Below are 121,896 nucleotides of genomic sequence, written 5' to 3' on the forward strand. Positions count from 1 at the left end.
CAAAGTATCTCTCTTTTGGGGGGGGATACTTTACAGGATATCCACTTTTTAAATTCATTATAATCTCAAAATAGTGGCAAGAATTTTAAATTGCAATGAGAGTTCGTAGGCTCACAAAAGATAAGTTCTCCCTCCCTTGGACCAGTTTTGATACCTTTCTCACACATTCTTCTAGAACATCTGGGCTTCTGTGTAAGCATATGTTCTATATGATATCTATAGACACACACACACACACACACGCACGTGCGCGCGCGCGCACACACACACACACACACACACACACACAGGCCAATCTGTTTGGGCATAAATGATGTGCCTGGGGCTAGGAGTTGTGGCTCCTTTATTTTGCAGAATGCCTAAGTATTGTTTGTCTCACAATACTGGGAGCAGAGCAGGAGCCTGGTGGGAGCCTGGAGCCTTAAGCCCTGGGCTGTGGTCTGGGGGAGGGGACGGGGTTGCGGGGTCACAAGCTCTTAGCTTTTAGCCTCAGCATGACCACAAGTTTTAAAGCATGAAGGGATCACGTGCTTTTCTTGGAGCTGTTAGTTATTCTGACTTTTTGGGTGTGTGTGTGTGTGTGTGTGTGTGTGTGTGTGTGTGTGTGTGAAATGCTTTGTTCTTTAGCTTTTTTTGATTGTCTAGGTATTTTGGCTGATGATTACGTTTTTTTTTCCAAAAGAAAAAAAGACAAAAATAAATTACTTCGTGTGTCAAAGTGTCCTCAGTTTTAAAATAACCAATATCTTGTACTTAATTTTACCTTGTGTTAGGCAGGTACTGAGATGGAATAAATTATTTTCGCCAGTCGGGAACTTGATCCAGACATTCTATATGTTGCAAGCCTTTAAAAAAAGTTAAGAACAAGAAAATATCCTGGTAAAGCAATCTCAAAATACCTTATTCCGGGTATTGTTCTGGCTTTAAAGGGAAGGAGGGGTGGGAGGAGGGGTAGGAGTTGGGGGGGGCGAGTAGGAAGACTCTGGGAGGATGTCTTGTTTAATGAACTGTTTAAAACTTTTGGAAAATTTTAAGCTAGTGAAGTCCCTCAATGTGGCATTTCCATCTGAAAGCCTCTACTTAAATATTTCACTTTGGGGGACCCACTTCTGCTTGTTCCCCTTTAAAAGGGATGGTTTCATCTTTTCCAACTCTCTTCTGTCTCTCAAACCAAGACGCATAGAGTCGGAATGCCAAAATTAAGACTTTTGATGATAATGAGGTTTATTTGGGAACATTTTCCCAAATCAGGGTAATGGGTCTTTCTGTTCTGATCGCGAAGAGGCCGAGGATATGTTTACTCACTGACCGGGAGCTCTGGTTGCAGCTGCAGGACACAATTAATTATGCTAATAGTTTGTGAGGAGCGGATGTAACTCCCCCACCCCCCTTTTTTCGGGGGTGGGAGGGGAGTTTGGCAAAAGGGGAAGGAGACGCCCTGGGGTCGGATCACATGATATTATCTTCGCGCCACTTTCGCAAAAACCCTTTTTTTACTCCAGGTTTTGCTCGAGCTCAAAGGTACTGTTCTTATCTTGCTTTAATACAATGTTTCTTGAAGTCGGGCTTAAGCTCTCTTCCCTACCCCTCCTCTTCTTTCCACTGCTAGTGGTTACCATTAAAGGTCGAAAGTTGCATTGCAGTCGGTGCCATCACACAGGAGGGATCTGGTTGGGTGGTAAACTCCGGGCCGCGTAGTTTCCAGAAAGTATCAGACGCCCCAGGGTGGGCTGCAAGGTCTGTCTGCACGTTTTATGTAAAGGGGAGAAAGCCCACCTGTAGCGGTGACTTCTGCTGGAGAAATGAGTGTGGCTTGCGTGGCGTCCCCCGCTGACTCCCCAGGGGCGCTGGCCGTGCAGGTTGGACTCCCTCGCGGGCCAGGGGCGGGAGAGGCCAGTCTTTTGTGATCCGCTTGCCTGAGCTACTACTGTGCACCAGGTTGAGAGTCACATGGCGCCCTTGTCCTCTTCTGAGCTTTGGGCTCCCACTGGCTCCCCCGGTAACAATAGCGGCGAGGGAGGGGTCCGCCTTCACTTGGCACCCCCGCTCCCTCCTTACCCCCCGCTGGCCTTCCAGCGCTTTCCTCCCCAGACCCCGCAGGCTCACTGCCCTCTCTGATTTGTAACTCGTCTCGCGCACTACCCCCCGCCCTCCCCAAAACTCCCTCCCGCGCCCGTGTCTGCCTGGGACGTGGAGTAGGTATAGTCTGACTATTGCATTTTGCCCGGTGTTCAAAGTCTGGTAGGCACCATTCCATGTTGGATTGTGCTTCTGAAACTGAGACATCGTCTTACTTTTCACACAGAGTACTTGGGCCTTGGCCTTTAAGCAGTCCGCCCTCAATTGGTTCTCATTAGCCGCGGAGTGAGAAGAGAAAGCAAGATAATTGCACCGTATCTGCCTTGCATTTGTGCGTGTACTCGGCGGCAGCTACCGTTAGCGATGCCTGCCAAGAAACCCTGATTTAGTGGCTGAGCGCGGGGTGGGGGGGGACGCCTGGCAAAGGCGAAACCCTCCGAACAGTAGCACAAGGTGCCAGAGGTTAAAACTTTCACATGTGCACAGGGTGGAAATGCTGTGTGTTTCTTTCCTCCTCGGGCCTTCGGAACACTTTCAGTCTAGCGGCGAGGCGGCGCGCATGCGCGCGCGCCGGGTTGGGGAGGACACCCGGGTCCCACGGCTCCGTGGGCCTCGTCGTCTTGTCTCCGGTGGGGGGATGGGGCGAGCGCGCCACCCTGGGCTCTGCGCCAGTGGCACCGGCTCCGGCCCGGCCGGCGGCCCAGGCGCGCCTTTAATTAAAGCCTGCAGCTTGGGGCAAAAGAGGGGAAAATGCCGGCTGCGCCCGGCCCGTGGGTAACTGCGACTCGGTGGGGTTTGCGCTGTGGCGGGGTGGGGGTTCCGTTTCCTAATTCCTGTGCGGCCGGGTGGGCGGGGGCGGGCTTTTTTCCCTGGGCTATTAAAGGCGGAGGGGCGGGCTTTTCCCAGGGATATAGCTTCGGACCGAGGGCCGAGGGGACGGAGCGCTCCTCAAGTGGTGGCCGCCGGGCCAGTGCCCCGCGCCGTCGGGACCGGGGTGGGGGGGTGGCGCTCGGGTGAGGCGTGAGCCCGCGGCCCCGAGGAGTCGCCGGGACGCGTCTCCCCGCTTCTCTTCCTCCTCGGGCTCGGCGGGAGGCAGCGCTCGCCCGGGTCCCCGGAGCGCTACGGGCGGCGTGTCGCGCGGGCGCCGGGAGCGGGCTGGCCGGCGCGGGGTCGCCGCGCGTGCCACCTGCGAGGGCCGGGAGCGGGCAGAAGCGGGGACCTTCGTGGGGGCCGCCGGGAGCGGGGAGGGGGGTTGACTGCTGGGTGGGAGGGGACCGGGGGGGAACGGAGCGGGCGGGACTTGAGAGCTGCAGAGGAGCAGAGTGCAGTTGAGGGGTAGCGGGGAGCGCGCGGGAAGCGGGGGGGGGGCCTCCTTTCTCCTCCGCCGCTGACCTTTAGGCTGCGGGGGGGGACCTGGGGGGGCGCGGGCCGAGGGGGTGCACGTGGAGGGGTGAAAAGGACTCCCCTCCCCCTTGGCTTCTCTCCCACCAACCCGGGAATGGAGGGGGAGGGAGGCGTGGGCTTGGCGCGTTTTTGGTGCTTTGAATGGAGAACTCCGTTTCCCATGATGCTTTGTTTCTTTCTCTTTAATCCCGGCGGCGGCGGCCTCAGCACGAGGACGGGAGCGCGTGGTGCGAGCCGCTGGAGCACACCCTGGGCGCGGGCGCTCCGGGCCCTCAGCCGGGCACTAGGTGAGCGTGTGCGACACGCGGGAAGGGGCCCGGGGGTCCGCAGAGGCGCGTGTGGACGGCGTTGGGGGCTTTGCCTTCTCTTTACCATTCGAAGAGCTTTCAGTGGCCGCCCGGCGGGCGCGATGTATACCAGATGACCGGTTAATTCAGGAGCAGTAGTAAGTGTGCACGGCGCGCTCTCGGACCCTCGTGGGGCGCAGTTTTGCCAAGTGGACTCGGCAGATACTATGCATTAGGAGTCCACTGGGGAGTATTCTTTTTGTTTAACGGAGAAAAAAAGAACTTTGTGGGAGTAGAAACTCCATTTAATAGGAAAAAGGTCACTCCCCCCCCCCCGTTAACTTGAATCTTCCTCCCCTATAGAAAATTGAGTTTAGATTTAAGTGTAATTGTAATGAATCAGCTGCGTTTTCATTTAAAGACCAGATTAGTGGCATATGGGGGTACCATGACGGCAGCCCGACATGTAAAATTCTCTCATTTAGGTAAACATACTACAGATTTTGGTCTAAAATTTGCCTTTTTTGACAAAACTTAAAAACCATCGTGGAAGAGGTGGGGGAGCCCTGTGAGCCCTTTTCAAATGGCTCCCTTCCTCGCTGCATGTTCTTAGGTAAAATAAGCACTTGGAAATGGGAGAAGGTTTTCTTATGGACGATAATGACATGACGGAAAGAAGAGCTAATCGGCCTTCTTTGGGTTTAATGGAGAAAATGGGTCCATAAATGTTTAAACAGAACAAGAGCCCTTTGAAATAGATCAAAATGTGACATCTCTGGGCCATCTGTGCATTATGTGAAGGGCGCGCAAGGCTAGGTTTCTTAAACCAGCTCTAAAATTTCTCTCGTTTTTCTATTAATGGGGTGGGGGTGGGGCATATGCATTTAATCCCCCAGTCACATTTTGCATAGAGGCCCTACCTCAAGAAGCAGATACCCCGATTTTTACTCGCATCCTCCTCTGGATGCACCTCTTCTAAAATCAGGGTGGATCTAATGGGCCTGCAAATGTACTGGGATTCAGGTCTCAAGTTTTCTTAGATGGCGAGGGGAGGTCCCCAATCCGCTTATACTTACGAAGTGAACTTTCGAAACTGCCAGTGTTCCTTGTGTTCAACTCTGTGTACATAATTCAGATGAGTGATATTTCTCAGGATTTGGCTGAAACTCTGAACAAAACTTAGCTTGGACTCTAAGCCAAAGGGAAGCTTGTTTCAGGAATATTAACTAGTTTACTCGGTCGGTGACTAATTTGTTGTTGTTGTTGTTTGTTTTTGTTTTCAACTAGGTGAGTCTGCACAGATCCCTGAGGACGGAAAAGACGAGCTCGGTGGCGGAAGACCCTTTTGCTCCAGGAATAGGCCTTGGCCATGTAAAAGTGCTTACAGTGCAGGTAGCTTTTTGAGATCTACTGCAATGCAAGCACTTCTTACATTACCATGGTGATTTAATCAATGGCTCCTGAGAACTCTAGTTTGTGCATAATGAAGTTGTGGATGCCTTTAAGCCGTTCCTCATAATGTGTCTCTTGTGTTAAGGTGCATCTAGTGCAGTTAGTGAAGCAGCTTAGAATCTACTGCCCTAAATGCTCCTTCTGGCACAGGCTGCCTAATGCTCAGCAGTACCACGTATGCCCTGAGTAATAATTTGAACAGACCAAGCTTCAAAGGTTTGTTGTTCTATGGTTCCATTGTTTGCTGGGAGCGGATGGTGGGGCCCGTGGGCAGTGTGCGGTTTCGTCACGGAGAAGATCGGGTCCTCGTAGTACCAAAGTGCTCATAGTGCAGGTAGTTTTGACTTTACTCTACTGTAGTGTGGGCACTTGCAGTACTCTGGGGCGACGAGTCTCTCGATGATGGAGAGAATGTTGAAAGACACTGCCACTTACGGTTAGTTTTGCAGGTTTGCATTTCAGCGTATATATGTATATATGGCTGTGCAAATCCATGCAAAACTGATTGTGATCATGTGTGCTGTCTCCGGCTTTGTGACTCTACACACGCATCTCCCGCATTCAGGCCCATTCATCCGTGGGTGGGGATTTGTGGCATTACTTGTGTTCTATGTAAAGTATTGCACTTGTCCCGGCCTGTGGAAGAAAGGAGGATTTTATCGTCTTCTTATTCCCACTTCAGATTGTAAAGGTTGTAAGTTCTGATATTTGGTAATTGCAAAATGACCTGTTTTGCTGTTGTCGGGTGGATCACGATGCAATTTTGATTAGTATAATAGGAGAAAAATTGCACGGTATCCATCTGTAAACCGCAGGACCTTTGTTGACGACAGTCTGTGTCAGTACTCAAGTAAGATGGTAAAATCCTTTCTCTAGTTACTACTATTAAGTTTTTTGGAATGTATCTAGGTTTTTTTTTTAAAAAGTTAATATTTTGAAATAAAATATTTGAAGTTATGTAGTGTGTGTTTTGTCAGTTTGGTGAATGATCAGATTGTTCCTGAATGTCACTGGGCCTCGAGTTTCCCAAATAAATGAAATTTTAAAGCCTGAAAAATTGGATTCTGTTTTTTTTAAAGATTAACAATGCTAGGGGAAAAACACTCGTGGTGGGGGGGGGGCATGGGGGGGTGGTGGTCCTAAAGGAAGAGTTAGGCATAGCTGCTTTTCATGTTGCATCTACAGAAAGCACCAAGACACCTAATTTGGGGAATTTGATTATGCTAACACATTTTAGACAACATGTGTTCCTTTTAAGTACATGTGCTTATCCATGTGAGGGGTTGCAAAGTTGTAAACCAGTGGGACGCCTGCCCCTCAGGAACTGGGCATGCCTGAGATCTGAGATGAGAGAAGCGTGAACTTGTCAAACACGGTTTGGGATTCTGACGAAAGCTTTGGGTGGAATGGCCCCTGGATGGAGAGATGCGGCCTTTGCTTCGGAGGCTAGTACGCCTTGGAAACCTGGATGTGGGCCTATTAGGTGTGAGGCTCAGGGGCTCTGTAGGGTGACTAAGCTCGAGCAGAAATTACTCACGCCCTGCTAGCTAGCTGGCTGAGACCTCACAAGGTAGGAAAAGTGGGTATTGACTAATAACACAAAGTGTTAGATGTAGGCAGACAGTTGTCACCCAGATAAGGCCGTTTGGATCCTCTAGTGGTTCTTAAACTCCAGCACTTGTTAAAACACAGCTGGCCGGTCCTTCAGAGGTTGATTCAGTAGGTCTGGGGTGGGGCCTGAGGATTTGCATTTCTAACCCAGGTGAGGCTACTCTTGGCCAGGAGACCACACTTGGAGAACGACTGCTTCAAAAGAATCTGAAGACCTCAGCCTCTAGGACAAATACAGTTAGCAAAGGAAGTTAACCTATTTTTAATTTCATGCTTAATCTTTGCTTCTCCACAGAAAGATGCTAGCAAACTAAAGAGGCTCTATGTGTGTGTTGCTCTTCTTTGCTGCTGTGGAACTTGGGAATTTTCAAACCCTCTTAATTTTCCCTTATACCGTGGGCCCAAGTTAGTAAAAGGGGCTCCTGCCGAATTGCACTTTACCCTTGAGCTAGTTGCCCAGGTCTTCTGTTTCCTCATTAGGGGAAACAGCGATAACATTGGTCCACCTCAAGGATAGGCTCCACCTCAAGGATGGGCGGGTTAAGTCCATTCTCCGGAGGTAGTGGTTGGGGGGATGGATTTTAATTCTTAGTGATGAAGAGAAATCTTAATGAAAAGAGACTTTCGGTAGTAAAGTCTCTCTTCCAGTATTAAGTATGTGTGTGTGATTTTTTTAAAGCGACTAATGCTTGAGGCAATTATAGGAGCATAAAGAACTCTACAGATATTTCCTGTGCTGTCTAATGCTTACTACTTTGTTGGTGCCTAATCATAGTGAAGTTTGATGTGGCAGCAAAGCAAAGGTCTCCCTCCCCTCTAATAAAGTAGCTCAGTAAAAGAGGGGATTAAAGCTTATTTGTTATAATCCTTAACACCACCAAACCTCCGCTTTAATAATACAAGTTTATTGTCTCTAGTGGTTCACTGGTGCTTTACCGAAGGTGGCTAGTTTGCAGACAGTTATTGAAGTTTCCACTTTTAATGGGCATGTGTGGAGGGGCCGTGTTCCTTAGGGGTAGGCCACTCTCCCTGTTAGAGTCCCCATTTCTTCAACTACAATCAGGGCTGAGCTGGATGATTCTAGGGCCTCCTCTGGCTTCAAAAATTCTGAGCGGTCCTTGTTAAAGTTACAGGTCTTCAATAATTCGAAAAGTGCTTTGCACCTAATTCATTTGTCTAGGAATTTGGGGGAAAGGGGTATTTGAAATCATTAGTTACGGGCAAAATTTGTAATCTATATGTAGGGCTTACTCATTTCTAAAGAATTGCAGTAAGTTCAGTGGAAGGGCTACCAGGTGAACGTTCTGTCTTTGCCTCAGAGGGTAGCTTAATATCTTACGGTTTCTCAAGGTCGTCCGTGTGGGCATTAATTTTCCCCAGACAGAAGAGTTGATGTGGCATAGGCTTAATTAGCCCAAACCTATGTTGACTTGGAAGTTGCTTTTTTTGGCAATCCTCGCTTGTTTTAGCTTTGAAACCGAGGGACAAAAAGCAAAATGGGTAAAGCTGAAATTTTAGCTGAAGGAAATAGTCCAGCTTTCTTCTTTAGTAACAGGACACTGAAGCCCAGGAAGAAGCACTTGCTCGAGGTGTTGAGAAATAATCAGGGACCAGTATGGTGAGTGCCACGCTAGACGTCTTGGAAGCAGGGAGCAGGCCGCGGGACTCTGGTTTCTGGTTGGGGTGTCAGGGGAAGGGGCCGGAGGGGAGTCAAGGCCGGCAAGAAGGCCAAAGGGGCTTGAGAAGGGTCTCTATTAGGTGGAGAGCTTTTGCAAAAAGGCAAAGGAAAGAAGAGGTCAGATAAAGGCTCCTCCAAAGACCCACACTGGGTTCAGAATATCTGCTGTGGGGGAGGGGGGGTAGGTTAGGACCAGGTCTTGGAGCCTCGTGCTGAATAGAAAGGGAAGTCGTTTAAGAGTTCTAAGCAGAGAATTGACCTAGGCCAAGTGTGCCCATTCAATAAGATTACTCTGCCAGCAATGTGGAGGCTGGCTCGTCGAGCACTGGGCCTGCAGCCAGCTAGGAGGCTAGTCTACAGATGGGACATGAGGATTCGAATCTGGACACCAGTCACAGGATAGATGGAGAGGCAGCTTCCTCGTCCAAGTACAGGGATACATTTAATACAATTCCAACCAAAATTTTGAAGGGAGGGTTTCCAAACCTCAAGATGACTCTAAGGTTCATCTGTAAGAAGGAACAGGGCAGAACAGTCAAGAAGATAGGGAAAAAAGGAATCAACCAAGCAGAACTCGCACGAACAGATATGAAAACCTATTCTAAAGCAGCATTTTAGAGGTAGTGCTGGTGCAAAAAGAGACACGCGTTGCTGAGGTTTCTCTTCTGATTCGCTGATCGAAGTCTATGGAAGTATTTAGGTGATCACTAGGGTATTGTTTCAGGTTGGTAAAGAAAAGAGAGGGGTGCCCGGGTGGCTCAGTCTTTAAGCGTCTGCCTTCGGCTCAGGTCATGATCCCTGGGTCCTTGGATCGAGCCCCGCATCGGGCTCCCTGCTCGGCGGGAAGCCTGCTTCTCCCTCCCTCACTCCCCCTGCTTGTGTTCCCTCTCTCACTGTGTCTCCCTCTCTCTCTGTCAAATGAATGAATAAAATCTTTTTTTTTTTTTTTTAAAGAGAGATTCGTCAATAAAAGCTGTTGGGACAATTGGTTATCCATTTTGAAAAAACCTACAACAAAACAACAGCTAAAGCTCTCTCATCCCACACATCAAAGTAAGTTCTGGATTGATGAAGGGCTGAACATAAAAAAAAAAATGAAACTGCATATTATATTATTCTCTCTACTTTGATCTATGTTTAAATTTTTTGTACAAATTTAAAAAAGAATTAAACCATAAACTACTACGAAGACAATAAGGTGAATATATGACCGTGAGATTGGGAAAAGCTGTTTTAAGCATAACATTGATGGCAGAATCCATGAAAGAAAAAATATGAATTTGGATACATAACAACTTCACATCAAAAACCATCTTAAGGGGCGCCTGGGTGGTGCAGTCGGTTGAGAGTCCAACTCTTGGTTTTAGCTCTGGTGGTGGTCTCAGGGTCGTGAGATCGGCGTGGAGTCTGCTTGAGATTCTCTCTCCCTCTCCCTCTGCCCCTCCTGCTCATGCTTTCTCTCTAAAATAAATAAATCTTTAAAGGCAAAAAAAAAAATCTTAAAAGGGAAAAGACAAACTCAAAAGTCATGGTGTTTAATATAGTATATAGGAATAGTAAACTTCCTTCTCCTTTTCTCCCCCCCTCCCTTCCTTCCTCTTTCCCTCCCTCCCTCCTTCCAGGAAAGTTTCTTGAGCATCTATTATGTGCCAGGCAATCTCTTAGTGCTAGGAAATCAGTATGAACAAAACAAAGTCCCTGCTCTCACTGGTTCTTATACTCTAGTGAAGGGAAACAGAAAAAATAAATATTTAGTATGTCAGATGGTAAATGCTATGCAGCAAAATAAAGCAAGTGTATTGATTTGCTAGGGCTGCCATGACAAACTGGGTAGATTAAAACAAAAGAAATTCATCTTGTCATAGTTCTGGAAGCTAGAAGTCTAAAATCAAGGTGTTGGGACGCCTGGGTGGCTCAGTCGGTTAAGCGTCTGCCTTCGGCTCAGGTCATGGTCCCAGGGTCCTGGGATCGAGCCCTGCATCGGGCTCCCTGCTCCGTGGGGAGTCTGCTTCTCTGTCTCCCCTCCCCCTGCTTGTGCTCACCTTCGCTCGCTTGTGCACGCTCTCTCTCTCTCTGTCAAATAAATAAAATCTTAAAAAAAAAATCAAGGTGTTGGCAGACCCTCTGAAGGCCCTAGGGGATGATCCCTCTGTTGCCTCTTCTGGGCTTCTGGTGGTTGCCAGCCGTCCTTGGCATTCCTTGGTTTGTATATGCATCACTCTAATCTCTGCCTCTGTCATTACGAGATGCTCTTCCTGCGTCTCTCTGTACGTGGGTCTCTGTCTCTCCTCTCGTAAGGACACCGGTCATTGGGTTTAGGGCTTACCCAAGCCCAGTGTGATCTCATCTCAACTGTATTACATCTGCAAAGATCCTATTTCCAAATAAAGTCACATTCACAGGTATGGGATTGAGGACTTGAGCATGCCTTTTGAAGGGAAACAATTCAACCCAGTAGAGCAAGATAGGGAAATAATTCCAGGGTTGGCTGCTAGGTCAAAATACAACAATCGGGGGTGTTCTCACTGATGAGGTGACAATTGGGTAGAGAGGAGGTGGTCATGAGGGAATGAGCCACGTTGGACATCAAAGGAAGAGCACAGTAACTTCCGAATCTACAAAGAACTGCATCATAATAGCTAACGTGCGCTGAGCACTTTCTGTGTTTCCGACACCTGCCACAACAAATGGTTTACATGCGTTATCTCATAATTTTCATAATCCTGTAAAATAGTAATATTCTGGAAAATCAATCTATTATTATTTCCAGTTTCGAGATGGATAAACTGCAGCTCAGAAAGGTCAAGTAATTTGTCCAAGTTTGCACATCTAGTAGGCCAAGAATCAAGTCCGTATCTTTGTGTCTCCAGAGTCTAAGCCAATGGAATAATGGATATAAAAGAAGGAAATTCCCAAGTGATAACTTTTGATAAGTTCGTCCTCGGGATGCCTGGGTGGCTCAGTTGGTTAAGTGTCTGCTCTCGGCTCAGGTCATGATCCCGGCGTCCTGGGATCGAGCCCCGCATTGGGCTCCTTGCTCAGCGGGGAGCCTGCTTCTCCCTCTGCCTGCTGCTCCCCCTGCTTGTGTTCTCTCTCTCTGACAAATAAATAACATTTCAAAAAGTTCATCCTCAATAGTAATCAATGCAAATTAAAACAACAGTAAGATTTGTTTTTCACATATCAACTTTACTGTGGTTAAAAAGATTGGGGATAAGAGTACCTACTGTGTAACTCCACATCTATGGAGTTCTACAATAGAGTAAATTGATCTCTTGCAGAGAAAAATCAGAACAGTGGTTGCCTCTTGGAAGGGTGGGGGTGTCCCAGGTGTGAAGGGGCCCGGGAGACCTTTCCGGGGTGAGGGAAATATTCTGTGTATGGACAGAGCTTTGGATTCCTTAGGGTGTATTCAGTTGTCAAAAGTCACCAACGGGTACACCAAAGAGTTATGCCTTTCACTATATGTTCATTTTACCTAAAAAGCAAACTAAATATTGAATTCTAGTTAATGATATGCATGTGAAAGCATTTAGGGACAGATGCTTATTTTGAAATTTACTTTGAAGTGCACACAAAATTAAGACGGACTGATGGGTGGATGGATATATGCTTTTGTCCGAAGAGCAAGCTGCTAACACGGTAGAACCTAGGTGATGGGGATGTGCATGTTCACTGGACAAATCTTTTAGTTTTTCTTTATGTTTAGGAATTTTTATAATGAAATGCTGGTAGAAGCGCATAATTGGAAGAAGGAAGAATCTAGATCATTATAATCGTGACTAGTATTTACTGAGTGCTCACCAGGGGCCAGGCACTATGCTAGCACTTTACGTGCAATGTATCTTTTAACACACGCAATCACCTATGAAGTACACATTCTATTATCTCTCTCTTCCAGATGAAGAAACTGAGGCCCGTAAAGGTTAAGGAGCCTGCCCAAAGTGGCACAGTACCCAAGTAGCTAGCGTCCACGCTTTACATGCAATCAGATAGGAAGTGGGATAATCTTGCTGGTAGCTCATCTAAGTAGAATGTAGTAGCACCTGGAGTAACTTAACTCCCGAGCCCACACTTGATCCTTACTCCTTGCAGTCATTCTGGAATGGCTCCCACATTTCTGGCAAGCCCAGCTGAGATACAGAGGAAGTGACGCTGCATGGCGGAGGTGATGGAGAGAGATGGGAGCTTGCTTTGGTATATACAGGTTCAAGAGGGCTTTGGGACATCCTGGGAGAGACGGGGACAGCAGGTGCTAGAGCTGAGGACATAGATCTGCTTCTGGGTGGCTGTTGAAGCACTGGTAGTGAGAAGACCAGAGAGTGACCAGGAGAGAACCTTGTTGCAAGAGCAGAGGAACAAAGAGTATTCAGCCCAGCTGAGGGTAGAAGAAACAGCCCAAGAAACTGGTGTCATAGAGCTCAACATTTGTTGAGTATCCCAATTTCCTGGCATTTTCACTTAAGAATATTTGCTCTTATGTTGGTAGGTGCCTGAATCTTTCTATACCAAACCACCCCTACGTAGCCTATCTTCTCTAGGAAAACATGAGAAAATCTCCTCGTGAGTTATAGTCACCATATCTAATGGAGAATATTTTTTGTTTTGAAGATTTTGTTTTTAGATAATCTCTACACCCAACCTGGGGCTTGCGCTTAAATCCCCGAGATCAAGAGTCGCATGTTATGTTACCAACTGAGCTAGCCAGGCGCCCCTCTAATGGTGGATATTTTTAACAAGACAAAGGGAAAGCAAGTGCGCTTTGGGAACCATAAAAGTGTTTCTGTTCGTGGTGAAATAGGGGCTCTTCTATATTATTCCAGTGATTCCTCTCGTTCCCCAAGAATTTTTCCAGCCCTAGATTACTTCAACTACGTGCCAGAGCCCCTCTACTGTTTTCAGAGAACCAAGTTGCCAAACTGCATCTGTTTTATAGTGACTCCTGTTCTTTTGTTGCTTTGAGTGATTTATGTAGCATCGTGCTTAAACACTGTATTATATATGTTGGAGGTCTGGGATGGTTTCTCGACTGACTTGTCAGAAGCAATTATAATTACTATCTATAATATTGGTTTTTAAAGGGTATCAAATTTGATTTTAGTACAGTCATTTGACAAAGGCTTAAGCATCTCTAATTTGTTTAAATTGCTTCGGCCACCAAACCAGGGATATTATTAGATCTATTTCTAGGAGCTGCTCAAAAGCATTGACTGGGAAATGGGCTGTTCCAGCCATTGCTTCTAATTTATTTTGAGCATACCCCATGGTTTTCTGTATTGAAAAATTTGAAAACAACCATAGTTTAGCTTAATGCCCAAGTATGTTATTTTAATTTTGACGGAGTTCTTAAATTTCAGGATGAGGACTGACTGTACAGAATATAATTGGAAATGAGTGTACCTGTTCGGGGGTAAAAACATATCTTCAATAACTTTTTTTAGAGACAAAAACTTCAGGGGCTCCTGGGTGGCTCAGTCAGTTAAGTGTCTGCCTTCAGCTCAGGTCATGATCTCAGGGTCCTGAGATCGAGCCCCGGGTCGAGCTCTCTGCTCAGTGGGGAGTCTGCTTCTCCTTCTCACTCTCTCTTTCTCTCAAATAAATAGTCTTTAAAAAAAAGACAAAAACTTCATAATGCCCCTAGTGTTTTAGGTGCTGATTTATGTTATACCATGTCTGCTTCAGACAAAATTCAAGTTAAGAGATTGATAATCTTTTTTTTTTTTTTTAAAGATTTTATTTACTTGAGAGAGAGAGAGAAAGAATGAGCGGGCGGTGGGGGCAGAGGGAGAGGGAGAAGCAGACTCCCCGCTGAGCAGGGAGCCCGATGTGGGACTCGATCCCAGGACCCTGGGATCACGACCTGAGCTGAAGTGGGTGCTTAAACCAGTGAGCCACCCAGGTGCCCCTAGAGATTGACAGTCTTTAATATTAATAACTGGAAGCCATATTTGAATAAATAGTGATTCTCGAACCTGAAAAATATCTTAACTCTGAAACCAAGAACATTGTTTTTGTCTCATCAAGTTGACCAACTTTCCCTTCCTTTTTTCCTGGCCCAACAGTGTGATCCTTCCCACATTTCAGACTATAGCTGAAACATGGCTTAAACTTTTACTTGTAGGTACATTAGTAACAATAAGTACTTAAAGGTTTGACTACCTTCGTGGTGTGTGTGTGTGTGTGTGTGTGTGTGTGTGTGTGTTTAGCATTGTGTTTTTAAAGTGTGGTCAGATGAGGTTCCACCAAGTGATCTGAGGGTTGGCCTATCATATGATAATCTCTAGCTTAGCTCTTAGTATGGATTCTTCAGGATAGTGAATGACAACCACAGTTCATCACATTATTCTTGACAAAATCAGCATCATTCTTTCCACTAATGTGTGTGTGTGTGTGTGTGTGTGTGTGTGTGTGTGTGTGTGTGTGTATGTCTTGTGATGGGATAACCAGTCAGTAGAGGTTTTAGTTCTGCTGAATTGATTTTTTAATCATCACCCCAGGCAACCCTGGTCTAAGCCAGAAAACGGTGGCGAAGGAACCCATAGCCTTGAATTCTGGTCTGAGCTGGCTATAGCAACTTTGTTATGTGACTTTGGGTGTGAAAATTAAACTCTCCTGCTCCCTTACTTGTAAGCGGAGAGAATCACAGCACCCTTTCCCTACCACAGGTTTCCCTGTTCCCCCCTAAAGAGAAATCAAGGTGCCAGGCCCTTGGGCAGTATAAGGGTCCAGCGGTAGTTATCTTCCATAACTTAACTGCTGAAGGTTAAATTAGTGATTAGGAAATCTAGCTGGAGCCAATTGGCAGAATTAGAGGACATTAACTTGCTGCTTTGCCAGCTGATGATTTTAGAGGAAGGCTTATCCAGATTTCATGATGAGGAGGCCCTAAATTGAAGGCATCTTGCTTCAATCCCAAAGTGTATGTATAATTTTTGCTAATTTGGGGGGAACTTGATTTGCCCGCTAAATTCCTGGCTTATTAAACTGATTAAGCAGCTAAATAACTGCCAAAGCAGATTGTGTGACCTTAAGTCATTTTCAGGAGAACCCTGACTGCTCGAGCTAGAAGGGGAAAGGCTTGTGCATTTGTGGAGTGCTTACTACGTGCTGGAGGGTCTACACATACCATCTCATTGGATCATCACAAGGATCCGGGCACGTAGGGATTAGGGCTATTGAGGCTCAGAGCAGTCGCCTATTGTAATTTTTTAAACTTCCTGCCGTTTGGCCAAGGTCACAAATCTAGTAAAATAATAAATTGGCTTAAATGGCACTTCTTTTTGTTTTAAAGATTTTATTTATTGGGGCGTCTGGGTGGCTCAGTGGGGAGCCTGCTTCTCCCTCTCCCTCTGCCTGCCGCTCCCCCGTTTGTGCTCGCTGTCTGTCAAATAAATAAATAAAATCTTTAAAAAAAAGAAGTGACATTTAAAAAAAGATTTTATTTATTTGACAGAGAGAGAGAGAGAGCACGAGAGAGCACGCACGCGCACAAGCAGGGGCAGAGGGAGAGGGAGAAGCAGGCTGTCCACTGAGCAGAGAGCCCGATGCAGGGCTCGATCCCAGGACCCTGAGATCATGACCTGAGCCAGCCAGGTGTCCCAAATGTCACTTCTTTAGAGGAACCTTATTTGATCACCTTGTGGAAAGTAGATCTTCCCCTTCCCCATCCCCACTACCATTTCTATCATAGTGTTTACTGTGTGACACTTACTTTGATTTATAGTTATTTATCTGTTTGCTCATCTCTTGCCTGTTTTCCCAACTAGAACGTACGCTTCATAAGGGCAGGCACTACCCCACTATCGGCCTTGTTCACCACTCTCTCCAGTACCCCCGCTCAGTGACGGGCACATAATGGACACTCTGTAAGCACTCATTTGGTGAATAAAAGAATGAACAAATAAAAATCTTGTCGGACACAAACCTCTTTTTTCTTTCTATCACATAACATTGACTTACGTGTTTATAGATGGAAAAGCTGAGATTCGGAGATGTTAAGGAACTTGCCCGGGAGGCCTGATCTAGGTCAGACCCCAAAGGCTGGTCGCGGTCCAGAGTCCTGTGATTATGGCAACTCACCGTGGTCCCCAGTTGCTTGTACTTTAGTTGGCTATAGAACCATCATACAAGCAGCACGAAGGATCTGGGATAAAAGATACAAATGAGGGAGTGGATGCAGTCTCCAGTGACTGTCTAGCTTCTTGCAGAGGTCTGGTGGTCAAGCCAGTCCTTCAGTGGTGAGAAGCCTGCCAGGCAGGAAGAGCCCCGGAGCAGGGCTTCCAAGCTTCTGTAAGATTCTGCTGGGAGTGGCCACATCCTTCCTACAGTGGAGGAAAGTGGCAATTTACTTAACCTCTTTGTGACTCAGTCTCCTTACCTATATAATGAAAATAAGAAGTGTTTTATGGGGGCGCCTGGGTGGCTCAGTCTTTAGGTGTCTGCCTTCGGCTCAGGTCATGCTCCCAGGGTCCTGGGATTGAGCCCCGCATCGGGCTCCCTGCTCGGCAGGAAGCCTGCTTCTCCCTCTCCCACTGCCCCTGCTTGTGTTCCCTCTCTCGCTGTGTCTCTTTGTCAAATAAATAAATAAATCTTTAAAAAATATAAAGAAGTGTTTTACGAAGATTAAATGAGTGAATATCTGTAAAGTACTAAGAAAGAATCTGACACATACTAAATGACATATTAGGGCTTATTAAATAAGATAAATACAAATGCAAATAAAATAAAGGACAGGGGCACCTGGGTGGCTCAGTTAGTTGCATGTCTGACTCTTGATTTTGGCTCAGATCATGATCTCAGGTTGTGAGATCGAGCCCCACCTTGGGCTCTGCCCTGGGCACGGAGCCTGCTTAAGATTCTCTCTCTCCCTCTCTCTCTGCCCCCGGCCCACCCATAAATAAATAAAAAATAATTAAAAAATAAAGTATAAAGAAAGAGAGTTTCAGGGCGCCTGGGTGGCTCAGTCGGTTGAGTGTCTGCCTTTGGCTTGGGTCATGATCCCAGGACCCAGGATCAAGCCCTGCACCCAGGGATCCCCTCAGTGGGGAGTCTGCTTCTCCCTCTGCCCCTCCCCCTGCTCGTGCTCTCTCTCTCTCTCTCTCCCAAATAAATAAATAAAAAATCTTTAAAAAGAAAAAGAAAGAGAGTTCCAGGTAGGGTGGCTTGACCCATCTTTCTCTCTCTCTTTTTCTAAGTAGGCTCCATCCCCAGTGTGGAGCCCAACACAAGGCCTGAACCCCCAACCCTGAGATCAAGACCTGAGCTGAGATCAAGAGTTGGATGCTTAACTGACTGAGCCACCCAGGCACCCTGACCCATCTTTTTTTTTTTTTAATTTTTATTTTTAAGTAATCTGTACACCCTGGGACCCTGGGTGGGGCTCAAACTCAGATCTGCCAGGATCAAGAGTCATGCTCTACCCACCCAGCCAGCCAGGACCCCCTGGCTTGACCCATCTTAATGTCTTCATTTTGGGTCCTTAACTGTCATTTGGGATTTTTACCTTGATGAGACTGCATCTCTGATTTTATCATTTTCCTCAGAGGTTTTCCTCCTAAGTCCAAAATCAACTTTACAGAAACATACTTTATAGTGAGCTTTATTAAAACAAAGAGTTTCTTTGGACTCTCACCCCTGAAAGGTTCAAAGAGGCCCAGGGAGCCCAGGGGTTAAATTAGACCATCTTGAGAGAGAACAGAGGAAAGCTAGAATTATATGCTTCAACAGGTGTTTTATGATGGAAACTCATTAAACTACATGAACATGTGAAAATAATACCCTGCGCTTGTATGATACTTTTCACTTTTTCCTTCAAAGTACTTTCATGTCTAGAATTTCATTTGTTCTCCTAAGGGCTGTGTGTGGTAGGGAGAGCAGCTATTCTCATTTGACATAAGAAGAAACTGAACCTGGACAGGTTACATTTATTCAACCAACGTTTATTGAGCCCTTACAATGTGTGAGGCATTTGTGGTACAAAGGTGGATAAAATGTAGTACCTGCCTTTAATTAAACCAACTCTGGAAATAAAGTATATGAAAGGCTATTGAGTGGTATATGGGATCTAGGAGGGGCAGAATGATCGTGTGTGTGAGCCCACGTGTGTGTGCGTGCACGCGCACGCATGTGTGTATGTGAAAGGAAATCAGGGAAGGCTGCATAGAGGTGTGCCTTGGGTTTGGTTATAAACAGTGGTGTGCTCGTAACTACTTAACAATGGGCTCTCCAGGGAAAACAAAGCCCCGACTTGAGTTTTGTGTTGTAAATACTCCCACTGCAGCCAACTTCACGCTACCCACGATGGGAAGTCGTTGGATGTGGGGGTTTGGAAGAGAGGTACGGTAGCACATCATCACAGAATCGTCCCACCACATGGATAAAAGGGACATACATAGCATCCAAAACACGGATAATAGGAGAATGTGGTAACATGATTAGGACGTGGTGAGATTTGAGTCTTTAGTATCTTTTAATATAGCTTACCTGATTTGAAGTTAACTTAGTTTTTAATAAAAGCTGTGTTTAACGACCGGTTCACAAAATCTGTGTCCAACAGTCAGGTCGTGTGAGCTTGTGATCTCATTCCAGCACACCACTGGCAGAGAACGAGTGGCCAGGTAAGTAATGGGGGAAGGACATTTCAGGTGGAGGGGGTCATGCGTGTCAAGACAGCAAGCGCATGAAACAGTGTGGAGCATTTATGAAACCGCACGTGACTTGCTGAGTGTTCTTAGAAACAGATTTACTGGGATGCTAATGAATTTGAAGCTTCAGGGCTCCTCACTTGTGGGGGCCTCATCCCTCCAGAGAGCCTCTTAATTTATTTTGTATTCTTCTTCTTTTTTTATAAAGATTTTATTTATTTATTTGACAGAGAGAGAGAGACAGCGAGAGAGGGAACACAAGCAGGGGGAGCGGGAGAGGGAGCAGCAGGCTTCCTGCAGAGCAGGGAGCCTGATTTGGGGCTCGATCCCAGGACCCTGGGATCATGACCTGAGCCAAAGGCAGATGCTTAACTGACTGAGCCACCCAGGCGCCCCAGTGGAGAATCTTTTATGTCTCACAAAGAAGTGGACTTAATTGTATAGGCACTGAGGGAAGTGATCTGGTCTGATCTGTGCTTTGCTGGCACCATCTCTGGCTGTATGTGGACAATGAGGGGAGGGGCCAGAGGAAGTATGTGGAGGTCAGGTAGAAGGCTCTGGTAGCAGAGCCACTGCCTGGGTGGCTCAGTCGGTTAAGCGTCCAACTCTTGATTTCAGCTCAGGTCATGATCTCAGGGTTGTGAGATTGAGCTCTGCTTTGGGCTCTGTGCTCAGTGGGGAGTCTGCTTGGGATTCTCTCTCCCCCTCCCTCCTTCCCGATGTCCCTCCCTCCGCGCTCTCTCTCTAAAATAAGTAAATACAATATTTAAGAAAAAAGATACTTTTGAGGTAAAATCAGCAGGACTTGGCAATGGATTATATTTTATTACATGGGGAAGGGTAATGAGGAACAAGAGACAAGAATAGTTGTCCATGTTCTGGCTTAGGCAACAGAAGGATGGTGGTTCCACTAAGCAGGACAGAGCCCCATCACTAAGGTGTATAAAACTAGGGCACCTGGCTGGCTCAGTCAGTAGAGCATGCAACTCTAGATCTTGGGGACGTGAGTTCGAGCCCTACGTTGGGTGTAGAGTTTACTTAAAACAACAACAACAACAACAACAACAACTACAAAACCCATTCTGATGAATGGATCATGGGCTTTTCAGTCAGTCAGACTTGGGTTCAAACTGCAACCCTGACATTTGTAGCAGAACTAGAAACTGGACAGATTGTTTCAACTGAGCCTCAGTTTCCTCATCTTTAAAACCTGAGAGTTATTATGGAGAGTGAATTAAGTTTGTAAGACAGATCTCACTAAATTGGAAGAAGACTAAGTATGGGGCGGGGAAGAAAATCAGTTTGATTGTGTTGGATTTGAAGTGCCTGTGGGATATCCAAGTGGAGATATCCAGTATGGAGATGGAACCCTGGAGATACTAATATTAAAAGGCAGTTGAAAAAGAAGGTCCAACAAAGGAGACTGTGAATGAGGACTAGGAGATGGTGACGCCATGGAAATCATTGCTGAACCTCTTAGCACCTCAGCCTCACGCTAACTGGGTTTCAACTGTGTCCACTTCAACCCCACCCCTCAATTCCCACTACCTTTTTTCCAAATCCCTATCTTTACCGTTGAGTCTTGTCTCCACGGCCTAGCCATTCAACATCTATCATACAATACCCTTATCTCCCTTGTCCTTGTGCTGACGCCACACCTGTTGTGCGAAATCCCCAACTCTGGGTCAATGCGACAGCCCCCTTTTCTCTGCCCTGATGCTTGAGTGGCTGGCCCTTGCCACAGCACATAACACAACCATGTGGGCATCGATGTCATCCTGATCTCAGAGGAATTCACAGCTCTGCCTCCTGATGCTTCCAGTGTTCTCCCAGCACTGGCCCGAGAGAGCAGCTGAAGTTCCCTGTAACCTCTGGGAAGGGCACTGAAGTTATCTGTGAAAGAGAGGAAGCTGGCAGATCTGGCCAAGTCTGCCTAGAGGGCTTCTGTGCATTTTGGGAATGGCTGGAAGGCTGGAAATAAGAGGAGAATGGTCTTATCTCAGCGGAGCAATATGGAGGAGTCGCAATGGCTAGGATCCAGTGGAATAAGACACCCAGCATCAGAAGCTGATTGACCTCGGAGCTAATGAAGCTGCAGCTTCAGGGCCCCTCGTTTGCCCAAATTAGTTCGAAGGTTCTGTACTTCATTTTGTATTCGCAGTTGCGTGTGCTATTTCTTTAAGAGGCTCTCCAAGTCGTGTAAATTGGGCCTCATCAAACTTGGATCCACCTCTGATCTGTTACCAGGCTAAACAGCTGCTTCCCACCACAGCCACAAGGCTGTATATGCCTGTTCGAACTGAGATGCCATCCCAGGAAGAAGGATGATGGAAAAATCTTGAATGGGCAGTTTTCTTATTTACTGAAGTGGCATGTTCTTTATTTTTTAATCGGCAAAACATGTAGATTGTCTATTGTCTTCAATTCAATAGGCACCAAAGAGTATATAGCAAAAGACAAGTCTCCCTCTCACTATCCCATCTTTGCCCGGGAGATATCCAGACGTTACTAGATTCTTGTGTATTCTTTCAGAGGTACCATATGTATATTCTTTTGTTTTGCTTTTCCTTTTTAAAAATTTTTAAAATTTCTAATCTTTTAAAAAAATCTTATTTATTTATTTGACAGAGAGAGAGAGAGACAGCGAGAGAGGGAACACAAGCAGGGGGAGTGGGAGAGGGAGAAGCAAGCCTTCTGCTGAGCAGGGAGCCCAATGAGGAGCTCGATCCCAGGACCCTGGGATCATGACCTGAGCCGAAGGCAGACGCTTAATGACTGAGCCACCCAGGCGCCCCTAAAATTTTGGATTTTTTAAAAATATTTTATTTATTTATTTGCCAGAGAGAGAGAGAGAGGGAGAGTACAAGCTGGGGAAGTGGCAGGCAGAGGGAGAAGCAGGTTCCTTGCTAAGCAAGGAGCCCGATGTGGGACTCGATCCCAGGACCCTGAGATCATGACCTGAGCCGAAGGCAGATGCTTAACCATCTGAGCCACCTAGGCGCCCCTAAAATTTTTAATTTTTAAAAAAGGTTTTATTCATTTATTTGAGAGAAAGAGAGAGCATGGGGGGTGGGGGAGCAGAGCGAGAGGGACAAGCTGACTCCGCACTGAGCCTGATGTGGGGCTCGATCCCACGACCCCGAGATCATGACCCAAGCCGGAATCAAGAGTCAGACATTCGACTGACTGAGCTCCCCAGGTGCCCTGTGCTTTTCCTTTTTAAACAAGTTTATAACATGCTATACCCACTGTTAGTCACCTTGTTTTTTTCATTTTACAATGCATTTTGGAGTTAATTCCATTTCAACCCCAAAAGAGCTACCTCATTCTTTTTAACAGCTGTAGACGGTTCCATTGTGAGGATGGACCATAATTTATTTAACCAATCCCCTATGATAGACATTTAGGTTGTTTGCAGTCTTTTGCTATTGTTATCACAGATCATATTGACTGAATTGAAACTAGATTATGGCTTGAGATAGAGACTGAACTCTTACTGAAATAATAGTTTACATCTTGTACACAACTGAACACAACTAGCTTAAAAATTATACTCTTTACAGTACTTAAAGTGTTGTGAGGTTTAAGTTAAATAGTATCTGTAAAGAACTTAGTACATAGAGTGTGCTCCACACATGGTAGCTCTTGTCCCCTTCCCTAGGGCTCACAGAATGTGAGGTGAGCAAATCCCTCCATCTGTGTCCCATGTCCCGATCCCTCCCATGCCCTCCTTGACCTTGGTCTATCAACTGGGTCCTCTATCTCCCTTTCTGCTGACCCCTTTCTCTAGCTATAAACATTATCTTATCTCCCCCATCCTAAATAAAACCATCCTTTGTATTTCCTACGATCGGGTTCTGCTGTAACAGAGAAACCCAACCTAACAGTAGCTTTCACAAAATCAGTGTTTCTGTCTCATGTGAAGGTTGTGAGGTGGGCGATCCGAGGTCGATGTGGCAGTTATCAGGGACTCAGGCTTCATCCGGCTTTCTGCTCTGCCATTCCGAGTGTGGCCCTCTTCCTGAGGTTCCACGATGAAGTACAAACCATTGTACCCACATGCCAAGCAGCAGAATAGAGGAAGGGATAAGAAGAGGCAAAGGGCACATATCAACCATCTTTTAAGGAAATATGCTCCATGCTATCACACGTTTTTGCTTATATCCCATTGGCCATACATAGCTGTCAGAGAGTGAGGAAATGCAGACTTTATTCTAATCTAGATGATTATGTGCCCAGCCAAAAAACTGGTCTTCTATAAGGGGGAGAATGAATATTGGATTAGGCAATGAGCAATCTCTGTGACACTTTCCCTCACACTTTCTCCCTTCTCTTTTTCTTCATGGCTACGCTTCTCCAAAGCATGGTCTACACTCATTGTTCTCCACTTCTATTTCAGTTATTTTTTTTAGCCCATTGGAGAGAGGCTTACTCCTAAACTTGCTTTTTCAAGGTCACCATTTGTTCACCAGTTAATTAATTAACAACTCATTCAACACACATTTATTGAATTCCTAGTATGTGATAGGCACTGGGCTAAGTATTGGCAATGTAGAGATAAATAAGTCATGGTTGTCTTTGCCCTACAGGACTGTAATAATTTTAGGAGAGAAACAAAATAAAATGAGTGGTTAAAATACAGAGTAGCAGGGGCACCTGGGTGGCTTATTGGTTAAGCATCCGACTCTTGGTTTCAGCTCAGGTCATGATCTCGGGGTTGCGGGATCGAGCCTTGCGTTAGGCTCCGTGCTCAGCGAGGAGTCTGCTTGAGATTCTCTACCTCTCCCTCTGCCCGCCACCTCCCCCTCAAATAAATAAATAAATCTTAAAAAAATAAAAAATAAAATATAGAGCAGCAAGTGACATGACAGAGAAGGCATAAGAATATCTGGAAGCACAGAGGCAGGAGGGGAGGTGTAGGTGAAGGAAATCTTAGAAAATGACACTTGAGCATTCTCTCTAAAGATATCAGTAGTAAGCCCAGTGCATGAGGAAGTGAAGAACTTCCTGGAAGAGAGAGTATCCTGGGCAAGGATACCCAGCATTCTGGGAATTGCGGTAGGCCGAAATTGCTAGAATGAGGATTTTGTAGGAAGCAGAGTGAAGAAGATATAGGCAGGGGAGATATGACAAAGGCCTTGACATATATGCATTGCCACCAGGCTCAGTGGGCTTCGTGCACACCGTGTGCACATCTTTAACTTTATCCTGGTGTAAGGAGCAACATGGAAAGGTGGTAAGCAGAGGAAGGGGCTGGTTAGATTTGTGTTTGGATACATCACTGGCTGCTGGTAGAAGGTGGAGAGTGGGGCAAGAGTAGAAGTAGCCAGATCATTGAGAGTCTACAACTGTAGCCTGAATGAGAGATGATGGTGGCTTGGACGAAGAGAGAATGTGATGAGTTTGGAAGATATTTACAGGCGAGAAGGGGAGGATTCGGTGACTAGGTAGCTGCATGAATAAAGGAAGAGTCAAGGATGATTTTTGCTTACCTATAGAGAACAAACTGATGGTTACCAGGAGGGAGTTGGGTTGGGGGATGGGTGAAACAGGTGCTGGGGGTTAAGGAAGTCACATGCTATAATGAGCACCGGGTGTGGTATGGAAGTGTTGAATCGCTATATTGTACACCTTATTTTAACTAACTGGAATTTAAATAAAAACTTCAAAAAAATGATTTTTGGCTTGGGCAGGTAGGTTGATGGTGGTGGCAATGCTATTGGGGGAGGATGAAGAGGAGCAGTTTGGGTTGTGGGACAATTAATGATTCCAATTTGGTCATGTTAAGTGTGAGATTCTTCTTAGACAAGTGAGCGAAAGTCAATTTATAGGTAGTCATTATACAAATCTAGAGCTAGTAATATCTAAATACATGGCTAGAGATAGAAATTTGGGCAATACTGGCATCTTGAAATTGAAGCCTTGGTCATATTCGATCTCCTTAAAAGAATACAGAGTAACAACAGAAAATGTTGTAGGATCAAATCTTTAGGCTTTCCAGTGTTTAATGGTTTGATAGAAGAAGATGAGCCTGAGAGGGATCAGCCACGGAAGTATGAGAAAAACAATGAGATTATAATTTCATGGAGGCCACGGGAAGGCACTGTTTCAAGAAGGAGGAAAGAGTTTTCAGCATGTTGAAGGCATGTAAGGTGATGACTAAAAAACATGTCCATTAGATTTGAAGACATGCAGATCATTTGTGACCCTAGTGAGGAAAGTTTTGGTGGAGTTATGGGGACAGAAGCTTGACTGGAGCGGATGGAGAAGTGAGTGAGGGTGAAAAATGGAAACTTCCAGTATAGATAACACTTGTAAGAAATTTGACTGATGATCAAGAGGACAGAGCTAGGGGCACCTGGGTGGCTCAGCCAGTTGAGCGTCTGACTCTTGGTTTCAGCTCAGGTCATGATCTCAGGGTTGTGGGATCGAGCCCCGAGTCGGACTCTGTGCTCAGCAGGGAGTCTATTCGGGCCTCTCTCTCTCACTCTCTCTCTGCCCAACGCCCCCCGCCCCCAGGATAAATAAATAAATCCTTAAAAAAAGAGGACAGAGCTATAGTAGCAGTAAGAAGGGAATGGAAGGACTCCGTCGAAAGATAGCCACTGAAGATATTTAGAAAGAAAAGATCGTTAATAGTGTAAGTTTCCTGAGAAAGTGGGTGTGGTGAGATCCGCGATTCCCTGGACCAGTAACATCACCATCACGTGGAACTGGTTAGAGATGCAGGTTCTCAGACCTTACTTGAGACTGACTGAATCAGAAACTTTGGGGGCTGGGGCCTAGAGTGCTGTGTTTTAACAAGCCTTCCAGGGGATTCTGATGTGTATTCAAGTTCGAGAGCCACTGTACCATAGATAAAGGGAAGGATATCTCCTTTACTTGTAAGAGGAGAGAAAGTGGATCAGAAAAGTACAGATGTGGATAGATGGATCAGTTTGGTATGGGAAAGTTCATTCACTCATTCAACAAATATTTATTAAATATCTAACATGTGCCATTCACTAAGTATACAGACCAACAAATTCCTGACCTTATGCAATTTACACTGTAGTCAGGGGAGACACAATAAACAAGTAAACAAGGAAAATCTATTATAAGGACCTTGGATTTTACTCTGAATGAGGAGGGAATGCATTACTAGAATGTCAGCTCCATATCTGTTTTTTTTTTTTTTTTTCACTTCTGTGTCCCCATGGCCTAGAATGCTGCCTTGATTATGTTTGTTGAACAAGAAAATTGGAGGGCTTTGGGCTAACATGTTTTGGTTTAGATTTTTAAAAGTCTCACTGTGTTGAAAACAGACTTTTGAGGTCAACAGTGGGAGCAAGGACACCAGTTAGAGGTCATTGCCATATTCTAAGCAAGAGTTGATCAGGAGTTAGTACAGGGCGGTCATGGTAGCAATGGTAAGAAGTGGTCAGATTCTGAACGTATTTTGAAAGTAGAAGCAGCACAATTTTTTTAATGTACTAGATATAGGGGGAGAGAAAAAGAGGAGAGTCAACTATGACTTGAAGGGTTTAGGCCTGAGCAGCTTGAAGGCCAGAGTTGCCACTGACTAGAGGAGGAAGGGCTATGTATCAGGTGTGTGTGGGGAGGGAGGGAATGAAGATCAGTAGCAGAGGCAGATTTACTGTAAAACTAATGATGATTAGGTCTCTCATTTGCTCAGGCTCTAGCAATATGTTAGTAAGTTATTTTCTTTTTTCTTTTTTTTTAAGATTTTATTTATGTATTTGACAGAGAGAGCACACACAGAAGGAGAGGGAGAGGGAGAAGCAGGCTTCCCGCGGAGCAGGGAGCCCGACGCGAGGCTTGATCCCAGGACCCTGGGATCACGACCCGAGCCAAAGGCAGACGCTTAACCGACTGAGCCACCCAGGCATCCCAGTAAGTTATTTTCAAGTTCTTTTTCCTGAAGAAAGGTCCCCAAATTGTATACGTTTCAGGACCCAGGCATTTGAATGTGCCCCTAATCAGAAGTTCCGTTTTGGACATATTAAGGTTGAGATGTCTGTTAGGTATCTGTTATGGACTGAATTGTGTTCCTCCCCAAAACATACAGTGGAACCCTAATCCGCAAGGTGATAGTATTTGGATATAGGGCCTTTAGGGAGGTGATTAAGGTTAAATGAAATCAAAAGGGTAGGGCCCTAATCCGATAGAATTGGTATCTTTATAAGAAGCGAGACACCAGAGAGCTCTCTTTCTTTCCATGCACACACAAAAGAAAGGCCATGTGAGGACGCAAAGAAGAAGGTGGCCATCTATAAGCCAGGAAGAGAGGTCTCACCAGACACTAACCCTGATCCTCCTTTTTTTTTTTTTTAAGATGGTATTTGTTTATTTGACAGAGAGAGACACAGTGAGAGAGGGAACGCAAGCAGGGGGAGTGGGAGAGGGAGAAGCAGGCTTCCCGCCGAGCAGGGAGCCTGATGTAGGGCTCGATCCCAGGACCCTGGGATCATGACCTGAGGCGAAGGCAGACGCTTAACGACTGTACCAACCACCCAGGCGTCCCTAACCCCGATGCTCCTTGATTTTGGACTTCTGGCCTCCAGAACTATGAGAAACTAAATGTCTATTGTTTAAGCCCCCCAGCGTGTGGGCAGCAGGATGGGTCTGGAGTTCAGGAGAGAGGTCTGGCTGAAGATATAATTTTGGGAGTCATCAACATGTAGGCAGTAGGACAGTAGGTGACGTCATGAAGCTGGAGGCAGTCATCAAGGAAGTGAAGGTAGGTAAAGAGAAGAGGTCCAAGGGCAGAGCCATGGCGCTCTCTAACATTCAAAGTTGACTTGATGGTGAGGAACCAGCAATGGAGAGTGAAGAACAGTAGCCACCAAGGGGAAAGCGAAACCAAGAGATTGTAGCATCTTCGAAACCAAGGGATGGAAGTGTGTCAAGGAGAAGAGAGTAACCGTGTCAAATGCCGCGGATAGATCCAGAAAGATGGGGACAGAACACACTGTTAGATTTACCGACAGGGAGTGATTGTTTTGCATCTGCGAGCTTCAATTTTCTCTGTGAAGTAGGAGGCACGGTGATCCATTGAGAGATGGGGTGGAGCCGGGAGAGTCGGGGAGATGACAAGATGGGAGGCCTAAGGAGAGTGAGGGAAGTTTGGAGAAAGGAAAGCACAGGCTGACCAGGGAGAAGGTGCAGGACCGCTGGGCGGCCCGGAGGGCCTGTTGGAGATGTTCCGCAAGCGCGTGGATTCCCAGCTGCAGCAGGGGACAGGGCTGCTAAGGGTTAATCACTTTTTTTTTTTTTTACATTTCTTTAAAAATAACAGCAGGGGCGCCTGGGTGGCTCAGTCGCTAAGCGTCTGCCTTCCGCTCAGGTCATGATCCCAGGGTCCTGGGATCGAGCCCCACGTCTGGCTCCCTGCTTGGCGGGAAGCCTGCTTCTCCCTTTCCCACTCCCCCTGCTTGTGTTCCTGCTCTCGCTGTGTCTCTCTCTGTCAAATAAATAAATAAAATCTTTAAAAAATAAAAATAAAAATAAGAACAGCAGATCCTTGTTTACAGCCTCAGGGACAGTTTCAAGATAAGAAAGCACAGGATGCTGACAGTCCAGGAGAGGCCACTTGGACCTCAGGGGAGTGTCACGTAGCTACGTCCAGCTGTAAGAAATCCTGCAGCTGGAGACATCCCCGCAGGAGAGCTGTCCCCGAAGCAGCCCGACACTGGGCGGCGCCAGATGGTAGCTGTTGGCCTGATGTCGCTTCCCATTTCCTGGCTGGCCTCAAGGAGCATGTATGCATGTGTCTAGTATATTGCAAGGGGAACCAGGAACGAGATCCAGATGGCTGGGCTCTGGCAAGGCTCACAAATGCATTCCTTGCCTTTCTGGGGGCTAACATAACATAGCATTAATATTTAATCCTTTATGAGAACTCTTCTCCGTGCTCTACGGGCCCACTGATCGAATGTGCAGCCTAGCCGGGTGTGGCGGACAATACTGCTCTCCGCATTTGACGGAGGAGACAACCGAGGCGCACAGAGGTTACATAACTTGCGCAGGGGACACGCCGAGAGGAAGCGGCAGGGCCAGAATTGAGACCCAGGCCGACTGACCAACGGAGTATAGAACACAGTGAGCGTTCGCCACGTCCGGGCCCGGCGGGGTACTAAGCACTTTCCGTGGATTATCTCATTTCATCCTCGCTACGACCCAGTGAGGTTGCCACCATTAGTAATCGCATTTTGCTAATGAGGTCTAGGAACTTAATCCAGCTCCCATAGCTGAGAAGTGGGGGAGGCCGCGTTTGAGCCCGGCAGAGGGCTAACGAGAGAGCTCGTAGCCGAAGGGCCCGATAAACGCCCTGTCCGGCAGACGGATGTGAAAAGAAATGACTGGATCTTGCAAGTGTGTGGGTTTTGTCTTAAAGGGCCCTCGGCCTCAGCTGCGCGCAGGGCTCGACGGCGCACGGCGGAGGGCGAGGCTGGAGGTAGTCCTCGCTAGCTGGTTCCGAGTGAGCTCCCGCTGGCAGGCGGGTGTGGACAGAGGAGTGGAGGGGGGGCCAGCCCTGAGCCCTCAGAGACCTCAGCAGAGAAGGGGGTGGCCCGGCCCAACAGGGGCGACTAGGGTGACGGTGGACGAGCACGCAATGGCTCCAGCGGCCCTTTGACCTCAGGGAGAGCCGAGGCAGGGGGCTGTGAGGGCGGAGGCCAATCTGCAGGGGTGTGTGTGTGTGTGTGTGGGGGGGGCGTCAGGGAGGTGAGGCGGCGCAGACAATGAGGAAGGGGAAGCGGGGTGAGGAAACAAGGCAGAGAAAGGGATGGCCGGGGCCCGCGCGGAGGGACCCCTCATTCCCTGATACTGGAGGCAAGTGAGTACGGGCGGGTGCGGCTGGGAGGAGCCCCCCCGCTACCCCACGCCTTGTCGTCCGTCCTCCGGAGAAGGTCCCTTGTGCGGAGCGAGGGAGATGCGGAAGGCGGTGCGTTCTGGAGGCCGAGCGGCGGGAGGGAGAGCACTTGGAGGGAGCCCGGGCGGAGTCCAGGCGGCTGACGGAAGGCCGCGAAGCCACCAGCGAGTGGGGGCTGCTCAGGATCCTGGGCGTCTACCGGAAGTTAAAGGAAGAGGCTTGATGGAAACGCGAGAAAGTAGGAAGGTCCGAAGGTCATGGCCCGGTCTGCGAGGGACCCTTTGGAGTTGGGGACTTCAGAAGAGGCGGTGTACCCAGGGGGTGGCCCAGCTGAGTGACGTCCGTGGGCGTGCGCCGCGAGGTGGTGAGTGAGACCCCAGAGGTAAGGAGAGGCAGGAACCGTGAGGCCTGGTTTTTGGAGGAGGGTCCGCATAGACACGGGAGTTACCCAGGATGATGGCAGCGTGGGAAGTTTGGAGCTGAGGCAAATGGCAGCCCAGTCTCTTCTTCTCATGGCTGGGGAGAACGAGCAGCCTCCCCCGGGGAGGACAACCCCCTCCCTGGGAAGCGGTGACTTCAGCCTGGGGATCGGGCTACCTGCCAGTAAGGTTAGTGACTAGAAGAGGCACGCGAACCAGGCTTTCTTCACTTCGAAGATCACCACGGTGGCTCTTTAACTGACAACGTTCAAGTGGTACTTGACCGTTTGTTAGGTGGGTCTCAATTGAAATAGTCTCCCGCATGAATTTTAGGCAAGTCTCTTAACTTGCTTTCTGCGGCCTGGAAACAGATGATGCTGGTTTGTACAAAGTTACAAGTGTGTCTTGAGCAAAATTTTAAAGCTATTCTCTTTTAAACTTTCTTTTAATTTTAAAGCTATTTTAACAATGCTCTTCATATAGTCTGTTCATCTTTTGCTCATTCCTCCCCTGTCCCCCCACCTAAACAAACAGAGAAACAAACATATAAACTCCTAGCATCACATCCTGCTTTCCAGATCGCTGGCCTTTGTGGGGGCCTTTGGCCCCAGTGAGCTGAAAGACCAGAAGTAAGGCTTCTGGCCTAATACTTTTTTCCCACCACACGGGGGCAGACTTTTTAACAAAAAGGGGGGAAACAACTGTTTCTCTTGTACTGCATAGAACTGCAAACGGAGATGGGGCTGTAATGTGCAACGGGAGGGCTATGGTTAGCAACGCTGCATTGTAAATTTGGAAGTTGCTTAGAGGGCAGACCTTAAAAATTCTCATCAAGAAAAAAATGTAACTCTGTGAGGTGATGGATGTTAAATGAACTTACTGTGATGATCATTTTGCAAGAGACACATACATCAAATCGTGTTGCATACCTTAAACTTATACAGGGCTATATGCCAATTATGTTTCAGTAAAACTGGAGAAATGGAAACAGAAAGGAAGTAGTGAGAAGTTATGTGAAGGCCAGATTTTGTGTGGTTTTTAGGTCTTGACAAATCTACTGCTTTCCTCAAATCTGCAAGGCTCCCTGTTCATCCTCCGGCAATGAACTAGCTCCCTTCTGCCCTTCCTTTCTTCTTTCTTCTCTTCTTCTCCCACGCTCTTACTCTCACAAATCTGTATTTACTCTAGGTGGAGCTGCCTGATAAAATGCAGGATGCCCAGTTAAATTTGAACAGCAGATAAACAACAAATATTTTGTAGTATAAGTATGTCCGATTCATATTCTGGGGACATACTTGAACTACAGAATATTGACTGCTTAGCCAACATTCAAATTTAACTGGGTGGCCTGTATTTTTACTTGCTAAATCTGGCGATCCCACCCTGGGCCCAGAGCCGTGCTGGAAGCTGGCTGGGTCCGGCTGGAGAAAGAGCTCCGGAGGCTCCTGGCAGGGGCGTGCCTAAAATCCTGAGCCGGGCATCGCTAGAGGCTGGGGGCCATGGCCCAGCCTGTGCCCTCAGGGAAGACCACCTCAGCGACCTCACCTTCCAAGCTGCCACTTACGTTCCATTCTTTCCCCTGGAAACATCCAGCGGCAGGATCTCCTTCTCTGGGCAGCCTTTCCTGATCTCCCCAGGGACAGCTGTCGCCTCAACACTCTGTATTTACGTCTCTGTTAACACCTCTCACACTATATGCTTTACGTTTGTCTTAGGCACCAGGCTGTAAAGAACTAGAGTCAGAGAGGTCAGAGTTCTTTTTTTTTGTTTGTTTGTTTTGTTTTTTTGTTTGTTTGTTTTGTTTTGGTTGATCTCTGTTTCTCATTTGCTGACACAGTGTCTGGCACAGAATAAGCCATATACAAGAAAGGGTCCTGATTAGATGACTTCTAGTGTCCTTTATGGGTTCAGAAGGAGTCCCAGGTTATGTCTCCGTGGGGCAATGGCACTGGTGTGTGTACAAGTCCCGCTGCCCCACATCCTGGGGGTCAGCCTGGTACGGCCGCCGGGCAGAAGGCAGGTTTCCTGGGAAGACCTGAACTGGCTCCACCCTCTTCTCTGTCCTCAGTCCTTCTCCCAGGGTGGTGAAGGGGGGCCCTAGTGCATGGTGATCCCCACCCTGGGATCTGGAATCATGGCTTAACTGATAATAAATACTCATTGAAAACGTGTAAGACTGTGTCTGTATAAAAGAGCCGGATGAGCGGGCAAGAAGCCGGGGTGGAATTAGTACCTTGACCAGTAGGATGGGCTTCACAGTGATTGTTTTTCCCATTTCGTTTTGTTGTATGTTATTAAATTGACCATCTTCTGTGTCCAGACAATAGAGTGAGTGATTATACAAAATAGCCTTGAGCCCCTGTATGTGCTAAAATTTATCTGAATATTCCCCTTTATTATCAACACAGTTTTCTAAAAAGTGCTTTAAGTTTGCATGTGACTTAAGTTCAACCGGAAAATGCTTCATAAAAATGGATCTGAAGGGGCACGTGCACCCCAATGTTTACATCAGCAGTGTCCAAATAGCCAAACTGTGGATGTCCATCAACGGATGTCCTTCGGCAGATGAATGGATAAAGACGATGTGGTATATACACAAACTGGACTATTACTCAGCCATCAAAAAAGGATGAACTCTTACCATCTACATTGACGTGGATGGAACTGGAGGGTATTATGCTGAGGGAAATAAGTCAATCAGAGAAAGACAATTATCATATGGTTTCACTCACATGTGGAATTTAAGAAACAAAACAGAGGATCACAGTGGAAAAGAGGGGAAAATAAAATAAGACAAAACCAGAGAGGGAGAAAACCATAAGAGACTTTTAACTCTAGGAAACAAACTGAGGGTTGCTGGAGGGGAGGTGGGTGGGGGAATGGGGTAACTGGGTGATGGGCTTTAAGGACAGCACGTGATGTAGTGAGCACTGGATGTTATATGCAACTGATGAATTACTGAACTCTACATCTGAAACTAATGATACACTGTATGTTAACTAATTGAACTTAAATAAGTTAGTAAAAAGTGGACTTTTTAAAGTATCGATGGCTTAAAAATTACTGCGGGGTTAGATGATCAAAATAATCCTCAGAAATACAACAGAATCCTCAGCACTGGAGAAGACTTCTAGATCTTTTTCAGACCAAGTTGAATGAATAGCAGTGGCAGTGAATGGGGAAAAACCCAAACAAAGAAACTGGTCTTCACTTCTTGTTGATTCCTTTCCAACCTCCGAACTTCCTGGCTTGAAGTTTTATTTATTTATTTATTAAAAAAATTTTTTAAAAGATTTTATTTATTTATTTGAGAGAGAGAGAGAATGAGAGATAGAGAGCACGAGAGGGAAGAGGGTCAGAGGGAGAAGCAGACTCCCCGCTGAGCAGGGAGCCCGATGTGGGACTCGATCCCGGGACTCCAGGATCATGACCTGAGCCGAAGGCAGTTGCCCAACCAACTGAGCCACCCAGGCACCCTTGAAGTTTTATTTTTATAAACCTCTATGGTCTTTGCCTCTATCCCACCCTGGAACTCACAAGTAGAATCCCACCTTAGACCCGTCTTTCAGGGGTAATTAAATAATAGCTAATACTATTCAGTGCCTGAGCACTGGTGTAAGTGCTTTGCAGGTATTAACTCAGTCAAGCTGAAAGGGAGGTAACATAATGCAAGTATCAGCTCTGGAGCCAGACCCTCTGAGTTCATGGTTCAGCTGTACCACTTCCTATCTGTTGACGCTAGTTAACTTCCTGTTCCTCAAATTCTCCACCTGTAGGAGGGGGATGCTGCTGCTGTGGCTGTTAGATCCTACCTTATGGGGTTGGAAGAAGATTAAAATAAATTAACATATGTAAAATACTTAGAATAGTGACCCACATCCAGTGAATATTATGTATGTGCACATCTCTAGAGAGATAATAAAATCTGTGTGTATAGATAAACTTACAATTCTATCAAGAAGGTACTCTGGGGGTGCCTGATTGACTCAGTCATTAAGCGTCTGCCTTCAGCTCAGGTCATGATCTCGGGGTCCTGCGATCAAGCCCCGCATTGGGCTCCCTGCTCAGCGGGGAGCCTGCTCCTCCCTCTCCCTCTGCCCCACCCCCTTCTCGTGCGCTCTCTCTCTCTCTTTCAATCTCTCTCTCTCAAATAAATAAATAAAATAAAATAAAAGATACTCTTATTATCCTCATTTTACAGATTAAAAAAAGGAGGTTCAGGAAGGGCAAGTAGTCTTTTAAGGTACACTGGCTGCCCTCCTAACCACAATACTGCTTCTGTTTTTGTTTTGTTTTAAATAAACTTTTATTCATTGATTGATTGATTTTTTAAAATATTTATTTATTTATTTGAGAGAGAGAGAGAGAGAGAGAGCAGTGCGTGAGTGAGCGAGCAGGGGGAGAAGCAGAGGGAGAGAGAATTCTGAAGCGGACTCCCCGCCAAGCACGGGGCTTCATCCCAGGACTCCAAGATCATGACCTGAGCTGAAATCAAGAGTTGGCTGCCCAACCAACTGAGCCACCCAGGTGCCCTGATTTTTTTTTTTTTAAGATTTTGTTTATTTGACAGAGAGAGACACAGCGAGAGAGGGAACACAAGCAGGGGGAGTGGGAGAGGGAGAAGCAGGCTTCCCGCCGAGCAGGGAGCCCGATGTGGGGCTCGATCCCAGGACCCCGGGATCATGACCTGAGCCGAAGGCAGGCACTTAACGACTGAGCCACCCAGGCGCCCCTGTTTTTTTTTTTTTTTTTTAAAGTGCGCTCCATGCCCAACATGGGGCTTAAGCTCACAACCCTGAAATCAAGAGTTGCATGCTCTATGGACTGAGCCAGCCGGGTGCCCCCTAAATAAACTTTTAAATTTAAAAATAATTTTAACTTACAGAAGAGTTACAAAGATAGTTCAGAGAGTTCTCATATAACTTATACCCAGCTTCCCCTAATGTTGACATCTTATGTAACCATCTACATTTGTCACAAGAAATTAACGTTGGTAATATGTTACTATTTTTAACTAAACTATAGACTAGTAACTATTAATAACTCTTAACTAAACTATAGATTTAATTTGGATTTCACCAGTTTCCCCACTAATATCCTTTTCCTGTTCCAAAATCCAATTCAAGATGCCACATTGTGTTTAACCTTACTGCTTCTTCTTTTGTTTTAATTCCAGTATAGTTAACATAGTGTTATATGAGTTTCAGGCATAAAATACAGTGATTCAACAGTTGTATCCATTACTCAGTGCTCTTCATGATAAGTGTACTCTTTTTTTTTTAAATATTTTATTTATTTATTTGAGAGAGAGAGAGAGAGCAAGCGGGGGAGTGGCAGAGGGAGAGGGAGAAGCAGGCTCCTTGCAGAGCAGGGAGCCCAGTGTGGGGCTCGATCCCAGGACCCTGGGATCATGACCTGAGCTGAAGGTAGACGCTTAACCGACTGAGCCACCCAGGCACCCCCATGTTAAGTGTACTCTTAGAGCCACACTGCTTCTTTTTTAAAGATTGATTTATTTATTAAGAGAGACAGAGAGAAAGAGCATGCAAACAGGGGCAGGGGCAGAGGGAGAGGGGAGACAGGCAGATTCCCCACTAAGCAGGGAGCCCAACACAGGGCTCGATCTCAGGACGCTGAGATCATGACCTGAGCTAAAATCAAGAGTCGGATGCTTAACTGACTGAGCCGCCCAGGCACCCCTGCTTGTTTTTTTTTTTTTTTTTAAGATTTAAAAAATTTTTTTAAGTAATCTCTACACCCAATGAGGGGTTTGAACCCACAACCCTAGGATCAAGAGGTACATGCTCTACTGACTGAGCCAGCCAGGTGCTCCCGTCATACTGCCTCTTAATACCTATTGAGCAAGTACCCTGGGCCAGACCCTATAGTAGGTACTGGGGACAGGGACATGAGTAAGAAACTGTTCCTGCCCTCAGGAAGCTCACAGACTACAGGAGAGAGAGAAGCAAGCTTTCAGTTATAATAAAGGGTAGTCCGCACGATTACAATGAGGCATAGAGGGTTGTGGGGGCATAGACAAGAAGCATCCAATTCGGTCGGGGTCATCTAAGCTAAGACCTGAAGGATGAATAAGACTTAGCCAGGCAAGATCAGGGTGTGTGTGTGACTGGAGTGGGAGTGGGCATTGAAAACCATATTTAAGGTAGAGAAAACATCATGTGCAAAGATCCAGAGGGGAGAATGTGAGTATGGCCCGCTTTGGGAACTGCTCCATCTACCAAGATTTCACCACAAACTCTGATACCCCTACCTAGACCACGACCATCTACACTGGCTCTGACCTTTTCTAGACCTTCAAGTTCTTTCTATGCTTTGATGGTCCCCCCTCCCTCACACACAGTCCCCCACTCTCTTAGCTACACTCACGTCCCAACTGGTTTTACATTCAGTCACACCGGGACTGAACTCTGAAGTCCCCTGGGCCAATCCCGGACCCTGGGAAAACCCCACACCTCCTACTCTCAAGTAACCAGTCAGGCACTGGGTAATTTTGCTAGAACTTCCTCCTAATCTTGGCCAAGCTTTGACCCGTGAGATATGACAAGGACCTGAGCTTTGGAGTCATGCAGACATGGGTTCGAATCCAAACTCCTCCACTCACCATCTCCGTGGCCTTAGACAAGGTATTCACCGTTTTATTTTATTAAAAAATATTGAAAGTTGAGTATAGTTGACACACACTGTTACATTAGTTTCAGGAGTACGACATAGGGATTCAACTTGTCTATATGTTATGTCATGGCTCCGCACAAGTGTAGCCACCATCTGTCACCACACAATGCTATTACGACGCCATTGCCTGTACTCCCTGTGCCGCCCCTTTCATCCCCATGCCGTATTCATTCCGTAAGATGTTCACCGTTTTAAATTTGTTTCCTCTTCTGTAAAATAGGAATGCCAAAATTGTCCACCGCCAAGAGCGGTTGTGAAGATTAAAAATAATATAGGTACACAAAAATTTAACTCAAAATGGATCAAGGACCTAAATGTAAGACCTCAAACAATCAAACTCTTAGAAGAAAACACAGGACGAACGCTTCATGGGCAATGATTTCTTGGACATGACACCAAAGGCACAGGTAACAAAAGGAAAAAACAGACAAATTGGACTTCATGAAAATTTAAAAATTAGTGCATCAAAGAGTAAAAGAGTAAAAAGGCACAGAGTAAATTTATCCACAGAGTAAAAAGACAACCCACAGAATAGGAGAAAATCTTTGAAGATCATATGTCTGATATCCAGAATATATACAGAACTTCTAATATTCAACAACGAAAAAGCAAGCAACCTCACGCAAAAATGGGCAAAGGACTTGAATAGACATTTCTCCAAAGAAAATACACAAATGGCCAATAAACACATGAAAAGATGCTCAACGTTGTTAGTCATCAAATCAAAACTACAGTGACAGACCACTTCACACCCATTAGGATGGGTACTATTAAAAAAAAAAAAACAAAAAACCAAACAAACCAGACAATAACAAGTGTTGGTGAGGATGTGGAGAGAAGGAATCCTTGTGCACCGATGGTGGGCATGTAAACTGGTGCAGCCACTGTGGAAAACAGTATGGCCGTTCCTCAAAAAATTAACAGTAGAACTACCCTATGATCCAGCAATTCCACTTCTGGGTATATACCCAAAAGAATTGAAAGCAGGGTCTCAAAGAGATATTTGTACACCTGTGTGCTCGTAGTAGCATTATTCACGATAGTTAAATCGTGGAAGCAACCCAACTGTCCATCAGTGGATGAATGGATAAGCAAAACGTGGTTGTGGGCATGTGGGTGGCTCAGTTGGTTAAGCGTCTGCCTTCAGCTCAGGTCATGATCCCAGGGTCCTGGGATGGAGCCCCACATCAGGCTCCCTGCTCAGCGGGGAGTCTGCTTCTCCCTCTCCCTTTGCCCCTACCCCCTGCTTGTATGCACTCTCTCTTGCTCTACTCTCTCAAATAAATAAATAAAATCTTTTTAAAAATGTGGTTGTACAAGGAAAAACTGAGTCCTCTCCTCCTGTGTTGTTTTTTTATTCTAACGCGACTACCACACTCACAACACTTCTAACACCAGTTGTGTGGAGGTTTACCCCCACCAAGCAATTCTCTAACACAGGCTGGGTGTCCTACAATTTAACCCAATTCTGACACTATCTACCCGGGGATAGCATCAGATCCCACAGCTTAAGGACTCAGTTCAACAAGACTGTCCCCCCCTCCCCCCAGCTTCAGATGCCAATTGTAAATAGTAGGTCCCCAGATTAACCACACTTCTGTCCGACATGGCTACAAATAGGAGGTTCCCATGGCTCCCTCCTGGGGTTTGATTAATTTGCTAGAGTAGCTCACAGAACTCAGGGAGATACTTATGTTTACCAGTTTATTAAAGACTGTGATAAGGGATGCCGATGAATAGCCAGATGAAGAGATACAAAGGGTAAATTCTGGGAGGGTTCTGAGTATAGGAGCTTCTGTCCCCATGGAATTGGGGGGCATTACCCTTGCAGTACATGGATGTGTTCACCAACCCGGAAGCTCTCCAAACCCCCTAGTATTGGGACTTTAAGGGAGGCTTCTTCACATAGGCATGATCAATCATTAACTCCATTTTCAGCCCCTCTCCCTTCTCTGGAGAAGTGGGGGACGTGGCTGAAAATTCCAAGCTTCTATACATGGCTTGGTCTTTTTGGTGACTGACCCCCCCATCCAGGAGCCACCCAGGAGCTCACCCAAAGTTGCCTCATTAGGACACAAGATACTCTTATCACCCAGGAAATTCCAGGGGATTTAGGAGCCCTGTGTCAGAAACCTGCATCAAAGACCAAATATTAGAACAAAAGATGCTCTTAGTGCTCTTATCACTTAGGAATTTACAAGGGTTTCATAAGCTCTGTGCCAAGAACCAGGGGCAGAGATCAATGTATACATTTTTTTTTATTCAATCACAATGGCATACACACACAATGGAATATTATTCAGCCTTAAAAAGGAAGGAAATCCTGTCATATGCTACAACGGATGAATCTTGAGGACATTATACTAAGTGAAATAAGCCACTCACAAAAACACATATACTGTATGACTCCATGTATACGAGGTACTTAGAGTAGTCAAATTCATAGAGACAGAAAGTGTAATGGTGGTTGCCAGGAGCTGGGGGGCGGAGAATGGGGAATTATTACTTAATGGGGACAGCGTTTCAGTTTTGCAAGATGAAAAGAGTTGTGGAGATGGTGGTGGTGATGGCTGCACAACAATGTGGGTGTATTTAATCCCACTGAATGTACACTTCACAGTGGTTAAGATAGTCAAATTTATGTTATGTATATTCTACCACAATAAAAGAAGAAAAAAATAATATAGGCAGAATTTTTTTTTTTCAAAGTTCTATTTTTTTTAAGATTTTTTTCTTTAAGTCATCTCTACACCCAACATGGGGCTCGAACTCACAACCCTGAGATCAAGAGTCGCACGCTCTATCTACTGAGCTGGCCAGGCGCCCCTGCAAAGTTCTTGCTATTGTGCCACATAACAGGTGCTGAGTAATTGGCAGTTTCCTTTATTATGGACCCCTTTTTTGTTTATCACTAGATGAATCAGGGTTTTGTTTAGAGGACCTACTCCAAACTTTTTCACTTTCTTCAGCCTTCAATTCTCATTTTCTTCCCTTGCCTTCTATGTTCTTGGATCTCCTTTTACTTCTTTGACAGTCTCTTGTGTTACCTTCACTGGCTCTTCTTCCTTCTCTTATTTCCTAAGTGTAGCTATGTCCTCAAGATCCTGTGCTCAAAATTCTTCTTCTTCTTCTTCTTTTTTTTTTTACCTTATCTCTCTTAGCAATTTCATTTCAGGCTTATGTGAATGACTTTTTTTTTTTAAGTGAGCTCTGCACTCAACGTGGGGCTTGAACTCATGACCCTGAGATCAAGAGTCACATGCTCTACTGACTGGGCTAGCCAGGCACCCCTTACATGAATGACTTCTGAATGTGTATCTCTGATCTCAACTTTTCACTTGAGCTCCAGACCTGATTTCCAGACTCCCAACTGACCATTTTCACCTGGATGTTTTGAGGGGCCTTGCACATCTAGTATATGCTAACGTCATCTCTTCCAGTTCTGCTTCCCACCCCGCCTCAAACCTGTCCTTCTGGCGATTTTACGTGTTAATGGCCTCACCATCTTATCAGATCCTAGGTTTAAACTCTCAACTTCTTATGGTTCTAAGGAACTGTCATGCAATTCCCACATGTCCGTTCTCACTGATGTCAACCAGTTTCATACTTCAGCATCTTGCTGTCCAGTAGAGGCAATCCCTTTCTAGTGAAGAGGCTCTTTGAGTACTGTCTTATCCAGAGTACTCCCTTTTCCTAATACCAAGATTGCTGGAAAATACAATTCAGAAATTTGCTTGATGAGCAAGGATTTAAAATAAGGGGAAGGGAATAGTCTTCTTTTTTATAAAGCTTTTTATTTATTTATTGAGAGAGAGAGAGAATGGTAGAGAGAGAGCACGAGAGGGAAGAAGGTCAGAGGGAGAAGCAGACTCCCTGCCGAGCAGGGAGCCCAATGCGGGACTCTACCCCGGGACTCCAGGATCATGACCTGAGCCGAAGGCAGTCGCTTAACCAGCTGAGCTACCCAGGCACCCAATAGTCTTGAGGGATATTTCATTCCAGCTATGGTGAAGCCCAAAGAACTGTCCCTGTTCTGCAGCAAATGGTACTTAGATTCAACCTTTCTCTCAGGTCATGATCTCAGGGTCGTGGGATCCAGCCCTGTGTTGAGCTCTGTGCTCAGCATGGAGTCTGCTTGTCCCTCTCCCTCTGCTCCTCCCCCCCACCTCTGCTCTCTCCTCTCTCTCTAAAATAAATATATAAAATCTTTTAAAAAACACATTGTTGAGTGTCTTAACACCATTGGCTAAGTGACAGTGTAGTTAACAGTCTCCTTCCATTACGAATTGATTTAATCAGTTGACATCTCAAAAAAGCAATCTCAATCCTACCCATAAATCCCACTCTTAGGCCATTATACCCTAGGGAAAACTCGCACCTGTGCTTCAAAGACATGTAAATGAGTACTTATAGTACCATACTGCCCCAAACGGAAAACGACCCAAATGTCCATCAATAGTAGAATGGATGAATAAATTATGGCATATTTGTAAAATGGAATACTGACAACAAAAAGAATGATCTACAAGTACATACAAAATCACAAATAAATCTGAAAAACAATGTTGAATAAAGTTAAGTCTGAGAACACATTCAGTATAGTTCCATTTATATAGAGTTCAAAACCAGGCAAAACTAAGTAATACTATATTGGTTGAAGATAAATGCATATGTGACAAAAACTATAAAGATAAGGAATAATTTTATTTGACAGAGAGCACACACAAGCAGGGGGAGCGGCAGGCAGAGGGAGAGGGAGAAGCAGGCTCCCCGCTGTGTAGAGAGTCCGATGTGGGGCTCGATCCCAGGACCCTGGGATCACGACCCGAGCCAAAGGCAGACGCTTAACTGACAGAGCCACCCAGGTGCCCTTACACAGGGAATAATCAGCACAAAATTCAGGAGAGTTTTCGGAGCTTTTGGAGGTGGAGAGGAAGATGGTGGTCTGAGGAGGGGCTTGGAAGGCTTTAAAGGCATCACAGATTTTCATACCATCATTATTCTTTAAACTGTGTATCTGCATTAAATACACTATTACATGTACAATAGACTTTACAATTTTTAACACTTTTTCAAAAGGTAATATCATTTCCAAGTTTTTGAGATGAAAGGATGGTCCTTCCTTTAGCTAGATAGCTCTTCTCCTCCTCCAAAACTCACTTCAAACCTCCTTTTGGAAGCCACCTCTGACTCCCCAGGTTGATTTAATATGGAAAATTTCAAAAACGTACACAAAAGTAAGGAAAATAATATAATGAACCACCATGCAACCATCCCTGAGCTTCAACAATTATCCACACACAGCCAATCATGTTTCTCCTGTACCCTGACACATTCACCTCCCCATACAGGATCATTTGAAAACAAATCTCAGCCATCCTATTACTTCATCTGTAAATACTTTGGTAAAAGTCTCTAAAAGATAAGGACCTCTAAAAAAAGGGCACAACCCCAATACCATTATCCACTTCAAAAACTTGACAGACTCCTTAATATCAAATGTCCAGGTAGTGTTCAATTTTCCCTGTGTCCTACAGTTTTTTTTTTTTTTTTTTACAGAAAGAGAGAGAGAGAGAGCACGTGCACTTGAGCACACAAGTGTGTGTGTGTGGGGGGGGGGGGGAGAGGAGCAGAGGGAGAGAGAAAATCCCAAGCAGCCTCCACGCCCAGCACAGATCCCGACATGGGGCTCGATCTCAGGACCCTGAGATCATGACCTGAGCTGCAATCAAGAGTCGGACACTTAACCGACTGAGCCACCCAGGCGCCCCTCCTACAGCTCTTGATTTGTTCAAGTCACAATCTAAACAAATTTCACACTGTTGGTTATGTTTTTTAAGTCTCTTTGAATCTAAGCTTCCCCCTCCCCCCCTTTTTTTCCCTTGCAATTTATTTGCTGAAGAAACCAGATCTGATCAATTTCCTACATTCTGGATTTCTGGCTGTTTCAGCTGTCCTCTGCTCATTTCACAAACCTCTCTACCTTTCCTTTTCCCACCATTTTCTATTTCCATCTGTACATTTTTTTGGAGGGTAGACCGAAAGATGTCAAAAGTATAGAACGAAGGGGTAGGGAGTAACCCCTGTGCAGATCTCTACCCTAGGACTCCCTATACTTGACTGGAATCATGAGTTTCTCTGTCTCCCTCCAACACGCCTCTTGGGGATCAACACTGTATCTTGATTTTTTTATCCTCTGTGCTTTACACAGAATTTTACACACAGTAGGTGCTAAATAAATGTTTATTGGAAGAATGAATAAGGTTACTCTCTTGTACTGCTTAGGTACTATACCCTCTTTTCCAACTTTGCAATAAGATTAAGACTTTGTGAAACTTTGATTTCAACCCCCTGGGGTAAGGTATTATGCAAAATTCTTTTGATAGTTACTTTTCTTGAAAAGTTTGACAAATTTCATTGTGAAGAGTGCTTTGTTTATTGTACTTTCCTTTGTTGCCCATTTCCTGAACCACCGTGGTCTTGATAAGCTTGTTTGAAATTAAGCACAAAAGTTCCCTGCTCTGTAACTTGATTTGGGGGGGGGGCTCCCAGCAGGTTGCCCTCAGGGGGAATTGTGGGTTAACGGCTTCTGAGTAATGTATTACTCACCACAGCTTCTTAGAAACTTCTGAAGCACATTATTACTTTCTGAGATATCTTTGCTCTGTTCCTTGAATTCCATGGGCCATCCCCTCTTGTAGATTTTCCTCCCCTTACTATATGGAAAACAACGTCACCGAGAAAGCTGGGAACAAACTCCCTTTTCTGCACTTTAGTATTTTCTCTTGATTTTCAGTTGAGGCCTATGTACTATCCAGCACACATGGCTAAACCTCCTTTCTGTTAACAGGTACTTGAACCCATATTTACGGTCTGTTTTACTTCGTCACAAACACAAAATGTACCAATGCCACCAAATAAGAAAACCTTCTTATATGCTATTGGATTTGATAGTATCGTACTCCTATCCATTTGATCCTATGAAAACCACTGATGTCCTTAGAATTGTTTTAGAAATACTTCCTGTCTTCTTAATCCAGGAAATGAATCTGGTTCATGGACTTGCAATATTATTTTTAGAAAATTGTTATGAACTGGACTGAGTAATTTAAAATTCAACTGAACTAATCTTGCTGTAGCTGTGTGTTGTAGGGTTTATGGAATTATGTTTGAAATTGTAAGTGAGGAAGTTCCTTCCTCGGTATTTTTTAATGCGGCAGTTAGATTACAGTGAATTAAGATTTCCTGGAGAGCCAATTTTAAGCCATCAACTGACAGTGAAGGATGAACAAAGACTGGATGACATATTGAAATTATACCTGGTACATAAACTTGTATCAAACACTTCCAATCTGGCAAACAATGCAATGAGTGACAGCAAATGCAATCAAACAGAAACCTAGATCAATTATCTTAGAAAGATTGCAGTCAGCAGATGAAAATGGGACCACGGAGTCTTCTGAATTAACTAGCACTGAGAACATGAATCAGTCTTTCATCTTTTATTATTTCATCCTTTTCCTTTGAAGTAAACTTAAAAATAATCTTTTCGCCAACTCCTCAAAATGAAATATTCACTATATCACTCTTACTCCTTATTAAAAACTGGTATTAGTGTGCCTTTATACTGAAGACATCAAAGAAACTATGGAGTGTACTTGTATAAACATAAGGAAGCCTGAAGTATATTGCTTATTTTTCTATGGAATAAATGCAAAATCATGATACTTCATTGAGCATTTACCGGATTCTATTTGGATTTTCTGAAAGAAAGTTCTCTTTCCTTTTTGATGCGATCCTTGTTGAATGGATGAAACATGTGGTAATTTGTTTCTAGCATCTTGAGATCAGTCCCACTTTTCATCCATGATAATGCCCATCGAGTGGAGTACTGTGCTATTTTAGATTTTCCAATGGGTTTGGATTTTAATAGGTTTATTCCATTGCTAAGTAGTATCTAACTCTTCCGTATATGATTGTGCAAGTACATCTGGATGTCATTTGTTCAGACATTTTGAAATGTCTGGACATATCCTGCTACATATTGTAGACACCATTGGTTGCCCACCACTGTCCCCTTTTCCATGATAACAGAAGCCCAATTTGTGCTGGTATGAGGCACCGTGGGTTTTAAGAGAGACTGGGTCCCTTCCCAGCCCCAGGCCTTCACCTTGTTAAGCCAGGCTTGGTAATTTTTTTTTTAATTAAAACTTTATTTTTTTAGAGCAGATTTAGATTCATAGCAAAATTGAGGAGAAAGTAAGAGATTTTCCATATACCTCTCGTCACCACACATGCATAGCCTCCCCCATTAACAACACCCCCTCCAGAGTGGGACATTTGTTACAATCGATGAACCTACATGGACACATCATTATCACCTAAAGTCCAGACTTTATGTTAGAGTTCACTCTTGGTGTTGGACATTCTATGGGTTTAGACAAATGCATAATGACATGTATTAATCATTATGGTATCATGCAGAGTATTTTCACTGACCTAAAAATCCTCTGTGCTCTGCCTATTCATCTCTCCCTGTCCCGCTGGCCACCCCTAATTGTTCTATTGTCTCCATAGTTTTGCCTTTTCCAAGATGGAAATCATACAGTACGTATCCCTTTTCAGATTGCTTCTTTCACTTAGTAGGATGCATTTAAGGTTCTTCCTATCTTTTCACGGCTTGATAGATCATTTCTTTTTAGTGCTACATAATATTCCATTGTCTGTATGAACCACAATTTATCCATTCACCTACTGAAGGACATCCTGGTTGCTTCCAAATTTTGGCAATTATGAGTAAAGCTGTTTTAAATATCGTGTGTGGGTTTTTGTGTGGACATACGTTTTAACTCCTTTGGGTAAATACCAAGAAGTCTGATCACTGGGTCGTGGGACAAGAGTACTTTTAGTTTTGTGAGAAACCATCATGATGTCTTCCAAAGTGGTTGTACCATTTTACAGTCCATTAGCAGTGAATGAGAGTTCCTGTTGCCTCACCGCCTCACCAGTATTTGGTGTTGTCAGTGTTCCAGATTTTGGCCATTCTAACTGGTACCTAGTGGTATCTCATTGTTGTTTTAATTTGCATTTCCCTTATGATATGGTGAGGAGCATCTTTCCATATGCTTATTTTCCATCTGTATATCTTCTTTGGTGAGGTGTCTGTTAAGGTCTTTGGCTTATTTTTTAATCAGGTTGCTTGTTTTCTTACTGTAGAGTTTTAAGTGTTCTTTGTATAGTTTGGGTAATAGTCCTTTATCAGATGTGTCTTTTGCAAATCTTTTCTCTCAGTCTGCAGCCATGGTAATTTCATTAACCTTATTAATGACTGGCTCAGGCATGGACATATACTTTTGGTAATGACACATGTGGAAAAGTCTGTTGGAGAGCTTTTGGGAAAGCTTTTCTCAGGAAGGGGCACCAGAAAAGGATGTCCTCTCCTTTGGCCTTTGGAAGTCAATGTTTGAGGACATGATACCTGGGGCTGTTGTAACAATTCACAGCTATGAGACTAGCAGACAAACAGAACCTCAGAGGAGAAAAATGGGAAGAAGATGAATCCTTGATAGTATTGTTGGGCCAGTGAATTACCCAAACTGCCTTATCTCTGTTGTCCTTGTCATAGGACTTAATAAACTCACAATTGCTGGAGCTAGTTTGGGTTGTTTTCTATTACTTGTATCCAGGCATCCTAACTGACATACTACGTAGAGCTGATGGTTCCTATTCGGCATTAGGTGACATCATTCTCCGTCTCCAGACACTATGCTAAAATTCCATAGATTCAGCCCCATTAGGGCTGAGTGTCAACATGAAATAATTAAAATGGATTTATACAGTGTGCCTTTCTTTTCTCATTACTTCTACTTTATTAAGAATGTGTAGTTATAAAAGCAATAGTTTTATCACAGGAAATTAGGAAGAAAGTCTTTATATATATTTTTTACAACTGCAGAATTATTGGAGGTGTGCTTATTAAATTTGCAATGACACAGAGATAGGAGAGCACCATATGACAGTCAAGATTCAGAAATATTTCAACAAGTTATAATGATGAGCCCAAACCAACAAGGTGAAATGTAATAGAGAGAAATGTACCTTTTTGCATTTAGGTTAGAGCTGAGGGCTGTGGCTGCTCAGGATGACAGTTAAAGGCTGTTGATATGAAAAGTATCTGGGGGTTTCAGTTAAGCACTAATTCGCTAAGTGCCAGGATTAGGACTGGGCAAAAAAAAATTACTTAAAAGTGTAAATATATAAATCCTGCCTTCATTCAACAAGCATTTATTAAGCATGTATTCAACAAATGCATTTTGGCAGCTGGTTAAGAGGAAGGGCTTTGGACTTCAACCGTTCTCAGCTTCGACTGTGTGATCTTAGGCAAGTTACTTCACAGTGTCTCAGCTTTCCTAACTGTCAAATGTGACTGAGAACAATGCATGGTGGCTGAGAGAACCAAAATAAGAATATATGCAAAGTACTTAATAATATTTTTTAGTGCTTGGCCTTGTATTAGATCAATTGTGGTAATTTACCCACAATAATCTGCTTTTGTACTTGGAGAACTTTATTTTTAAGATTTATTTGAGAGAGAGAGAGAGAGAATGAGTGGGAGGAGCAGGGGGAGAGGGAGGGAGAGGATCCCAAGCAGACCCCCCACTGAACACGGAGCCTGACGTGGGGCTCCATCTCGCGAACCTGAGATCATGACCTGAGCTGAAACCAACGGGCAGATGCTTAACCCACTGCACCACCCAGGCACCCCTTGAGAACTTTATTTTTATACCATATTTTGAAGTACACCAAGACACTAGGGAATGATCAGGCAAGCATGAAAAGAGAATCTCTAGAAATACTATCATACGAGGAGTCATTTCAGGCATTAAACATGTGATCTGGAAAGACTTCGTATATTTTTTTTTTAAAGATTTTATTTATTTATTCATGAGAGACACAGAGAGAGAGAGAGAGAGAGAGAGAGAGAGAGAAGCAGGCTCCCAAGGATCAGGGAGCCTGATGCGGGACTCGATCCCAGAACCCTGGGATCCTGACCTGAGCCGAAGGCAGACGCTTAACCATCTGAGCCACCCAGGCGCCCTAAGACTTCGTATATTTAAACAGGAGCCCTATGAATCAGGTAATACATTTATTTAGTGTTGCTCCAAAGGGAACCCTGGACACCATAAGGAGAAGCTCAATATACTGAAGACCTTAACTATGATTGTTATGCGGTAATTGCATGGCCTAATGGAAAAGCAGTGACCTCCCTGTCATTATTGTTAAGTACTTGGGCAGAAGCCAGATGGGCATCTGTCAGAGAGGATGTGGGGAATTCAGTGAGTCCTGCAGTTATAGATTTGACTTGGGCTCCTTTTAGCAGTAAGGTTCTGACTGAATTTTTCACCCATGTATCCTTGGAAGGTTTTGTAACCTACAAGGAATATTAACGCACCATCAGGGAAACTATTGTCTTTTCCATTTTGCAAAGTCAAAAATTTCAGAATTCAAATGTCCTCTAGAGACTAAATAGATGTATTTCTCAATTACTGGTCTATGAACTGGTAAGATAACTAAAAAACAAATTACTCTTATTTTTACGTTTTATTAATTTTTCTTCCATTATAAAAGTACTATAAATTCATTAAATAAAATGGTAAAAGAGAAAGGAAGAGAAAACCAGTTCTACATCATTTTTATGCATAGTGTTTAATACATGGCTTGTATTTCATATATACAGAAGTATCAACATAATTATATATGATTATATTTATATATAAAATATACAATATATAAAATATACAAATATAGTAAATTCAGTATAAATACAATACAAAATATAAATATGGTATAAATATAAAATTTAGGGGCTCCTAGGTGGCTCAGTAGGTTGGATGTCCGACTCTGGATTTCGGCTCGGGTTGTGGTCTTGGGGCTGTGAAATCAAGAACCATGTCGGGCTCTGCACTCAGCACAGAGTCTGCTTGAGATTCTCTCTCTCCCTCTTCCTCTGCCCCTTCCCCTGCGCATCCTCTCTCTCAAATAAATAAATAAAATCTTTAAATATATATATATATATTATATATATATATTAGGGTTTTTGCTCTAGGGCTGCCGTAACAAAATACTACACACTGGGTAGTTTAAACAGCAAAAACTTGTCTCACAGTTCTGGAAGCCAAAAGTCTGAAATCAAGGTGTCAGCAGGGTTGGTTCTTTCTGAGAGCTATGAGGAAGAATCTGTTCCAGGCCTCTCCTCTAGGTTCTGGTGGTTTGCTGGCTGCCTTTGGTGTTCCTTGGCTTCTGCTACATCGTCCCAATCTCTGCCTTCATTGTCGCATGGTCTTCTCCCTGGGTGCATGTCTGTTCCCTAATTCCCCCCTTTCATAAGGACAATAGTCACATTGGATTAGGGATCCACCCTCATCCAGCATGATCTCATCCTAACTTAATGAATCACATCTGCAATGATCTTATTCCCATATAAGGTCACATTCTGAGGTACTGGGGGTGAGGACTTCAATGTATGAATTTTGGGGGTCCACAATTCAACCCATAACAAGGATCAAACCAACTTACAGTGCCATCTACAATGTATAAGAGTGCCTGTTCTGTATCCTCAATGACATCAAGTTTTATTTTAAAAAGTAATTTTTTTGCCAACTAGGTGAAGAATTGCACCATAGTGGTGTTTTAATATACACTCCTTTCTCAGAGAGTATGAATGGCTTTCTGTTTGCTTACTAGTTGAATGTCTTCTTTTATGAAATGTCTGTTTGTGTCTACTGCCTCTGTTTTTTAAATTATGAAAGTAATATATTACAAAAGATTTGAAAAACGGAGAAAATAAAAACCACCCCTAATGCCACTACTCCGACACACAGCTATTATCATTTTTATTGCCTTCTAGGCTATTTTCATATGCATGTTTTATTCTTTTGTAATTGTGGTGTACATATAATCTTATATCCTGCTTTTCTCACCTTACAGTGTATTATAATATGGAAATGGGTTAATCCACAATGTTCTAGAATAGCTCATTCTTCAATAATTATGAATTCAGGACCAGGCTTCTGGTATTAGACAAATAAAAGCTTTTCCAAAGATATACTACCTGGCCATTATTGGGGCACAAAATAAGAGGATCCCTGGTTGTAAGAAAGTTAAAATTCCATTTCTGTGCCACGGCCTATCTTAGGGCATCTGGCACACAGATGTCTAATACACGTTGAGTGAATTGATAGCTTAGTTATTAGACATGATTTTTATTCATTATTTTGGTGAGACAAATCAGTTTTCAGGGTTTTCTTTGTCCGAGGCTACATGCATCATACATTTAAGAACCAGCATCTTACTAGGCAAAACAGAAGTTGAACCAGTGTAAGATCCACCATTTTAAAAATATATTTTAGAAGTTATAAGTGAAAAAAGGTTTTACAAACTATCTTTCAAAGTAAACTTATGTATATCAAAAACTATGGTTTCACAAAAACAAATCTGTTCTGTGGACAAAATCCAAACATGGAATCGCTTTTCTCCCTTAGTAAAGAAAAAAATTCATGTTAGAACCAAGAGATGTTGCAACTTATCATTTGTCCATCTTCTGAAATAAGTTGAGCTAAAAGAAATATCTGATGGTGTCTGTAATGTTACAGGTGTATATTGGTAATATACACCAGTGATTTATTTTTCTATTTCATATCCTTCCTCTTATTTCTTTGGTAACATTTTGCCCACATTGTCACTTGCATTTCAGTCTTTCTAATTACAATGTAAAGACTGACCTCAAAATGAAACTCAAAGGTTTCATATATAAGAAAGAGTAAAAGTTGTATAAAAAATAGTGCTTCTCAAACTGTGAAGCTCTTTTCTAAAAATTTCCAATTCATAGTGATCCAATACTTTTATAAAATACAATAAGAATTAACTATTAGAAGAATATTTTTAAAAATCACCAAGGCATTTACCTTGTCAAATTTCTTTAACATTTTTAAATGCTTAATCTTAATTCCTGAATTTATCTAGGTGTGGACTGGTAACAAACAGTCCACAGACTACACTTTGTGTAGCACTGCTAGGGGCGCCTGGGTGGCTTAGTCGTTAAGCATCTGCCTTCGGCTCAGGTCATGATCCCAGGGTCCTGGGTTCAAGCCCCGCATCGGGCTCCCTGCTCTGCGGGAAGCCTGCTTCTCCCTCCCCCACCCGCCCTGCTTGTGTTCCCTCTCTCGCTGTGTCTCTCTCTGTCAAATAAATAAATAAAATTTTAAAAAAATGAGTAGCACTGATATAAGACATAGACCCTGTCCTCAAGGAGCTAAGAATCTTGTTAGGGTGAACACTACGAGAATACGTATAACTCAGCATAAAACTGTATTATAATCTGTGTTACCCAAGACCACACCAGCCTGGCGTAAACTGCTCACTGCGGGGTAATAGATAAAATATATATTGGTCTCTGTCCCCAGTTCCTGGCACAGGGCTCCTAAAACCCTTGTAATTTCCTTAGTGATAAGAGCACTAGGAACATCTTTTGTTCTAATATTTGGTCTTTGACCTAGTCTTTGACCCCAGCTCCTGACACAGACTTCCTAAATCTCTTGAGATTTCCTGAGTGATAGGAGTATCTTTTGGTTTAAATAAGGTGATTCTTGGTGGGCTCTTGGATGGGGGCTGGTCACCAAGCCATGATTAGAAGCTTGGAGTTTTCAGCCCCACTCCTCATCCTCCAGAGAGGGGAGGGGGGCTGGAAATGGAGTTGATGACTAGTCATACCTACATGAGGAAGCCTCCCTAAAATCTCTAAAGTAGGAGGTTCAGAGAGCCTCCAGGTTGATGAACAGATCCACCTACCAGGAGGATGACCCACCCCAACTACATAGGGACAGGAGCTCCTGTGCTTGAGACCCTTCCAGACACTGCCTTATGTATGTTTTTATCTGGCTGTTCATCTGTATCCTTTATCATATCCTTTTATAATAAACGGGTAAACAGTAAGTAAACTGGGTTCCTGAGTTCTGTGAGCCACACTAGCAAATTAATTGAACCCGAGAAGGGGGTTGTGGGAAAATCTTATTTATAGTGGGTGGATCAATGCACAGGTGACAATCTGGGCTTGCTGTTGGCATCTGAAGTAGGGTAGGAGCAGTCTTGTGGGACTGAGCCTTTAACCTGTGGGATCTGATGCTATCTCCAGGTAGATAGTGTCAGAACTGAGTTGAGTTGAGTGAAAGATACATAGGAGGAAGACTGAGGTTGTTTATCTTAAAGGTAAAGGTGCGTACAACATGGATAAAGGAGCACACATCTATCTTCTCAGACACACAAAAGATGTTAACAGTTAAAAGAAGTAAAACTGTCAAAAATAGATGAAAATAGCTATATAAATTGTAAAACATAAGTCATGATTAATTCATGGTTCTTTTAGTTGTGTGACTATAAAATCACAGATTTCATGGAGAAAACCGCCATTATTATGTCTAAATAATCACAGTGTGGTCAGAATAAGTCACATACAGCATTTCTCTCAGTTTGTTTCCATCAAGTCTTGTGGGATCTCCAGTTCTCCTCTATACCAGCCCCCTCCCAGTTATTTCTCGGAATTCCCGAGAACATAATCTTATTTATACTCAGCTCTCAAGTGGTCTTTTCCATACTCTTCCATTATCTGGTGACCTGATGCCAGGGTTTTTGATGCTGACGAAGTTACCATTACTGGCAGGGTCTACCATAGGTACTGCTGTCTTCAAATTTTAGTTTCAAGTATGGGAAACAAAGGTTTTGTTGGTTAGGTTTAATGAAACCAAGAGGTGCCAGTAACCTTTCCGGGGCCCTGGACCCCAGACTCACGTACTCTGACAATGAGAAAAACAGTATTGTCTATGTGCTGTTAGTTGGTTCAGAGTGATTTCACATCCTGTAGCACATCATCCCAACCATGCAAGGTGTTAATTTCCCAAGTGGTATTGTAACTGAATCATCAGTAAGCCTTTCCAACAATCTGAGACCTGCTGCTTCTGTGATGATGTACATAAAACCCGGGAATCTCATGGACTTCAACCCAACTTATCAGTAGAAGCAACAAATTCTGAGCCCCTCATAAAGTACTGTACTTCGAGGTGACTAGCCATAACATTATGCAGGTTGATTGCCCTAAACCCCTTCCACTATGGATGGGGTGACAATTTCCCTCAGTAGAAAAGAAACTATTTCTGGATTTGCTCTCCCTGACGCTGCTGGTACCATTCTTCTGCAATGGAGACTAGGGCCTTTTGGGATGCATCCTACTTGAGACATGCAATTTCTCACTGTCTACCTCCATTTTAAGTAGTTCTTCACATTTTCATCTTTCAAAGGCTTTGGTAGTCTGGTAAAGTTTATGGACCCCTTCTCAGAGTAATATTTTTAAGTGCAACATATAAAACACATAAGACTATTAAGGAAGCCACTATTATATAATATTATATTGTTTTATCTTCAGGCCACTTAGGGTTCTGGGGACCCCAAATCAAGAGGTTAAACTTGTTACCCATCCTCTACTTTCACTTCCAGATCCATAACCGTCTGACCAAACCATTAACCTCTCTGCCAATGAATTGGTAGAGATGAGAGGTTGGCAAACTCTAGTCTGTTACCTGGTTTTCTGAATAAAGTTTTATTGGAACACAACCAGATCCATATATTTACATCCTACTTACGGTCGTTTTTGACTGCAAGGGTGGTGTTGAGCAGTTACCACAGAGATCGTATGTGGCCTACAAAGCGGAAAATACTTACTATCTGCACCTTTAGAAAAAAAGCTTGCCAAGTCCAAGTATGGATCCTGGCCTAAAGGCCAAACAAGCAAAGTGGACCAGAAGTACTCCTTGAAGTTCTGCCCCCTGGGGGATTTTACTTCTCCATTGTCCCTCAGAGATACCCCTCAGGGCTATAATGCTGGAACAGTTCACTTCTGCCTGTTGCAGGCATATTATGCAGAGCCAGTTGTAAACAAGCCTTGAACCCTCTATGAGGTTAGAGGTGTGAGTCAATGGAACAACAGCTCTATGGTAGGGATAGGTGTCCTAGGACTTTTACGTGCAAGATCTGTTCAAGCCACATTCCAAACACAGAGCTTCCACTGAGGATGAAATGCTTCAGGGCACACCCAAATTTATAGCTAGGCAGTTCTCTGCACGCAATTTATGATAGGCAGTTTGGATTATGTGGTCACTTGAAGATATATGTTAGAAATTCAATCTCGATCAAAAAACTAGAAGCAGGACAAGTAATGGTTTTAATGGAGAAAAGTTACTTCCTTAAAAGAACATAGGTTTGTTCCAGAGCTCCAGGGACGTCTTGCGATTCACTGGAATGGACTTTCCACATGTTGTCATAAAATCCCATCCTGCCAGAAATGTTTTCGGTACCACTGCATTTATTGGATGATAAGGACCAGGTGGTGGAACCACTCCCACTACAGCGTGGACCAGATGGAGCACCACCTGTTGCTCTGGGCCTTCTCAAAGATGGAGGGTTACAGCTTTGTAGGCCAGTACATGGAAAGAAGCAACCAATCAGATGTGACACATGTTACCTCCAGCATCCATTGAAGTCCACTAAATAGTAGGGGCTGCATGATGTAACAACTTTTCACTCACAGTGGGCGAGATATCCAGTATGTCCAAGGTCACTGGACATACCTGCTCCCCCCCCCCCAATTCTACTGAGGTGTCAGCAGGCCCTTGTATTTTCTGGAGAATTATCACCATTTCCTAGCATCTGGGGTACCTGTTAATTTTTGCTCTCCAGATTCAGTCAACACAATGTCATCGATGGTAGGCTAGCATAATGATGTCTCATGGGATGATGAGATGATCAATATTCCCTGCAAATTAGTAGCACATGGCTGAAGAGCTGACATACACTGGGGCAAGACAGTGGTGTTCTGCTTCTGGTGTTCTCTGTTTATTGCTAGTTGTGTCTCTATTTAAAATTTTGCTGTTTTGTATATCATGGGTTTTTTGCATCAATTTTAGTTCTATAAAATATTGCATTAAAATATTATTTATCTTGGTTACTCAGTGCTTTGACATTCCCTTAAATTTTGTGTCTGAGGTGAGTGCTTCACTCATCTCACCCCAGCCCCATCTTGATTGGCATGTAGAGAAAATGCATCCATTAGATCAACGCTACTCACCATGTGTTTATAAGATCATATATGGAACACTAGCCACAGTTAGAGTTGACATATAATTAATGATAATCTAAGGTCACTTTGAGACCCACCTGCCTTTTAAAGTAGCCAAATATGAATTAAGTCATCACTCCTACATCTTTCAAGTCATTGATGGTAACATTTATCTCTGCAATTCTATCTACCAGGGAGGCAGTATTGCTTTCTTATTAGGGAACTGGAGCTCCAGGAGTTTCTACTTGGCCCTTTCTTCTGTAATAGTCTTAAAAGCCTTGCCTCTGTGGCTCAAGGAGCCCAGGTGGGAATTCTGTTGTTTACTTAGAATATGCATGTCATTTATATCCTCAGGAACTGAAGATATTTCTGCTGGACTGGGTTTGGCGGTTTCAATGGGCCTATGGTGAGACCCACAAGGGTCAAAAACTGCACTTTTATCTTGTCAATCCCTATCCTAAGTCTATAACTGGTAGCTATAGTGTCCTGGCTGATCAGAAATTAGTGTTTAACTCAGAACTAGGATTTACTATTCTTCAAAATTTGGGGTATTTCCTTTTCACCAGGGAAAATGGCTGCAGGTTCACTGGGGGGGAAGCTAGGAGAAAAATGCATACATACTTGGGGTGTTCTTCCTTAAGGGTATCTGGCCTCCTTTCATGTATGAGATCCTAAATTTATAAATCAACTTGGATCTGGTAACTGAGTGAAAGTTATGACTCTTTATTGTGGTAGATCAAGTCAGGTTTCCATTCACTTAAACCAGGAGTTTTGTCAGTTATAGAAGGATCTCATGGGCTGCCCATCCATTTGTGTCCTAGGGTTCCTGCTCAATTATATAATGCCAAAGATCCTTGTGAATTACAATTTCTAGTTACTATACAGGTCCTGCTATGGATTCTAGTAGTCACCCCAACTGTGTCTATGTTGGGTCAGTGTCCCCATCTAGTCTTTGCTAGCCCAGGCCTTTAGTTATCCCCATTGAGATTAGCAAGCTCATTTTGACTGCAATATGTCACACTAGCATCCTCACCTAGAGAGAACAGCTAATAAGGCTGTTTTAAAAGATAAGAGGGCTTGACAAGTATCAAATGTGGAGGGAGCGCTGGAGTTGGAAAAATAATCATTTTCCAACTCTCATAGTAAAGACTGGTTTAGGCAGGAAATCATCAACTGATGCTAAAGAAAAGGGGGAAATTGTGATGAGGATCAGAATATTTGCACTGTTCTTAAAATGTCTCTCCACAGACTGCTTATTAGTTGCTAGAGAAAAAACAGTAACTGTAAAGTGGAAAACCCAGAAAACAACTTGATTGGCTGATCAAAATTTACATCACCCATGGGGGGCAGACAGACATCCTGTGCCTCCCAATATTATGCTCTGAGAAGGACACAGCATCAATTATGCAGTTGTCTAGCCAGGAATGCATAATATGAATCTAAACATGAGGAAATATTAGACAAACTGCAAATGAGGAGCATTAAAACAAAAGGAAGGACTGTATTCGTCAAAAATCTCAATGTCAGAGAAGAAAGACTGTGCATGTTTCAGACTAGGGGAGACTAGAGAGACGTGACTACTAAATGCAATATATGATCCTAGACTGGATCCTGGGCTCAAGGGTAAAGATGTGCTAGACAGGGCATTATTGGTCAGTGGACAAAATTAAACTATGGAAGTTAGATTAGATCAAAGCTCTGTATTCATGTTACATTTTTTTTTTGATTATTCGATATGGCTCTATTTTCTGATCATTCAACTGTGTCCCACAACCAGCCTGAGCTCTCAACAGTCAGCGGTCCTGACAACCTGCCTTGGGGAAGGATGAAGGCGGAAGGATGAGCTAATGCTGGTCCCTGTGTCCAGCACCTCAGAGGTGATTGGTCTGGCTGGGCACTCAGTAAACAGTCTCTGAGGGAGACAGGCCACCCAGCGGGGCAGAGAAGCGGGGGAGAGGCAAAAGAGAACCGGTGGCCTGCATGCCTGCCCCTCCCTGGGCCCGGCTTGGCCCACATCTGGGGCCTGGAAGGCTGGGACGGCAGCCCCGCCGGGGAGTCTGGCTTGGCAAAGGCAGAAGGGCCCAAGGTGGAGGCAGAGATGCAGTCCTCCAGGGGCCTGTCCCTTCCGGCGATTGGAAAGCTGGCTTCTGATTAGGGAGTGGCTGGCTGGGCAGCAGACCGGAAGATGGCAAGACCTCCCTGGGGGCAGACGAGGCAGGTGCCTGAGCCCTCATCCCTCATCCTGACCCTCCTCCCAGCACAAAACACCTAATTGATTATACTGCTAATGAATCGGTACCCCTGGAAGAAACACCTGGGTCCCCCTGAGGTCAATCTCAGAGGGGCTCGAGGTCTTCTCCCCAGACCCCTCCCTTCCGAGGCACCTGATTTGTGGGGTTCAGGCCCTGACCCTCCTCCCAGGTCCCAGGTCCTGGAAGGGCAGCCCTGCCGGCCCCATGGTTGGTTGCATCTCCTACAGAAAACGCTCTTGCTCCACCCCCGGTCTGGACGCCCTCCCAGGACCCAGCAGCACCAGCTACCCCAGAGCACATCCTCTTTTCTACAAGTGAGGAAACTGAGGCCCAGAGAGCCCGAGGTAAGAGGCAGAGGAACCAGGGGACCTCCTCTAGGGCTGCCTCCTGCCCCAGGGACTCTGAAGGCACCCAGGACCCCAGGAGGGACAGGCCCAAGCTCCCTGGGGTGTGGCAGGAGGGCAGAGGCAGTGAGAAGCACAGGGGAGGGCGAGTGGTGCAAGGAGCCTGACAGGGAGGCCGCTGGGTGTTCAGGGCACCAGCCATCCATGGGGGCTTGGGGAAGACGCAACCAAGGTTGCACCCTGAGCTGGCTCCCCTCAGCCCTGACCAAGGTGGGGGGGGCACAAGACTTCTGAGGAAGGGGCCAGAACCGGGGATCCAGAGGCTGGCCCTGCCCTCCTTCAGACAAGAGGAGAGAGTACCCCAGTCACGAGAGGGCGACTGGGGTAGGGTGGAGGACAGACAGGGTTGGGGGTCCCTGGTCAGCATCGCGGGCAGGAGCAGGGACGCCGAGGCTGCACATTTCCTCTGTCATCTCTGCTCACAAGCCCCGAGGACCATGGGGTCGCCTCCAGGGCTGAGGGCTCACTGGCAGGCTTGTTCCCAAGTCCATGGCCTGGCCCTGGGACTTCTACCTAAATGCTCCTCCAGGGGAATTCAAAAGACGAAAAGGAGAAAGATTCCCCCAAGTCCTCAGGAGCAACACAGAAAAGCTCTGTAATTCCAGGCGGGGGCCTCTCAGTAAGGGGTGAAGCCCTGCTTCCCGCCGGGTGGAGCAGAGAGGGGTGGCAGGTGGAAAGCTCCGGGCGCTGGTGTGTGGCCCCGTCACTGCATCTTGGCCTTTGGGAGCAGTCCCTGAACTGTTTTGTACAGGAGGTCGAAGTGCTGGGGGGCAACAGGATGGTTTGAGTGAGGTCAGGGGCAAACCCTGCCTCAAGGAAGGCCTGAGGGCCACCTGTGGGGTCACCTGCTTCTAGGCAGGACGGGGGGCGGGTAGGGGATGCCGAGGACTCACCTGGCCAGGTTGACTCTCGCACAGAGGCCTTGCCTCCCACCTGAGCTCCCACCTGCTCACCTGGACTGCCGTGTAGGCCAGCCCGAGGTAGGCATCAATGCAGATGGCCAGGAGCATGTAGAAAATGGCTGGCTTGACCCTGTAGGCACTCATCACCTGCTTCAGCTGGTCATGGAAGACAAACTTGGGGTCCTGTGTATCGGCTTTGATGTGGTGCTGCTTCCCCTCCTTCAGGTAGTGACTCAGCTAGTGTTCCGGCATGCTGAGGAACGTGCAGGATTTGTCCATCAGCTGGGTGGCCTGCGGCTGGCTGGTGGGCCAGCCCATTGCCAGGTCTAGCTGTTCCTGCTGGATCATCTGCTCCAGGAAGACTGGCATGTCTCAGGGGTTCCCTTCGCGGTCAGGTTGTAAATGACTCAGGTCAGGGCTTCTGTGATGAGCCTCAAGTTGCCGGTCAGAGTTTTAGAATTGACCAGAGACCTCACGTCCATGCTGCTGCTGCACTGGCTGTCACGGCGGCTCTCCAGGTGGGCCAGGGCGAAGGCAGACAGCCAGAGAATGGTGCAGTGCTCATGCTTCCAGGTCAGGATGTCCTCAGCGGGGTTGATCTTGTGCACCACGGGTTCCTGCAGCTCCGGGACCTGGCGGCCACTGTCTCCAGCTCAGGCAGGAAGGCATGTTGCAGCGTCTCCTTGCAAGGTGGCTAGGACGTGTGAAGATAGAGGCTGTCCGCCTGGACCACGGTGTCAGAGGACAAAGGCCACATTGTACTGAATATGCTGGAATCTGTGCGGTTCACGTTGTCTTCCAATCAGTGCTTGGTTCCCTGGTAGTTGAACTTGCCCTTCCAGGAGCAAAGAACAGAAGGTTGTACATTGCGTGTGTGCACAGGTTGGGTAGTAATTTGGCAACAGAGGCAGAGCCCTGGGAAGCGGAGCTGGCCTGTGTCTACGTGTAGATGGAGAGCAGGGCCTCCTGGTGCACAGCAAAGGACATGGGGTCGATGGTCTACGTGGCCAGCACCTTGGGCCCCATCTCCATGAACTGCTGGATGACGTCCTGGGACACAAAGGACACATTGTCTCCTGCCCTATCTTTGCTAGATTACTGGTATGTACTAATTATGAGAAATAGATTTGGAATAAATCTTGCACTTATTCTTGTCAAATAAATTTAACATAAATTGTCCTGTATTCTCTTTCATCATCATGTAACCATGTGAGATGAGGAGAGAAGCTATTTTCTGCATTTTATAGCGAGGAAACTGAGGCACAAAGTGGCTAACATCCCATATGACATAATGATGGAACTGGTATTAGAATTTAGGCTTTCTAGGGGTGCCTGTCAGCTCAGTCAGTAGAGCATGTGACTCTTGATTTTGGGGTTGTAAGTTTGAGCCCCATGTTGGGAGTAGAGATTACTTAAAATCTTTTTTTCTAAGATTTTATTTATTTATTTGAAAGAGATAGAGAGAGAAAGAACAAGCAGGGGGAGTGGCAGGCAGAGGAAGAGGGAGGAGCAGGCTCTCCACTGAGCAAGAACCTGATGCAGGGCTTAATCCCAGGACCCTGGGATCATGACCTGAGCCGAAGGCAGACACTTAACTGAGTGAGCCACCCAGGCCCCCCTAAAAATAAAATCTTAAAAAAAAAGAATTTAGGTTTTCTCTTCCTCATTTTACTGAAGCATCCCAGGCCCAATGAAAATATTGCCAAGTTCCCTAAAATATTTTGGAAATACTAAATATAACTCTGCAAGAATTTTGCAGAGATATCTTTTAACCAATGTTAAATAATCATTAGGATACTAAACATCACAAATGAGAAAGACAATGGACTCTGAAAAACAAACTGAGGGTTCTAGAGGGGAGGGGGGCGGGGGGATGGCTTAGCCTGGTGATGGGTATTAAAGAGGGCACATTCTGCGTGGGGCACTGGGTGTTATGCACAAACAATGAATCATGGAACACTACATCAAAAACTAATGATGTAATGTATGGTGATTAACATAACAATAAAAAAATAAATATCACAAATGATGTCTCAACTCAAACTCAAAAGTTCTCTCTCTCCTACCAGCTTTCTCTCTCATTGTCTCAGTTTTTTTTTAAAAGATTTTATTTATTTATTTGAGAGAGAGAATGAGAGCCAGAGAGCACGAGAGGGAAGAGGGTCAGAGGGAGAAGCAGACTCCCTGCTGAGCAGGGAGCCCGATGTGGGACTCGATTCCGGGACTCCAGGATCATGACCTGAGCCGAAGGCAGTAGCTTAACCAACTGAGCCACCCAGGCGCCCTCATTGTCTCAGTTTTTGCCAATGATGCCGTTATTCTTTGCTTGCTCTTCTTGCCCTCAGCTTCCAACTTTGGCTGGCTGCGCACCCCACCTAGATTCTGATGGTTAAGATCACCTTGTCTTAGCATGCATACCTCTTCAGCAGGTGCCTTTCAAGAAAATTCAAGCCTGGGTATCTTCCTTAAGACCCCTTCTGTCCCATGGTAAACACTCTGTACTTTTGCCCCACCAAATACTTGAAGTTCAGACTACATCCACTGCAATCCGCTGTCTTTGCTCGACAGTCATAGACAACTCCAACCAGTCTTTAAATGTATTATTTTAGGTAAACCTCAACCGCCACTCCTTGGGCCTTCTGATTTTCAAAGGACACATATCAACTGTTGTCCAAACTCTAGAGAATATATATCAAGCTCAGAGTAGTTCTCTTGAAGCCCCTTTAATTTAGTTTGAAGATCGTGAGAGTGGGGAGAGAAATGCACAGCATTATGACAATCTTCTAAGTAATCCTCACTCATTGGTTACCCTTCCTGATCACTCTTTTCTTCTCTTGAATAGACCAGAGGCTGGTAATGGGCTATTTTACAATGCACTAAGCATGTCCTTCATTGGATAAATTGATATTTCTTTTTAGAATTGCCTTAGTTGGCTATAACAAATGATCCTAGACAAAGTAACTTAAACAACATACATTCCTTTCTCACAGTTCTAAAGGCTGGAAATTGGAAATCATGATACCAGCATGGTCGGGTTCTGGTGAGAGCCCTCTTCTTAGTTGTAGATGGCCAACTGCTTGCTGTATCCTCACTTGATAGAAAGAGAACTATCTAGCTCTCTGGTCTCCTCTTATAAGAACATTAGTCCCATTCATGACCCAATCACTTCCCAAAGGCTCTGTCTCCAAGTACCATCACATTGGGATTAGGGTTTCAGCATATACATTTTCAGGAAACAGAAACATTTCGCTCATAACAGGAATGATGGGTATTTGTCACATATATTTTCCAGCAGCAATTTGGAGACAAATATTCCCATTTTAACACTGTGCTTCACAGATAAGCGATACATTAAAACATAAAAAGACAAGGATCCTGGCTCACATAGCTTAATCTCCTGGAAATCCCAACAGTTTTATGCTGGCTTATAGTGTACATGATAATTTGTGATATTGTTATCTACTTAATTCCTAGGAAACAGCACAAGTTGGTCCAACAACATTTGGTGCAAAGGAAGAGAAAGTAGTGGAGGCTAAAAGCTCAGATCTAGATGATGTCAAGAATGGGGGGGTAAGGAACTCTGAGAAACCTCTCCTCCATAAAAGCAATGAGGGGGCGCCTGGGTGGCTCAGTCGGTTGGGTGTCTGACTTTTGATTTTGGCTCAGGTCATGACCTCAGGGTCATGAGATCAAGGCCCGTGTCAAGCTCTGTGTTGGGCATGGAGCCTGCTTCAGATTCTCTCTCTCCCCCTCCCTCTCACTCGCTCTTGCTCTCTCTCTCGCTCTAAAAAAGAAAAGGCAATGAATACTAGCCAAAAAATGTAAAAGCAACTTTCCCAGAACTCTAGAAATTAACTAAAAGCTTGCAAAAATCAAGAGAGCATTTCTTCAAGAAAAATGGTTTAATCTCGGTAAGAACAGTGAACTTTGTGTCATTAGAACTTCCCCTATTCCCATACTCTCTCCCCAGCTCTGTGGTAGCCTTGAAAATCGACAGCCCACAATCACAGTGAAAACCAGCACCTTAGCAGCCGTGGGAAGGATCAGAATGACAGAGAATATAGACTTTATACTTCCTGACTTAAAAACTTACTGCTAAACCATATTAATCAAGATAGTGTGATGCGGGTCTATATAGATCAATGGCGTAGGATAGAAAGTCCAGAAATAAACCGTCACATCTATGGTCAATTGATTTTCAACAAGAGTGCTATAACCATTCAAGGGGAAAGAGTAGTCTTTTCACCAAAAAAATGTGCTTGGACAATTGGATATCCATATGCAAAAGAATGAAGTTAAACCCTTACCTTACACCACATACAAAAAATGAATTCAAAATGGTTCAAAGACCTGAAACTATAAAATTCTTAGAATGAAAATAGGTATAAATCTTTATGACCTAGGTTGGGCAATTTAGGCACTTTTTTTAAATATTTTATTTTTAAGCAATCTCTCTATCCAACATGGGGCTCGAACTCACAATCCTGAGATCAGGAGTCGCATGCTCCATTGACCGAGCCAGCCAGGTGCCCCAATTTAGGCACTTCTTAGATATGACACCTAAAGCATGAACAACAAAAGAAAAAACAGATAATTTGGATTTCATTAAAGTTAAAAAATTAATGGGGTGCCTGGGTGGCTCAGTTGGTTAAGCATCTGACTCTTGAGATAAGACAACCCATAGATTAGAAGAAAATATTTGCAAATCACATATATGATGTCTTGCATACAGAATATATAAGGAACCCTTACAGCTCAACAATAAAAGGATACCCCAGTTAGAAAATGGGCAATAGATTTGAATGTACCCTGCCCAAAAGATGATACACGAATGGCTAATAAACACATGAAAAGGTATTCAGCATCATTAATCATTTGGGAAATGCAAATCAAAATAAAATGATACCCACTATTCTGGCTATAATGGCTAGGAGATATATATTAGATAGGTAGATAGGCAGACAGACAGACAGACAATGACAAGTGTTGGTGAAATAGGAACACTTACCCATGTTAGTGGTAATGTAATGTGGTGCAACCACTCTGGAATACAGTCTGGCAATTCCTGAAATGGTTAAACATAGAGTTATCACAAGATCCAGTAATTCCACTCCTAGGTCTATTACCAAGAGAAATGAAAACTAATATCCACAGAAATGCCTGTACACAAACGTTCATAGCATTATTCATAATAGCCAGAAGGTGGAGACAACTCAAATGTCCATCAACTGATAAATGGGCAAATAAAATATGGTACATTCATACAGTGGAATAGTATTGGGCAATAAAAAGTAACGAGGTACTGATACCTTCTACAACATTGATGTACCTGGAAAACATTATGCTGCATGAAAAGAGCCAGTGAGAAAGACCACATATTGTAAATGTCCTTTTGTATGAAGTCCAATATGGGAAAATCCACGGAGGCACAAAATGTATTAGTGGTCGCCAAGTGGCTGGTAGAAAGGAGGAATGGGGAATGACTGATAATGTGTATGGGGTTTCTTTTGGGGCAATGAAAATTTTCTAGAATTTGGGAGTGGTGATGTTTGCACAACCTTGTAAACATGCTAAAAATCACTGAAAAATTGCTTACTACTTCCTTCTAAACAAATATAAACAGATGGTATAAGGCTCTATAGTTCCACTTACCAACTTAAGGCTGAGATATAAACGCAACTCACTTCTTTGGATTTCCAGCAGCAGGCAGAAAGACTGTGTGCCTTGGTGTCTCTTCAAAGTATACTCTTGCCTACAAGTGAAATCCAAAGGGGGTAGTAGATGATGTTTTTTAAGATGATGCTTAAACATTATTTACAAATTTGTCATTCCCCTCCTCCTGTGAGAAAACTGTGTAACTCTCTTTAAAACAAGTTTGTGTCTAAGATGTGTTTAAAAATACCAACTTTTAAAAACAGAAAAGCCTCTTTACAAAGAGCTGCAATTATTTAAAAACTGTCAGCATCTACATATTTGAGAATTTTCATTGCATGTTAAAGACTGATTCATTCAAAAGAAGTGGAAACAGAAGACTGAATATATAGGAAAGAAAGAGAGCAGGAGCTTCCTGTAGAGTCGTGATTTCCTAGGTACCATATTTGGATTTCACAAAAGTCATTACAGGATCTTAGGCTATTGGCATAAAAGAAGGGCAGCATGATACATCATCCATCTTTCTCCCTTCAATTTTTGATTAGTGTAGACAAAGAAGTAGGTAGAAGGCATATTGAAGTTATGAAGAAATACGGGCATCCCTCTGGTGAAAAGTGTGCTGTCACCTTTAAAGTAAGGTATAATGAAAGGATTCTGGAAGACCACTCCCTTGGGAGCATCTGAATGATGAGTCATTATAAAGAAAGCAGGAAACAAAAATCAAACACCTTCATCAGATCACGTGTTCTTGTCTATCGTTTGAGTTAACCCCACTACAGAGGCATGGCAGGAAGGCTTTGAGCACAGCCCCATCTGAGACAACCGTGGTGAGGGAAGGCCAACAAAGTGCTAAGAAACAGAGAAGTCGACTGGTAAGAAAACCCAAACAGTTTCCCCTTCTTCGACAAAACCCAGATATTTGTGAACCTAGAACACCGTTGCAAGTTCTGATTTCTTCACTTGAAAAAGGACTGGATGGAGCTACAGAAAGTCCAGAGAAGAGCATTTTTGAAACTCAGGCAAATAAAGAAGATTGTTATGTGAGGCCATGCTAAATAACTAGCATCATGTATTTTTCAGGCTAGCAAATGAAGGCCGAGAAGTGATATTATTATACACTGTGAAATCCATATGGTGACCATAGGCTTGTTTGTCATCTTTCAGTATTAGAACTTTTCATTCCTTATCTTTCTAACCATATTGTAACATATATTAATGCTTTGAAACGTGAAATGTGAACTTGAAAGCTCAGTCCTATCCAATGTATGAGCCACTCTGAAGGCAAACACACTGTTTAGGAGCTTCCAGTAACCAGTGGAATCTGGCTTTCCCTGAACCCGGAGTATTGGTCAGGGTTCTCCAGAGAAATGGAACCAATGGTGTGTATGTATATACATGAATATGATATGTATGGACTTGTCAGCCTCCATAATCATATGAACCAATTGATTATGGAGGCCGACAAGTCCCAAGATCTGCAGGGTAAGTTGGCAAGCTGAAGACTTGGGAAAGCTGATGGTATAGTTCCACACTGAAGATTGGCTTGAGATCCAGAGAGAGCTAATGTTTCTGTTCTAGAGTAAAGGCAGGAAAAAGCTGATGTCTCAGCTCAAAGGCAGACAGGAGGGATTCTCTCTTACTTGGGGAAGGGTAAACCTTTTTTATTTTATTTTATTTTATTTTATTTTATTTTATTTTATTTTATTTTATTTTATTTTATTTTATTTTATTATGTGATATTAGTTACCATACAGTACATCATTAGTTTTTGATGTAGTGTTCCATGATTCATTGTTTGCATATAAATTCTATTCAGGTTTTCAGCTGATTGGATGAGGTCCACTCACATGGAGGGCAATCTGCTTTACACGGTCTAATTTAAACATTAATCTCAGGCCAAAATACCCTCATAGAAACACCCAGAGTAATGTTTGACCAAATAGCTGGCCGCTCCATGGCTCAGCCAAATTGATATATAAAATTAACCATCACCGGTGGTATATAGGAAATGAACCCTAAATACTTTATTTTCTTAATTCCTCATGTTTTTCTCTTTCCTGTACCATTTTTGCTAGTATGAGCTTCTAGAATTCTGCCTTGATTTCCTGGACTTTCTCTCCTGTTCCTTCCACCAACTCTTTCCCCCATTCTCTGTATTCTGAGTGGCTGATGGCAGTTCTACTCTCAACTGAATGGACTACTCCAAACCACGTTGCTGACTTTCACTTCATTCACAGGTTTATCTACTCCGGTTTGGAGACCCTTGCTGCCGTAACTTCACTCTGCAGACTGACTCCCTTAGATGCTGATGCTAGAATAATTTAAGATCCAGGCTACCTTGATCTTTTGGCCAATGATTTAAATTGTTAGCTATCACTTACAAGAGGGAATCCAACAGTTGATTTCATTTCCCTAACCCAAACCCCCACTGTTCACAGCTTCCTTTCTTTCCCTGTGGTCTCTTTGCTGAGTTACTACTTCATATACATATGTTCACTTAAAGTATAAACATAACAAGATTGTGTCCCTCATCTCTTGCTTTACTTTTGGTCCAATTTCACAATTTTAAAAGAATTAGACTTTAGAGAAAAAGGAGATAAATTGGACTACATAAAATTTTTAAAACTTTTGTGCTATTGACAGTATTATCAAGAAAATGAAAAGACAACCTACAGAATGGGAAAATGTTTGCAAATATATCTGATAAGGGCATAGGATACAGAATATATAAAGAACAATGACAACTCGGGGTGCCTGGGTGGCTCAGTTGGCTAAGCGTCTGCGGCTAACTGCTGCCTTTGGCTCAGGTCATGATCCCAGGGTTCTGGGATCAAGCCCTGCAACGGGCTCCCTGCTCAGCGGGCAGTCTGCTTCTCTCTCTCCCTCTGCCCCTCCCCCGTGTTCATGCTCTCTCTCTCTCTCTCAAATAAATAAAATCTTAAAAAAAGGAACAATGACAGCTCAACAATAAAAAGACAAATGACCCAATGACATAATGGGAAAAGGATTTGAATAGAAATTTCTTCAAAAAAAGATGTACAAATAGTCATTAAACACATGAAAACATGCTCAGCATCATTAGTAGGGAAATGCAAATCAGAATCACAGTGAGATACCACTTCAACCCACTGGTGTGGTTATAATACAAAAAGACAGTGACCAGTGTTGGCAAGGACTTAAAGAAATTGAAATCCTCATACATTGCTAGTTGGAATATAAAAAGTTTAACTTCATTGGAAAACCGTTTGGACGTTTCTCAGGGAGTTGAACATAAAGTGACCATATGATCCAGCAATACCACTCTTAGATATATTGAAAATACCCAAGTGAATCAAAAACATATGTCCACACCAAACAGTGCATACACATGTTCATAGCAGCATTGTTCATAAAAGCTAAAAAGTGGAACCAACCCAAATGTCTTTCAACTGATGAATGGATAAACAAAATGTTATATATTTATACAATGGAATATTATTCAGCTATAAAAATGAATGAAGTTCTTATATGTGCTGCAACATGGGGGAAACTTGAAATCATTATGCTAATTAAAAGAAGCCAGACACAAAAGGGCAAATATTTTATGATTCCACTTACATGAAATGTCCAGAATAGGCAAATCGATGGAGACAGAAAATAGAATAGTGGTTGCCAGAGGCTAGAGGACGGAATAAAGATTGGGGAGTGACTGCATGGGTGTGGGATTTCTTTTTGGGGAGTAAAACTGTTCTGGAATTAGGAAGTGGTTGTACAACCTTGTAAATATACTTTAAAATGTCGAATTGAGAGCATACATCCAAACAAGAGGTTTTACATGGATTTTCATAGGAGCATTATTCATAATAGCCAAAACGTGGAACCAACTAAAATGTCCACCGACTGATGAGTAAATAAACAAAATGTGGTATGTCCATACAGTAGAATTTATTCATTAATAAAACTATAAACACTGATGAAAGAAATTAAAGCAGGGTGGCTTAGTCGGTTCAGTGTCTGACTCTTGGATTCAGCTAAGGTCATGATCTCAGGCTCATATGTGAGACTGAGCCCCGTGTTGGGCTCCATGATCAGTGAGGAGTCTGCTGGAGATTCTCTCTCCCTCACTGTCTGCCCCTTCCCCCCTGCTTGTGTGCTCTCACTCTCTCTCTCAAAATAAATAAATCTCTAAAAAAAGAAATCAAAGCAGACACAAATAAATGGAAAGTTATCCCATGTCCATGGATCAGAAGTATTAGTTGTTAAAAGATCCATGCTACCCAAAGTAACCTACAGATTCAACGCATCCAATCCCATTATCATTTTTTTGAAGAATTTATTTATTTATTAGAGAGAGAGAGAGAGAGAGAGAGCACGTGTGCGCGAGCAGGGGGAGGGGCCGAGGGAGAGGGAGAGAGACAAGCAGACTCTCTACTGAGCATGGAGTCAGATGTGGGGCTCGATCCCAGGACCCTGAGATCATGACCTGAGCTGAAGTCAGACGCTTAACTGACTGAGCACCCAGGTACCCCTCCCGTTATCATTTTTTACAAAAATAGGAAAACAGTCCTAAAATCCACAAAAGACTCTAAATAACTAAAGCAATTTTCAGCAAGAAGAACAAAGTTGTAGACCTCGTACTTCCTGATTTCAAAATGTATTATGAACTGATAGTAATTGAAACAGTATGGTACTGGCATGAAAACAGACATGTAAAAACAACCAGACATGTAGAACAATGAAAGAGAATAGAGCCCAGGAACCCATGCATATAAGTCAAATGATCTTCAGCAAGTCAGCCGAGACCATTCAATGAGGAAAGGACAGTCTCTTCAACAAACAGTGCTGGGAAAACTGGATATCCACATGCAAAAGAATGAAATTAGACCCTTGCCTTACATAATAAAAAAAAAAACAAACTAAAACTAAGTCGAAGACTTAAATAAGACCTGAAATTATAGAACTCCTTGAAGAAAAAATAGAGGAAAACCTTGACATTGGTCTTGGCAATAATTTCTTGGATATGACACCAAAAGTACAGCCAACAAAAGCATAACTAGACAAGTGGGACTATGTAAAACTAAAAAGCTCTGTAGAGCAAATGAAACAGTCGACAAAATAAAAGACAACCTATGGATCGGGAGAAAAATATTTGCAGGCTATGCATCTGACAAAGGATTAATATCCAAAATGTGTAAGGAACTCCTACAACTCAATAACAAAAAACCCCAAATAACTTAGTTAAAAAATGGGGAAAGGACCTGAAGAGATATTTTTCCAAAGAAAACATACAAATGGCCAAAAAAAGATGCTCAACATCACTCATCATCAGGGTAATGCAAATCAAAACCACAATGAGATATCACCTCATACCTGTTAGGATGGCTGTTATAAAAAAAGAAAAGTGTTGGCAAGCATATGGGCAAAAGGGAAAGTAAAAATAAAAAAATCTTACTCTCTCAAAATTAAAAACCACTGTGTACCAAAGGACACAATCAGCAGAGTGAAAAAGTAACCTACAGGATGGTAGGAAGCATTTGCAAATCATATATCTAATATGGGGCTCCTATCCAGAATATATAAAGAACTCCTACAACTGAACAGCAGAGAAACAACACCGTTTAAAAATGGACAAAGAATTTGAATAAACATGTCTCAAAGATGACATACAAATGGCCAACAAGCATATGAAAAGATGCTCAACATCATTAGTCATTAGGGACATGTGAATGAAAACCACAATGAGATACCACCTCACATCTATCAGGATGGCCACTATCAAAAAAACAGAAACTAACATGCATTGACAAAGCTACAGAGAATTGGGACCTTTACGCACCGTTGATAGGAGCACAAAATGGTATGGCTGCTATTGAAGATGATATGGTGGTTCCTCAAAAAATTAAAAATAGAATTACTATATGACCCAGCAATCCCACGCCTGGGTATAGACCCAGAAAAACTGAAAGCAGGATCTTGCAGAAATATTTGCATGCTCATGGTCATAGCAGCATTATTCACAATAGCCAAGAGGCAGAAGCAACACAAATGTCCATCAATTAAAAAAATATGGCCTATACATACAGTGGACTATTTTTTTTAAGATTGTATTTATTTGACAGAGAGAGAGACAGTGAGAGAGGGAACACAAGCAGGGGGAATGGGAGAGGGAGAAGCAGGCTTCCCGCCAAGCAGGGGGCCCGATGTGGGGCTCAATCCCAGGACCCTGGGACCATGACCTGAGCCAAAGGCAGACGCTTAACGACTGAGCCACCCAGGCGCCCTACATACAGTGGACTGTTATTCAGCCTTAGAAAGGAAGGAAATCCTTGAACAATATTGTACACCTGAAACTAATACAACACTGTATGTGAACTCTACTGGAATTAAAATAATAAGCTTAATTTTTAAAAAAGGAAGGAATTCCTGTCACATGCTGCACATGAGTGAACTTCGAGGTCATTATGCTAAGTGAAAATAAGACAAGAGTTCTTGTCTTCACAAGAAGACAAACATATGCAGTATGATTCCATCTGTATGAGGTATCTAAAGTAGTCAGATTCATAGCAACAAAGTAGAAGGGTGGTTGCCAGGGGCGGAGGGGAGGGGGGAAATGGGGAATAGAATTTCAGTTTTGCAAGATGAAAAAGTTCTAGAGATTGATTGCACAACAAGGTGAATATACTTAATGCTGCTGAACAGTGCACTTAAAAGGGTTGAGATGGTGAATTTTATGTTGTGGGTTTTTTTTTAAGATTTATTTATTTTAGAGAGAGTGCATATGCATGCGTGCATGGGGGGGTACAGAGGGAGAGGGAGGGAGGGGGAGGGGCTTAGGGAGAGGGAGACAAGCAGACTCCCTGCTGAGTGGGGAGCCTGACACAGGGGCAGGGCTCAATCCCACGACCCTGAGATCACGCCCTGAGCCGAAATCAAGAGTTGGACGCTCAACCGACTGAGTCACCCAGGCGCCCCTGTTGTGTGTGTGTTTTTTTTAAACCACAATTAAAAAGTTTAAAACAGAAAGAAATGCTGGAGGTGCTACTTTACACAACAGGCAGCAAACTCAAGGATTAATTAGTCATTCAAGAGCTGGTACAGGTTCCTATTGTAAATAAGTTTTAAAAAGATTTAGGTATAATTATAAGTGATAACATTAAAATGGATTTTTAACAGAATTTGGGATGTTTGACATTCCAGATCTTTAAAAAGATCACTAAACAGAGGATGATATGCTGTCAAACAACCTAGCTTTTGGTGCATGGATAAAAGAGACTTCTGGCCTGGATGGACCACACCTCTGACAGAATGAGGCTACTACTATGTTCCAATAAAATTAAAAGTCTACAGTGTGCCTGTTTAATTAATCAGTCACTTAAATAATATTACTTTAATGTAAGTTTGTCGAAGCCAAGTGATAACCGCAGAGAGCTTTGTAAAACAACCAAACCCAAACAGTGCTACAGATTTAAAAAACTGAAAGGACCCTTTTCATTATTTTATGGTTCTATATTTTCATGGCAGATGTTGACATTTTACCATTGTTCCAGAATCAAATGTCAAGTTATTCCTGTTCAGAATTTTCCATTTCCATTTTCAAAGAATTCCATGTGCAGCTGTATTTCTAAGTGAACTCTCTGCTTGCAAAAGCCCAGCATTTCTAAGCAGGTTTGTAAATAGGCTTGAAGGAGGACATGCAGGCACTGGAGACCTGCTTGGGTTAATTAATTCTCTTTTCAGGCATTAGAACCTACACAAGTAGGCCAGCTGGAGGTGAATGTTTCCTTTGAAAGAGATAATTATATGCCTTACCAATTGTTTGCTTTTCCACATCTCCCCCGGTCAGATTCCCCAGAATTCATAAACTAAGTATCAGGAGAGGTTTTTTTCACCTCCTGGGAAACTGAACGTGTAGATGAGCTGAGATAATAATTGTGGATAATACAGATAGTTTGAAGGTCTGGATGATGCATACAAATAATTATAAAGAGCGGACTGTGGGCTTCTGCTAAGTATAGCATCTAGAAACTGCTACGGCATTGTAAATTGGTAATTATGCTTCAATTCACATTTTCTTCCCTTTGTTAGTTATAGATGTTATTCCTCAGATTTCACACTATCCGCTTTCTTTCCTGCAGAATGCTGTGGTAAATGACTCTCTGTACCACCTCGGGTGTGTAAAAGCAAGGGGACCCAGCCCGTCTCCATCCCTGGGGGAGAGCCCACGCCCCCCCCCCGCCCCCACAGCAGCAGGGGGCAGTTAGGAAAGGCTTGGCTTCGGCTTGGGGTTGGGGGGGTCACCGTTCAACTGGCCTTTCCTACGCCAAAGCCCACCTCACCCAGGAGATGGCTTCCCGTCGCGCTTTGTTAGGCAAACCCAAGTAAGTGTTTGTTCTTCCTTCCTGGTTAACGGATTCAAGCTGGCCCGGCCTGCTTCTGGAAATGGCGTGAGCCCAGGGAGGCAGTCCTGTGTTGCGGGCCGCTTAGCAGCACGACTGCGTGGACTTCGACGCCGATCTGAGGCTCACTGCTACTGGTCTTTTCTTTACAGCTATTTAGAAAACGACCTGTAAAGACTAGAAATTTCATGTGCTACTCTCCTGCCATGCCTAAAATCTTGTTTGTTCTATGCTGTTGGAGTCATGGAGCTTTATAAAGCTAAAGGACCACAGTTCCTTAATGTCTTTCCTCTCCCAGCTTTAATTATGCCCAAGGGAGAGACTATAGGAGGAACAGGTCAAGAATGACCTTTGCTTCCCTTGCAGGAATGGAAGGGGACCAGAGGGGTGCTGTCTGGTAGCACCTAACTGAGACACAGGTTAACAGCTTTCTCCACAGTAAAAGCAGCAGGGACAAAGGAACAGGGGACTTTGCTGACCTGTTCACAGTAGCTCCGGCCGCACAGGTCAGTGCTGCTCTGTGCCTCAAGCTCCTGTCGATTTCCTTTCTGCTGTGTCAGTGCCTCTGTCCAGGCAAGGAGCTCGTGGTGACTGTCTTCTCCCCATCTTGCTCTTCAGGGGGAGAGTGGGGGGGGGTGGCTCCTAAAAGCTTCCAGACTTGTTCACTGGGATGGGAGTTAGTCCAAAGGGAGAAAAAGTGGGAGGCCCTGGTGGGGGCCTCTGGCATTAGTCCCCAGTGGGGCAGAAGAGGGGCGAGAGCTGAGCTGCCCTGTTTACACCAGCTCCTTCGCGGGCTTCTCATGCTGTGGATCCCATCAAATCGCTTGATTATAGTACCAGGGGCCTGGAGTTCCTGATGGCCTCCTTTCCCTTGCTGTTCTCTGGTCACATGCAAGAAGTATCTATAGAGAAGAGAATTGGGCACGACCGAATCTTGCCTTAATTGGTAGAATGAAAGGTTTGCAGAAGGAGATTTTTGGGGGGACAGGTACACAAAGAGTGATGCTATCTATGTTGACTTGGAGCAAGAGAGAAGCTAGTCTGTAACGTTTTCCCTGTTAATACCAGCATTTCCTTCATAGCCCTCTACTGCCCCTGGGCCTGTGAGTTTTGGCAACCTTGCTTCCTCTCCTCGTGAGAGACTGGAACAGAACAGCTGCCTTAGTGCTTTCACAGAGCTTGGGGACTGGAAACACCGTCAGATTTTCCATCTCCCCACAGCATAATCCATTTCTGATAGAAACAACCATGCAGTGGCTGCAAGGGGGCTGGATCAGGAGTGACCCACACCTTGCTTCCCCTGCTGGAAGGCAGCCCAAAAGGAGAATTAGGGGGAGCTCTGGTGTATGTCTATGGAGAGGAAGTAGTGGTGGAGGAAATGTTGCTGCCCTGCGAAGTCTAGAACCTCTGCTGCCCTGCACCTGAGGGCTTTGGATAGCTCTCCTTTCTCTGTTTTTTGTTAAAATAAACTTTTAATTTTAAAATAGTTTCAGATGCACAGAGAAGTTACAAAGAAAGTACAGGGAACTCCTTTGTAGCTCACACCCGGTTTCCACTGTTGTAAGCATCTGACATTGCTCTGGCCCATTTGTCATAATGAACCAAAATTGATACATTACTATTAGCTGAACTCCGCACTTTATTTGGATTTCGTTGACTTTTCCCCTAATATCCACTTCCTGTTTCAGGATCCCATCAAGGCTACCACTGGTACTAGGGCTGCCGTAACAAAATGCCATGGATGAAGTGGCTGAAAAAACAGAAATGTATTTTCTCACAATACTGCAAGCTGGAAGTCCAAGATCAAAGTGTCAGCAGGGTTGGTTTCTCCTGAGGCCTCTCTCCTTGGCCTGCAGATGGACCATCTTCTCGCTGTGTCCTCGACATGACCTTTTCTTTGTGGGCATGTACTCCTGGTGTCTCCTCCTCTTCTTATAAGGACACCAGTCCTATTGGATTGGGGCCCCATGCTCATGACCTCCTTTAACCCTAATTACTTCTTTAAAGGTCTTATATCCAAAGAAGTCACATTGGGGGGTTACTGATTCAACATATGAATTTGGGAGTCACCTAATTCAGTTCACAACACCACTTCTCTCTTTTTGATAGGTTGAGACTGAGTAACTGTGTTTCTGCCTTTACAGAAATATTTTCCCAGAAGTTTGCCTGTATTAAAAAGGAAAAAAATGGGGTGGTCATTTTAAGGTAAACGGATCGTGACTGATCCTTTCCTTTTTGGCAATGGAAGGCTGCTTAAATATAAATTTAGAGGTCCGACTCAAGTGGGCACCTCTGCTTATCAGTCTGCAATGTTTGAGAAACATTGGTGAAGAAGAACCTGCCCTCTTCACACTAGATCTTTCTTCACTGGTCTTTGCTGCTCTCTGCCTCTGGTCCTGTCCTTCAGGTGTATGCGTGACCCTACAGTTTTGAGAACATTGCTGGTAGCCCATTTATAAAACTAGATGCCTCAACTTCACAAAAGCCATGATAATTTCTGTCACCCAGTTTATGTCCCACAAAAGTGTGTGGAAAAAAGTCCCAAAGTGATCCTTGAGAGAGTGATACCAGTGAAAATGGAAGAGTGAGGACCTCTGAAATGACCCTCCTGCATCAATGAATAAGAAAACTGTCAAAAAATGTCAGATGTGGTACACACACACAGAGGAATATTACTCAGCCATAAAAAAGAATGAAATCTTGCCATTTGCGGCGACATGGATGGAACTAGAGAGTATAATGCTAAGTGAAATAAGTCAGAGAAAACCTAATACCGTATGATTTTCCACTCATGTGGAATTTAAGAAACAAAACAAATGAGCAGAGGAAAAAAAGAGAGAGAGGCAAACCAAGAAACAGACTCTTAACTATGGAGAACAAACTGATGGTTACCAGAGGGGAGGTTGGTGGGAGGATGGGGGAGAAAAGGGGATTATTAAGGAAATTTAAAAAATCTGTGTAGAAAAAAAACAACAACAAAGGATTATGGGAGAGACTGGTAAACATTAATAAAATGAAAGTGCTAGAAAAAAGTCAGAATTAATTTTTTCAGGACTTTGGAAGTTAACCAAATATTTGCAGCAATCAGGGAGTGTTTCTATAAGAAAAAAATGCCTGGCTAGGTGAGAACAGTGAGGTTTGTGGCCTCTTAACTTGCTTTAGTCTTGTCCCCAACTCTCCAGCTCCCTGGTAGCCTTGAAAAACAACAGCTGACCTTCTCATCTTGGCAGCCAACAGAGGGAGCAAAACCAGTATGGAGCTCTTTCAAAGACTCATTCCCCACGAATGATCTGTCTGGTGGCTCCCTGGAAGATCCCACTTGCAAGTGTGTCTGTATTTGACCTGACTCAGAGCTTATTTAGTGTGAAAAACTTTTCCCCATGAGGCATTTGTCAAAAGCAATTTGTGAGGAAATTGTTTAACTTCCTGGCTGTCTGGGAAGGTGATAACAGTTGTAGAAAGCAACAAGCTAACTAAAAACTTTTAAAATCAAGTTAGGGAATGAGGTTTTGAAAAGCTCTCTGATATATTCCTGGGAATCTAGAGGGCCATGTGCATGCTCAGGGTTATTTACATACTCAGGAAAGACCCGAGAAGGCCCTAAGCTCTCACCACTGGTTGACTTGAGGCTCTGCAAAAGCAGAAAGTGAACAGTAAGGCAAAGTTTTAAACTGCTTACTGGAGCATTGAATGTGGGCCTTATCACACACGCAGCCCTTCAGCAAAGATTGGTAGACTTGTTGGTTTCGGTAGTTTAAAGAAATTCCTGTTGAATGGGTAACTGACCACCAAGCCAACTGAGCAGAGATTTTTAATGGTCACACATGACAAAGAATACAGACTTAAAAGAATAACTTCAGAAAAATCACTAAACAAGCAACAACAATTACAAGAGACAGCAACAACAACTCCCTCTGGGGAGGGGAGAGAATTTGATTTCCAAAGTTTTTATATTACTTAAAATGCCCAGTTTTCAGCAAAATATTACAAGATAAGCAAAGAAATGAGAAACCATGGCCCATACACAGGCTAAAAAGCATTAAACTGAAACTGTCACTGAGGAAACCCAGACATTAGACTTACTAGACAAAGATTTTAACTCAGTCACTTACAATATGTTCAAAGAACTGGAGTAAAATATGTCAGAAGATCTAAAAGAAAGTATAAGAATGATGTCTCATTAAATAGAGCACATTAACAAAGAGACAAGAATGATAAAAAGAACCAAATGGAAAAAGAGAATGAGATCTTGACATTTGTGATGACCTGGATGAACTAGAGGATATTATGTTAAGTGAAATAAGTCAGACAGAGACAAATACCAAATGATTTCACTTACATGAAGAATCTAAAAAAACAAAACAAATGAACAAAGAAACAGCAGGAACAGGTCCATAAATACAGAGAACAGACTGTTGCCAGATGGAAGGGAGTTGGGGGATGGGCAAAATGGGTGAAAGGGAATGGGAGCTATTTATTCTATTTACAGAAAGAATAAGTCATGGGGATGAAAGGTACAGCATAGTGAATATACTCTATGGTGTTGGTGGTTTTTCTTTTTTAAGATTTTATTTATTTATTTGACAGAGAGAGACACAGCGAGAGAGGGAACACAAGCAGGGGGAGTAGGAGAGGGAGAAGCAGGCTTCCCGCCGAGCAGGGAGCTGGTTGTGGGGCTCGATCCCAGGACGCTGGGATCATGACCTGAGCCAAAGGCAGACGCTTAACGACGGAGCCAGCCAGACGCCCTGCTCTATGGTGTTGTAATAGCACTGTATGGTGACAGATGGTAGCTACGCTTGTGAGCACAGTATAACATACAGAGTTGTCGAATCACTATGTTGTACACCTGAAACTAGTGTAATGTTGTGTGTCAACTATACTTTGATTCATAAAAAAAGAACCAAATGGGGACACCTGACTGGCTCAGTCTGTAGAGCATGTGGCTCTTGGTCACGGGGTCGTGAGTTCAAGCCCCATGTTGGGTGTAGCGATTACTTAAAAAAAATAACTAAAGTGAAGAAAAAGAACCAAATGGAAATTCTGGAGTTGAAAAAGACAGTAACCGAAATGAAAAATTCACTAGAGGGGCTCAATAGCATATTTGATCAGAGAACTTGGAGATAGGTCTATTGAAATTATCTAGTCTGAGGAACAGAAAGGAAAAAGAATGAAAAATAAACAGAGCCTCAGAGACCTGTGGGACACCACCAAATGTACCAACATATGCGTAATGAGAGTCCCAGAAGAAGAGAAGAGAACAAAAGGCAGGAAGACTATTGGAGGAAATAATGGCCAAAAACCTCGCAAAATGTGATGAAAAACATTAACATGCACACCCAACAAGCTCAACAAACCCTAATTTGATTAAACTCAAAGAGATCCACACCTAGACGCATCAGAGTCAAACTGTTGAAAGATAAAGACAAAGTGAGAATCGTGCAGACAGCAAGAGAAAAAGTGATCCAAACCATAACAAGGGGGTCCCCGATAAGATTAACAACGACTTATCATCAGAGACCATGGAGGCCATATTACCTGTATGAAGGCAGGGGCATGACCTATTCAAAGTGCTGGAAGAAAGAGTCTGTCAACCAAGAATTCTAAATACATCAAAACTATACTCCATAAAAGAAGAAGCAATTAAGACATTCCCAAATGAATAAAAACAAAGAATTCTTCACTGGCCGGCCTGCCTTCCAAGAAATACTAAAGGGCATTTTTCAAGTTGACCTGGAAGGACACTAGACCGTAACTTGAATCCACATGAAGAAATAAAGATCCTCAGTCAAGCTCGCCCCATAGATAAACATAAAAGACAGTATCTATGTATCTTTCTTTGCAACTTGTTTTTCTCCCATATGATTTAAAAGACAGCCCCATAAAGCAGTAATTATAAATCTGTGTTCATGGGCTCTTACCGTGTAAAGACGTAAAGCGAAAAGGAAGGGAGAGTGAATGCAGTTTTATGAGAGCAGAGTTTTTGTAGACTGTTACAATTGAGTTGATATTAATACGAACTAGATTGTTATAAATTAAGATGCTAATTGTAATCACCAGAGCAACCGCTAAGAAAATAAGCCCGTGTCATCGTGCCAACTGGAGAGTGATAGCTTATTTTCTTTACACTTTCTCTCTGCCTGGAGCCTGGTTTGCTCTCTCCCTGAGTTCCCTGTGTTTTCCCTCCAGGGCTGCTGCTAAGTTGGAAGCTTCACAGAGCTGGGGGTGTGGAGGGCGGGCGACTTGGTGCATTCTGCTGTATGCGTATCTAAGGTAAAGGGACTCATCATGCTCAATCTTGTATTGGTCACTGGCTAATTTCTTCTGAAGAGAATTGAAGTGAAAAGAATTCTTTGGTGGAATTATCTTTGATGAGTGAGGCAGTTCCGGTTGGAGGGGTGGCCTTCCTGGGGCCCTCTCTCCACCTCAGGCTGGCCACATGCAGGCCACATGCAAACTGCGTCAATAATACGTGCGTATACATATATATAGTTTTAGCATGTCTGTGAATGAATAACATAATTATAGACATGCTATAAACTATATATATATTATATATGCTACACATGACAGTATTATATGTAGGCATTCACTTGAAGGAGTCTGGGGACCAGAGGATTTTCAGAGAAAGTGTCCATATAAGGTCCCCACGGAGGCTCGGTACCGAGTTGAAGGATACAATGAGTTGATGAAAAGTAGAGGAGTCTGGACGTTTCTCTGTCGCTCCTTCGCTGGGCCTCAGCGGCTTTGTGCTGACAACCTTTGTTGATCTCTTCCCACTGTATGTCCCATTTTGCATTCTACTTGCCTCTGCCCCCTCTCCTAAATGCTGGGTGAGTGATTTTGGTGTTTTGTTCCCTCTTAAAAAAATGTATATTCTACCCCAAGCCTGCAGTACTCCACACTGCCCTACAGTTGGAAGAGAAAGGAGAAATTTCGGTTGTGTTCTCTCCTTTCCTTCCCACTCCTCCCCTTCTCTTCAAGCTCAGGAGGTTGTCTCAGCCCTCGAACAGCAGGCCGTGGCTCAGATTTCGGCAGTCTGGCGCTTCGTCAGGGCCGTGAGGCTCTGCTCACCCTGGGATCAGATAGGCCCAGAGACAACCAGGAAGCAGGTCCTGTTTGGACGTATTTGATGTAAAGCCCTTTTTTTTTCTTTCTGTTTTTCTTTCCATTGCAAAGGCCGGACCAGCAGGCAAAGTGTGACCACAATAGGAGATCGGTGTTGGGCAAAGGAGTGGTCAGTATCTGTGCCAAAAGCAGTGGCAGGTGCCACCGGACCGCTGGGTGACTACCCACCTTGGAAAGTAGGGAAATGTTAACAGGTCCCCATAGTCTGGAGGTGATTAGGAGTTCAGTCCCCAGAAGGGGAGCCAGCAACGCTGGTGGCATGGGATCATGGTCCTAGGTTGGACACCAGAGGGAGGGCTTAAGCTCAGGGAAGAGGCACAGTTCCAGGGACCAGAACCGGGGCACAAAGAGGGCCTGGACCTCAGGAAAGGGTGTGTGCAGAGCAGTAGAAGTTCAGGTGTGGCGCCTTTCATTCATCTCGAGAATCCCCCATGTGCTGGATGCTGCATATATAATGACGCCTGGGACAGGGTGACCCCAGCTTTGGAAAGTTGGGGAACCAAAATGGCCTCAGCTCTACTACTAGCTGTGTGACCTAGGGCAAGTCACACATTGTGATGCGATTTTCTCGACTGTAAAACGTTTCTGAGGCTGCGGTGGCTCCTGTGAATTCCCAGTCTGGTTGGAAGGAGCAGATGTGTGGCCGGCTAAGGAACTGGTTCGGAAGATGCTTTCACACAGCAAGCCGAGGTTGTTTCCTCTCCACTGTTTTATTATGAAAACGTTCAGACATGTGAGAAAGCTAAAAGAAGCGCAGAGCAAACACCAAATGCCCACCCCCCAGATTCTATAGTGGTGAACGTTTTGCTATGTTTGCTTTACCATCTGTCCATCCTTCCACCCACCATTAAAGTTAAGTTGCAGACATCTGTACACTTCACCCCTAAATGCTTCCGCATGCATTTCATTACCTAGAATTCAGGGTTTATCTATGGTTATTTTTGTTTTTGAGGTAAACCTTACGTACAGTAACATGCACAAGTCTCAAGTATACTATTCGATGAGCTGTGGCAAATGTATATATTCATGTAACCCAAACCTCTAGCAAAATATAGAACATTTCCTTCACCCCCGAAGAGTTCCCTAATGCTCCTTTCTAGCCAATCCCTGCTCCACCCACCCTGTATTAGTCTCCTAGGGCTACTGTAACAAATTGTTACAAACTGGATTGCTTAATACAACAGAAACTCATTCTGTCACAGTTTTGGAGGCTAGAAAGTCCAAAATCAAAGTGTTAGCAGGCCCCTGCTCTCTGAAGGCTCTAGGGGAAGAATCTGTTCCATTTGTTTCTTTTAGCTTCCGGTGTGCCTTGACTTACAGACATATCACTCCAATCTCTGTTTCTCTCATCACATGGTGTTTTCCTTGTGTGTGTCTGTTTTTGTCTCTCTTCTTATAAGGACCCCACTCCTATCGGATTAGGGCCCATTCTAACGACATTATTTAAACTTCATTTTATTTGCAAAGACCCCATTTCCAGATAAGATCACATTCACCGATACTGAGGCTTAGCACTTCATTGTATCTTTTGGGGAGACGTCATTCAACCCCTAACATGCCTCTAGATGGCAGCTGCTGTTCTGATTTTTTTCCACCGTTGATTTTGCTTGTTCTAGAATTTTCATATAAATGGAATCATGTAGTATATATTGCTTTGTGTCTAGCTTCTCTCACTCGGCATGTTTTTGTAATTCATCCACATTGTTGCATGTATCAGTTCTTACTTCCTTTTCGTTGCTGAGTAGTATTCCACTGTATGGATGTACCACAGTTTATCAATTCTTCTGTTGATGGACACTTGGGCTGTTTTTAGTTGTTTTAGCAATTAAAAATGAAGTTGTAGGGGCACCCTGCTGGCTCATTCGGTAGAGCATGGGACTCTTGATGTCAGGGCTGTGAATTCGAGCCCCACCTTGGGTGTAGAGTTTACTTCAAAAAATAAATAAATAAAAATTTAAAAAACCCACAAAAGATAGAAAATCTTTTAAGAAATAAAAATAAAGTTGCTGTGAACATTGAGAGTCAAATCTTTTTGTAGGCATATGATTTCATTTCTCTTGGGTAAAAACCTGGGTGTGGAATTGCTGGATAATGGGGAAGAAGGAGGGAGGGGAGAGAGGGAGGAAGTAAAGGCAGAAGGGAAAGAGTGGGGAAGGAATTCCATTTTCAAAAACTGGGCCAGAAGCACAGGACTTGCAGCAAGTTGATGTTGAGCCTTAGGGTGTCGGGGTGCAGCTTCCTACAACTCTGCTGACGAAGGCGTGTCTGGAGCTAGCGCTGAGCCTCTAGCTGGGATCAAAGTGATGTTCCAGCTCTGAGTAGAGGAGGCCTAGGGAGACTGGAATCAGACCCTTGTAGATGACCTTAGAGCCGTGGTCAGGAATTAAGATTCATTTGTCTTGAGCTGTGCCTATTCCATCACCCTCTCCCCTAATTTGTATGGGTATTGCCTGTAGTGACCAGGGTCCGTGTGTTTCAGGGTTGTTTTTTGAAACATCACTTGCTATTTCTGTGTCTAATATATATTTTCCGACCAAAGGTCCTGGAGCCTTAAACTAAATCATATTCTGGTTTCCAAATGTCATAGTAGTGGCCCTGGTGTGGCCATGTTCTGACAGAAGAAAGAAGCAGATGAAATTAAGAGGAAGCATAGAGTCCAGTTCTCTAGGAACTACTTCTTGGGACGGTCTGGCTGCACTGGAGTCAAGTGGTCCCTACAGACTGTCGGGCTTGCCAGCCTGTGCAGCGGGCTGCGATCCCGTCGGTTGACTGCAGCCAGCCCTTGCTGCAGACCATGCTTAGGCCCTCTCTCTGTGTCTCCGAGTGGCATTCCTCTGACTCTCCTCCGGGCTGGATTCCAAGTGGGTATCTCTCTTGCTCTTAATGAGTTCCAGGGAAGAAGATTCCACAGCCTCCTTTGACAGCTTCTATTACAGTGCTTTATAATATTGTCAAGCTATGCCTTTCTATTTCTACTACACCTCATTTCCTCTTTTCCTGAATTAGTGAAAGTAGAGATGAGGCCACCCCTGCCTTCTCCCATGGCAACCCTTCTGTCCTGTGATCCTCTGAAGGTAGTTTAGTGCATTAGCCTTCGGCACTTCTTTCTCGGAAAAGTAGAGAATACATCTTTGTGTCCTCCCGATCTGAGGTATTACTAAAGGTGAGTGAATCAAGTCCCTTGAGAGCTGAAGTGACTCTTTCGGTTACTCGTCCCACCTGGACTGTTACCACACAAAGCCTTTTTTTCTTCCCCAGGCTTGCATTCAGTTAAACCCTTTTGCACATGCCTGAGGAGGGCAGTTTGTTTTCTTGCTGACTGGGCAAAGCTCACCATTCTGACACTAACCTGTCTGGTCCTGCTTGGACTCATGTCTGATCCTTGATTCTGGAAACCTTATACTGACAAGGGCTTTTACTTTACCCTTTGTGTGTGTGAAAGGATCTTTTAGATCATTATAGGTTATTAGGGGAGGAGGACCATGATCCAGGGCTAGACTGTGACAAAAACTGATATGGCGTTGGCCGTGGGGACCGCACATATTTGATGTAGAGAACAGATAGGTTTTCTCAGTTTGGAAAGACAGTGTAACATAATAATGGTTAAGAGCATAAACCCTGGTATTGGACAGACCTGGGTTTGAATACCAGCTCTACTACTTACTTGCCTGTGATTTAGGACAATCACAGCTGACGTCTCTCCATGCCTCACTTTGCCTTATTTGTAAAGTTGGCGCGAATATAATACTACCTGTCTGAATGGTTAAACAAGTTGTGGTAGGTCCATACAAGAGAATATTATTCAGCAACATAAAAAAAGTCCTAAAATGGCAAATTTTATGTTATATATATTATGCCACAATTTAAAAATTAATAATGTAATATACCAAAATCATTGCGTTGTACCCTTGAAATGGGTGAATTATATGGCATGTGAGTTATATCTCAATGAAGCTGTTAAAAAAAAAAGAATGGACTATTGATATATTGAAGCAGTTGGATAAATTCCAAAATCATTATGCTGAGTGAAAGAAGCCAGACAAAATAGAGTATATGCCATATAATTCTATTTATATAATACTCTAGAAGAATGCATACTGACCTATAATGACAGAAAGCAGATCAGTGGTTGCTTGGCAGGGGGGATGGGAAGGGTCAGGAAGGAGGGATTACAAAGCAGAGCAAGGACATTTTAGAGATGATGGAAATGTTAATTATCTTGATTCTGATGACGGTTTCATGGGGTGTATACACATGTCTAAGCTCATCAAATTTACACTTTAAATATGTGCATTTTCTTGTATGTCAATTATACCTTGAAAGAGCTGTTTGACAAAATGGTACTTTTTTCATATGCCTGGTAAGAGGTTGAAATGAGACAATGAATGGAAATGGCCTGGCATATGGTAAATGCCTCATAAAATGTAACTTTAAAAAAATAGTCAGATATACAAATGGTCAATAAGCACATGACAAGATGCTCAGCATCATGAGCTATCTGGGAAAAGCAAATGAAAACCACAGTGAGATACCACTTCACATCCACTAGGATGGTATAACAGCAACAACAAGTGTTGTCCAGGATGTGGAGAAATTGGACCCCTTGTATATTGCTGATGGAAATGTAAAATGGTGCAGGCACTCTGGAAAACAGATTAGGTCTCCTCCAACATTTAAACATAGAGTTAACATGTGACCCCCTCCTAGGAATATACCCACGAGAATTGAAAACATACGCCCACCCAAAAACTCATACACAAATGTTCACAGTAGGATTATTCGTAAGAGCCAAAAAATGGAAACAACTCAAATGTCCATCAACTGATGAATGGATAAACAAAAGGTTGCGTATGCATACAATGGAATATAACCAGCACGAAAAGGAATGAAGCACATGCTATACCACCGACAAACCTTGAAAGCATCATGCTAAGTGAAAGAAGCCAGTCACAAAAGATCACGTATCCAGAATAGGCAAATCCATAGAGACAGTAGATTGATAGCTGCCTAGCGCTGGAGGGGTTAAGGCGAGATGGAAAGTGATCGGTAATGGGTACCGGATTTCTTTTTGGAGTGATGAATATGTTCTAAAATTAGAGTGTGGTGATGGCTGCACAATTCAATGTGAGTATATTGAAAACCACTGGATTATACACTACAAAAGGGTGATTTTATGTTATGTGAATTATGTCTCAATAAAGCCGTTATTTTAAAAAAGTCAGTCAGCCAACAAGTATTTATTAATTATTTTCTCTGTGTTTGAGAGGAGGCGAATGTTCCTAATGCCAACATCTACCATGGAGCAATGTGAATAGAGAACATTTTTATCCAGAGGAAATATTTTCAATTTTTGTTGAACACGTTGGAAGTGTGAATGAAAGAAGTGGGAACTAAAAACATATTTGTCATAAAGTTTCCTGAAGAATATAAAGTGTTTTTTTTGTAACCTAAAGCCTTGCTACTCAAACTGTGGTCAGTAGCATGAGTACCACCTGGGAACTTGTTAGAAATGCAGAATCGTGGGTCCCATGGAGACTTAGTGAATCAGAATCTGCATTTTAACAAGATCTGCAGGTGTGTGGCATGCACATTAGAGTCTGAGAAGCACTAGCCTGAAGGTTAGCAGGATGACTTCATGACACTTTAATTTGCCTCGTAATCAGTCTGTAAGTGAGATGGTGACAGCATATTTAATATTATATTATGTTGAATATTCTCTATATAGATTAATCATAGATGTAATCATAATCCTAAAAATTGAAGCTGAGTCCATTTTAGCATAATTTCTGTCCTTACTTTTAATCTATTACTTTCCATGGCCCTTTGTAGAATCCTATAATACATTTCTTCGCAGTGATAATATTTTAGTGGTAATTTGTCATGACAATGATTAATATTTGCATATTTCAAGAAGACACACCCACTTAGTGTACTGCAAAAAATAAATCTTGGAATTTTAAATTTAAAGTATGGGTACAAAGATAATTTGTGGTTTTAAAGTTAAGCTCAGTAGTAAGAAAAACTATTTGGTATTTAGTGTGTTATTTGTTTAGTATGACAAGTAGGTAAGCTATGTTACTCCGTTAAAAGCTGTTCATTTTCAAAGGATTACAGTGTCCTTGTTAAATTGCTAAATTACATTTTCAATATTATGGGGCTGCTCCTTCATCTATGTAAAAATTAAGATAAAATGACAGACTGGTTTCATAAAATAAAACCGTTAGATACATTAATTGAGCAATATTTGATAACTATATATTTCACATATTTTGAAGTGACCATATAATAAACTTTGAAAGCATTTCTGATGTATCAATCATATGTATACATCTTGTGAAATCCAAATAATTCTCTTCTTGCCTTCCTATAGTAATATTATGCCTTTTGAATATCCATTTGGATGATAAAATGGTTTTCTTGATCTTCCTATATTGCTGGAGGTTTTATTTTGCAATTCAACTGCAGGATCTCTCAAGTATGAACATCTGGCTATTAATAATCACTGAGTAGGTGAGAACCTGTGTTCCTTTCTTCCCTAAGTTATTGTGGCATAAAGAGAAGGTAGTTTATTTGTGGTTTATTTTAGGTATCCTTCATTAATATGGTTTGATAATATATATGGCCACATTTCTGCTTCTTGCCTTTGCTCTCTTTTGGCCCAACACTTTTCGGAAGAAAAGGGACAAGTTACTCTTTAAGAATTACTCTGTTGGGGTAATCCACGGAGATTGTGAAGGAAGGGTTCAGGGTGGAAGAGAATGGTTATCCCAGCAGAAGCGAGATCAGAGTTGTCCACCAATATTTTATTGGTGAAAACATTTCTCAATATGAACTGCCCATGAAAGGCCCAAATTCTCAACATGGTCTACACAGTCCTGCATCATCTGGCCCCTTCCTCACTCACTGTGAAGAAGCTTTAGGAATATTATAACTATCTTATTTTGTGTTTGTCTATGTCTAAAGTCTGAAAGAGCTCCTTCAGTAAATATAGAATAAAAATTCCATATGAAAAGAAACTATTGAGTTACTGTTTGATCGGCAGTGTTTATCTTTTCTAAGTGTTGCACAAGATAACAATGAAAAAAATCTTCAAAAAAAAAAAAAGAAAGAAAAAAGGGGTGCCTGGCTGGCTTAGTCAGTAGAGCGTGCGACTCTTAATCTTGGGGTTGTGAGTTCGAGCCCCACATTGGGTGTAGAGATTATTTTAAAAATAAAAAATCTTTTTTTAAATTTTATTTTTTAAAAATATTTTATTTATTTTATTTGAGAGAGAGAGAGTGAGAGAGAGAGAGAGCGCACAAGCAGGGGGAACGGTAGGCAGAGGGAGAGGGAGAAGCAGGTTCCCCGCTGAGCAGGGAGCCCCACTCAGGGCTCGATCCCAGGGCCCTGGGATCACGACCTGAGCCGAAGGTGGATGCTCGACCAATTGAGCCACCCAGGCGTCCCAAAAATAAAAAAATCTTAAAAAAAATAACAATGCATCTTACAATCACTGGTGCTTTAAGATTCATTGAAAGACAGTACTTGCTATTCTTATGTGCATTTTCCCATGAAGTTACCCCTGCCTGGCATCTCCTTTCCCTTTCTTCTTCTTTTTAAGTTAATTAATTTATTTTTAATTGAAGTATAGTTGACATAGGATATTATGCTAGTTTTAGGTATACAACATAGTGATTTAACATTTATATACATTATGAAATGCTCACCACAATAAGTGTAGTTACCACCTGTAACCATACAAAATTATTACAATATTATTGACTATATTCCCTGTGCTGTACTTTTCATCCCCGTGATTTCTTCATTTTATAATGGGAAGTTTGTACCTCTTAATCTCCTTCACCTATTTGGCCCATCCCCACGGCCCCAACCAGCAACCACCAGTTTGTTCTCTATGAGTCTGCTTCTGTTTTTGGTTTATTTGTTATTTTATTTAATTAATTAATTAACAAAATTTATTTAAAGATTTTATTTATTTGAGAGAGAGAGTGTGTGTGAGTAGGGGGAGGGGCAGAGGGAAAGAGAGAGAATCCCAAGCAGACTCTGCACTGAGCACAGAGCTGGATTCAGGGCTTGATCTCTTGGCCTGATCATGACCTGAGTCAAAGCCAAGAGTCAGACGCTTAACCGATTGAGCCACCGAGGCACTCCAGTTTGTTTTGTTTCTTAGATTCCATATATAAGTGAAATCATATGACGTTTGTCTTTCTCTGATTTATATCACTTAGCATAATACCTTCTAGGTCCATCCATGTTGTCGTAAATGGCAAGTTCTCATTCTTTTCTTTGGCTGGATAATATTCCATTGTGTATATATACCACATCTTTATCTATTCATCTTATCAATGGACACGTAGATTGCTTCTATGTCTTGGCATTTGTAAATAAGGCTGCAATAAATATGGGGGTGTATATATCTTTTTGAATTAGTATTTTTGTTTTCTTTGGGTAAATACTCTGAAGTGGAATTACTGGATCGTATGGTATTTCTATTTCTAATTTTCTGAGTAACCTCCATACTGGTTTCCAAAATGGTTACACTAATTTACCCTAACAGTGCACGAAGGTTCTTTTTTCTCCACATCTTCACCAGCACTTGTTATGTCTTGTCTTTTTAATACTAGCCATTCTGACAGGTGTGAGGTGATACCTCATTGCAGTTTTGATTTGCATTTCCCTGATAATTAGTGATGTTGAGCATCTTTTCATGAGTCTGTTTGCCATCTGGATGTCTTCTTTGGAAAAATGTCTATTTGGATCTGCCCATTTTTTAGCCATATTGTTTGTGTTGCCGGTGTTGAGTTGGATGAGTTCTTTGTATATTTTGCATATTAACCCCTTATCAAGCATATCATTTGCAAGTATCTTCTCCTATTTAGTAGGTTGCCTTTTCATTTCGTCGGTTTCCTTCACTGGGCAAGAGCTTTTTAGTTTGATGTAGTCCTAATAGTTTACTTTTGCTTTTGTTGCTCTTGCCTTCTTCCCCTTTCTATGCATACTAAAACCTTCCTATCTTTCAAGCCCTAGAAACTCCATCATCTCCTCTGTGAAGCCTCTCCTAATATCACCAGCTAGAAATAACCTTCTGCTTTTGAATTCCCATATCACTTAATCCCATTTATGGTTCTTATTTTCATTATTTTATTATTGTTGCTTGTATATAGGCCTCATCTCTTTTTCTAGTCTGTAATTTTTATTCATATATATCTCTCTCCCACTATGTCTTGGATTTAGTAATTAAATACTTGCAAAACAGTAACAATAATATTTGGATAATATATCACTATTCAAATAACAGACACATGACAGGTACTGGAAGGCCTCTTCTCTTCCATCTCCAAGATGGACTCTTCTTTTCCACTCCAAAATTGAGCTGGACCTAATGGTCCATTTTCATTTACATATTTCTTTGGGTTAAGCATTGCCACTCTTACTCTGTAAGTCCTCCCACCGGGGAACCTCAGTGTAAATGAGTTTCTAAGATCTTTCTGACAATGACTGGAGAGTCTAGGAAACATAATGATCAGTGGATCGGGGAGGGGGTGGGGATGCAAAAGTGGAAAAAGAAAACTGAAAAGGAAGGGGAGGCTCTGATAATGAGGAGAGCCCAGCTTGTTGACGACCAGCTTTGCCCAGGGTTTGATGGAGCCATTGGCTTAACCTAGAGTCCAATTTTATCGTTAGAGCATGCACCCTTCTCAGGAATTTCTTGGTTGTCATCGGATTGCCTCTCTTTGATTTTAAAATTTATTGGAAAGACAAAATTAAAGGTAATCTTAGAAGGCAAAAAGTCATCCTTAATTCTCCTACCTGAACGTGACTGTTTTCACCTTTTCATATACCATTCCAGTATTAGTATACACAGAAGTCTGTATTGAGATTTTTATATTATGTTCTATATGTATATAATGCAAAAATGTTTATATATATCTCCTCATCACATAATCTTTGTAATTTTTACTCTTAGTTACATAATATTTTATTGAATATTGATTTATATAACATACTTTCTTTAAACATTTCTCAGTAGTTGCGCATTTAAGTTCTTAGTGTTTGCTTCTAAAAGTTATTCATCAATTCATTATTCACCATTGATATAATGCAGAGATAAATATTGATGCACATAGCTTTTCTTCATTTGAATTTATTCCTTAGAATAAATTCCCAGGAAGGAATATCATCACTAGGTTAAAGGTTCCTGATAGGTATACCTAAATTCCTTTCTGCAGTGGATATTGTAGTTCTCTTCCTAGCAACCATTTGATATGGGTGGAATTGACCTCACCACCAGCTTCCAAGTGTGAGCCCTCATTCGTCTTAGCCAATCTGAGTGATCTATCCCCTTTGCCATAGTATTTGGTCAAGGTAACCCTGGCCTAAACTATTCAGCATATGGCATTCTCCTGGCCACAGAAATGGTTCGGCTATGGCCCAGTCATTATGAAACTCGGGGCTTCTTACTATGCTTATAAAAGGCAGTAGGCTCTCTTTCCTAATATATTCAAGAAGAAGCATATAGCCTCGTTGTTTTGGCAGCCATTTTGCAACAATGAGGGGCAGCTGCCTGAGGATGAAACCAATGCAAAGAGGCAAGCAGAAGTGAAGAAATTACAATGAAACAGAGCTAGAATGGCTGGGCATTCCGGACAGAGGAAAATAGCAAGTGCAAAGGTCCAGAAGAAGGACTGTGCATGATATGTTCAAGGAGGCCAGTGTGGTTGGAGCAGAGTGAGCAGAGGAGGAGATGAAGTCAGAGAGGGACCAGCAACCCAGATTATATAGATCTTTGTAGATTATCAGAAGGATTTTTAATTTTATTGTACAGAAGTTGTTTAAACAGTGCAATCATAAAAGTTTATCATCTCCTTTTAAATTTCTTTGTCTAAAATACATCTTTCCAACGATATAATACATGTTCTCTTCTAATTCCTGTTTGTTTCTAATTAAGTCGATTTTCAATAGTTAGTTTTTTTATTACTTTTTTTTTTAAAGTAATCTCCATGCCCAGCGAGGGACTCTAACTCATGACCCCGAGATCCAGAGTCCCATGCTCTACTGACTGAGTCAGCCAGACGCTCCTAGGCTGATACTCTTGATTGGCCATTTTTACCAGCTCAGAGTTGAAAACAAAGGACAAAATGCAAAGGCAAATATTGAAAGCCTTTATGAAAGTGGCTTGAAGAACAGACGGCATCCGTACTAGTGGTGGCTGGCGTGAGGACATGGGAAGGCTGTAAGAAAATGGCAAAGAAGTCCTAAGTAAGGTAAATGAAGCTTTGCAGACATGCCCTGGTTGCCGATGAAGGGAGACTTAGCCTAGAAATGAATTAGGGCTTCCTCAGTGGTCTGAAAAAATTCCTTTTGACTTGGGTCTATTCGGAGCAGTTTGGATTTCTCGAAAACACCAGTTGTGGTAGAAGGTAGACCAACTGTTGTCTTACAGCAGAAAATCTCCACAGGACAAACACTATGCCCTGCATTTGACTATTTTTCATTAATCGAGCTGGAGCTTCTGCAAGAGAAAGCCATCTTGGGTCCTGGGATTGGAAAGAGTACTGAGCCTTGACGCTCTCGTGTCTTAACAGCTGCTTGCAAAAGGGCATTTTGTAGGGAGGGGATGTTTGAAGAGGCAGTGAGAAAAGTCACAGAAGAAGAAACGAGAGGAGGGAATCAGCAGTGAAACTGCGTGTGGCAAAAGATAGGCAAGAGGATCAGTGCAGAAAAACATGGAAAGAAGGAACTGGGGTTCTGGCAGAGGAGACTGAGTTTATTAACATACAATAATTGCAAACCGAGTTATCAGCCACCTTAGGCATATTATCTCATTTAATCCACTCAGCGATTCTATGGGGGTAGTTACTATTATTACCCCAGTTTACAAATAAGAAAACCAAGGTCCAGAGAGGTGAAGTAACTTATCCAAAGTTACCCAGGTGGTAAGTGGCAGAGCCCGGACTCTATAGTCTAGACGGTCTGGTGTTGAGTCCCATGCTCTTACTACACGGTCTTTCTCCGGCCGTGTGAAAAGAACTAGAGCAGGATTTTGACATCATCCCAAGGCCAAATTTATTTCTTTGGTTGTAGTTATTATTATTCTGTGTTTAGTGTGTGAGGATTTATTTTGTGATATGGGATACTTTGGGTCCCTCGAGGTTCCTTTCTGAAAAGTGAGGTCTACTTTTGCTTTTTTTTTTTTCCAGATTGCCCTATGGGGAATGCTTGGACCTCTATATTCCCGAGCCAATTTTAGGACAAAATTCATGATCACTGGGTTGGCGCATGCTTTCAGTGCTCTGTGTGTTTTATTTGTGAATGCCCATCATGCTTGCAGGAGCCCGGAGTGTGCAGGGTGATGACCATCTCAGGGTGATTTAATGAGCTTCTGTGACATCCATCAGTATAAAAGCAACAGGCTCATCAACCAAAAAAAAAAAAAAAAAAAAAATAGTGGGAATCTTAGAAATGATTAGAAAAAGGGAGAAATGAGTATTGCGAAAAGAAGGTCTTGAGAAAAGATGGAGAAAACAGAATCAAAACATACAAGGGCTTTTGGACTACATTCCTCACTGTTAAGAGAGAACGGAGCCGAGTGTGGGTGAAGCCACTAACAGAGCCAAGTCCCAGGGCCTTCCTGTGATCTGATGAGCTCTGGTATGAAGTAACCAGGGGAGAAGCTAGAGCTATAGAACTCTTTATACTTTGGGCAGGGTTTGGAGAAGATATCCCTAGTGTACTTTGAGATCTCTCTCTTAAGGATATCAAGTAAAACCTATTAATAAAAAATACCCAAAGATTTTCTTTTCATAAGCAATCTATATTCCCTGTATCTCCGAAGTTACTTTTCCTCTGGAATATGGTGCGAACAAATAACAAATTGATTCAAGGAGAATTTATATTCCTACAATACTGTCTGTCTATGAACATGGCATGTATTCTATTTATTGAATTCATCTTTTATGTCTCCTAGAAAAAAAACTTCTACCTTTGTTAATTAAATTAAGCCTAGAACCCTTAACTCTTGTCCTTGACAGTTGTCTTTCCTTAGGGATCTCTTAGAGCAGGTGGTAGCTGAGAGCACAGAGCTGGAAGTTGGACGGAGCTGTGTTTCTGTTCTACCTCTGCCATTTTCCTTCCTGTATAATTTTGGATACATCACTACACTTCTCTGAATTTCAGTGTTCTCACCTGTAAATTGGGGTTAATAAAAGTGCCTACCTCATCAGTTTGTTGAGAGAGTTGAATGAGATAATGTGTGTAAAGCAGTGCCTAACCCAAGCACTCAATTATTCATAATTACTGGCAACCTTGCTTCTATCTGCCTATAAAAATTGAGGTCCTGCTCTTCCATCAGCACTTTCGCCTAAATGTAGACACATTCACCTTTCCTGAGTACCTTTTAGCATGGTTGAGGTGAGGCTGGAATATTGAATAAGACTGTCTAAAGACTAGGGAATAACATGGCGCGCCTGGGTGGCTCAGTCGTTAAGCGTCCGCCTTCGGCTCAGGTCATGATCTCAGGGTCCTGGGATCGAGCCCCGCATCGGGCTCCCTGCTCCGCGGGAAGCCTGCTTCTCCCCCTCCCACTCCCCCTGCTTGTGTTCCCTCTCTCGCTGTGTCTCTGTCAAATAAATAAATAAAGTCTTAAAAAAACATAAAGACTAGGGAATAACAGCAGATAAATAAACAGAAAATAATATGAAACCAGATCATTGTACTTTACGCTATGGCTTGCTGTTCAGAGCACCGTCTTATTCTTGGTCCTCATTTATTTCCACAAGGTGGGTACCATCTTAACAACCCACCACCCAGGAGTGTAAGATGAGAACTTCTGAATCCTCTGACCTCTGAACCCACGAGCACTAGGATCGGTTCGTTTCCAAGACCTGCCTTCTTAGTTTCACATTCTTGTCTTTTTGCTCAGATGACTGCTAATCTGGAATAACCACAGTTTTCCAGGGGGATTCCACCCATCCTTTGCCCACAGGAGTGTGGCCTTTCCCTACAGCCATAACTTGACAACAAGATTATAATATAGCACAATAGTATTGGCATTCATACCAAAAAAATATATGGTTGATGGTGGGAGCTTTTTGTTATATCCTCCCATAGTATTGTAGTTTTCTTTATATGGGTAATATAACTTATGTTTATTCTGAAGTTCCTGATATTTTGCATTTTCTATCATAATTTAGTATTTATACCTTATTTCTTTTTTGTACCATTGATCAGAAATTCTTTTTTTTTTAAAAAGATTGTATTTATTTATTTGACAGACAGAGACACAGCGAGAGAGGGAACACAAGCAGGGGGAATGGGAGAGGGAGAAGCAGGCTTCCCGCGGAGCAGGGAACCCGATGCGGGGCTCGATCCCAGGACCCTGAGATCACGACCCGAGCCGAAGGCAGACGCTTAACGACTGAGCCACCCAGGCGCCCGTGATCCGAAGTTCTAAAACAATATTAAACATGATAGAAGATATCTTTATTTTGCTTGTTTTTTAAAAAAAAGAAATGCTGGGGCACCTGGCTGACTCAGTCAGTGGGGTGTGTGACTCTTGGTCTTGGAGCTGTAGGTTCAAGCCCCACATTGAGTGTAGAGATGACTTAAAAATCTTTAAAAAATTATAATAATAAAAAAGAAATGATGTAGGGGACGCCTGGCTGGCTCAGTCGGTGGAGCATGCGACTCTTGATCTTGGGGTCATGAGTTCGAACCCCACACTGGGCATAGAGCTTACTTAAAAAATGAAACCAACAATAAACAAACAGACAAATGAGAAAGAAATGCTGGTAATATTCTTTGGTAAGTATTCTCTTACCTCATGTTTAACAGAGATGTTCTTTCTTGTGTCTTCCTTGTCATTTTCATGTATATCTTTACCCTTTTACCTCACAGTCCCAATTTGACATAACAGGTATTAAACACTATGATTTGTTTTTTTGGATATCTCTTCAAAATGATTCTTTTTTTTTAAGATTTTATTTATTCATTTGAGACACAGAGATAGATAGAGAGAGAGAGAGAGAGAGAGAGAGAGAGAGAGCATGAGCAGGGAGAGAGGCAGAGGGAGAAGCAGGCTCCCCGCTGAGCCGGGAGCCCGATGTGGGGCTCGATCCCACGACCCTGGGATCATGACCTGAGCCGAAGGCAGACGCCTAACCGACTGAGCCGCCCAGGCGCCCCTATCTCTTCAAAATGATTCTCGATCCATCTGGCAAACATTTGTTAAGCTTCTATATGTCAGATACTTTGCTGGGATGCTGGGAAGACAAAGATGGATAGCTCCACAGACTAGTCCGAAGAAGGACAAGATAATCATGGCATTGTAATAGCACTGCATGGGCAGAGAGGGCAGCTATTCTTGTTGGGAGCACAGTAGATCGTATAGACTTGCCAAATCACTCTGTTGTACACCTGAAACTAATGTAACATCATGGGTCAACTCTACTTCAACTAGAGCTTCCCAAATGATGCACCTGACGATTTGGTCTGGGTCACAGCTAGAGCTGATATTCAGCTGGTATACACCAAAACGGTAAGACCATTTAAAATATTAAAATACTTCCACCCAGTAAATCGCTACTGCCCTGAGCACCCTGAGTGCTCCCTCCCTGACCCAGTTCCTCCTGAGAATCTACCAACTAAAAGGGTAATACCTGGTATATACAGCATGCGGCCGCCAGGACTCCGGTCCAATGCTACTACCCAGCATGGCTTGTACATTCTGATTGGTCCATTTCTGTGCCTTAGCACTTGATAAATACTGCAAATAGCACCCTTGGTAATAGTCAATATATCCAGCCCTTCAACTCTCAGGGTAGCCAGTGGGCTTGGGATAACCTGACATGCCTTCTCCCCTTCTTCAGCTAGGAGCAGCCTCATCTGCATACTCCAGTGGCCCAGGCAAATATTTTGATTTTCTATGTATGCCATGAAAAGTTGGGTTGCACTGATTTAACTTAGATAGTATTATACTAACAGACCGCCTTAGGCTTGAACTATTGTTGCTTCCCTGGGATCAATCCTTTGTGGTTGTGCTTTGTTCCTTTCAAGCTTTGCTAAATTATGTTCGCTACTGTCTTACCTAAAGTTTTTATATCTATATTTGGAGTTTATATTGGTCTCTGATTTTTGAGTTTTATCTTTCTCAGGTTTGGGAATTAGGACCATATTTGTTTCATGGAATGAATTAGGTACATCCTAACTTTTTCTGTTTTCTTCCTTGAAGATTTGAAACTACCTTATCATTAGGTTAAGGGACCTGGTGTGACAGTTTCTCAATTTACTCCTCAGTTATTAATTTATTCAGGTTTTCTACTTGGAGTATGAATTTTAATATTTTATAGTTTTGCCGGGAAAAAAAGGCATCCATTGCATTATATTTTAAAAACCTATTAGCATACAATTGTGCATAGAATTTCCTTACAATTAAAACTATTGTTTATCCTGGCTGTTATACCCCCTTTCTCATTTCTAATTTTATGTGTGTTTTTCTCACGTAGGTTTGCCAGAGGGTTAGCTACTTTATTAGCCCTCTCAAGCTACCAGCTCTTGGATGTATTTATTAATTCCACTGTTTTTACATCCTCTAATTTATTTATTTCTGCTTTTATCTTTATTATTTCCTTCCTCCTATTTTCCTGTGCATTTTTTTTTTTTTTGCTCTTTTTCTAAACTGTTAAGCTCAATGTTTAGTTTAGTTTATTGGCCTTAAATGTTAACGGTGAGACGTAAAGGCTGTTGGACGTCTGTCAAAAGCCCTTTTCTCTGAACTCGAGACAGGGAGGGAACGGAAAGTGGGGACTGCCGGGACCCCAAAGCCAAGAAGGCCGAGGGTGGCAATGAACGTTTTTTCTCTTGCACTTCAGCGCTTTGCCCGAAGCGTTTCTCCACAGCGGGGCAGCAGGGAGCAGGGAGTGTGGGAGCGGGCTTGCGGGCGCCCCGGGATTCGGCCGTGCCGGGGCCGCTGTGCAGAGTGTGGGTGCGAGCCCTTCACCAGCCGGTCCGCTGTCGGTGCGGGCGCCGGCCTTCTGGTTCTTGTTCCCTGGTGTTCGCTCTTTCTGCGTCTTGCTTTCCTTCCTGCTCGCCACAGCGGTGAGGAGGTTCAGTTCTCTGCACCACGGTTTTAAGCCACGCAAAGAATTGCCTTACTCCCTCCAGGGGTCAGGCCGAAGGAATCTTTGAGCTTTGACCTCAAGCTGGGACTTGTCTGCTGCCACTGTCACCGTCACTCACTCCTCTTATCTGCCTCAAGGGTTTTCACATGAGAGGCTCAAGGCACAGACTGGCTGGCTTACAGTCCCAGGAGGAGTCGAAGGAGATGAGCGGCACCCTTGAATGGTTTTAGAGATGTGTGTGGAGGACCAGGAGGCGGAGGAAAGGTACAAAATGGGAGTAGGGGACAAAGAAAGGTATCCCCAGGGAAAGGAGTAAGTCGGGATGGGGAAGGCCCGTACTTTCCTTCCCCAGCCCAGAGATCCTGCCTCTGAATAACCCCCATCAAAAAAACTTGTTTCTTCCACCCTGGCTCCTGTTGGGAATCAGTAGGGGGCAGCAGTCCCAATCCTAAGTGTAGGGACAATAGGAGGTGCCTAAGGCCTACAATCCCGGTAAGATCAGACATCTATCCACCACCCACCCCTCTGCTCCCTGCTCTTCACCCACACCACTAGCCCTCTCTCCCTCCTCAAACGTGCCAAACTCTTTCCCAACTCCTGGCCTTTGTACATTCTTGGCCCTCTGCTGGGAGCACGCTTCTTCTGGCTCTTCTCATGGCTGGCTCTTTCTCGCAAGTTAGGTCTCAGCTCCAGTGACCTTTCACCTGCTTAGAGAGGCCTTCCCTGACCACCTTCGCCTCCTGAAACATTGCCCACCCCCACCCCAAGCTACTCTTAATCACATTTTCTTCATTGAAAATCTTGTTCACTGGTCTGTCTCCACCTGAATGGAAGTTCCACTAGGCCAGAGATCTTACTGCCTTGGTCACTGCCGTATGTCCAAGTGCCCTTAGCTAGTGTTCAGCTTACAGTACACACTCAATAGATCTGTCCTGAAGCAATGAGTGAACCCGCGTGCCAAGCCATGTGCTGGTGGTACAAACCTAGAGGGAGCTCATAGCACAATGGGAGAGAAGGATTTGTAAGTGGATAATTACTACATGATGGGAGGCATATGTCCTGTAACATCGTAGACTGTGCCTCTGTGTTCAGAGAGGCCTGGTTTTAAATCCTGGCTCTGGGGCGTCTGGGTGGCTCAGTTAAGCGTCTGTCTTCGGATCAGGTCACCGTCCTGGGATCGAGCCTGGCCTCAGGCTCCCTGCTCAGTGGGGAGTCTGCTTCTCCCTCTCCCTCTGCTCCCCCTGCTTGTGCATTCGTGCGCCCTCTCTCTCTCTCTTTCTGTCAAATAAATAAGTAAAATCTTAAAAAAAAAAATAAACCCTGGCTCTACCACTTACTAGATACATGACTTTGGGTGGTTGTTCAACCTGTCTGGCTCAGTTTCCTCATTTGTAAAATAAGGATAATAATAACAATAAAATGATAATACTGATCCCATAGGATTGTTATGAACGTGATATGAGATGACATAGATAAAGGGTCAATACCATATTCGATACATGGGAGCTATTATTATTGAGTATGGTACACACTTAGAGCGGTGTATAGGTAGAGACTATGTCGTGATTCTAAATCTTTTTCATTGTTGCTGCTTTTGCCTACCTTTGGCTCCAGTTGCTCTAACAGAGAGCAGTCCAGTCCTGGAAGGAGCCGCAGTCGTGTTCATTAATGACAAGCCCACTCAAAATAGCTTGGGCCGGGCTGATGGAGCTGGGAAGTGTTTCTCTGAGAGAGAGGGGTGCCTCCTACTTTCCGTTCCATCTTACAAAGCCAGGCCAGGATTGGGAAATTAATTCAGGTCTTTAAATGCTGATAAATGCAGAGGCACTTACTGCTAATATTTCAATCAAGTGTCAAGATAGAACTGATTAAAAGAGGATTCAGAAGCTTCTAGTTGATGGAGGCTGTATCCCTTAACCATTCTAATGTAAGACATCGTTTTTATTTTTTGTTTATTTGACCCCAGTAAATGCTACATTACTAATGCTATAAGAGAAAAAAAGTACAATTTGTACAGTGCCATTTTGCATTCATTTGAAAGAGGAATGTATTTTTAATGCATTTGGCATCCTTCTGGCTCTCCTTAATAATTATAGGACTAATTAAACATATACTTGGAAGCAATCAGTGTCAGAGCTAAAAGGAATTGTAGGCATTATTCGGGCAAGCGCTTCATTTTGTGGAGGAAAAACTGAGGCCGGGTATCTTGCTGGAGGACATCAGGCTTGAAGAAAACAGTGTTCGGACGCTTAGTCTGGTGGCATATTAACAAGCCTCCCCTTGTTCTCGTAACAACGGAGCCTCCACCTTTCTGTTCTGGGCTGTCCCCTCCCCCCTCCCCCGTGTTCCCATTTCATTCATTCAACAAAGCAATCGAGGGCCTATGTGTGCCACCTACTCTGCTAGGTGCGGGGGATGAGCAGTCCCCACGCATAGCCCTCGTTGTTCGGCTGGCAGTCTGGGAGAGAGACAGACAAAAAGACGAGCAACCGGGGAAGCATCCAGGAGGCTTACCTGACCCAGACTGGAGAGGGAGGGGAGATGGGAGGAGGCTGTCATCTAAGGCTTCTTGTCATTCCATCTAGACCAGGGAGAGCTGAAGTTTGAGTGGGAGTCACCCGTGTGAGCCGGGGTGGGAGAGAAGCCACGGGTTCTGGACAGAGGCTTACCGAGCACAAAGGTCAGGCAATAGGAGAGGCCGTGGTGTGGCTGTAACAAGGGATGAAGTACTGATACCTGCCACCACAGGGAGGAACCTCGAAGACAGGATGCTCAGTGAAACAAGCCTGTCACGAAAGAACAAATGTTGTATGATTCCATGTCTAGGAAAAGTCCAGGATGGGGAAAGCCACGGAGACAGAAAGTAGATTGATGAGTGGTTGCCTAGAGCTGGGACAGCTGGGGAGGGGGTTGGGAGGGCAATGGATAAGGGGCGTGGAGTTTCTCTTTGGAGTAATGAAAATGTTCTGAAATTGACTGTGGCGATAAATGCACAATTCTGTGAATGTACAAGAGGCCACTGAAGTGTACACTTAAAAAAAGAAAACAGAACGTGTCGTGCTCTAGAAACTAAAAGACATGCTATGGCCAGAGGATGGAGAGAGGGGGAAGGTGTGGCAAGAGATAAGGTTAGAGAGATCGTATTACTACGCAAAGCTGACATGTAGAGGGCACGTTTTCAATACGATATGCGTATTGACAAAATATTCAAAAACAACCCTAGAAGGGATGGAACCGTAATTATCTCATTTTACAGATGTGAAAACTAAGAGTCAGGGAGGTTCATGTGCTCAGTTACATAGCTACCGAAAGTGGTAAAGCTGAGATTTGAACCCAGCCAGTCTTGCTCCTCGGTCTGACCATTACACTGTATGTGAAAGCAAGATCTGATCACGAAGGGCCTTGGAAACCATGCGAAAGAGTTTTAATTTTTTTTTTTAAAGATTTTATTTATTTATTTGAGAGAGAGAGAGAATGAGAGATAGAGAGCACGAGAGGGAAGAGGGTCAGAGGGAGAAGCAGACTCCCTGCTGAGCAGGGAGCCCGATGTGGGACTCGATCCCGGGACTCCAGGATCATGACCTGAGCCGAAGGCAGTCGCTTAACCAACTGAGCCACCCAGGCGCCCTGAGTTTTAATTTTTGATTCAGGTTCCTCTGAAGTGTCTTAAACAGAGGTGATAAGATCAGATCTATGTTGGAAGACATTGATTGCGTTCTTGTTGCCATGTGACCAAATGGATTAGGAAGGAGTGACATGATCAGAGGCAGTGAGTTCTGTAAGGAGTTGGTCTGAACTTGGGGGCCTGGAGTGAGAATGGCAGTAACAATGGGGATGAAGAGAAGTGGATGGGTTTCAGAAATGTTTAGGAGAATTCACTGACGGGACTTGCTGGTTGACTGAATGTCGGAGAGTAGGAGTTGAGGCTGACTCGGGATCTCTCTCGGGCAGCTGGGTGATGCTTTCTCTGAGATTGTGACAAGAGGACAAATTCAGATTTGGGCACGTTGAGTGTAAGTTCAAGTTTAAATGTTGAGGAAGAAGCTGGATATTAAGGTCCAAAAACCAAGAGGACAGACCACACTAGAAATACATATTTGGGGGGGCCCTGCCTCGCTCAGTTGGTAGAGCATGCAACTCTTAATCTCGGAGTTGTGAGTTCAAGCCCCATGTTGGGCATAGAGCTTACTTAAAAACAAAACAAAACAAAACAGAAATACACATTTGGGGAGTTATCAGCCTATCCATGATGTTTGAAGCTATGCGGGTATGTGGGAGTGCTCAGGATGATGTGCCATTTGAGAAGAGAAGCAGGCCTAAGACAGAGCTGTGTACCCCACTGTTTTAGGTATGAGGTCCATAGAGTAGGACCAACACCAGGAGGATATGGCATTGCAGGAGCCAGACGGACAGAATGTTTCAAGAACAAGGGAAGGTTGACTGTGTCACGTACAACTGAGAGCTAATGACAGCAAAGTGCCCATTGGGTTTTGCAGTAAGGAGTCCACTGGTAAGTGCAATTTCAGTGGAGTGTGGGAAGAGAAAGACTGATTATGGTCATTGAGAGAGTGATTCATAAAAAGCTTGCTTTTTCCTTTTTTCACAGATCCTGCCAGCTGATTTTTCTGCTTGAGTTTCTCTGTGTCTCGGCTGGTCTTGTCAGCCCTTCTCCCAACCCTAATTTTGGTAGCTCCTGTTGGACACTCAGGCTCCTTTCCCTTTAAAGCTCCATTTGGAGGTGCCCGGCTGGCTCAGCCAGTAGAGCATGCGACTCTTGATCTCAGGGGGTTGTGAGTTTGAGCCCCATGTTGGGCGTAGAGATGACTTTAAAAAAAAAAAAAGAAAAGAAAGCTCCATTTTGCTTTAAAGGTTTTGTTTTTGTGTTTGTTTGCTTTAAGGGTTTTCCTGGCGATAACTAAATGGGAACAGGCAGAAGACAAAAAACAAATCTGGAAAAGTGACTTAAGGCTTCTAGAAATCTGATAAAATTCTTATGATTTCCTAAAATATTTCTGTAGGTATTATATGATAAAAGGGTTCTATAATTAAGCTTGTTTCCTTGCTATCTGACATCTGAAAGCCTTTAACATGCTAAGACACACCGTGCATCTGTCAGTGCCCTGAGCGTAAAATTAATCGTGCAGTGTTTCTCGAACTTTCTTGACCATGGAACCCTCTTGCTGAGAAGCATTTGTAGGATTAATTTTCCACAGAAGACACTTTGGGAAAGTCTCACCTGTGTTTATAATTCCAAATACACTTTTCGGATAGTTCTAGAGGTTTAAAAGCCCCCTCACTACTACTCGTCCACTCCTGAGGGTGGAGCTCATGCTCCTTTACTGCCACTTCCAAGTACTATCCTCTTACTCTTCACCACCATTCAGGTCAAGCCTGAGAGGGAGGTGCATACAGGACTGGAGAGATGGGAGGCTGGGAGCCCAGCTAGGAAGCGGGGCTTTCTTCATCCATCCATTCATTCGGAGATTTATTGAGTGTGTGCTATGTCCCAGACATAGGGCACAGTCCTAGGGATCTATCAATGAATCTAAAATAGCAAAAAACCCAAACCCAAACCCAGCACAAAAAACTGTTCTCATGGAGCTTGCATTCATAGCAGGGCTGAAAGACAGTGAGTAGACAAAAACACAGAGAGTGATTTAAGGGATGAATTCCTAAGTCAAGTAAGGTAGAGGAAGTGAGAATGGATGAGCTAAGCTTCAGGAGTGGGTTTAGGGAAGAGGGAGAGAAATTCCAGTTTCGCAAAGATGACTGAATGAGGAACCCACTGCAGAGCTTGGAATCACCAGTCCTATTTTGCTTACACTTTTCTTCCTCAGAGAAGGTTTGGACAGCTGTTTCTCTGCCTACTCACAAGACCGGTTGGATGGCTTCACATCTGTTACCTGGGCAAGGATCTCCAGAAAGGCACCGAACATACTGAAGGGCACCGGAGAGAGGGTTTTGGACCCCTAACCTGACACAAGTTGAATAATAATGACTTGTCCTGTACTTTGTATTTTTCAAAGTGCTTTTCTGTCCAGGTTCTGATTTATTGAAAATTGAGGCTCAGAGACTGACTTGCGGTAGATCGCACAGCTGCTCAATGTCGGGGCTGGAATATGAATTCAAGTCTTTAGCTAGCAGAACATCCACACACTGGCCACGTTATTGCTGGTTTTTCAGTCCTCTTGCTCATGGACATGTCTGGATTATTCCTGTGTGTGTGTGTGTGTGTGTGTGTGTGTGTGTGTGTGTGTGTGTAAGCTCCCGTGGGTCTGCATGTGGGGGAGGGGAGAATTGAGTGGAGGAGGTTGGGATAATGATTAACTTTCCTTAGGGTGGGGGAAATGGTCCCTGTTAATGTTTTTGGATTGAATGAAAGAGTTTTCAGGGCAAGGGCCAAGTAGCGATTAGATCTTTTCCCTCCAAGTAATCCCCATTCAGGGCTGCGTAAATTGGAATACTGAGCAGAGGGACTGGGAGGCAGCAAACCCTTTAGTCTCTCCCAACTAGCAAGACCCTTTGAATGATGAATTTTGATGGAGTTTGTGTGAAGATTTGGGATTTTAGCTCAAAGGCAGATGTAGTGAACTTGAAGAAGGCTCAGAGGAGACAATGAAAGGCTTGGACAATTTGACTTGAATTCAAAAGGTGGAAGGGATAGGAATTGTTCTGTCGAGACCTGCCTCCCTCTCGCATCACCTCTGGTCACTTCCTGCTTTACACTTTGTGTGGCAGCCATACTGAAATGCCCACCACGTTTCCCATCGCTCCCAGCCTTTCCGTGCCCCTTGCTGCCATCATGTCTGTGTGTCATGCGGTGCAGTATGCCCAGAATGCCCCTTTCTCCACATAGCCATCCTTTGCTCAGAGGCAGCACTTACTCTTCGTGGTATCCAGCACTGTGCTAACGGTGTTAGAGGCAGTAGACCATTTAATCCTCATAGAAACCTTCTGAGGTGGCTACTGTTACCTCCACTTTATGTTCAAGTCAATGAGACTTAGAGAAGTATGGTAACTTGCTCCAAGGCTACACAGCTTGTAAGAGGAGCCAGAATTTGAACCCAGGTATTTCTCTCTCTCTCTTTTTAAAGATTTTATTTATACATTTGAGAGAGAGAGAGAGAGAGAGAGCAGGAGCGGGGGGGAGGGAGGGGCTGAGGGAGAAGGAGAAGCAGACTTCCCGCAGAGCAAGGAGCCCGATGCGGGACTCCATCCCAGGACCCTGGGTTCATGATCTGAGCTGAAGGCAGACACCTAACCGACTGAGCCACCCAGGCGTCCCTCATTAGGAAATTTAGAACCAAGTTTATAGCCCATTTCTAGCAACTACACAAAGACTGAGCGGTGCTTTTTTATGTATGCCAAACGTATTTTATGTTTTAGTGTTTTCCTCCTTCAATTTTCCCCTGTGATTGGTTCCCTCAATCATTTATTTTCTGGTTGTGGTATGTGGGTTTTCTTTTTTAGATTTATTTTTTATTCATTTGAGAGAGAGCATGCGCAAGCAGTGGGGGGAGGAGGGCCCGAGAGAGAGGGAGAAGCAGACTCCCTGCTGAGTAGGGAGCCCGACGTGGGGCTCAATCCCAGGACCCCGAGATCATGACCTGAGCTGAAGTCAGATGCTTAACTGACTGAGCCGCCCAGGCCCCAAACCCAGATAGTTCTGATTTCAGAGTCTGACTTCTTCTGTTAGTCCGGTTCCTCTGAGAAGCAGAAGCCAAGATGGGATTAAACGTGCAAAGATTTCACTAGAGTGATAGCAGTACAAGAGACACTGGGGAGGTTGCTGGAGGAGGCTGAGAGAGCCATCAGACTGAGAGGCAAAGAGAGGAAAAAAGGTTGGGTAGGAACATCCTAGATGGCCATGCAGTCCAGGAAAGGTTCAGGAAGCCCTTTGCTGAGTCCTTGAGCTGAAGTCCGCCGTCAGTGGAGTCCTACATGTTTCCGCGGCAGGCCTGCCTTCGGGTCCGTCGTGCGGAGTCCCCCGGCTAGCAGCAGCCAGGGGGGAAGAAGTGCCGCCTCGTGCACGCTCCGTGATGAACACAGCACCTCGGGCCCTTGATCAGATTATGTTCCGTGAAGTTCAGGGGTTCTCTCTCGACTGGGCAGATTTCGTCCCAGCAGGGGACAGGAAGCAACATCTGGAGATAGCTTTGATTGTCACCAGTAAGGCGGGGGTTGCTCCTGATACCTAGTGAGTAGAGGCCAGGGCTGCTCTTCAACATCCTACAGTGCACAGGACAGCCCCCCCAACATAGAATGATCCAGTCTCCAATTTCAGTGATGCTGGGGTTGAGAAACACTGATGTAGTGGGAGGCTGGCAAGGGGCATTCTCAGGACCACGGCATTCTCCACCTCTCCATCTTGTCCCCCTCCGCCAATACACCCTCTCTGGCTTTCCCCCTCCGCTCACTCTGGTAGAGGCCCCCCTCTCTTACACTCCCGGCGCTCGGCGTGCCTCCTTCCCAGCACTTCCCATTGCTCGTGGTCTCATCTGTCTCCCTGGATGGACTGTGAGGATGCGGAGAGCGGGAGCTCCATCTTACTTTGCTTTGTATCCCTCACACCCAGGCTAGGGTCTGGCCCCTAGTGAATGTTTATTAAATGAATGAAGGTGGGAGAAGGCTCTGAAGCCATTTAGTGGCAAATGTTCTATAGGTGACAGGCTTTCACATAGCTCCTTTTCAGGACCCATCTACCCCAGGGGATCCTGTAACTCCCTGCTTAATGGCCACCAGTATAACAAATTCCTTCCTGAACAGTTTCACTTGAATGTCCCATAGTAACTCAAAGTCAACATGCCAATAATGAAAGGTATGCTCCTCCCCAAACCTGATTTTCTTTCTATGTTCTCTTTGTCTGTGAATGGCCGCACGACTTCTCCTATTATTAAAACTAGAAACTTGGGAGACGCATCTTTTCCCTCACCACCCCCCCGTCCCCTAAATCACTAAATACTGAGAATTTGACCCTTAATATCTCTCAAATCTTCCTTCCTGCCTCCATTCTCACCACCGTCGCTGTAACACTGGCTCTCATCACTTCTGTTCTGGATGATTGCTTGTCTCCTAACTCATCACCCTGCCACATATCCCCTTCAGATTTACACTCGACTCTGCTGCCGGAGTGATAGTCTTAACACATATTTGAGCAGATTATCCTCTTGCTCGAAATCTTTCAAGGGCTTCTTGTGATCTCCAGGATAAAGTCCAAACTTCTTATCACAACGCCCATGACTTTCATGACCTGGACCCCTGCCTGGCTTTCCAGCCTCATCTCCTATCACTTCCCCACACATACCTTTGGCGCTGTTTCTCAGCTGGGGGTGACTTTGCACCCCAGAGAACGTCTGACAATGTCCGGAGACATTTTTGGTTGTCACAGCCCCGGGGGAGTGAGGTGCTAGTAGTATTGAGTGGGTGGAATCCAGGGATACCATTTGCTAAACAATCTGCAACGCACAGGACAGCCTCTCACAACAAAGAATTAGCCAGCATGCAAAATGTCATGAGGCATTTCCAGGGCTCCTTTAGCTCCCTGGAAGCCCCATGCCCGTTTCACTGGTCTGTGCCTAAAACGTGCCTGGAATGCCTTTCTCTCCCCTTTTCATCTGGCTAACTCCCACTTGCCCTACAAAACTCGATTTAACCCTTGCCTCTTCTGGGAAGCCTTTCCGACCTCCCAGTCTAAATCAGATGTCCCTCCTTTGTGCTCCCGTGGCCCTCAGGGCCCGCCCCCTCTCATGGCGCTTATTAGATAGTGCTGCAGTTATTTCATTATCTCTTCCCTGGGGAGACTGAACTCCTTGACATCAGGGAACACGGTTTGTTCACATACGCATCCCCTCTACTCGGCGCATGATACGTGTTCCAATAAACATTTGAATCCATGAATGAATGACCACACGATCCGAACAAATGATGGCCTCAGATTCGAAAAAAGAGTAGAAGTTGTTGCTTGCCATCAGCCTCACCACTGGTCTTCCTTTAGGGAGATGCCTACAATATTTACTGTGACGTTGGGCCAGTCAATTGGTGAGAAGATGAACTAGAAAAATACTCCTTCCTTTATCCGTCAATATTTTATTGGTCACCTACTATGTACCAGACACCGAGGTAGACACTGAGGACCTGGCAGTGAATAGGACAGACATTTGTAAGTTGCCTCAAGGAACTTACAAATCGAGCAGGTTATACACGTTTGACTGAAATCTAGTTAGTCTAAGTAGACCACCTTGGGGAATCTCAGTTAAGGGTCTGGAAATAAAATGTATTAGAAATTTAGAGTGCTTCCCAGTCTGATTTGATTTGCTTGCAGCAAATTGACCACCTTGCAAATCCTTGGTGTAACAGGCATGTCCTTCCCCTGAGCGATACACAGAGCATAAATGCAGCCAAACTATTTCTGGCCCTGACTCTCCAGCCATAGGAAAGACTCTATCTGCAAGGAAGAAAGGAGGTTACTGATCAGAATAAGCTACAAAATAAGTGGAGACCACCCACTTCCTTAATTGACTTTGTATAAAGAAAATGAAAGCTCATTACCCGTCTTGTCAGTTGCCCCACATCTCTGGAGCTGGGGCAGCAGCTGAATAATGAAAAGCTCACTAGTGCAGAAACAGTTAACATTAACTTTGGCACTGTGTGTCAAGTGAGGTTTGGGCCTGTTATCTCTTTCCTAAGAGTCTCTCAGATTCAACTACAACACTAAGATATCCAAATGCACAGGAGTAAATCTCTACATTTTTAAAGTGGATCTAACCATACTCATTTGATTTATTTGAGTAGCTTTGGGCTGAACTAATGCTAGGGAAAGACTTATTTGACCATGATTGGGAAAATGCTATGGAAAAGTTAAAGCATTATACTCCGGTATATGAGAGAATGGGAGGGATAGTATCTTCCAGATGCCCAGAGAAATTTCCAACTGAGATAAACTCAGGGGTTATTAAGGAGTCTTTGTTTGGGCAGCAGAGGAAAGTTCCCCCCATTTCATTCATTTATTCATTTTTAAAGTTCTATTTAAGTAATCTTTGCACCCAGCGTGGGGCTTGAACTCACGACCCTGAGATCAAGAGTCCCATGTTCTTCCGACTGAGCCAGCCAGGCGCCCCCATTCATTTATTTATTGAGCATGTACTATGCATGAGGCACCATGCTGGGTATTGGAGATACTGCAATGGGTGGGTGGGAGTGTGGACAAAAATCCCTGACCTGATGTAGATTACATACTATTGGGTAAATATTTGGCAAAAAAAGGTAAGCTGCCCTGTGTGCGTGCACGTGCATGCACGGGTCTCTCTCTCTCTCTCTCTCTCTCTCTCTCTCTGTGTGTGTGTGTGTGTGTGTGTGTGTGTGTGTGTGTGTGCGTGTCTGCTGGGCTTCTGTTCAGCCTCCTTTCACCCTACACCCTTCCCCCTCCAGGGCTGGCAAGTAGAGGTGTTGGCTTCCTTCACAGATTCCATAACTTTTGGGGGAGCTCTACTGGATGGATATGTTAAATCACTGATGCAACTGTCTCGACCCTTAGGTGCAGTTTGGGTTTTCCCCTAAACACTTACATCGCCTTTCAGGACTGTAAGGCTGTAAATGGAATCATTCTGGTTCTCAGGATCCATAATTAAGCTCCTGTGTTTGCACGTTCAAACTTTGAGGGTGCCCCTTGGGCATTTGGAGAGCATTTAGCATACTCAGCAGCCTCTGCGACAGAAGCCAAAGTGGCAGCGGGAGTACATTCCATAAAAGCAGCTCTCTTCCTAGAGCCCATAATTAGAATGTGTTAACTACATCCTCTTTGCATCTGGGACACAGAAATTCAAGGGTGACAGAGGCAGAATGGCAATGGGACCCACAAAAATGTTCTGCTATCTGTAAAGGTAAGAAGTTGGTCTTTATTCTCACTTGTCTACTAGAAGTCAGCGGTTTTTTCCTGCCTGAGATTAGACACCTAGGGAGGCATTCTATGTAAAACAGCCTAGTCCCCGGCCCATCACGAGAATTTAAAAAATGACAGCTATCATCATCATTAGCATCATCCTTATCATGTTAGCACTTCACTGTCTTAGGGAGAATGAAGTAGAAAGAAACAGAAACAGGGTCTCAGGTCTGCGATCTGGTTTTGTCATTAAATCGTCGTGGGGTCTTCGGAAAGCTCGCGTAACCATACAAGAAGTGTAATCTTTGGCAGGGTGGAATAAGGAGGAGGGGGAGGTGGAAGGAATCCTAAACGGAGCAGACTGGGGCTAGGGAGGAGATAATCCAGTTGCATAGTGTTACTGGATGTCCAGATCCACTCTTCACCCTGCTCTGTGAGACAGGAGGCTGACCCATATGGATTGCATTCATGGACTGCCTTGCCTCCTGACTTCTGGTTGTGTTTGGCACCAGCTGGGGATTGGAGGGTGGGAGGAGAGTGAAGCTGGAGAGTTTATTCCCCAGGCTCTCTCTTGATGGACTGAGGACCGGCAGTGCCTGCGTCTCTCTCTATGGAAGGCCACAGGGTCCTATAAAGCACACTCTGCACACCGTTCCCTCTCCTTGGCCCTGGGTGGGTAACAGCGCCCTGCAGTTACTATCTCCCAGGTATGACCCCATCTCTTGTGAAGGTTCCACTCTCTACCCACACCTTTGTAAGTAGCCCCTTTATGAAATTCTCCCCCAGATTACTCAGTTTGAGGGTGCCATCTTTTTCCTGCCCAGACCTTAACTGATAAACCTTGGTCATTTTTGTACTATCTCCTAAGCCCGGAGCGACATTGGCATCATGGTAGCGTAAGACGTCCCTCATTTTTGTCCCTCAAGCCCCTAGCACAGTGCTGGGCACCTGGTAGGCACCCAGTAAACACCAGTTAAATGAATAAGTTAACGAACTTTGGGGAGGGTAGCTGGGTAGTCCAAAGGGAATAGGTAATTCTGGTACAATTCTGATCATCAGGAGTTCGAGGAGGGTCAATCTAGCAAGTGGAGCAACCCTAGGGCAGGGAGTAGGATTTGGAAAGAGGAGGATCTAGCTGGGGCAGCTGGAAGAAATTGAGCAAGGAGAGTATGTAAGACCCTAGTCACTGACGGAAGTTCAGGGCGGGGCCCAGATGTGGGTACGTAAGGACAGAAAAAGCAGCAATGCTCAGGTCGACTTAATCATTGGGCTTTCGGCAGGAGAGAGTGTCCTGGCTGATCACTCAAAGTCTGGGAGCTATTGGGCGGGGGTAAAGGAGTCTAATTCGCTAGACCGGCATAGCTTGAGGACTCGTAACTATTCTTTCACGGAGGGTATTTCTTGAGCCCCTTGTTCTGCTTTTGACACTTCGCAAATGATCTTCAGGACTTAACTCGGTTTCCATCATTTTCCTTTTTGGGGAAGGAACTCACACAGTAGCTGACAGTTCACTTTTTCACTATAAAATAATGAGTGACTACATGTGTAGGGGTTGAGAACGTGGGCATTAGAATCAGACAGACTTTTATAAGAATCTTCACTTGACCAGTGTGGGCAAGAACCTTTCTGAGTCTCTGTTACTTATTTTTTTAACAAATGAAGCTGGTGATAGTGCTTTTCTCCTTGTGTCGCGATGAGCATTAAATGAGATAATTCATGCCGAGCACTTAGAACACTTCTGGGCATGTAGTAAATACATAGTGAATGAACTTTAGCTTACATCTGTATTAGTATTTATCTTTCTGGTTTTTCACGTGTCCGTCTCTTGGAGTCTGATTAGCGCTAGAGCAAAAGCAGCACATAAAATTACGTTTCGGAGCCTGCAAAACAGAGGAGGCCACATCTCCATGATGCTGCCGCCGCCCTTCCCTATCATATTTCTATGCCAGTCACTAGCACTGGCCAGTAGGGGACTGTTATCTATCCTCTGGACTTTCCCAGCTTTTGGTCCGTGCTTCCGTAATGGTGCTTATCACATTTTAACATGTCTGTTTCCCCTACCTGATAGTGAGTTATGCGAGGGCAGGGCTAGGCACGAGAGTAGGGGCTCAGAAATACTTGTTGAAATTTTTTAAAATAAAATTTCGTCTGCGCACATCCTCCTAGGACCTTAGCCTCTTCTGAAGAATAAATTGGGCACTTCACTCAGGACGTTAGGGCACCTGCTTCTTTCCTCTTGTTCCAATCCCTATTCTTTCCATTCCCAGGCACCTGCCTCCTGCTCTGAACAAGTGCTGGAAAGCAAATATGGCAGAAATAAATACCATTCAAGCAGTGCCTACACTGCAGGGAGCCCATAAAAGGAGAAGGCCCCTCTAAACTGGAGATCTGTTTATTTTGCAATTAGCAAAAGGTCAGGAGGCCTGGCATAGAATCCAAGTGTTACTCTGCTGTGTTAGCAAGAAATGTGGGGTTGGGAAGTTATTGCTGGGGATTTGGAATTTTTATTATGAATTCCAGGAAGCCAAACTTTTCTGGGTAATATGTGAATCGCAGCAAAGTATTCTGCCATCCTTTGACCCAAAGTTAGCTCCTTTTTGGTGATATAACAAGGTCAGTAGGTCATGGGAGCTCTGGTGGGTTACCTTAAAATGACCCCTTTTGAGGATGTAACAGATTATTAATCAGGAGCCATATCAAGGAGCTATGGCTAGGGAGGAGCAAGCTTTCAACCTTTGATTTAGGAGCTGGGAATTTACAGTTCTCTTTCTTCTGCAGGGCCCTAAATTGGCTCGACATAACTCTAACAGGAGCATTTGTTCAGTGGGTGCTCTCTTTACCACAGGGCATTATGGGATACCATCCATTCAGAAAAAAACATATTGAGCACCTACTATGTGCCAGGTACTGAGCTAGGGTGATGGAGACACACAAAAGACCAGGACATTGTCCTCAAAGTACTCGAGGGCTAGTGAGGACACAGGCATGAAAACAGAAATGCGGTCCGTTGTTAGGGGTGGCGCGACGTGGAGCATCATGGTCTCATTCCTCCATGGTCTCACTCTATCAGGGCAGAGTGAGGCCTAAAGCAAAGAGTGACCCATATTTTAGCCAGGGAAAGAGCCAGCGACGGGAAGGACTTCATAGAGGAGGTGGCGGATTTCAATTGCCTGAACAAAAAGAATCCTTTAAGTGAGAACAGTGCCTCCCGAAGATTCTGCTGCGGTGGCCACAGTATCATTGACCCTGCCTTTACTTTAGCCCTCTTCTATTGGCTTGTAGCTACTTGTACTTTGAAAATTGGTTTTGAAGTCTTAATTGTAAGATTGTGCATCTCAAATTCATTGACTTTGCCTTTGCCCCTAAAATGCGTATGCTTTTCTATCCCTCAGTTAATGCATACATTTGGTTGATTAACAATGGAGCACTTCTGTACTACATGTGTCATCTCAGGCCGGAAACTTCTTGGACGGGGAATCCCTTTGTTGTTAAAAGCTGCCTGCCTCGTAAGCTTTTAAAGCTTATTTCATCAGGTGCATGCTGGGAGGTGAGGGATGATAAAGTCTCTGGGCTACAAAGCCCCGTCCAGAAGGCCTTCCCCTCAGCACCAAACTGCCTCAGACCGTCAGTCAGTCACATTTCTGACCTGATGCCAGCCAGGGGAGCTCACATCTCCACAGTCTCCGCACTCCCTTTCTCTTGCCTAGAATCAGAACCGGAGGAGCATCTCTGTTCCCTTTTTATTCCTGTGGCTCTAAAAATGCTTTCCCATCAGCAAGCCACAATTTCTGTGATACGGGAAGCCAACACAACAATCAGTTGACATGTATATAGGAAACTAAAGACTTATTTGAAGCTTCTGCACCTGGTTCCATGTCTTCCTGGGAAACTCCAGCTACTGCATAAGCCTGGAACCTTGGTGTGATGGGTTTCTACAGGCTTTAGAGCTGAAGTGCTCTTTAGCTGATTAAAAAAAAACCTAAATATACATTGAAATATTGTTTTCCCACAAGTCCCTTAAATATTAAATAGCTTATGGCTTTTTTTTCTTTTTTTTTTATTTATTTATTTGAGAGACAGAGAGAATGAGAGAGAAAGCACATGAGATGGGGGGAGGGTCAGAGGGAGAAGCAGACTCCCTGCTGAGCAGGGAGCCCGATGCGGGACTCTATCCCGGGACTCCAGGATCATGACCTGAGCCGAAGGCAGTCGCTTAACCAACTGAGCCACCCAGGCGCCCATGGCTTTTTTTTTTTTTCTGACCATGTGGTTTATAGCTTGTTGATCTTGGAAAACACTATTCAAAAATAGCATGTCACAAGTATTGCAATCCACAGGATTGTTTTGAAGAGAGTGATTGGCCAGAGCATCTTCTATGATACTTCTAAGTCATGCCACTGATGAGCATTTGTGCTTTCCATTTGCAAATGAATGAAAGGTAATTTAATTTGGCATTAGCTAGGGGCGCCTGGGTGGCTCAGTCGGTTAAGCGTCTGCCTTGGGCTCAGGTCATGATCCTGGGGTCCTGGGAGCTGCTTCTCCCTCTCCCTCTCCCTGCCGCTCACCCTGCTTGTGCCCTCTCTCTCTCTCTCTCTGTCAAATGAATAAATAAAATCTTTTAAAAATATAAGTTGGCATTAGCTTAATGATGACCTTTATGGAACCAAAAGAGAGTCAGCCTATGGAAAAACAAAGCTGTTTGGCACTAAGCAAGAAAGTCAGGACGCATTCTTGTTGTAATGCAACTTGCTAAATGGGAACCAAGGTAAATAACAAGTGGGGAGAAATTGTCACCTATTGATCCTAATAGTGAGATGTCAAACAATGTGTCTCAAGTTTAAGAGAGGGAGAGGGGGAGAAATCCCCTCTTTTGCTTTACCATTTGCAAAGGACTCAAAAATCTGCCTCAGCAAAATCTCATCTATTTGGACTAATGGGCGTGGGGGCAGGCAGACCAATCTGAATTAGTGACAGGTTGGAATTCTGGAATGTTTTAAAACATGCCCTTTTATTAGCTGAAGTCTATGTGTACAATAACTCAAACTAACTGCTCGCAGTGGTTCCCAAGAGAGACCCTCAGAGACTTGCTTTCGTGAATAGATAAGACCCATTTGTTATTAGCAGTTTCCATTGACTCATAAACAATGTGCTGAAGTCCTTAAAAACAATTTGTTCCTTTAAGGAGATGAAAACGCATTTGTGATGTGGTTTAAAGAATCCTGTCCAACAGACTCTCTCTTCATGGAAAGTGCAAAGAGATCTCTCCCTAGATTCTTGTGGCACCTGAGGGATTAAGGCGTGGCTGGCCTGGTGGGGGAAAAGGAGGTTCACCCAGCGGTCTCTGTCAAGAGAGATACAGAATACGGAGTTGGGAAAAAATATCCCCATCCCCAGGCCGGCCTCCGCTGGGATACTGCTGGCATCAGGAAGGAGATCACTACCTCTGGAGGCTGGGCAGTGCGAACGTTTGGAAATGGGTTTTTCCTTTGCTCTCGATTACCTGTGGGGAGGACAGCCCCTGTAAACCTGTCTGCGTGTGGACTTGTCACATCAATATCTTTTGCATCCCCAGTCTCCTTCATTTGGGCGTCAAAGTGGGAAGCTGACTTTGTTTGCCCACCCATCTCCTTTCCTACCCCACTTCTTCGCCTCTCGTCCCGAAGCCCTGTAACATAAAACAGGGAGCAAACTGTTAGCTCAAACCCATTCTTGTCCCTCCCTGGGTTATTTGCCTACTCATGAGGAATTGTGGAAGATCCTAATCCTTCAAGATTGGAAAGAAAGAACTGTAATTTTGCAATGTATGACGGGCAATGGCGTTCGTTGATAAAGTTTGGAGAAACGGATCAGGAGCAGCATCCGGGCAAATCATACTGTGTGGACAGCCTGCCCTCCTTCCATCCCCAAATGCACTCACCTTTGCTCTGTTAGGTAATGTAAATATCCAGCTGCCTCTCCATATCTGGGTTGAATGTTTGTGTTCTCTTGTCTGTGTGGCCTTGACACGCCTGGCCACATCATGAAGGGTCTGTATTACAATGTAAACTCTAGCAAAGCGCTCATGTTTGTTAATCTTTGCACATTTCTCGCAAACGAGTGTTCAACAAGTGTTTAAAACAATTTTTTAATTACACATATCATTTCAAATACACCTATCATGAAATTTACCATCATAACCATTTTTAAGTGTATAGGCCAGTAGCGTTAAATACCTTCTCATTGTTGTGCAACAGATCTCTAGAGCTTTTTCATCTTGCAAAACTGAAACTCTATATCCATTATATAGTTACTCTCCGTTCCTCCCTCCCCTCCAGCCCCCCCGGCAAGCAACCATTCTACTTTCTGTCTCTATGAATTTCCCTACTCCAGACACCTCATTTAAGTGCAATCATACTGTATTAGTCTTTTCTGACTAGTTTATTTCACTTAGCATAATGTCTTCAAGCTTTATACACGCTGTGGCATATGTCAGAATTTCTGTCCTTTTAAAGGCTGAATAATATTCCATTTGTATGCATAGACCACATTTTGTTTGTCCATTCATCCGTCGAAGGACGCTAGGGTTGTTTCCACCTTTTGGCTCTTGCAAAAAATACTGTACGGGCGTACACATATCTGCTCAAGCTTCCGCTTTCAGTTCTCTCGGGCATATGCCTAAGAATGGAATTGCTGGATCATATGGTGACTCTCTTTTTAACACTTGAGGATAATCAGTGTTGTTTAATGAGACTGAGGAGGAGGAGAAACATAAACTAGATGCATTATTATATTAGAGTCTCTCTTTTCACCACATTATCTATTGAGTAGTTCTCATGTGCTCAGGCTGTGTCTGACATAACTTGGAACTTTATGGTTCCTTCTTTTCTATCACTATAACGTAATCTCTCCCTAAAAGCGGGGATTTCTGTCTATCGTCTTCTTGACTGGCAGATGCCCAGAACCTAGGATAGTGCCTGGCATTCATTCGTTCACCTGTTCAGCAAATGCTATTGAGGATCTAATATGTAGCTTGGACAAAATGCTCATGAAAGTGATCACAAGTCAGTGAAGAAAGCAGTGTTTCCTGTCTGCTTGGCTAAGGGGCAGAGTGGATGAAGGGAGGCAACAGGGTCTTTCTCAATCACTTTGTGCCCTATCAGCCAAACACTGGCAATCCCCTGCTTGCGAAGGGAGACAGGGGTGAATTTAGGACTCAGAAAGAGCAGCTCAGTGAGAAATGAATATTGTTAGAGACAGAAGCCTTTTCCAAGTGGTCCTGGACAGAGAGCTGCCCATTCACAATACTGAAGCCATATTGAATTAGGAGGAGAGCAGATCAACTCTTACCTTAGCAGGACACGATCAACTCTTGGCTGAAAAGAATTTTGTTGTTGTTTTTGTTTCACTTTTGCCTCAAATCTGAATGAGGAGATGCGGAGCCACTATTGTCCAAGGAGAACCTTTGAATTAGGAGGCTCAAGGAATCAACCTACGTGTTCCCTGGTACTCAGTCAATCCTAGCTAGTTCAACCAGGTTGACCCTTGAACAGCACAAGTCTGAAAAGCGTGGGTCTGCTCATATATGGATTTTTTTTTTTGCAATAAATACAGCGCAGTACTGTTAAGTGTATTTTCTCTTCCATGTGATTTTTTAAAGTACTCTCTCCATAACATTTTTTTACTAGCTTACTTTATTGTGAGAATACAATATAGAATACATATAACCTATAAAATATGCACTAATTGATGGTTAATGTTATTAGTAAGGCTTCTGGTCAACAGTTGTTAAGTTTTTGGGAAGTCAAAAGTTGTATGTGGATTTTTTACTGCATGGGGGGTCGTCACCCCTAACCCCACGTAGTTCAAGGGTCAATTGTAGGTACAGAGTCGTCTCAGGGCTCTCTGGGGTTCACAAAACGGGGCATTCATTCAACGGTGCCCCTTAAATTCCGCTTCTCTAAAATAGCATGTGAGACACTGCTGGAGCAGTGGAGCTGGGGGGGAAATGGCTGAGGTTCCTCACAGTTCAACCCTCAAAGGCATTTTGCAATTCCTCGCTGACTCCAAATAGGCCACATCTCTTCCCTCTTCTGTGAGCCCCAGTGATTTTCCTGGTCTGTCTTCCTACTTCTGAAACCACCTCCACTTAGTCCATTTCTTAGGGTCCTTTTCGCCTCTGTCTGGCCTTTGGGGACAGGAGTAAGCTCTCTAGCTCTCCTCTCCTTGCTGTCATCCCCAGTGGCGCCGACACCACAGGGGAAGAACAAAGTCACAAATATGAACAGTGATAAAAACTCAAGACATGTCACAGAGTTCTTGTAATCAATGTCCCTGCTTCTTTCCTTGAAGGTACCCAGAAGCCCCAGGGGTCTCCGGTTTTCTTTTATCTGTGAGGGCGGCTCTCCTTACTGCTTATAGGCTAAGGCGACGCTAATTAGCCTAGCATTCAAGGCCCTCTCCAAGCAGACTAAGGTCCACCGCCCCATTATTATCTACCACTCGTCTTCTAGTCTACACAAACTGTCTGCCCTCGGCAAATGGTCTCCTAATTGTTTCCCCCTCAAATAGCTGAAACTATTTTCATTCCTGTTTCCTGGTCTTTGTCCACATTAATTCCGTCAGGCTCTCTGCTACCCTTTTTTCAGGGCTCGGAGCCTTACCTTTTGTGACTACCCGGGGCCCTTGGGGGAGAATTGCACCCTCCCTGGAATTCCAGTAATGTGTCCAGTCTGCGCCCCTTCTCTGGATGCTACACCCGGGAGTACATGTGTGTGCGTGTGTGCCTGAAGGCAAGCCCTTCTTTCTACCTCTGGGGCTAACGCAGTGCCGGGCCCTGAGTAGGCACTCCGTAAGTAAACTTTCGTTTCAATGAGGGTGCATGTTCTTGAAGCTGATGCTTTCTTTCCTTAGGTGGTGTTTACTAAAGCGAATGAAGTGCGGCTGAGACTACTTGCTCACATTTTGAGAAAAGATGAGGATGGTGATGACTCAGTGGCAAGATCTTTTGGCAGAGAATTCATCTTGAAAATACTTGTACTATCCTGGCAATGTACACGTAACAAGAGGAAACAGCCGAACCAGTCTTAAGATAAAGCTAAAGAGCTTTCAGCATTTTAGTAGGCAAGACTTTCCTTCCTTCCTTCCTTCCTTCCTCCCTTCCTTCCTTCTTTCCTTCTTTTTTATTACCAAGGTTGTTAAACACTGCAGTGAGCTACAGAGGTAGATTATTGAGAAAATTTGGAGGGGTGGACAATTTATTCATTCATTCAAAGGAAAACTGGCAGGCAAAATAAAGGAAGGGGGGAAAAGTTTAAGTATGAGGGATTTGGCATTCATCCATGGAAAACAGAGGAAGGCGGATAAAATCTTTTTTCTTTTTTTTCTTTTTTTTTTTTTTTTGGACTTTTTGGTCTCTCGACTGTGTATGGCTTCCCCAGCAGGATGAAGAGACTCGTGGAGGGTGGGGCTCCTTCTTCACTGTGTTGTAGAGCCATCAAGCAGGCCAATAAAATAAAAAAAAGGCCTGCAGATGTTTTTCTCCTGAAGAAGGGGTTGGAATGGTTCCTGAGTAACTGTTGGTTAATGGCGATATACTTTCAGTCATGGAAAAGATACGGCGAGGCTGACAACTTTAGCTCTGATATACCTCACCCCAAGGAGTGTGGGGGGTGAGGTGTGCTGAAGGACATGGTCTTACAAAGAGGGGGGGCGGGCATCAGGAACTGGACAGACACAGCCTCGCACAGGGGCCGGACGGGAAGTCAAAGAATGAGAAGTCGTGTAAAGAGTCACTGAAGGAAAAACAAGAGAACAAAATGAAAATGTTAGAGGGACACTCACTACAGAGAAAGCAAGTTTGGAAGTTTGTGATTAGATTCTTGGCGAAAAGTACAGACAACGTGGCGTGTATTGTTGAAAAAGCCGATGAGGACATCCAACATCTTCAGTCCCAGAAACATCTGATCTCAGACTGCTTGTTTATAAAATAATTTTAGGTGTCTAAAGAGTCAGAATCTGTATCTGTAATAAGCGCTTCTGTTGATTCTTAAGATCAAGCAAGTCTGGGAAGCACTGTCATGTAATGTAGTAGAAGGAGTTCTGGCAAAGTGTGAAAACAGCAACAAGTGATTTCACTTGGAAGACAAGTCATACAAAATAAAAAAGGGGAAAAGGGATAAAAGATGGGAAATTGGATTGGGGGAATAAACAATCAGTTTTTGCCCTGCTTGCTCCCGAAATGATTTAAGGCAGTAGCAAAGTTATACTAGTAAATAACCGAATTGCTTACTGTTGGCTTGGTAGGGCACATGCGTTCTCTCATTTAATGCCGACAACAACCCCCACTTTACAGATTGAGAAACTGAGACTCGGGGAAGGGAAGCTAGGAAAGGGCAGAGCTGGGATCCAAGCGGAGGCCTCTGCTACTCTTAACTGTGTCACTAAACTACTTACAGACATCAAAACAAACCAACCCCAAAGCCCAGGAACCACAAAAGATACAACCAAGGGAAGAACTTTGGGTGAAGAGAAGATAAGGGAGGGAAAGCATGGTGACGCGGATTGGGTCCTGTTCATTGATTACAAATGTGGCTGTGAGCTAACAGCCAAAGGAAGCCAAAACTCTTGATTCAGAGCATCCATAAGATAAAAGCAGACCTGCTTTTTCAGGAGAGACATCACAGTTTCTGATAGAATTTCCTGAGAGAAATGTCTCGTGTGGATCCTCAAAAAGAGGAGAAATGCTTCCATTGAAAGGATTTTTTTTCCCCCAAGGGAAAAGGACATTTTGTTGTTTATTCATTTTTTAAAACTCAGGAAGGCAAATAGTGAAGCAAGGAAATCATTTAAATATGGATTATAATATTCTTCCCTTGCAAATATGTTTTGTAGTTCACATTTTCTTGGTAACAAAAGAGCTACGTGTGGAGTTTTTGTCCTTGGAGATCTTAAAAAAAGGGTGGCTCTTCCTCTGGCTTGGATGCCTGAAGGCAAGGACTGGCTTAATGGGGCCCCTTCCAACTCGGGGGCTGGGATTCCATCCTTCTGTAGCTGTGCAAACACCTTCTACCTGAGGCTGCTTAGCCAGTCTTAAACCTAAAGACTCAGCCACAGAGATGGCTATGAATGCTTCCATTGTGAGGATCCTTTCTGATAAAATAAATATTTAAACACACACACACACACACACACACACACACACACACACACACACACACTAAAACAAAACCTCCACAACATTCGGGATTAAGACACACCCAAGTAAGACATTCGCAGTAACAAAAGTCTCACTTAGTCAATGCTTGTCACCGGGGATGGAGAGTCAGCACTTAGCGCCACTCATTTAACGCCGGAGCGTTTGCTAAAGTCCTTTGTGTCTTAGATGTCAAAGAAATCTTTTCTAAGGGAACCATCAGCACCACCTCAGGGGTGATGTTTTAAGCCTAATGTGAAAAAGAGAGCTTCTCTAAAACTTCTTATATGATTAACACGGTTCAGTGCCCTTTATGACAAAGCATGGGGAGTGCAAATAAAATTCTCTTCAGGAGGAGACCTTCCTCCCCCCCCCCGCCCTTTTTTTGCTTAAATCATTTCTTAGCAATGTGACACAAGAAGGGAACTTTCACATTTCTGCGGGGGGGGGGGGGGCGGAACTCAGGGAGATAGAGTCGTGCAGTTTCCACGGACCCAACCCACTCCGGAGTGTGCCAGAGGGCTCCAAGGAGGCTTCCTTGGGGGGCATGTGGCGAGGCTGAGACCCAGGAAAGGCGAGAGAGAATGGAGTTCCCATCTTGGTGTGCGTTAGGGAATGGTACGTGGCGAGAGCTAACCCTAGCCCGTTGGCCTCTGGGAGTCTGTTTGAATCTGCGGCCTTCTTTCCGGCTAGCATGGCGCGTCCAGGAAGGAGGCGCCCGGGAGGTTTCTGTAAAAAAGGAACGAGGTGCTTGTGCTACAAAGAGGGATATGTCTACCCTGCTGTCGAGGGGCAGACTGCGTCCTTGCAACAGAAGGTGTCACCCTCTGGAGTGCTTGATGGACTGCTACTCTAACAGGTTTTCCCTTTATAAACAGAGGCCGGCCGCTTTGGCCTTATCTACTTGATTCTAAAATAGCTCGTCAATTTAATAGCGTTCAGGTTGTTTATGCACACACAAGGCCCTTTGAAAAAAAAAAGAAAAAAACCCTTTTCATGTCGCCAAACGGGCATTTTGAAATCAACTAATTGGATGGTTGTCTGAATTCAACTCGTTGTTTTAAAAATAACCAGTTGTTCCGCTGAATTACATTTTTTTACCCCCAAGCCAATTGGTGTGTGTAGACAGAGTTTGAGTCAATCCAGATGGCTGGCTGCATTTTTGACTTGAACTGACTGGATGTTTTGTGGTCAGATATATACAGCTCTTGATAGCCACTGGGGAACTGGAGTGGAGGGGAAGGAAGGTGTAGGAAAGTTAGGAGAAATTATATCAACAAAAGTTTCCATCTTGAGGGCCGTGGATTCAGACATTTTCTGCAATCAATCCTCAACACACACGCACGCACATGCACGCGCACACACGCATAGTTAAGAAAACAGAAATAAAGTAATAACATCCCTCCCAGCTGGCTCTGCTCACGGCTGTGGGTCTTTTCTTTCTTTCTCTCCATGAATTTCTTCACTGCTTGGGTGGCCTGTGGAGGGATTCTGGCACGTCAGCTTCATAGGTTTAGCCCCCTCTTAGGCTCACTGTTCCTTCCTGTGGGGAGCTCTCCTTTGAGGGACTCTGTGCTCCTCTCGGTCTGTGAAGGCAAGGTAGGAAAAAGAGGGCTTTGGTCGGACCTGTACCCCCTAATTCCAAGCATGAGGCCTGACTCTGACCCGTGGAACCACTTTTCCTCAGGGAAGCTGTGGATTTCCCGTAGTGAATGT

General features: G+C 44.0%; 1 pseudogene; it reads right to left on the reverse strand.

Annotated features, from left to right (window-relative positions):
- Window positions 1-58,661: 58,661 nt before the first annotated feature.
- On the reverse strand, window positions 58,662-120,876 carry LOC114201637 (BOS complex subunit NCLN-like; annotated as a pseudogene).
- Between the last annotated feature and the right edge of the window lie 1,020 nt (window positions 120,877-121,896).

Source organism: Eumetopias jubatus, unplaced genomic scaffold, assembly GCF_037043125.1.
Source record: "Eumetopias jubatus isolate StellerSeaLion01/CBP00866 unplaced genomic scaffold, mEumJub1_p1.0 scaffold_11, whole genome shotgun sequence".
In the NCBI taxonomy this organism is placed as follows: Eukaryota; Metazoa; Chordata; class Mammalia; order Carnivora; family Otariidae; genus Eumetopias; species Eumetopias jubatus.